This window comes from Balaenoptera musculus, chromosome 2, assembly GCF_009873245.2.
Source record: "Balaenoptera musculus isolate JJ_BM4_2016_0621 chromosome 2, mBalMus1.pri.v3, whole genome shotgun sequence".
Taxonomy (NCBI): Eukaryota; Metazoa; Chordata; class Mammalia; order Artiodactyla; family Balaenopteridae; genus Balaenoptera; species Balaenoptera musculus.
This window is the reverse complement of record NC_045786.1, coordinates 25,230,901-25,372,821: the sequence shown is the minus strand read 5'-3', so window position 1 is coordinate 25,372,821 and position 141,921 is coordinate 25,230,901. Positions and strand designations below refer to the sequence as shown.

At 48.8% G+C, this 141,921-nt stretch overlaps 2 protein-coding genes across 10 annotated transcripts in view; both read left to right on the top strand.

The window, feature by feature from the left end:
- Positions 1 to 17,132, top strand: part of RBM17 (RNA binding motif protein 17) — a 24,298-nt gene extending 7,166 nt beyond the window's left edge. Inside the window, exons 2-12 of the mRNA XM_036843804.1 lie at positions 1 to 138; positions 2,624 to 2,740; positions 5,367 to 5,533; positions 6,358 to 6,455; positions 9,320 to 9,376; positions 10,323 to 10,464; positions 12,508 to 12,659; positions 13,730 to 13,803; positions 14,300 to 14,398; positions 15,508 to 15,580; positions 15,713 to 17,132. Of these exons, the coding sequence (XP_036699699.1) occupies positions 16 to 138; positions 2,624 to 2,740; positions 5,367 to 5,533; positions 6,358 to 6,455; positions 9,320 to 9,376; positions 10,323 to 10,464; positions 12,508 to 12,659; positions 13,730 to 13,803; positions 14,300 to 14,398; positions 15,508 to 15,580; positions 15,713 to 15,816 (1,206 nt within the window). The 5' untranslated portion in view covers positions 1 to 15 and the 3' untranslated portion in view covers positions 15,817 to 17,132. The remainder of the gene's footprint in view (positions 139 to 2,623; positions 2,741 to 5,366; positions 5,534 to 6,357; positions 6,456 to 9,319; positions 9,377 to 10,322; positions 10,465 to 12,507; positions 12,660 to 13,729; positions 13,804 to 14,299; positions 14,399 to 15,507; positions 15,581 to 15,712) is intronic.
- Positions 17,133 to 44,709: 27,577 nt separating this feature from the next.
- PFKFB3 (6-phosphofructo-2-kinase/fructose-2,6-biphosphatase 3) lies at positions 44,710 to 129,370 on the top strand. Of its 9 annotated transcripts, none has more exons than XM_036841494.1 (17): positions 44,710 to 45,273; positions 110,815 to 110,940; positions 111,924 to 112,020; positions 112,609 to 112,675; positions 113,137 to 113,211; positions 113,601 to 113,657; positions 115,833 to 115,957; positions 116,438 to 116,645; positions 117,093 to 117,239; positions 117,363 to 117,467; positions 118,809 to 118,938; positions 119,542 to 119,604; positions 119,719 to 119,783; positions 121,558 to 121,731; positions 123,188 to 123,210; positions 125,295 to 125,347; positions 126,799 to 129,370. In XM_036841494.1, the coding sequence occupies exons 1-16, from the start codon at positions 45,258 to 45,260 to the stop codon at positions 125,335 to 125,337; spliced, it is 1,521 nt and encodes a 506-aa protein (XP_036697389.1). In that variant the 5' UTR covers positions 44,710 to 45,257; the 3' UTR covers positions 125,338 to 125,347; positions 126,799 to 129,370. The 9 variants fall into 9 exon arrangements, with proteins under 9 accessions (XP_036697389.1, XP_036697391.1, XP_036697388.1 ...); XM_036841496.1 differs by lacking the exon at positions 44,710 to 45,273 and adding an exon at positions 103,478 to 103,904; XM_036841493.1 differs by lacking the exons at positions 44,710 to 45,273; positions 113,601 to 113,657 and adding an exon at positions 103,684 to 103,904.
- The last annotated feature ends 12,551 nt before the right edge of the window (positions 129,371 to 141,921 follow it).

The following is a 141,921-nucleotide window of genomic DNA, read 5'->3' as shown; positions in this document are numbered from 1 at the left end:
CATTAAACTGAGAAGATGTCCCTGTACGACGACCTGGGAGTGGAGACCAGTGACTCAAAAACGGAAGGCTGGTCCAAAAACTTCAAACTTCTGCAGTCTCAGCTCCAGGTGAAGAAGGCAGCTCTCACTCAGGCAAAGGTAAGAGAAGCTAAGCCCAGCTGTGAGAGCAGAGGTGTACCGGCAGGTGCCTCCTACGGATTAAGAGTAGCCTGCCCCTCTGCCTCTTTGTTGAATATGTAGGGTTCAACATTTGTAAGGGGAGAGGCTGGTTGGGGGGAGGGAGAGGAATAGGAGTTGAAGGTCATTTCGCTTCTCCTGGGAATAGAACTGTTTCAGGGAATCAGAATGAGGAAAAACATACTCTTGGTTTCCAGCAATGATGCTGGTTGTCAAACTTCAGTATGCAGGTTGTCAATCTTGGTTGTCCAAGATTGAGAATTTGGTTAAAAGGCTATATAACACCTGATACTCTGGTAAATCCTGATTCTGGGTTGGGGCCTGGGGAGTCTGCATTTTTAGGGGGCAGTCCTGCTGTTTGTTATAGGTGGTTTGGAAGCAGCACTTTGAGAACGAAGCTCTGCGGTAACGACTGAGCTGTGATAATGTGTGTTACTGAAGGCTGGAGTTGGTTGTGAACGTATCAGGGTTTGTAGTCTGGGGTAATTGTTTTTGTTTCTGTTGTGTAATGTTGGGCGTTGGCAACATCCTTGAAATCATTCACCAGGTAAAACATTAAAAAAAAAAAAAAAGTAGTTGTCTACTGGATATTTGATATTAAAATGTTCCTGTCAAATACGTTTAGGAATGAGAATGGTCTTATGGTTTGCTTGTTGTTGTTTCAGAATATGATTCCCAGTGGAGGCTGTATCCCCTCCAGATGGGGCAAATATTGGTTCTAAGGGGTGAAAAAAATCCTGCTCTTCTTATGTATAAAGGCCAGATATACACAGAATACATAAACTCGTGTGTAGTGTATCTGTGGTATTAAAATTTCATAGGTGGAGAAGAAAATGTATTAAAAGGTTCCTTGAAGGAGGAGGCAATAATAAAAAAGAAGTTGAGAAGAACTGCTTTAGAGATACATATTTACCAATAAGATGAAATATTTACTGATAAGATGATATCATTTCTGGGATTTACTTTAAAATACTCCAGTCTCTGGCAGGGGAGGCAGGGATACATGAAACAAGATTTGCCATGAGTTGGTAGTTGTTGAAGCCAGGTTAAAGAGACATGAGTTCATTAATCATTCTCCTTAATGTTTGAAAATTCACACAATAAATTTTTTTAAAGTTGGAATTATTTTTCTTTTCCTTCACTACATACAGCCTTAATATTAAAATGTTTACATTTGATTTCTCAGTATTGTAAAAGGTTTTTAGGATTAGGATACCCACAAGTAGACAAAACACTGTCTTAAAATTTAAATTGGTTTTGTCAGTTCTGTTGATTAGAGTTTTTGTCTTTTTCATATATCATTACCAGATTTAAATTTTTTATGCCAGTACTATTTCTTTTTAAAGAGATAGAATTCCGTCTTTTTAAAACAAACTTTCATCTCACATGAAAAGATTAACAGAACAAGTCTCTTTTTTTTAAATTAATTTATTTATTTTTGGCTGTGTTGGGTCTTCCTTGATGTACGTGGGCTTTCTCTAGTTGTGGCGAGCGGGGGCTTCTCTTTGTTGTGGTGCGCGGGCTTCTCATTGCAGTGGCTTCTCTTGTTGCGGAGCACGGGCTCTAGGCGTGTGGGCTTCAGTAGTTGTGGCACACAGGCTCAGTAGTTATGGCTCGTGGGCTCTAGAGCAGTAGTTGTGGCTCACGGGCTTAGTTGCTCCGCAGCATGTGGGATCTTCTCAGACCAGGGCTCAAACCCGTGTCCCCTGCATTGGCAGGCGGATTCTTAACCACTGTGCCACCAGGGAAGCCCAAGTCTTGTTTTTTTGTTTTAATTTTTTTTAAGTAGGTCTAATTTTTAAACTCTTCATTTCATGTAACTTTTGCTTTGGACATAAGATGTATAAATAAGGTTTTACATTCTAATGTTAATGCTATTTCATATATTCTATTCTTGAAGGCCTCAGTCTTCTCTTTTGTAAAGTGACTGACTCCTAGGAACAATTCTCATACTTAATAGCATAAATTCAATTAGACTATAAGTGGACATAGTTAGTGGGCAATCTTGGTTCAATGGAAGATAAAATAGAAAAGCAGAAGTCGAAATATAGTAGAGATATACAGGTTAGATATACTAATCCACAAGTGTATGCCCAAGATATAAAAACATACCCATTCCTTGTGAAAGATCCACACTAGTTGAAGTGTAATGCGGAGAATCTAATGTAGAGCTTTTTTCTTATATTATTTCATATGCAAATTTAAATAAAAGCGACCAAACTTTCTGTAAAGCTTTAACAAAAATGGAGGAAATTTGTGTTGTAAAAAAAAAAGGGCTAAAAAAACTAGTATATGATTATTGTAATAACTGAATTAAAAGGCTGTTAAGATTGTTTTTCTCATATCTGAAAGGTTTGTTGCAGAAACCAAAAAAAGCTTTGTTACAAACAGTATGATTTTTAATTTGAAGCCTCAGTACACTTTTCTTATTTTTTGATGATTTTAGAGCCAGAGGACAAAACAAAGTACGGTCCTTGCCCCAGTAATCGACCTGAAGCGAGGTGGCTCTTCAGATGAGCGGCAGATCGTGGACACCCCGCCGCACGTGGCGGCGGGCCTCAAGGTACACTCCCCACCCCCAGCTGGGTGGGCCTCCCGCTTTCCACAGGCTGCGCTTTACACGTCACTCTGAACACACCTCAGTAGGCCTTGCACTCTAGGCAGTATCATTTTCAATTTAATGTTTACTTTCATTTTATCAAGTTTAAAACATTCATCTGTTTAAAACACAGTAGTTAATTATAGAAAAATCAGAAACTGGAGGTAGGCAAAAAGGAAAATAAATGACTTCGGTCCTACCCTCCAGAATTTAAAAACTTTGTATTTTGGAATAGCTTTCCATCCTTCGCCTTCTCCACCTTCTGTTCTCTGACTTGCTTTTCTCACTTAATATATTGTGAGTGTCCATCTGTGTCAAAAAGTATAGGACCATATGATCATTTTATTGACTTCACAGTATTCCCCTGTGTGGGTTTGCCGTGAAGCTCTTGGTGGGGTTTCTTGACCAGAGGAACTGGTCCTGCTCCTGCCGGCTGATAGTCTGTCAAGAGGGAAAGGCACCCACCCCACAGTGGAAATTTTCTGAGGATTCTTAGTCATTCAACATTTTTTCCCACAAATTCTCTGCCTAATTTTTTCTTGCTACATCTAATGAAAAACTGGTTAATCATCTTCTGTTATTGTGTGTTGGCTCTAGAACCTATAATATCACCCCCAAGTTTAATCAGTAAGCATTTTCCTTCTTGCTGCATAGCCAATTTTTAATTGTAAAGCATTCCCATCAGGTGAATGTATGGTGATTTACACACCTATTTCCTAACTGTAGAACCAGTAGACCTCTAGTGAACACCTCTGCAGAGTGCTTTCTATGCATTTAAAATTATTTTCTTAGGATAGATTTCCTGAGGTGACATTAGGAGATCAGTCACTTTTATGGGCAATTTATTTAGCGCCAACTTGTTTCCGGCAGAGTTGTATCAGTAAATAGTATCACTTGTAACATGTGAGCGTTTGGGTTTTTCCTACCCTCCCCAGCATTGGGTATTAACATTCAAGCTTTTAAAATCAAGCAAGCTGCTTTATTCTTTATAGCATTTAAAGAAGGATGGCTCATTGTTGAACTTAAGCAGGGTTTATACAGTAAAAGTTGTTTGCTGTCACATATTGAAATGAAAAAAACTAACGTTCATGCTGACAGTCTGGTCTCTGAGTTAGAAACTTTGTGATGGCGGTGTTCTGTAAATCGAGGGGCTCGTTGTTAGCTTCTCCCATCTTAATAATAACTGAAAGGAAATGTCGTTGATGTGCTTTTGTGTTTTTAAAATGTCTTTTATGTGAACACAAATGAATAACCGCCCTTTGGGAGCCCTGCATTAAATAGATTTTTGTAAGATTTCCAGTGATAGGGCCTGGGAGGTGATTACAGTTACTTTTCTAATTTCTTTTATTCATCAAATCAAAGTGTTTTTTGAGTTTTAGGTGTAAGGAAACCATGGAGTGTTTGTTTTATGATGAAAAAACATCAAACTGCACAGTGTAATCCAGGAATTGTTGGATTTAGATCCATTGATGATGAGCATAAGCTCTCTTTATCATGCCCGTTTTGTGTTCATATATAAAGTACATTTTACAAACAACCTTCCTGCCTTTGGCGGTGCTGGCATGCTCCTCCTGAAAGAGGTACAGAGTGGGCGCTCGGGGACACTGACCTGTGCTCATTTGGGGCATCTGCGGAGACCAGGGAAGGCATCTTACTTTTATAGACAATAAGGAGGCGTCGTGCTAGGAAAACTAACAGAAGGAAGTACGGAGGTTTAGGAACGTGAGACCACGCAGTAGGTCAGGGCTTAGGAGAACCATGGAGATAAAGACCACGAGCCTAGGGCAAAGCCCCCTTCTCATTGTGTGTTTCTAGTTTACTGTGTGCTGTCTGCCTTTTGTTTTTACGACTTCTTTGTTAAGGCTACTACCTCTTTTTCTCTCATAGAGTAGCCCCAGTTTCTGAATGTACAGAAGAGAAATGCAAAATGTTGTCATCTGAACCTGACTTAGTGGACCTTAAAAAATGAATGAGGATGTGAAGGGAGTTACCTCCACCTGTGCAGACTCAGGCCTGAGATGCAGATGCCTGGGGAGGGTGTGCAGTCCAGAGGATTTCACAAAGCCCAAGAGGATGCTTTTTACCTTTTTTTTTCTTTTTTTTTTTAAATCTTAATATGTCATGTCTCCATGTAATCAGAATCTAAAGTTATTCTATTAAATGACTATAAGAATGTGTTATTCATGAGTTGTTTCGTATTTTAAGTTTTCACAGATATATATATATATATATATATATATATATAAATAGAAGTATTCTGTGTTTGCTATAAATAATCAAATTTATTGCTTAAAATTTTAGGTGGTGGCAGCTTGTTTAAGACTGCCAGGAAAGTGCTGTGGGGTGTTTATGGAATTAATACTGAAGTGAGAGGTGAAATTCTTTGTCATGTCTGCTGCTCCCAGGCTAGGTGTGTGGCCATGTCAAGTCACTGAACCTCCTCAGGCATCTGCTCCCTCATCTGTAAAGCAGAGGCAGACAGGTGGTCTTCAGGGCCCCTCCTAGCCCTCGTATTTTTTTGACCTTAATTCTGTGAATAAAATTCCAGGACAGAGGATGATACTTACTTTGGCATTTTTCCCTTCCTCAGGACCCGGTTCCCAGTGGGTTTTCTGCAGGAGAAGTTTTGATTCCCCTAGCCGATGAATATGATCCCATGTTTCCTAACGATTATGAGAAAGTAGTGAAGCGCCAAAGAGAGGAGCGACAGAGACAGCGGGAGCTGGAAAGACAGAAGGAAATAGAAGAGAGAGAAAAGTAAGGCCTCGCGCGGATGTGGAGGTGCTCTACGTTTGAAATGGTCGTTCAGATGTTGGTGAATGAACTTTAGTGCTGTCTGTAAGGCTGAGTGAGTTTCCTGGTTGGTCTGAGCAGTTGTCAGGAGGAGTCAGGTTGTTGTTAAGAACGTGTGGTCATTACATCCCAGCACGAAAACAAACTCCAGAGTAAATTTCATATATAGTTGCAGAAAACTTAGAGTATATGTTTTGGGTGAGTTCTTGGAGAAGTAACTTACAAAGTGATGTTGAATAATAGGGTTTTTTCCTATGCTGTGACTCTGCTAGAGTCATAACTACTTAAAGTATTTAAAATGTTATTCTTAACTTTTACTGTTTTTGAGCCAGATGGAGTTTTTAAAAACTCATATACATCTTTTATGTTTTTTGAAAGTATGGGCAACAAGGATTTATTTGCATTTCTTCTTTTAAAAATAGTATTAATTGTTAAATAGTTATATAAAATATTAATATACTATTATTTATTGAATCACTTCATGAAGTGAAAACATGTTCTAGAGAATCAAAATTATTTAATTAACTATTGCCTATTGTTGATATGCTTTAAAATTGAAAGAGGTAAATATCAAGGAAACTTTTTTCTTGCTATTTATATTCATATACCTCTTAAATTTGTTCAGTTTATCTTCTGGATTTTTCTCACTTCTCATACTTTTGCTACTTTAGTCTTTAACCAGTTTGCATGCCCCTCACCCCCCCCCAAAAAAAGTCAAGGTGACGTCCTTGAGTTCACATCTCTGAATTGGTCCATCCGTGGTGAATGTTTGTTTCCTCTTATCACAGGAGGCGTAAGGACAGACATGAAGCTAGTGGGTTTTCCAGGCGACCAGATCCAGATTCCGATGAAGATGAAGATTATGAGCGAGAGAGGAGGAAGAGAAGTAAGGCATGAACACAGATACTATGTTTCAAACATGGTGCAGTTCCACCATTTCATACTCAATTTCGTAAATGGTTCATCTGACACTGATTTGGGTAATTTTCTCTCCAGAATCTCAGCAACCCGCATGTGCATGACAGTGTAAATTTACATTGTGTTTTCACATATAGTCTTTCTAACATTTACTTGTTGGACACTTGGAGCATTCCTTAAAATACATGGCCACTCTCGTCTTTACCCTCAGCACAGTCGCACCAACCTGTTCTCTGTATCCAGCTACATTTCTGTTAAGAACAGCACTGAATGGAGAGTCAAGGCACTCATTTCCAGAACCTTTGCCACTAACACGCATGACTGAGCTTCCCTGGATGCTGGTTTCTTTCAGTGTCGTACGGGGAGCAGGGAGACAAGCGTTTGAACTAGGTGCTTCATAAGACCTCTTCCATCTCTAAGAGGTCTCTAAGAGCAGCATTGTAGTTGTGTTAGAGCCAAATTCTCAGTGATCACTAGATCGCTAAGCAGTGTTCATTCTTGAGGGAATGGAATGCTACTTATTTTCCCTTCATCATGTTTGACTGCTGGGATTTCCTGGATTTAGATCACCACTTTGGTTGACAGATTGAGATTTAAATGAGAAATTGAAATCTTCTTCTTGTCTCCTAGATACCAGGCACTGTTCTAAGCACTCTGATGGATTACCTCCTTTACACCACACAACTTTATACCACACAACTCAGATAACTGTGATAATCCCTGTTATAGTGGATTAGTGGGAATAGCGTTGTGTGTGAAACGGGCCCATTGTGCATCTAACCAAGATCTTTCTTTACCTGAAAACCTCATTGCAATGTGGTCACCTTTAACATGAGACCTAAGAAGAATGTTATCATGAAGCTGGAGTGTATTTCCACATACATGAACTCTGTTTTACGACCAGCAGTTTGGCAAGCTTGGTCTTCCCAGTGTACAGCCAAGGTTTTTCAGGGCTTAGTTTAAACTTTAAAATACTAAATGAGTTGGAAAGGAGTGGGTCTGTACTAATTTAGAATTCTTACTCTTTCAATGCAGATATGAATTATACAAATTTATAGAATACTTATTGCACAACAACAGAGAACCAAGCTCATAGATACAGAAAACAGATTGGTGGTTACCAGAGGCAGGGGTTGTGGGGAGCTGGGAGAAATGGGTGAAGAGGGTCAAAAGGTACAAACTTCCAGTTACAAAATGAATCATGAGATTGTAGTGTACAGCATGGTCACTATGTTAATAATACAAATAATTGCATAGTTTTGGGGTTTTTTTAGATAATGTTTATTGTTTTAGGCCATTACATTTTGGGGATAAAATAATTGCATATTTGAAAGTTGGCTAAGAGAGTAGATCCTAAAAGTTCTCAACACAAGAAAAACTTTTTGTAACTGTATGTGGTAACAGATGTTAACTAGACTTTTTGTTGTGATCATCTCACAATATATACAAATACCAAATCATTATGTTGTACACCTGAAACTAATATAACATTACATGTCAATTATACCTCAACTGAAAAAAGGCTTCCTGCGTGCTGAGCACACTCAGGCACTGCATTGTTTTTCTAAGGAGGAATAGAGTTAACATTTGAGTGTGCTCTGTGTGTCAGGCATTATGTTAACATTTCAGACTCATTATCTTCCTAATCAACAAATGCCTGATTTATTAACTTGTTTTAGAATCCAATACATAGGTTGAATATTTCTTGGTTTCATCTTTCCAGCTTACAAATGAGCTGCCCTTTTTTGTGAGGAGGTGTGCCTTCAATACTGAGGACATTTTTTTTTTTTTTTTGGAACATTAACAGGAACGATATAATCTAATATTAGGGAAGTAATGGTGTTAATATCCGTTATGTGTACTGCTGTTAACATATTGATGGTCATATTTTAACGTGATTAGTAGCAAATTTTCAGTAAACCCTGAATTTTGTATACTAAACTCATTGGAGCTGATCTTTTCAGAATCAGTTAATAATCACTTAGGTCTTAGTGGCAAGGTGAAAAATGATAATAGGTATTTCAAAAGACATAGAAGTTTTATTAAGGCTCATATTTCTCCGGTGAAAAATGATAACAGGTATTTCAGAAGACATAGAAGTTTTATTAAGGCTCATATTTCTCCGTAAGTATTTTTTCTAGTCTAGGCCTGTTAATCATTATGCATATACACTGACTTTGGGGGATTTCTTTTGTGAAACATTGTGTGCTGGTGCAGCATGGTTTTGTAATTGGTTTCTTTAATTTACATTGTATCAATTTTTTAGGAGTGTTTCATTGATGATTAAGTTATAATACACATGTTAGCACTTCTCCCTAGTGAAAAATTCCTTATGTTCTCTGCTCATGTTTTCCCTCTGGTTGTCTGGTAGAAAATGGAGTCTACTTTGGTTTGTTCGTGTCCACCATTCTCTGTCCAGGAAACATGAGCAGGAATGGTGACAACACAAAACAGATTGTAACCAGAAGTACTGACACTTCCAACTAGGTGTTCAGTCCCAGTGGTCTGCATCCTGGAAAGAAGGGTGCTGTCTTGTGGGGGATGCTCTGGCCTCACAGGGAGCTGGGTTTCATTCTGTCTCTGCCTGTTCACTCTCCCGCGATCATTTTCTCATCTGGAAAATGGAAGCAGTGATACCTACTTCTGTATTTTTAATCCTGGATTCAGATACTGAAGTCTTCAGATGTTAGTGGGAGGGATGGAGTAGCATCCCTTCCTGCTTCTTTCTTTGGAGGGTGGTGTGATGTGGCAGGTGGCGTGTGTCACATTCCTGAGGATCCGGCATCTGAAACGCTTTCCCTCCTTTAATTGGTGGAATTTCTGTTTCTGCAGGTATGGGCGGAGCTGCCATTGCACCACCCACTTCTCTTGTAGAGAAAGACAAAGAGTGTACGTACCTGTTTCTTCCCCTCTCTGTTCAGATACACATCTTTAACCCAGTTGTGGGAAGTCTTAGCTGGAATCAGCCAGGTGTCCTGAGTGCAGGGAAATGGCTGGAAACCCGTCCTTGCTCTAACCCTCAGCCAAGTGCTCCCTTCCACCCTTTAAGTTTTATACCAGGCTCTGAGGCATGGGTTTTTCTCTTGTGAGATGCTTTTTTTGTTTGTTTTTAAAAATAATTCATTTTGTCTTCTCCAACATTTCGTTATTTGGAGTTAGGTAAAAACAAATAGTAGCTGAGTTTTTGTGCTCGGTGGTCTAGGGGCTGTTCAATTTGTGACCCTCCACAAGGTGGCAGCACCTTCCTGGGTTAGGTCCGTGCACAGGTTGTGTGCATTTACTCAGATTGCCAAAACAGTCTTCTCCCAGTGATCTGTTCTAGAATTTGGGGTTGGAGTTGGACTTTGAGGAGTCATGAAGCTCATCTTCCTACCCTCTGGGTTGGACCATACCTAAACTATCCCAAGAAAATGTAGTCATCCCTAGTGCTTTTTAATACCTGTTGCACCATGAATGTTACCTTTTTATAAAGAAGGTAATTTAAAAATTGTTAAATACCTTTTGTGTGAAAATACCTGACGAACCATAAACCCCAGTTGAAACCAGTCTCTGGGAGTGGGACCCAAGCATCTGGATCAACAAGCTTCCTTGTTGATTCTAATGTGTAGCTAGGGTTACAAATCACTGAACTGGCATATGGTCCCTAACCTCAAAGACCTTTATTGTCTGCCAGGGTAATAAGGTCGTAAGATGAGCGTCTTAAGACAGGTACACAGGATGCTATGGGAGTCAAAAGAGGGGTTGATGAGATCTACTGGAACATACAGAAGGTCCAAGTGCAGTTCAGAATTGTTTTGTCGCATTTTGGTAAACCTATTTTATTTTCATCCAACAGTACCCCGAGACTTTCCTTATGAAGAGGATTCACGACCTCGCTCACAGTCTTCCAAAGCTGCTATCCCTCCCCCAGTGTACGAGGAACAAGACAGACCCAGATCCCCGACTGGCCCCGGCAACTCCTTCCTCGCCAACATGGGGTAATGGTCCGGGTGCTCTCACCTCGGCAGGTGCAGGGAGGGCGGGGCCGAACGGGAGGCACTGTCAGCCCTTCCAGTAGGTGCAGCATGTTCTGGGATGGGGCCTTTTTTGGGTTTATGGGGAGATGCTCAGTGTGCTTGGTCACGCAGCCTCCTTCTTGAGGATCAGGGTTCAAGTCACATGGAGGGTATCCCGGCATGTACTGTTAGGTTTTGTACAAAACATAAAGCTGTCTCATGGAAATTTTGAAAGATTTAGATGCTGAACATTATATTCTCTAGTTAGGAATAGTTTGTGATCATTATATTTGTTTTCATAACATTTGCAAATAGGTCATATGAATTAGAGCTGACTTACGCTATGTCCAAAAGATGAATGACATCTTTTTTTTTTGATAAAATGACCTTTGCTTTAAGGTCATGGTTCTATACCTTTGGTCTAAAGACTCTCAGTCATTCTAACTATAATTAGAAATTTGTTGGCGTATGAAAATCAGTTTTAAGGTTGACTTTCAGGTGGGGCTTGTGGATTTTAAGTCTCACTGGATTTGGCGTGCGTTTTGGTTAAAAGAGTGTTTTATGTGGTTTGCTCTGTTCCTCGTGCTCTGAGGGGTTGTCAGGTGAAGCAGCGTTGCACTAAGGCCTTTGTTCTGTGTCCTCTAGAAGGACTGCCTCTGGTGGCAGTGCTGTGACTGTAGTAGTGACACTGGTCTGCCCTCACCTGTGTGCATGTGCTTTGATTCTTAGCGTCCTCGGAGCTGGGCTAGTCAGAGTTGGAGGAGATGGGTCCTCCACCGTAGGGTTTGCACACCGCAGCAGGATTTGGAGTTTCTCATCTTGTGTCCATCTTCTAGACCTGTGCTGTTCTCTGTGGTAGCTAATAGCCACACGTGGCTGTTAAATTAATTGAAAGTGAATAGAATTTAACATGTATTTCTTTAGTCACACTAGTCTCAAGTGCTCACCAGGCTAACAGCTACCGTACTGGGCAGTGCAGATGGAGAACATTTCCCTCATTGCAGAAAGGCTGCCCTAGAGTGTATGCTGGAGGGGGACAGATGTGAAGCCATTGGGGTGGTTTTGTTTGGTTTTTTCTGCTAATGAAAAACTTGACCTTTTGCTGGTAAGAATTGACTTTTTGCTGAATCCCCTTTAAACAGGAATTAAATCTTTATGCCTAAGGAAGATACAGTGTAGTACAGTTCATCAGTTTTCAGTCTTTTCTTTTTAGCCCTAGAACAGCTTGTTCAAATGAAATATTTAAGGAAATTACATGCATGAAATACTGTAGGTACAGTTCTGGTTGAAGCAGGGTTTTGTGATTTAAGCCCTAAGTAGCAGTGGTCAATGGGGGGCACCCTTGAGACCCATGAGGCTCCTCACGGTGCAGTTTGAAAACTGTCATGGGATTAGAGAAAGAGCAGTGGACTGAGAATCCGGAGTGGTGGGTTACACTTTCAATCCTGCCATTAACTCCTACAGAAATAATTCTCATGTGGTGTCTTGCTTTGCTTTCAATTAGCCTTAAGCTCGTCAGCCCATCTGGGCCTCAGTTTCTTCATTTCCAGCTCTGAAATAGATGGTCCCTAAGTGTCCTTTCATGTATGAAGTCAATCATTGGAAACTCTGCTGTACTATTTAGAAAAATGCAATCATCTTCATTATGTGAAACCATATTTATTTTTTGACAGGCTCACTTTAAACTGGTTATGAGCCCTGTAGCAGAGCAGATACTGGAGCACACAGGAAGTCTAGTGTTTTCTAACAGGCCCTGGGGAAATCTCACTAGGGGAACTAGTGTTTCCCTCATCTCAGGGGTAATCTCAGGATGCCCAGGATTTCAGCATTCACTTTTTATCTTTCTCCTGAACATTCCACGGCTTCCATCTCATGGCCCGTTGGTAATTATATGTGGCCTCATGGAAGCCCTTGTGGAATTTACACTCTCTCTTTCCAGAAGGAGATTACTGTGATGTAAAATCCAATTTATGCTGTAGCTGATGACGTTGAGTGCAAGGACCTTTCTCTTTTTCCTCCCCACAGTGGCACAGTAGCACATAAAATCATGCAGAAGTACGGCTTCCGGGAAGGCCAGGGTCTTGGGAAGCACGAGCAGGGCTTGAGCACAGCGCTGTCAGTGGAGAAGACCAGCAAGCGGGGAGGCAAGATCATCGTGGGCGACGCCACTGAGAAAGGTGGGCCTCCCCTTGAGCGGGTCCCTGGGGGTGAGCAGGGTGGAGGCAGGCCATCCTGATTGTGATGCATTCCAGCTCTGCGTTGTGGAAACTGAATCCTGAGGCCCGTTTTTACAAATAGTTCAGAACAGACAGAGAGATAGGAACGCCCATGGAAGAAAAAGAAGACAAGAGACTTTGGCAGAAATGAATAGGACTCCAGAAAATCATGTCATGCCTGCTTCTACTAGCAAAGAGCCTTGTTACATTGATAAAACCATAGTTATGTTTTTATAGCAAGACAGAGCCATACACAGTATATCGGTGATTCTGTCTGCTACATCTCCATCCTGTAAGGGTTCTCTGCTCTTTTCTTTTTTCTGCCCTTTCATCCCAGTTTTCTTACTGACTGATCGCTCTGTGAGACTAATGTTATTTTGCAGTCTCCTGGTAGGTGATGCCTCCTTGGTGTTTTATTTTCATTTGATTGTTACAGTCTGTTCTGTAGTGAGGGCGTATCGGAATGAGTCAAACATGACTTAGCATTTTAAGGAGAACTGAGTGGTTTTGAGTCAGCTTAGCTGAACACCTTTTCCTAAAGAAGGGAGAGAACTTTTCTGGGAGCCCTGTCGACGCACAGCTTTAGGAAGCAGCAGTGAGCCTCGCAGGCTAGAACCAAAAATCAGCAGTCGCCCGGCTTTGCGGGAGTGTCTGAAATTGGTCAGCTAGGGGCTGGCTAGTCACCAGCCCGTTACACTGGGCTGGGGACCTTCGGCCACCGCCTGAGCCAAGACTCACCTCTGAGGGTCGTGACCACTGTGCTCTGTGAGCCCTTTAGGAAGTGAGCTGAGCAAAAATGCAGGTAGTTGGGGATATTAAGAAGTTCTAGAAATTATGGTAAAAATTATACCAAAGTGAAGTGATGCTTTCTGCCAGGCCAGATAAGGCTGCATTTTTGCTGAGAGGCTCTGTGGATGCTTATAGATGGCTCTAGGACATAGATAGTGGGGATTGCTATTGAAATTAAATTATTCATTGTAACTTGGACTCAGTGCTGTAACATGTCTATGTCTGATGATGTTTTCTTACAGATGCAGCCAAGAAGTCGGATTCAAATCCATTAACTGAAATACTTAAGTGTCCTACTAAAGTGGTCCTACTAAGGGTAAGACGCAGAAGGAGGAAACCTGTTTGCTCTCTTTGAATTGTGTCACTCCACCTTGACCTGTCCCTGCATGCTTGCAGCCCCCCTGATGACAGAACAGTTAAAGCAAACTGAAAATGACACTTTTGGATAGGCTCCATGTAAGACTGATTTTTAGATTCCTTTTTCACTAATGCTTCTTCGCTAAACACAGTATTTAAGACTACAGTGAGTAATTACTTTAAAATATTTGAAATTGTTAGAAGTTCAACTTGGTTTATATATTTTGATGCTTGCACAGTTGCTCTTATAACTCTTTATGAAGCTTAATGTATATTTTTATTTTTTATATATGTTTTAATACCAACTTTGGGGTGTTTCAGGGATGAAAATTTTCTTCGTGTCATTTGGGATTAGGAACGTTTGCCATCATGGAAAGAAGTTATTTATACATCCCTTTTAAATATTTGTAAATTATACTTTACAATGGAATTTATGTATTTATTTTTGTTTATAGAACATGGTTGGTGCAGGAGAGGTAGATGAAGACTTGGAAGTTGAAACCAAGGAAGAGTGTGAAAAATATGGCAAAGTTGGAAAATGTGTGATATTTGAAGTAAGAGGGGTTTCTTTTGATGTTTATAAACCCAAGTTACAATTGATAGACTACAAAACATTTTCTATAGAGACAGAGTGTGCTGTAAGTAACATATTGTCATACTATAGAAGGTGACAGATGTTGGTTAGTTACACTGCTTTTACTCAGTTATTACAATTTCAAACATAAACACAAGAAGGACTTCAAATTTTATTTGGTGAAGAAACATTTCATTTTGTGACTGAGGTTTAGACTTGATGACCGTGTGCTCAGTAGTTTAGTGACTTGGACGTGCCTCTGGTCTCACTCATTTGGCAGGTGTTTTCTTAGTGCCTCCCACATACCCAGTACTGCACTGAGAGCCTTGTGGGTGGGGAAACACATTCTGTGCTCTTGGTGATAACGTTCAGTTGAAGAAACAACAAAACAAACATGTGAAATTAGAGAACATTCAGTTGCTAGATTCTGTAATGTTGACTTATAAGTACAGGAGGTGAGAGAAGGATTAGATCCACACAAAATAGTTAGAGGAGGCTTTGTGAACAGTATCAGATGTGAGCGAAGCTTTGGAATGAGTGGGTAGGATTTGGGTAGGAGAGAACGGCTGTTCAGACTAGGGTCGCGGCTTCTGGGAGACCGAGGAGGGCTGCAAAATGGAGTGGTTGGGCGTGGTGGGGGTTAGCAGGAGCCGCGCTTATACAGTGGCAGTGGGGCTATGTAAGCGGGGCCTAGAAAGCTCCACCAAGGAGCTTAGCCTCATACGAGAGACGGTTAGCATACAGATCTTTTTACCTTAATTTCTGCTCACTTCAGCTTCTCCTCCATATCATGTTGCTGTCTGTTGACTGCGTAATTATTTGTTTATGTGTCAGATGGCATAGGACCTCCAAAGGTCCTGCTTGGCTGTGTGTTCCAGCACTTAACACAAGACCTGTCATAAACGGACCTTCAGCAGATTTTGATGATGAATGAATTATACTTATTTCCTTGGTATTTGACCATTGCTTATCTGTATATGATGATAATTGGAATACTTACTCTGATAAAAATCATTTATGGGAGAAAACTCACATTCAGTGTTATCTCCGATGATATCTTTACCTACTATACTTTCATTTCTTTTCCAGATTCCTGGTGCCCCTGATGATGAAGCAGTACGAATATTTTTAGAATTTGAGAGGGTTGAATCAGCGATTAAAGGTAAGTTGTACAGCTAACTATAAAGAATTAAAAAGTTGAATTTGTGATCTTAATCTGTGTAATTAAAACATGTTCTTGTAATGTCTACTGGAATACCTGCCTTAACTGACTGTCTTTTTGTTTGCCTTTTAGCTGTTGTTGATCTGAATGGGAGGTATTTTGGTGGACGGGTGGTCAAAGCATGTTTCTACAATTTGGATAAATTCAGGGTCTTGGATTTGGCAGAACAAGTGTGATTGTAAGAACTAGAGCCTGAGTCATCTCCAACGATCCTTCAACGAGCCGCAGACTGAGCAGAGAGCAAGGCGACAGGCAGCCTGCATGGCTGTGGGTACAGAGACTCTGGAAGGACTTCTAAGATATATGTTGACTGATCCCTTTTTTATTTTGTGGTTTTTTAATATAGTATAAAAATCCTTTAAAAAAAACAAACAAAAAAACAATCTGTGTGCCTCTCTGGTTGTTCCTCTTTTTTATTACCACTTCTGAGGTGATTACATTTTTTGCTAGGATTTCATGATAATTCTCAAGTGCTTCAGTGATACGGCATTTCTTGCACTAAAAAAATCTAGAAAGTTTTGGGATATGGGGTTGTGTTACCCTTTGCTTTTCTTTTTTTTTTCTTTTTGATTCATTTTAATAAAACCTGCAAGTTACTAAACTGTAGCTTCATAAATTCTATAATAAAGTATCATCTTGGCAGTCTGCCAAAGGTGAAAATTTCTGCTTTCTCTAACAGAGAAATTGTTCTTATTGACTCCAATCGTAGAAAAAACTCTTTATGACCTAAACTAAGGTTGAAGAATTGTGAGCCTACCATGACCTGTTTGGATGAATCATTTTCGGTTAAGCTAAGTCAGACTATAGAGTTTGTGATGGATTTAGGGGTATTTGGGTATAGAAATCATGAATATAGCCTTTGTTTTCAGATATTCAAGCCTAGTCTTTAGCGTAGATCAGAAGTGACCGGTTAATTCAAAACCTCGCAGGTACATTGTAAATGTGTGCCCGATTATGTTTTGGAAATGGTGGTTCCCTGGGGTCACCTTTCTACTGGCAAAATTTGCAGTAGTGTTAGTTCTCATACATAATTTTAAAATGTGTAAAATTCAGCCACATCAGCTACTTAAACTGTACTGGCGATTAATATAATTACGGAATTGTGAAAAATTGTATCATTGAAGTGCAGTGGTGTATGTGGCTCAAACATTTAGCAGGGCCCAAAACAAAACAGATAAAAATGTTTGGCACTACGGTTCATTGGCCAGAGCAGGAAGTGTTTCCAGAATATACTTGTGCCTGTGTTCTGTTCCTTGCTTGCCCAAATGTTGCATGTGACTTACCTGAAGCGGCAGCTGCGGGACGTGCGCCTGTGTTGTCTCTTTAGGTCTTTACGACATGAGAGCGTCTTGTGACCCTGCGGGGGAGGAAAGTACTCAGCATTTCTTTGCATCCATGGACTTGGTTTGGAGACATAAGGAATATTCTGACCCTTTTTAAAAAAGGATTTTCTCATGTTTTTATTTAACATAAATAAAAGAATAACATTTTCTCTTTTGTGGTATTATTTTACTGAGTAAAAGTGAATTAAGACTCTGCTTTTGAAATAAAAGTGCACATACCCTGAAATAAATTTGGGTTAAAGAATATAAGGTAAAAGAATTACATTATTGGACAGAATTTTGTAGGACGTGAGAAATCAACAGCCAGCCTGAAACTAGAACAGGTCTACCTGCGGACTTAGCTCCGGAATACCAGTGATGGCGCCTGGCTTGGGCTTACCAGTACCTAAATGTGCTCACGCTAAGTATTTATTATGATGGCTTAGTTTAATTTGTATAAACCCTAATGTTTTAAACTGTAAGTTCCAACCCCTTTGTTACCTGCATTATTGTTATGCTTTATAATAACATTGTTTATTTGCATTTAGGTGGATTTTCCCAACATTCTCATGATCAACCACAGAAATGCAAGTGACTGCACTACTTTGATTTTTATTAGCATGGGTACAACTTAGTGAATATCTTTCTCCCCAATCTCTCTAATAATTAAATTATCCATGATTGCAGTAATTACTTAGTACATTACTTGCAGTGAATTTCCAACATTAGAATAATTTTAAATCTCCTGCAATGTAGTGCTTGAGAAATTTGAAATTAATTTTCAGTATTAACTAAAATTCAAAGTAACTTCAATGGAAAATTTTCAATGTAAATTGAAAATTAATGAAGCTACAATATAACTAGAAAGGTTCTGTGTAATAGACATTTGTCATTCTGGGCCCGATTGTGATCTGAAAGCCCTTCCTGTGTTTGGGGTTCCCCCGCATTCTACCGCCTCCCTGAGGTAGAGACTCTGAACTTGCTTTCCCAGCCTGTCTGGCAGCAGGGGCAGGGGTTCAGCCCTGGGCTCTTCCCGTCAGCTATCCTCACACTGGCGAGAGTAGGCCCAGCGTTGTCTAGCCTTTGGGACGGTGGTGGCAGAGACCTTATCCCATAGTGGCATGTCTTGAGGTGGCGCCACTTGTGTGGCAGGGTAGTCTTTGGAGCAATTTCTAGGTGTGATGTGGGAGTTTTGTTTCTTCATGTAAAGCCTCCAAACTTGACTGGTGCCTTCCTGTCTGGAGATTCCATTTGCTACCTAGGTTTTGTTTTTGTTTGTAAAATCTTTTTACAAACAAGCCAGAGTGAATTCTCTCATTTGCAACCAAGAACTGATAAAAAAAAGTTGATATCTGGAATTGCAAACGGCAAATCCTAAAAGATGGAGAATGGGGGACCTACTGTCTTAGGTTAGTTGGTGAAAAATTGATGAACCTAGTTATTTGGTGGCAAAACATTTTGCCAAACTGTTACTGTACTTTAGGGTCCAGACAAGACTGACGTTGAGGGGAAGGATAGGGAAATCTGCAGGGCGTTGGCCTGGGCTGGTCATCTCTTAGGCAGCTGTGGTATTGGTGCTAGGTCGCGTGGCGTCAAACCCTGGTTCTGCTCACTCGCTGTGTGACCAGGTGCCTCTGCTGAAAATGGAAGTGATAATCATACCCACTTCTTAGGGTTGTCAGGAGGATTAAACAAGCCATACGTGGGAAGCAGCGGACACACACAAGCTGTGAAGTCCTGCGGGAAAACCATCAAATCAGACTAAAGGGAGCTGGTTCGAAAGCAGAGTGAAGAAGAAATACGGCCTCACCCGGAGAAGCTTTCTCTGCCTGCGGCCTGCAGTCCGAGTCAGTCGAGAGTTCCACAGTTAGAGTCCTGCTGGCTTGGGAAAACCTACCAGAACTAAGACTCAACCAGCGGGTCCAGCAGCAGCCTCAGCAGTTTAGACTGGAGATTGTGGTCTTGCAAAATGAGGTTAAAGGTGTTGCTTTCCCACTTCAAGTGATGGTTTGAATTGCCCCAAGATAGTAGCCACTGAGGTATGGGAGGGACTGGACAGCCCGAGACCCGCTGCTATAAGACAAAGCGCTCAGATCAAAGACTGTCCAGGTAAGGTCTTCGTTCGTTCAGGCCTGGCATGTGCTGGTGTCCTGGTCCTTTCCAGCCTTGCTGTGTTGGGTCCTGTGTCCAGGGCAGATGGCCTGGCTTTCTAGCTATAGCTGCGCAGCATGGAGAGCCACATTTGACCTGATGGAGAAAACAGCTCACCCAGAGACTGGACTGGAGTCCACAGCAAGAGACCGGGGTCTTCCTCAGGATGGGGTGAGTGCTTTTGAAGTGTATGTACGGGATGATCAATGTATACTTTGTGGGGAGCCAGAAAGGTTGGCTGTGGCAGACACTGCATAGCCCAGCACCTATTCCCAAGCTCCTCCTTTCATTCCTAGGCCTCTATTTTAAAGGCTGGAAAAAATGAACCTCTAATGTGGAACTAGGGGCGGCCATGTGTCCGACCAACGAGCTGTAAGTGGCAATTGAGGTAGTTTTAGAAATCCTTTTCACTTTTCCAAGTAAGCCAAGGCAACCACTTGGTGAACTTGAGGCCAACGTGCCAAGCATGGTGGGAAGGGGGGTCCTGGTCACGGGCAGTGAGGGGCTGCCGCAGCCCTGGGTGCAGCTCTTGTGGGGGAAAACCATGTGAGCCCCTGGACCCGTGGTTCCTCTGTTGCTTGTAGGTACATTCACCTCTTGCTGATTGTCTGCTTTCCACAATGTGTGTAATATATTCAAAAGCTGGGGGGAGGTTATTTTGCAGACAATTAAAAAATCACCTAGGAGTATAAAACCTTGCAGACTGTTATTTTCTCATAGTTTGCTTTTCCTCTAAGTCATCCGTATCTAAACTGAAGGAGAATTCAGTTCTTCATTTAGTTTCAACAAGCATTTCTTTGTGAATTGCTGTGTATATATTGGTATTGTTTTTAGCACTGACAGTGAAAAAAATGAACAAGGTAGTAATCCTTGCTTTCAAAGAGTTCATAGTTTATTTCAGAGAGAGAGAGAGAAGCAAAAGCAGTGCAAGGTGAAACAGGCTAGCTTAAGAGATGCCCCTTGACTGAGCTCTTTGTGGTTAATGGCACTTATCTCTAGTCCCAGCATCTAGCACGTGTCTGGTATACAATAAATAGGCAGTAAATTTGCTGACTGTGTGTGAAGTACTGAGGTCATAGATAACTGAGCAGATCTGTTAGGTGTGGCAAAGGCCAAGATGGCAATAAACGAGAGGGGATGTGTGCTGGGGCTTGAAGGAAGAAGAGGCATTGCCCTCTGGAAAGGCAACAGGGGGGCTTCCAGACAGAACTGCAGGGGAAGGATGGAGGAGTGACAGCGTGACCCCGTCTGTCTCACTGCTGCCTTCTGACCTTGGGCTAGTTCTGATTTCACATCCCCAGCTCTATTAGTTACTCCTCTCCCATATTTTAAAAAATAACTTGAATTTTAGATTTATAGATTGCCTTGACAGTAGTACAGAGTTCCCTTATACACTCCCAGCTTCCTCTGTTACTAATATCTTGCCTTAGTGTGATACATTTGTCACAATTAATGAATCAGTATTGACACATTATTATATACCTGTAGAATATATAGTATTAGCATATTATGTACTTTATTCAGATTTCTCTAGTTGTTAGCTGAAGTCCTTTTTCTGTTTTAGGATCCCATTCAGGATACCACATTACATTTAATAGTCTTCTCTTCTTAGGCTCCTCCTGGTTGTGACTGTTTCTCAGAGTTTCCTTGTTTTTTGATGACCTTGACAGTTTTGAGTACTGGTCAAGTATTTTGTAGATCATCCCTCAACTGGGATTTGTCGGGTGTTTTTCTCATGGTTAGACTGGGGTAATGTTTTAGGGAGAGGAAGACCACGGAGGTGAAGTGCGTTCCCATCACTTCGTATCAAGGGTGCACACTATGAACACAACTTATCCCTGTTCATGTTGACTTGGTCACCTGGCTGAGGTCATGTTTGTCAGACCTGTCCACTGTGAAGTGATTCCTTTCTCCTCTTTGGAAGGAAGTCACTGTGCACAGCCCACACTTAAGGAGTAGGAGGTATGTTCCACCTCCTTAGAGTGGAGTAGCTATGTAAATTATTTGGAGCTCTGCGTGGAAGTTTTATCTATTTGTTTACTTACTCAGCCATTTATATCAGTATGAACATATGGATATTTATCTTACACTTTGGGTTATAATCCAATATTACTCTGTTGTTGCTCAAATTGTTCCAGCCTTGGCAATAGGAAGCTTTTGCAGTTGGCACCTGTATCCCTTTAGCTTTCGACATCCCATTGCTGTGAGTTGTTTGTTTTTTTAGCAGTTCCTTACCTTCTGGAACTACAAGATGCTCCAGGCTCACCTTGTCTGTTTCCTGCCATGGTTCCTTTTACTGGAGAGTGGTATTAGGAACCAAGGTCTGGGCATTAGGTGTGCTCATTGCTAATGGGGTGTCACTGCGTCTAGGCCCTCTCAGCTAATAGAGCAAGGAAATATATGTGTGTAGATAATGTAACCATCTGTATCTATAGTAAGGTAAACATGAGTTCATACTGATGTCTGATCTGATTATTCTAGCCTCCTCCACTTGCTCAACTGTAACTTCCCACTGCCGCGGGGAGAAGCCCCCACTTCTGCCATCCACTTACTTGTTCAATTCCAGTATACATACGCAGCACCTTCAGAATCGTTCGTCCATGCCCTGTGGGAAACAGCTTTATCAACTAGAGTACAGTGCTTTATGTACAGTTTATCATGCCCTTAGTCCTACAGACTCCACACATTTCCAAAGTTACTTAGCTCAGCACTTTATTCCCCTACCCCAACCTTCAGTAATATTGTTTTGTTTGTTTGTAATATATTTAGATTTATTTGACCCATTCTGCATTTCATCCTGGGATCCCCCAACCTCCTAAATGAGTTTTTAAGAATTTATATACATTAAGGCTTACTCTTTGGGCTGTAAAGTTTTATGGGTTTTTACAAATGCTTAATTTATAAATTACATTACACTATCATACAGAACGGTTTCACTGCCCTAGAAAACATGCCCTGTGCTGCACTTATTCAGATTTCTCCCCTCCCCCATGCCTGCCAGATACTGCTCTATTTACTGTCTCCATAGTTTTGCCTTTTCCAGAAGGCCATGTAGTGAAGTCACATGGTAAGCGGCCTTCCAGACTGGCTTCCTGCATGCAGCACTGTGCATTTTAGAGTCATCCATGTCTTTTCATGGCTGGACAGCTCATGTTTCATTCCATTACCTGGATGTACCAGTTTGTTTAGCCATTCCCCTACTGAAGGACATCTTCTAGGTTTTGGCGATTATGAATAAAGCTGCTATGAACATTTGTGTGCAGGTTTTTTGTGGACATAAGTTTGTACACTAGTTGGAATATCTAGGAGTGTGATGCTGGATTGCATGGTAGGGCTGTTCACTCTTGCCTCTCCTGTATTTTCCCACTCTCCCTATACTGACAACTTTTCTGAATCATATAAGCATTCTCAAACCTCTCGCTTCTTTGGGGGAAAAAAGTCAAACCCTTGAATTTTAACTCACTCTGCTACTCCCCAGTGCCCCTGCTCTTTCTTCTTTTCACAGCCAGGCTTCTCAAAGAATCACCTGCACTCTACTGCCTCCTCTTTACTTTGCTCACCCCTTCGGTTCAGCCCACACTCAAGGAACGGGGGTTGTAACTGACTGCAAGCTAGACCTGTACTTCTACCAGGCCTCCTCCTCAGTTGCTCTGTTAGAGATCACTGTGCCCCGCATCTCATGGGATCTATTCTGTTCTCCTTCTTGACCTTTTATGACATTCGACACTGTTAACCACTCCCTTCTTGAGGCTTGTGACCACTCTTCCTGTTAGTGTTTCCCTTTATCTCTTACCCTTCTCCCTCTTCCTAGGTGTTTTTTTTTCTACTCTCCTGGCCTTTAGTTTCTGCTGTGGCCGACACGCATCTTTATCTCTGCCAGTTGTCATTACAGAACTTCAGATCTCTATCCAACTGCCTATTAGATGATCCCTTCCCATCCCACACACTTGTCCCAAACTTCACTCGCTTTTCCCCTTTCAGACCTGCCAGGTTCTCTAATTTGGGGGAAGCATCACCCAAGTCAGAAGCCTAGGCATCATCCTAGATTACTCCCTTCCCCTTACATCCAGCCCAATCTGTAGTTGAGACCCATTGATTCTATTTCTTTTCCATCTTTCATGTTAACCCGGTGGAGTTCCTTGATTTCAGACCCTCATCATCTCTTGCCTGTAACAGACCCTGGTCTCCAGCTAGACTCCCTGCTCTAATCTTACCCTCCTCTAATCTGCCGAAGCAATACCCCAGCCATTCAAGTTACCCCCATATATCAGAGTCTTTCGACCGTTCTCCACAGCCACTCTAGACTCTGTAAGTGAGTAAACTGGGGAGTTCTGTCTACCCCGTGCTTACGCTTCCCCACCACACCTTCATCTTATGTTCCAGCAGTAGAAACACTGGCAGGGCTTTTGCTCATGTTCTTCCCTCTGCCTGGAGAACTGGCCCTTCCCCACTAGTCTTCCAACACTTATCTTGCACCTAGTGAATTGCTACTCATGCAAGGTATTGGCACCATGAGGCTTATAATGGAAAACAACAGTCCTCTGCTCTATACCTCTCCTGCGGTAACTGCTTTTAACTGTTTTAGCTGGTTGCTTCTGGTGTCTGCCTCTGTATTTCTAAATATACTCTCATGAGGGTATATTTACAAATATACTGCCCCCCCCCAACTGCCCCTATTCTTCATCCTTCTCTTCCTGAGCAGGCGTTTAAGGAGAATAGTCTGAACTCAGTCGCCACCTCCTTAATTCCCACCACAACTCAGGAGTAAATCCAGAAAAGATGACATTGGCTCAGGGAAGCAGGGGACCCAACACAGGAGAGAAGAAGTATTTCCCAGGATGATGGGAAAAGAAGTCTTGGTCCAGTAGCTGTGACGTGCAGAAGGCCTGGAGAACTCAGTCCACACTGGAGCAAGAAGAGGAGGGCTCTCAGACTGATGTCTCTCAGGGGGAACATGGAATTGATTTATTACATACTCTGACTCAGTTCCAGGAAAAACTTGACTCAGTTAATTACAGGAAAAGTTGTAGAATAATGAAAATTAGTCACTGTATACAATTGGCTCAGCTGGGAACAATATACAGAATGTCTTAAAAATATAAATACTAGGGCTTCCCTGGTGGCACAGTGGTTAAGAATCGGCCTGCCAACGCAGGGGACATGAGTTCGAGCCCTGGACTGGGAAGATCCCAGGTGCTGCGGAGCAACGAAGCCCGCGAGCCGCAACTACTGAAGGCTGCGTGCCTAGAGCTCGTGCTCTGCAACAAGAGAAGCCACCGCAATGAGAAGCCCACGCACCGCAACGAAGAGTAGCCCCCGCTCACCGCAACTAGAGAAAGCCCGCGCGCAGCAACGAAGACCCAACGCAGCCAGAAATAAATAAAATAAGTTAATATTTAAAAAAAAATATATATATAAATACTAATTTCTGATTTGTTTATAGTGTTGTTTTATGACTAACTTGAAAGAATGAACAGAGAGGGTTAGAAGGGGTGTTTGAAGGCTGGACTCTTTCATTTTCCAGGAAGTCAATGGATTATTAAAATTCTCTGTCTCTTCCGTATTGGATCCTCTGTGCTGGATCCTATGTCTTCATTTTCTTGATTTCCTCTATATTTTTGCTGGAGCTTATCCTCTAGTAGTTTCCTAAGAAAAGAGACTTGGGAGATACATTTTTTGAAGCTTTGCATCTGAAAATATCTTAATTCTGTCATCATACTTAATTGCTAATTAGACTAAATAGGGACTTCCTGGTTAAGACCCATTTTCCCTCAGAATTTTGAAGGCGTCGCTATACTGTTCTCTTCCTATATTGCTGTTGAGAGAATCAATATCATCCTTTATGATTTGTTTTCTTCTCTCTGGAAGGGTTTGGAACCACTGTTCTCAAGTGTCATGATTATGTGTCTTGATGTGCCTCTCTTCACGCCTATGCTGGGTGTTTGAGATGGACTCTTTCAATCTGGAAATTCATGTCCTTTGAATTCATATCCTGGAAATTCTTCACATCATATTGCTTTGATAATTCCCTCCCCTTCCTTCATTGTATCTCTTTCTGGAGCTTGTATTAGTCAGTTTGTTTCTGGATTGGTCTTTCTATCTTTTCTCTGTTGTTTGCTGACCTCTGATTGAAGGCAGTAAGATACAGAAGTGGTTGAGTCCTGGACCTTGTGTCAAGATGGATCTAAATTATGGAGCTGTATGTGTTGTTTTATTTTTTTTTAAAGCAGAATATTCTGAAGATTTTTAGATCTTTTGAAGAACAATGAATTTAATAATGATGTTTTATGTAAATGCACATATATTGACAATATGGGAAAATTAGCAATTTCCTTTTAGAAGTATGTTCTTCTTACTCAGTACTCAGTTATTAAGAGATAGATATTATTTGCTAAACAAAGGGCAACACATAGACCCTATTCTGTGAAATGCTGTTTATTAAGTTTCCTTCGTTTATCAGCTAGACATTCACAAAATAGGTTTAATTTTTTAAACGTAATCTAAAACTTTTTGGGGGGAAATATTTTATGTGTAGAGCGCCTTGAGTTCATACAACTATAATAAAAGAGAAAGAGTGTTGTTACATTATTGTCCCTTTAAAAGTTATATGGTCTGCAAATATTTTTAAATATGTTTCAGGATACCAGCAACTTCTGGATTTGGTGACAGCTGGGTCTTTTTCTTTAGCAACCACCTTTTTCCCTCCTCTGCACTCTCACATGATATTAAAAATATCTCTTATTAAATCTCTTCTGTTATCTGCTTCCTGTTGCCCTTTTCTCCCTCTGCGTAAGTGTCCTATCCAAGCAGTGAATACATGAAGTCTTCAAAGTTCTGATAAGCCACATACTGTCCCCATAGGTGGGTTTGGAGCAGAGCCCATGGGTGCGTCTGTGTCCTGCTGAAACCAGAGCTTGTGATGGGAGGAAACGGGTGGACAAGTTGCTAAAGGGAATTCATTACTGATATATCTTGGAAAAACAGAAGGAACAAGTGGAATCAAAGCCTGAGAATTTGGCAAAAAATCTTAAACTAGCAAAGACACACTTTGCAGTTTCTTGCAATTCTGTTCTTAGGGTCATAATCAAGAATTAAGAAACAAAATCGTGCTGGCTCTGTGTCACTTCGGAAGTAAACGCATGGCAAGTCAGTAAACCACCTTAGATACGGGTATGAATATGGGTCGTTTACAAGGGACCAACTGTACTGAGTCATTCTGAACTGAATTTTGCATAATTACTACAAAAATTTGGGTTGGAAAGTAAGTTCAGGGCTGTTATTCCTATTTTCAGAGGAATTTTAATTGTAAAATTAAGTGCTCAAAGGTTTATAGCAAATTAGACCTGCCCCCTTCGCCACCAATCCTGTTCCCCCAAGGAAAACACATTCAACTCTTATAACTGTCTTTTCATGGCATCTACTCCCCTGGCTCTAACTCACTTGCTAATAATGCTATTTCTTGACTTTCTATTTTTAGACTTTTTTAAAAGGATTTTCTGTTATGGGAGAGGAGGATTTAGCTCTCTTAACCCCACTTTTGTGTCCTGTATCTCCTCCCCAGTTCTAATATATTTACATCAAAATTTTGTGTTAAAGCAGTAGTCACTCCTAACTTACTAGTACATAAATATGATCCACTTATGATCCAGGTAGTATATCGTGATTATTTTCTTATATAACTTTTGGGTTTTTGTAGAGTTAATAATAATTGCCCAGTTTAAAAAAAAAAAAAAAAACCTGTTTCGTGTATGTACTTAAGTTTTTTTCCTAATTCTTCCATTGGTTTTTATCTGCCATTCAATATTTTTACCCCTGGTCAGGTATATCAGTTAATCCATCAGTTTCATATTTTTCCTGGAGCCCTCTCCCCCGAGTCCTCTGACCTTTTGCCCCAATCTGAACTGGTCACTTCCTAGGTCTTTGTGCATTGCCATCTTGAGACCTCACTTGGCTGTTTTCAGTGTTGGGTCCCTTATTTTTAGAGTCTCCTATCTTCTACGTTCTTGCTTTCACGGAATACATCCCGCCAGGAACTTCATGAAAATTTTGTTAGTTTTTATGTGTTTTAAATGTCTTTATTCTACCCCCATCCTTGATTTTTATACTTACATACGTGGCTGGGTTTTAAACTGTCTTCCATCAGACTTCTGAGCTATTATGCCATTTCATTTTAGTTCCTATGGTTGATGTTGAGAAGTCTAGGACTCTTCTGATTTTTCCTTAAATGTGATGTCTTTTTCTCTCTGGAAACATCTAGGATGTTTTCTTTACTCCCAGTGTTGAGAAATGTCATGATGTGGTTGGCCCTTTCAACCTAGAGACTTGTGTCTTTAAAGTCTGGGAAATTAATCTTGTATTATGTAGTACTATTGCTTCATCATTTAGTTTTCTGTTCTTTTTTTCTGAAACTCCAGTTAATCAAGTATTGGATCTTAAATTCTTTTTGAAATGTTATTTTGATATACTCTTTCTTCTTCCTTCCCTCCCTCCCGTCCTCCCTTCCTTCCTTTCTCTCTCTCTTTTTATTTTTTAGCATGGCACCCTGCTCTTTCTTTTTTCCCCTAACTTTATCTCTTTGAGGACATAAATGAGGTTTTTTTGTTTTATTATCTCAACAATTCTTTATTAAGCGCTACTATGTACAGACAGTTGTCTAAGCACTTGAAATATACATGGGACAAGATAAACAACAACAACAGAATAATAGGACAAGCCACCCTGACTGTGGAAGATTGCTGGTTTCCTACCCTAATACCCCTCACACCCCTTTCCTTAGAAAGAGACCTCTAAGCTTTAGCTGAACACAAAACTGTCTGAAAAAAAAAGACTACATTCCCCAGCTAGTGTTCTGGGAAGTGAGCTGGGGTTCCCCTCACTTAATTCAGCAAACTTTTTTTAACTCCCTGATTTCAGCCTAAGGCCTAGACTTTACCCCCGGTTGAGTCTGTGTCCTCAAGTCCGGAGCTGCCCTGATTTTCCTTCACATGCCCGACAAAGCCCCCGCTCTCCTGCCCTGCGTGCTTCTCCATCCTCCCCTTGCACCATCGCCCTCCCCGACCCCCGCGCCTGCTCCGGGGCCACACAGAACTTCTCAGAGTGGGGCTTCCACCTTCCCCTAGGTGATTTCTGCTGATCCTTCAGGCTCCAACCCTTAGGTTATAAATGCCTGCTAATACCTGTACCCACAGCTCCACGCTAGGCGTGGCCTCTGCTCCCGTCACCCTCTCTGTCACCCTGTATCACAGCACTCGTCAGACTGTGGAGCGCATGTGGCTGCCAGTCTGTACGCCCCCCGGACTGCAGAAAGAGTCCACACTGCCAACATGCCCGGCATCAGCTGGCACAGAGTAGGCTCTCTGATCTCTGAATGAATGAATGACAACTTCTTTGAGCTCCCAACATTTTTGGTGTGACTTTTGGATAATTATTCTTGACTTTTTTCTTTTTTATCAGTAAGTTAAGGTTTGTGGTGTTTTAAGGGAATTGATAATATGTATCAATGAACTCAAAGGAAACTTTTGATTTTTTTTTTTTTTTAAAGTTTTTGCAGTCTCTGTTCTAACCTCTGCCATCAGTAAAAGAGGGTTACTGTGCCTAAGGGGACACTTGAAGTATGGCAGTGATGCATCAGAGGCATTAATGAACTTGAAGATTGAGAGATGAGTGGAGTCATCCAGTGCTGGAAAAAGGGAAACTTGACACACGCATTCTCGTGGGTCGTTGTTGCTGCAGCAGGGAGCGCTGATGGCTTAGGCTGTCGGCAAGGGCTGTGTGTGCCCATCAGGTCAGCACTTGCCATTACATCATGAGGAGAAGCCAAGAGCAAGGATGGTGCAGCTTGTGCTAAAAGCACCTCTTACGTGGCAGTCATCCAGCTCAGATTCTGATTGTTACTGTTGTTTTCTTTTTGGAGTCCTTGCAGTTATACATCTGGAATTCGGGTGTGGAAGGCCTAGTTACCACAGCTACTTCAGAGGGGTCTAGATATACTTTCCAGGTAGCACTTTGTGACTTGCTTCTGGGATGGCCCAAAGGTTCCTTGCCCAGAGTGGATGGGGCAGGGGGTAGGGAGAGGGGAGAGGGTGAAGAGGGATGACAGAACAAGAGTGAAAGAGAAACTGTGTGTTAGAAAGTAAGCGCTGAGTGCTCTGCCCCCCTTACCTCTAGGGTCGTCCCTCGGTATTTGTGGGGCATTGGTTCCAGGAAACACCCCCCATAGCAAAATCTGAGGACACTCAAGTCCCTTATATAAAATGGCATAGTATTTGCATATAACCTACCCACATGTTCCCGTATACTTTAAATCATCTCCAGATTGCTTTAATACCTAATAATGTAAATGCTGTATAGTTGCCAGCATGGGGCAAATTCAAGTTTTGCTTTTTGGAACTTTCTGGAAAGTTTTTTCAAATATTTTTGATCTGCAGCTGGTTTAATCCGCGGATGTGGAACCCATGGATACAAAGAACCAACTGTATTGCATTTTTTATCAATTGTGCGGAAAGGCGGTCACAGAGAGCACTGCTGAATCTAGTGGGAGGTGCAGGGAGGAAGGGTCTGGGCAGAGTTTAGAGTGGAGCTGGTAATAAAACTTTCATCTCCTATAAATCAGTGGAAATCATCATCCATTTGCCAGCAAAATTTCCCATTCCTGAGTGAACAGTGATGTTAGCGTCAAATGGAAAAAGCAGTGGTTCTGCAGGGTTAGTACAGAGGGTTAGGCTAGGCCTTGCGTAACAAAGACAAAACATATAACAGGAGATGAAGCAGTTTGCTGGGGTTGCCATAGCAAATGACCACAAACTGGGGGGCTGAAAACAACAGAAATTTATTCTCTCACAGTTCTGGAAGCTACAAGTCCAAAATCAAGGTGTCGACAGGACTGAGCTCTCTCTGAAGGCCCCAGGGAGGATCCTTCCTGGCTTCTTCCTATCTTCTGGTAGTTGTGGCCATCCTTGGCATTTCCTGGCCTTTAGACACATCACTCCAGTCTCTATCACGTGGCGTTCTGTCTCGGTATCTTTCTTACAAGGACACCGGTCATGTTGGATTTAGGGTTACCCTACTCCAGTGTGCCCTCATCTTGACTAATTGCATCTGCAAAGACCCTATTTCCAAATAAGTTCACATTCTGAGGTTCTGGAAAGGGCATAAATTTGGAGGACACTATTCAACCCAGTACAATAGCTTAAATAAGAGTGTTTTTGTCTTTCACAGAAAAGTTCCAGGAGAAGCAGTTTGAGGTGGCCAGGTGACAGTAGGAGGAACCCAGGTGCTGCCTATCTAATTGCCCTACCATGTTTAGCACATACCTTCCACTTCATGGTCCGTGAAGGCTGCTTAAGTTCCAGCCATCACATCTGCTTTCCATCTACAAGAAGGAGAAAGAGGGGTGGAAGAAGAGTTTACGGAGGCATGTGCCAACTGTACTTTAATAACACAGTCCAGTATTTCTGCTCACTTTGCATTGGATGGAACTTGGTCAAGTGCACAGCCAGCTGAAAAGGAGGCTGGGGACGTTGCCTTTTTTCAGACAGCTTTGTGTCCTGCTAAACCTTGCAAGTTCTCTTTCTGAGAAAAAGAGGGTGAATGGGTATTAGGTAGGCAACCAGCAATCTTCCACAGTCAGGGTGGCTTGTCTTATTTCCCCAGGACATGTATAGAAAGTCGTTTCTTAAATGAATCTTCGAAAGTTACTGTGCTTGTTTAATGATTTTCTAAATGTCTTGATAATATATTCTCTTAAAAAGTGATCTATGTTGTAGGAACCAGAGACGCCTGAAGAACTCCAAAACTGACTTTTGTTTTTAATGAGATGCAGGCTGTTGCGTTAGCTTGGAAGCTCAAAGGAAGTGATGGTGCTTCACGTCTGCTGCTCTGCAAGCACGACTAGGTAGCTGAGCCCCAGCCTCCCGACCTTGCCCAGGCAGCCCTCGTTCACAGAGAGCGGCGCCTTCCCGCCCGCACCCGGGTGTCGTCGAGTCTCCTCCGCGCTGCTCTTCTTGCAGATGGTTCTCCTCCGTCTCCTTCCTAGAGGTGTTTCTAAGCCCCCAAAGGTATGAAAGGAGTTAGGCTTTCTTGCAGCAGTCTAATAAGTCCGGACGTTATCAGATAACGTAAGAGGGAAGACATGGCATTCACTAAAAATAAAACCTTTGGTCCGAAGGAGGCTGGGCCGAGGACGGAGGCGGAGAATTTCTCACTTGTGCCGCCTCATGTGGCCCTGGTCCAGTGAGTCCCCATCTTCACGCTGACGCAGGACTCTGACTCACTTTGCCTGTCTCTGTCAGTCTCTACGCGGTGTTCCCGCCGAGGGGGGCTTTCTGTCTGCGAAGATTGCGTTCCTCACGCTCGTTTCGTTGTCACTGCCCCGCCCCCGCCCCCGCCCCCGCCCCCGCCCCCGCCCTTAGCATATTTCAGTGGGCTTGTTGAGGACACGTAGGAGGGGCTTAGACACTTCTCAGCTGAGTCCAGAGCTTGGGGGCGGCAGGGGGGCGGGAACCGGGATGCGCAGTTGGGAAGATGCGCCGGGCGGTGGGCACCTGCCATCGTTAGGCTCCTCCCCCGAGTTCATCCTCGCCCCTCTTCGCCTTCTCTTGGGTTCCTGCTCTTGGAGCGGAATGCCCTCCGAACAGCAGGGCTGGTGCAGGACGGCCTCCACCTGAGAGCTTCTAGTCAAAGACTCCATCCTTCTCCTCGAGAAGCCGAGAACTAACAATTTCACTTTAATAAGACTTCATCGCGGACAGTTGCTTATACAACTCATGGAGGTTGGTGTATGATTTCCTCATTTGCCACTTCTCACCAGTTGTGTTAGTTTCGCAACAATGACTGTGCGGGAATAAAGGCAATGCTTTTCCCTCCAGGCGATTAGACAAATGCATATTTTCTGACAAAAATAAACCTTCCTCCTCGCATATCCTCTTAGGCTAACCCATACATCCCTTATTCGGGAGAGCTAGTCCCCTCCTACTAATGACAGCCCTTTGGGGCAGACCCAGAAGTTGTATCCAAAGATTGAAATACCACTGCCAGCTGGGTGCTGCCACCACTGTGCTGGTTGATGGCCCTTATCAAGCTTACTCGTGTTGAAATATTTCATCTTCCCAGGGCTTAGAGGGAAGAAGAGGCCGGAGTAAGATGTTCAACTTCTTTCTGAAACAAGTCAACTTGAAAGTATTGGGTGAGGCGGGGAAGAGTGATATAACTTGCTTTTTCCAGTGTTAAAAGATGCCATCTCTCTGCTTATCTACAAAGAAGAATCATTTAAGCCAAATTACGTAATTTATTTGTTTATTGGGGCAGGTTGAAAAATGTATTCAGGGAAATCATATATTTTCATACCAGTTAGACACTGAAGAAGTATTTATGAAATGCTTACCATTCTGTTAGGCACTAATATAAATAAAAACATATATCTATCAGCTGTCCCCAAATCATGTTGAAAATGTGGGAACAAATATGGTTCTAAAATATGTAAACCGTAATGTTAACAAACAGATGAAGGTATAATTGGCCTGAAAATCACATCCAAGGCATAGAAAAAAGAGATTATTTTTCCTTTTTCCAGCTCTTAGAGCCACATTAAAAAATCCCAAAGCATGACCCCTTTGCCGAAGCCATTGAAGGCTCTTATCCACACCAAAACTTCAGTGTTTACCTGGCTCATCAGTCTTCCTTGAAAGGCAGGTAGACTCTTCCTACCCAGCCAGAGGTGGATGAAAGCCTTGGTTCCACGGCCTCATCTGTGTTTAGTTCTCAGTCCACCAGCCAGAGATGGGCCGCTAGGCATCCTCGGTCAGACGGTAAAGTCGTCACACCGAATTTACCTATGAGACAGCATGTCGACTGTGAACTCCAAGCTAATCTTGGGAATCCGAAACAGTTCATTTTAGTAAGATGTTTAAAAAATCCTTGGTCCAGGACTTCCCTGGTTGCTCAGTGGTTAAGAATCCACCTGCCAATGCTGGGGACACAGGTTCAAGCCCTGGTCCGGGATGATTCCACATGCCACGGAGCAACTAAGCCCGAGCGCCACAACTACCGAGCCTGTGCTCTAGAACCCGTGAGCCACAACTACTGAAGCCCGCATGCCTAGAGCCCGTGCTCCGCAGCAAGAGAAGCCACTGCAATGAGAAGCCCGCTTACTGCAACAAAGAGTAGCCCCCTCTCACCACAACTAGAGAAAGCCTGCGCACAGCAACGAAGACCCAATGCAGAAAAAAATAAATAAAATAAATAAACAAACAAATATATTTTAAAAAAAAATCCTTGGTCCAAGATTGGTGCTTGTCTAAAACATTTGTTTTGAGTAAGTTTCCAGGACTAGGATAGGAAGAACCTTGAATATCCCACGGAGAATGCTTCTCCCAACTGATGTTGAACAGGACTGAAAGGCCTCCAAATGCCCTCCTCTCCATATAGGAGCACTGTGGTCACATGTCATCCTCTAGCCCTCCTTTTCCCACCTGTCCTATTGCAGGAAACACATTATCTGCTTCTCAGAAGCCAAGCTGTAAGTCTGTCTCATGAGATGAAAGTAGAACTGTCTCAGCCCTTTCAGGGAACGCTTTTGCTTTCTTGGTAAAAGGGAAAGATGAGCTGGTGGTTACCCTTTGTCCCAGTTCAAGTTTGAACCATGTGGCCCCAGTGCCTGGAGGTGCAACAGTGGCTGGACCATGGGCAACAAGCCTACTTGCCGTGGTCGGCAGAACAGAACCTGTAGATTCATCACCAGCCCTGGACTTCTCACCTCTGGACTTCTTACACCCGAAAAAGGAGCCCTTTCTTGTTTAAGTCCCAGCAGACCCAGGTTTTTGTAACTTATGGGCAGACACATCCCTGCCTGATACAGAATTAGGTATCTGAAAATGAGTGGCTCCCAGGATTATTTTTTAAATTTAATACGGAGCTTAGGAGGTGCTGTTTATTTCACCACATTTTAACAAATGTTTACTGAAAGTTTTCTGCACGCCACGCATTGTGTAAGACCAACGACACAAAAGGAACAAGATGCATTTAGAGTCCAAGCCGCATAGAAATATGAATCCATATTCAGCAAAGGTAGTTTTGTGACTGGCTGACTCATTCTTGTAACAATTATTGTGCATCTACAGTGAACCAGACTCTTGGAGCTAAAGATACAGAGATGAATATCATGGCCCTAAGCTTTTAGGAGTACAGTCTTCCAAATAGCCATCCTTCATCTACCCAATAAATGTTCGTTGAGAACCTACTATGTACCAGGCAGGCTCAGAGCTCATGTGTTGAGGGGAAACATCAGTTAACAGGATTACAAAGTCATTCTGCTTTGAATAGGACCATAGGTGTCAGAAGTTGAATTCAGGAAGGAATGAAACAAGGGGAGGGGACCCGGACGGAGGCACTTCGGTGGGTCTGACCAGCATAAATGGTCAGGGCTCTCCCTGCGGAGTGATCGGGTGCTCCAGTGCCACTTGGGCCACAAGCCTCTTCCCTCTTCCATGTTTTGCGTCTGGCCGGGCAGTTTCCCCTGGCCCACATCCTTCGCTCCAAAGCCCAATTTCCTCCAGGGTGTTGGCTGTGTAATCAGTGCCTGCACCTCCATCAGTCCACCCGGTGCCCTTGTTACCTCTCCTTTGCCCCCAATCTGCCTTTCCGTCCCTAATTCAGAGACCTGTAGTGCCAGGGCTGGGAAGCCCCCTTCAAGGTCTTTCAGTCACTTTAGAGTAACTGAGGCCCAGAGAAGGGAAGAGGCTCATCCAAGGTCAGCAGATTAGCTGGTGGCAGCAGTTGGCACCAGAACCTAGGTCTCCTGATGCCTGGCCCTTCCCATAAATCTGTCTATGGTTGGTGAAGCCCAAGGGCACAAGCTGCTCTTCTGAGCCAGGCTTGACCCTGCAGGACCACCCAGCCCGCTCCTGGAGTGACAGCTCCTGACTCTGGGAACCGCTCTTCCCCAGCTCGGAAAGCGTGCTTCCTGTCGTAGCCGCCTGCACCTTCAGGACCTCCAAGATGGAGGGGGAGTGGGGACACCAAAAACCCCTGCTGTCGCCATCAGCTGTGTCCCTGCACACAGGGGTGGGGGGGCTGGTTCACCGTGAAATAAGGCGACCATCAGCAGGAAGAAGAGATGAGAGAGGGGCGGGTCCCGGCTGTGTCCAGGCGTCCTTGTGCCCATTGTCCCTGTAGCAGGTTGTCATCCTGTCCTGTGGTTTGGATGTTCTGCCTTTTGTCCCAAGCAACCTCAGCATTCTTCCAGAAAACTGCCCTTTTGCCTATGCTCCTTTGAGTTAGGTATCTGTCCTTCAGACCCAAGAGTCTGATGCCCTTGCCCTGTGGGACTGATTTCGGTGCCTTGCTTTTTCTTTAACCTTATGCAGTCTCATCCTTCTCTCCTTCCCTCTGCAGCCCGGTGCCTGAGGAAGCTCTGCAGAGCGGCTGGCAGAGACCCCAGACACAGCCCTGGATGCTTCTGGCACATGACACCGTTTAGAAATTAATTCCCTGGCTAATTCTTGAAGCCCTTTTGAAGCAAGCAGCAAAGGCCTGGGAACAGCTTCAAAGCTCTTCTCAAATCCCGTTTAGCAACTTCCCAGCAGCAGATCTATAATTTAGCTTTCTTTTTAGTTTTAAACATTTTATTGCAAAAATAAATAACCCCCAACTCCAGTCTGGAAACCATTATTACGTGTTATCTATAGGTAACTTCAGTGCCCTGGGACAGAACCCTTGACTTGCTGGTAATGACAATTGTTTCTTTATTAAGTTTCTTATAACCCTGGAAAAGTTTCTATGTAAGCAGAGGAATGTGAAGCAAATTAAACTCATACTTTTGAAAATTTGGGGTTAAGTTTAGGTGATCTGTATTTGGTATTTTAAGAACTTTTAATTTTAAGAGAAAGTGTCAAATTTGGGTAACCAATGTAGGAAGCTTGTGATTCGAATTGAGTAATTGATGTAGACTTGTGTTAAGTTAAAAGGTGCAGTGCAATTTTATTAAGATCGTAAGCAGTATGGGAACATTTAAGTGAACTCAAGATTCACCATATTCAGCTGGTCAAGAACTTGGGAAGTGGGACTTCCCTGGTGGCACAGTGGTTAAGAATCTGCCTGCCAATTCAGGGGACACGGGTTCGAGCCCTGGTCCGGGAAGATCCCACATGCTGTGGAGCAACTAAGCCCATGCGCCACAACTACTGAAGCCTGTGTGCCCTAGAGCCTGTGCTCCACAACAAAAGAAGCCACCTCAATGAGAAGCCCGCACACTGCAACGAAGAGTAGCCCCTGCTCACCGCAACTGGAGAAAGCCCACGCGCAGCAACGAAGACCCGACACAGACAAAAATAAATAAATAAATAAATAAACAAACTTGGGAAGACTTGTGAGCAAACTGAAGTATTCTAAAGTTAATTTCATAAATGCAGGTTTAAATTGTTAAGGCAGTTTAAATAACTAAATTTCTACATGGGACCAGTCATCCAAGTTTCCCTTAACAGTGAGAGCTAAATTTTACTGTATTTTATAAAATAAAGTTCTAAGTAGAATGATGCAGTTTTAAGTTAAACCTAAAAGCTTAAGGGAAACCTAAAATTTTGAATTTGAATAAAGTGGATATTAAATAAAAATAGACATAATTCAAGCAGTTTTTTATATATGTAAAAGCCACTCTCAATTACAGTAAAAGATGTTTGTCTTACATTAGAACTTTGATATATCTTTTCTTTTAAGCAGTCGTTTGCTCCTTACATTCAGCCGACAACTGGTATTCTTTGTTGCCGAGATGGGGAAACAGAGGCAGAGGAAGGGAGAAGTGGCCTTGGCAGCAGAAGCAGAGCCAGCGCTGGACTTGGTCACGCATCTGCCACCTGCCTCCACGGCCTGACCCATCCACTGTTTCGTTTGCCTCTTGAGTGAGTGTCCTTATTACAGGTGAAGTGAAACCTCATAAAGCAAATTTACCCTTTTTCTCCAGAAGTGATTATGTGACTCATTGAAATCACAATGACTCTTCATTTTCCCCTTCAGAGGCAGCATCACATTCTTGGACCATAATGGGGTGGAAAGCCGCCACTTGGCCCAGGAGATTTAGCCTGATTTCTGGGAAAGAGGCAGCCTGGCTCCTCAGCCATAAATAGGTTATTAAGACAAAATACATTGAGATCAAATGGCCCCCGATTCCCAGCTAAGCTTATCCTCAGGACTGTGACATCCTGCCCGCAGGACAATGAGGGCCAGGAGAGAGCACAGCTCCCTGGAGAGAGGGTGGGGAGTGAGAACAGTGGCCTTGGTCGAGAGGCCTAGATTCGGGCCTTTGCTCTGTCCTTGTCTGGCCCAGCCACCGGGGCAAACCCCTCCCCCCCGCCCCCCCCCCCAACCCACGGGGCCAGCTTTGTCATCCGAGAAACGGGGTGAATGTTGGCCTCTGCATGAATCAAAAACTTGTCAGAGTGCAGTGAAAACAACACACGAAAGCCCTTTGTAACATTAAAAAAAAGCCTGGTTATACTGACACAGGAGTGGCTTCCTAGGAGCAGACTGGTTACGCTCGGTCATTTAGGGCCCTGATGTTTTCAGTGGCTCTGTCCTCAGCGCAAACCCATCCCTGGGCCCAGTGGGCTTCAAAGGCTGGAGTTAGACTCTGTGAACCGCCGGCCAAGGCCAACCACTGACTTTGGAGCCTCACTTCAGCTATTCTTTCTTTCTGAAGAAAGGGGAGACTGTCCCCTACGGAGCTGGTTGGCCGCGGGGCACATGTTCCCAACAGGCTCAGCTGTAACTGCTCCGTGCTTATGAAGTTGCAGGGACAGTTGAACAAGAAACACAATGGCGCTCTCGTCCCTTGGGGGCATTAATCAAGGATTTGAAAAGGATCGGTCCCCTAGAGACTAAATCCTGATTTCTGAAACTCCAGCTGAAAGGAGGAGAGAGGAAAACTGACCACATTCCCGCATGGTCAGGGAGTTTAAGCAGGATGATTGCCTGGAGAGAAAGGAGGCCTCTCTGAGGCTCAGCCCATGGCTGGGCAGGGTCAGACTGGCTGGGGGGGCCCTGGGGCGTCCGCATCCTCACTGCGGGTAGCCCACTCTCCCCGTCCATAACCTGCTGCCAATTCACATGCATGCATTCGGTTTAAGAGATTACTCCCCGTGGTTGGCAGGCTTCTCCCATGGCCCCCGAGATTCCTGGCCGCGGTGTACACACGCCTCCGCAGTGATTCTGGCAAACAGGAGTCTAGGTACCACAGAGGAGGGAATTGCAGATGTAATTAAGAGCCCAAGTCAGCTGACCTTAAGAGAGGGGGATTATCCGGGTGGGCCTGAGTCCTTTAAGGCAGAGAGTTTTCTCCAGCTGGTCCCAGAAGAAGAGGTCAGAGCTCTGAGCGTGAGAAGGACTCGTCCCGCCTTGAAGATGGAGGCGGGAACGCAGGTGGCCCCTGCGGACAGCCAGAGGGAAATGGGGACCTGCGGACGGCCACGGGAACTGAATTCTGCCTACGAGAAAGGGCTCGGAAGCGGGTTTTTCTCCAGAGCCTCCCGGTGAGAACTCAGCCCGGCTGACACCTTGGTTCAGCCTCGTGAGACCCTGAGCAGAGAACCCAGTCTCGCTGCGTGACCTCTGACCTACAGAACAGCAAGCTAGTAGATGGGCAGTGTCGAAGCCCCTCGCTGTGTGGTGATGCTTCCGCCAGCTGGCAGTTGGGCCGTTCCTGTCATTAAGGTAATTAGCAGCTGATTACACGGCCAAATCAGTTTGGGAGTCTTCTCATTTAGTGAGCTCTCCAGCATCTATAATTACTTTTTAATTTTTAAAAACTTTTCATTTTGAATTAATTTCAGACTTACAAAAATGTTGTAAACAGTACCAAGAGTTCTCAAATACCCTTCACTCCAATTTCCCAATTGTTATATAAACACAGCACAATTATCGAAATCTGGAAATTAACACTGGCACAATCCTATTTAAATTACCCCGACTGTCCTACTGGTGTCCCCTTTGTGGTCCAGGACACAGTGCAGGAACCCTTCAGTCCTCCTCAGTCTTTGTCCTTTGTGATTTTAACGTTTTCGAAGAAGTACTGGCTAGTTATTTTGTAGAATGCCCCTTATTTTAGGTGCCTGATGTTTCCTCAGGATTAAATTCAAATTATGCATTTTTGGCAAGAACACTGAAGGTGTCATCCTGTGTCCTTCTCAGTGCCTTGTGTCAGGAGGCACACAGTGTCGATTTGGTCTATCACTGGAGGCGTTCACTTTGATCGCTTGGTTAAGGCAGCTGCCGGGTTTCTCCCCAGTAAAGTTGCCTTCTTCCCCTTTGTCATTAACAACTACCTTGTGGGAGATACTGTGAGACTGTCAGTATCCTGTTTCTCATCGTATTTTTGCTCACTAATTTCAGCAACCACTGATGATTCCTCTGTGAAACAATCACTACTCTGGGATTTGCCAAACAGTGACTGTCCTAGTCTACGATTCCTTCTACATTTATTAGCTAGAATTCTTTTTCTTTTTAGAGTTTTAAATCTTTATCTTTTTATTTGGGATTGAAGCTGAAGAATAGTAAACCAATTAGATAAAAAAGCAAAAAGTCTAAATATCAGTAATTGTGTTCTACAGCTTCTCCACGAAGAATAGTATTAGAGGGAAAACACTTTAACTGAAATAAGAACTTTAATTACAATATGAGGTAGTTATGGAGAAATGCTGTTTTTGATACTTGGAAAAAATTTGAGTTGATGCATTTATATGAATGGCAGGATTTTTTTTTAACATCTTTATTGGAGTAAAATTGTTTTACAGTGGTGTGTTAGTTTCTGCTTTATAACAAAGTGAATCAGCTATATGTATACATATATCCTCATATCTCCTCCCTCTTGCATCTCCCTCCCACCCTCCCTATCCCACCCCTCTAGGTGGTCACAAAGCATCAAGCTGATATCCCTATGCTATGCGGCTTATTAGCTAGAATTCTAATAATTTCTATAAATTTTAGAAATCATTAATTTCCATAAATCCTAGAATTTATGAGGAAGAGCGTTCCCTCTGCTCCTACTTATTTACTCATGTACCTATTTCTTTATGTCAGCGTGGACTCACAGAGTCTTTATTCTATGGGTCAGAACCCATTGCCATCATGATTTATCTTGTTGCTCAAACTGTCCCAGAAGAGCCCTTTCAGGTTGGCCCCCGGGTCTTTCAGACGTGTCCCCGTCACTTGTTGGCACCTCAGCATAAAAGTTACTTATCTCTTGGCACCCTAACGTGTTCCAGGCTCATCTTTCCTGCTCCAACCCGCCAAGATCTCCTGGGCCCTTTAATCAGAGAACGGTATTTAGAAACCAAGATCTGTGAGTTAGACGTGTCCATAGAACTGTTTTTTTAAAAATTTTATTGACGCACAGTTGATTTACAGTGTTGTGTTAATTTCTGCTGTTCAGCTAACTGACTCATATATATATTCTTTATATATATATATATATATTCTTTTTCATATTCTTTTCCATTATGGTTTGTCACAGGATATTGAATATAGTTCTCTGTGCTATACAGTAGGACCTTGTTGTTTATGTATCCTATATATAATGGTTTGCATCTGCTAATCCCAAACTCCCAATCCTTCCCTCCCCTAACCTCCTCCCCATTGTCAACCACAAGTCTGTTCTCTATATCTGTGATTTTGTTTCCGTTTTATAGATATGTTGATTTGTATCATATTTTAGATTCCACATATAAGTGATATCATATGGTATTTGTCTTTCTCTTTCTGACTTACTTCATTTAGTATAATAATCTCTAGGTCCATCCATGTAGCTGCAAATGGCATTATTTCATTCTTCTTTATCCATTCACCTGGTGATGGACCATCCATCCATGGTGATGGACCATTGTTTCCATATCTTGGCTATTTCCATAGAACTACTCTTAATGGTCATAGTTTTCTCTGATACTGTGGATCATTAATCTTTTCATAGTCACACACACGCACACACACACACGCACACACACAGACTCACATTTTGGTAAAACGCAGAGTCACTGGGAGCTCATCCCCCCGCAGCTGGACTTCTCTTGCTGCACTTGACCCCCCTGAACCAGCCCCTACGTTTCCTGGGCCAGCCACACACTCCCACCCTGTGCCTCCCCAGGAGTTCCTATCACTTACCTCCTCTGCTGGGACCCTTCCCATTCACTACCCTGGGGACCCTGAAAGTAGCCTCTCTCCGCTTCCAGCTCTATTAATATTAATATCATTAACAGTAACTACCTTTTGTTGGGTCCTTGTGCTCCAGGCAAACATGAGTTTGAATCCTTACAGCGATGCACAAAGAAGGCAGTATCCCCATTTATAGACCGACAACAGAGGCTCCAAGAGGGTGTATCACACAGCCAGAGTAGGAGGCACACTGTGGCGATTCTCACTCTCCACCCCTGCTCTTTGCGTCCACCCTTCCCCGTGCTGGCTGTAGGTCTGCCTTTTGGCAAACACCGAGGAGCTGGAAGCTTAAACCATGCCGAAGGGCAAAGAGTGAGGGGGCGGCCGGGCCATGGGAGCCAGTGCAGTGGGGACAGCCCCTGGTCTCCCCTCGCTGGCAGTTTGGTGGAGGCGGGGGTGGGCCCTGCCCCCGGCACCTTCCTCTTCCTTCCTCTTTCACACACACACACTTCTTTTTACCATTGTTCCTGACCCCCATCAAAAGTTCCCAGCCCCCTTCTTTGGCCTGGGAACTCTTCACCGGAGACAAAGCCTTACATTCTATAATTAGAGAGACAAGGCTTGAAAATGCAGATGCCCAAATACCTGGGAAGGGAAAGGCTGTGGTAGGGACAGTGAGTTGCCAGGGGTACCGAGTGTTAGATCTCTTCCTATTTGAGTGCTACCGTCCCTCTGAGAGGGCATGAAAGTCTTCTGCCTATGAATTGGAAAAGAAATCTGGGTAGGGGACCCTTTTCTTCCTGCAGTGAGAAAACCAGAGGCTGTGGCCTGGGCACTTCCTGCCAAGAGCCTGGGAACAGGTCACCAAAGCCAGGAGGAAGGCAGCTCATGCCCTGGGTAAACAGAGCCCAAGATTCTGATCTAGCTCCTCCGGGGCCTTCACCTCACTGCTGAGTTTCACTTTTCAAGGACGGTCTGGAAGCAGGAGAACCAGCTACATCCTTATGACCTGGGCACCCTGCTAGATGGGCCAGTTCTTAGGCCCCGCCCCAGACTGAATCAGAAACGGGGGCTGAGGCCCAGCGATCCATGCGGGCAGCCCTCTAACCTCCTCTCCTGCCTGCAAGTTGGGGTGCCTCAGGACCTCAGGTGACCTCAGATTATGCTGCTGGCGGTGACCATCCTAAACTGATGATAAACTGGGGCCTGGAGGAGGCCTTGGAGTTTCCTCATGGTTGTAGCAATTAGGCTAGATTTTAAAAACACCACTTTGAGGTACTAAGAGGTCCTTAGGAGAGGAGCAGTGTTGTATCAATAGTGCATTAGATTAAGAACAGAAATGTCAGCAGACACAATTGAAATTTGGTGAACACTGATGAAATGACTTAGTTTATGACTCATGCTACATTGTTGACAGGGCCTGGGAATTTATTCTCAATTTCAAATTGCTTCCAATCTTTCCTCCACGTCTGAAAACCAGAGGGCCATGACCCACCACCCCAGCCCAATTCCCCCCAGTGCTGGCGGCGGTGAGATAGTGCTTCAGCAAATCCAGCCGTCCACGCCACTCTTATCTCTTGCGTGAACTTGCCTGGGCTGTTTCTTCCCTTCTGCAAGGGACAAGCAGAAACCCTCTGAGTTATGAGATGTTGACATCAATCCTTGCTGGCCTCTGACTGGTGGTGAAAGAACAAATGTTCTCAGGATTGTTAAACAAGCACTACAAAAATCTGAGAGGGCTGCTCTCTGAACACAGGAGGGTAACCAGACTGTAAGGAGTCCTGCGTTCTTTTTCCTGCTGGCGTTAGACTCAAAGCCGAGGTCAGGCTGCATGAACCTGAACCCTTCTGACACCCAGTGTGTGGGTTTTCCACACCAACAGCCAGTTGTCCAGCCCTCTGGACACTAACTGGATGTCCTGCAACTCAACTCCGTCCTGAAACTACCAGGGTTTAGCCCACATCCCACAGGTTACGGCCTCAGTCCCGCAAGACTGCCCCACTACAGATGCCCAGGGTACCCATCTTCTGTCCAATTTGGCTACGAAGTCTGGGGATCCTCCAGCCCCGTCCTTTCAGGTTCGATAATTTGCTAGAATGACTCACAGAACTCAGAAAAGTACTTCACTTGCTATTATCAGTTCGTTATAGAGGATGCAAGTCAGGAGCAGCCACGTGGAGGAGATGCATGGAGGGAAGGTGAGAGGGCAGAGGCATGCGGAGCCTCCGTGCCCACCCTGGGTGCTCCACCCTCCCAGCGCCTCCATGTGCCCACCAACCAGAAGCTCTCCGAGCCCCGTCATGGTGGGGTTTTTACTGAGGTTTCATTTTGTAGGTATGATTGATTAAATCATTGGCCACTGGTGATTGAACTCAATTTCCAGTCCTCTAATCGTGCTTGGTCTTCTGGCCACCAGCCCCTCTCCTGAAGCTATCTAGGGGCCCCCAGCCACCGGTCCTCTCCTTAGCATACAGAAGATCACTCCAGAGATTCCAAAGGTTTTAGGAGCTCTGTGTCAAGAACCGGTGAAAAAGACCAAACATAAATTTCTTATCGTAGCACAATCAGCCATGTAAGTCCATAGGGCAGTAAAGGTGCCAACCAGAAGGGCGCAAAGCCCGTCCTCTCAAAGTGCATGTCCTCTGGCTTCAGAATGACTCACAGCAGTCTGAGTCCGAGATGTGCGGTCTTGACACTTCATCTGGCCTTAGATACAATCTGCCTTCCGTGGCAGCTAAGCCCACTGAGTAAAGTGCACGTCCACCAGGCATTATGGTCGTGGCAGGGAAAAGGGCAGAGGGAGCTGGCCATTGCTCCCAGCACTGAATCTGGGACTCCCCCAGCATCCCTCACTTCCTGCTCCTCTCAGGCAGACTGATGCCTACACTCATCAGGGCTCACCATCTGGATCTCCAGCTGGGTCCATGCAACAGTGTCTTTCCAGGAGGCTCTACCATGTTCCCAAGCCAGCTGACAATACAGTATCTGACCCAATGGCTACTTCCTTCTCCCTTCAAAAGGGGGTGGGGAGAGTTCGGACTATTAATCATAAAAGACAACAGGCTGAACAACTGATTCTGATTAAGAAAAGATTCAAAAAAAAAAAACCCACCAAACCATTGGCTCTGACTTTTCCAGCTCACCTGGATGGTTTTTTTCACTATACAGAAAGTGGGCCAATTGCTATCTGCATGGGTGCTTTAAATATTAGATCAGGAGATTGTGGCAACACCGGTCTTCAAACTGCAATGTGAAACAGCACTTGTCACAGGAATTAACTCTTACCTGACTGGAAGGATGACCTGCCTTTGAGACTTTTGAGTCCGCCAAATAATAAAGCATTTTCTCAGGTGCGGATCTTCCCAAAGGCAAAATAAATAGTAATGTGAGGGGTGAGCCCCCTCCCCCATTTCTCTGGGTTATAGTTCCTTAAGTCCCACTACCATCATTATTTTTTAACATATTTATTGAGTTGTGTGTGGGATTGCTCCCTCCAGCCCTCACTTAATTTCAAGTCAAGTCAACCAGCCTTTGAGCGGACTCCTGGGTCTGAGGACAAAAAGATTAAAATGGAATAAAGTTCCCCAAATACTTCCAGGGATGATGTCCTCCAGCCGCCCAAAGGCGTGGATGAGTGAGTTGCTTTTCTTCCCGATCAGGAGTTTCCTTTCCGCCCAGGGGCGTCAGGAGAGGCAGGCCCAGCTCCGTTGCACGGCGTGGGGGGCTCGCGACCCAGACCCCGGCTCGGGCTGGGGAGGCCGCCGGCGCGCTGCCCGGCCGGGAGCTCAGGGGTTAAGCGGTTTCCGCGAGGCCCGCCCCGGGGCCGCGCTTCCCGCTTCGCCGCGGTTCCTCCCTCCGCCGGTGACGCCCCGGCCTTTGCCCAAATATGTCCCTTTCCCCCTCCCTCGCCCAGCACCCGGCGCCCGTAGGCACCCCCGAGCCGCGGGGCTGGCACTCGGACGTCGCCCGGCCTCGGTGTCCCGGGCCGGCCCTGCCGGGAGCTCCCCTCCAGGATGCCCTTCCGGAAAGGTAGGCGGAGTGCCCCCCCTAGCGCTCCCGGGCCGGGGCGGGAGACCTGCGCCGCCAGGTGCTGGGGGCGGCCGGGAGGGCGCGGGGCCAGGACCCGCACTGCCCCTCTCCTGCCGCATCGCCCCTCCGACCCCACGTCGCCCCCTCCGGGCACTCGGCGGCCGACCCCACGTGCCGGAGCCGGTGCGCAGAGCCGGCGCGCAGAGCCGGCGGCGGAGGCGGCGCGCAGAGCGCGGTCGCGGTAGTTGGACCGCACCCGGATTGCGCCGCAGCAAGTTCTGAGATGCAGGTGGAATCGGGTTCTCCCGGCGGACTGGAGATTTGGGGCGGGGGGGTGGATTGTTCTACGGTGGCGAGAGGTTTGCAGCGTGGGGTCCCGGCGGCGCGCTCGGATTGCGGTCTGAGTCTCCGGGAGGGAGTGGAGGGCGAGGGGTTAGGGGGGGCAGCTCGGCGGTGTGGAAGCAGGTCCGAGTGCGGGTCCTGTCTTCGGCCTTTTCTACCCTCTGACTCTCGGGAAGTCATTTAACCACCCGGAGCCTCAGTTTCTTCATCCGCAAAACGAGCGCGTGACCCGGGACGGCCGTGTGGGGACCGGGACGGGTGAGAGGCGCGCGGCGCAGCATGCAGAGGCGCGGGGAAACGGCCGGCCGGCCGGCCAGGCAAGACCTGCCTCCCTGTGCCTGGCAGCTGGCACCCAGCGCCCCACCTGGCCCACCTGCACCGCGGGCTGGGTGCGCGAGGCCTGTCGGAAAATCCCAGATGCTCGCGGGTCCCCATTTACCGGGCAGGGCGATGGAGGCCCTGCTGTGCCCAGGGCGCTGCAGAGCTGGGCCGGGACTTGCCACCCTCAGGTCGGAGCCTAGGATGGAGGAGACTCGTTTTACTTTCCGAACAGAGCTGATTGGCTCCTCCTGCTTTTTCTGTTTGTGTTGGAAGGGGTTTGGGCTCGGTTACCCATTGTCACTCTGACCCAAGGCTTCCCCACCCCCACCTGGGTACCACTGACCGGGGCGAAAAGAGAGTAAGCCGAGACTCCCTCCCAGGCACCCGGGTACCTGGGACTGGCTGCGCGGCTTCCCGCCGCTGCCTCCACCCCACCTTTCGGGCCGCCTCTTCACGTCTCTCATAATCCCGATGAATCGTCAGGTTAATGCTACGGTTGCCAGTATTACCTTATTGGCCTTTGTCCCTTAAACGGAGGTTGCTAAGGTGCCACTGTGAGGTCCTGGTTGTGAAGATACATGGTTGGCACTCCCTGTGCTGTGGGGATGTTGAGAAGGAAGGTGAAAGCCACGAGCAGGGACCGAGGCTTCAGTCGGATCCTCAGCTGATGACGTGTGGTCCCAAACTCACCGTCTTCATTGGCTCCATTATTCCATATATAACGGCAACGCCGTGTCCCTGGACGTTCCCCCGAGTCCCCAGCTGACCTCATTTAGCTGCAGTGTGAATGGTCATTTATCTGCTGTGTTCTGTGGCCTCTGGAGGCAAACTCCTAGGAGGCAAAGTGCCCGTTTACTTGTCACGGAGCTGGAGGGAGCCTTATGCAGGAGGCTTAAGTACCTGGGCTGTTGAGTGAGTGTTCACCTGTGAAGGTTTCCCTGTGTGATGGCATCATTAGGTCACATGCGACAGACGTCTGTCTGCCCGCTGCCAACCACGTTAAGCTTTGATTTTTTTTTTTCTAATCTGAAGAGAACACTGCTGCCTGGAGAGGTGAATCCTTCCCCTCCATTCTGTGAATGCTGATTCCTAAAGGTCCAGGGTGTGAGAAACAGGTGTTGCTGTGTTTTCTGGAAGCTTTGGTGTGAGCCAGGGCAGGGGCCCTGGAGGGCTTGCTTCCAGCCCAAGGCAGAACCTCCCCACTTGGCTTGGTCGGAACCTCCTGCTGAGAAGTGAACACAGCAAGTGGAAATGATGGCGAGGCCGGGCTTGTTCAATCTGGTGATGAGACGTCATCTGGACCTGCCTGGAGGTGGAAAGGTGGGCCCGTGACCCGGGATATGGCACCCCACCCCTGGAACTGTCCCGGTGCTGGAGACTTCAGCATATGTATATATATGGAATATATATACAGTATATATTCAGACTTCAGTATATATATACTCTTTTATACTTAAAAAAAATTTTGAACCATCTGAATCTACTAACTATTCAAAAAAAGTAATTTAAAAAATGGGAAATGAAAAGACTTTTGCTTCTCTCCCCGCAAAACGAAGAGAAGCCAGATGGAGAAGGACTTCCTTGTAGCTAACGTCTAGAAGGTTAATTGACCGCTGATTCCCTTCCCAGGCTGTGTTTCTGTGTCTTGACAAGTAAGACTCGGGGACCAGCTGGGTCAGGGCCTGGCAGGAAGCACACGCCCGCTCATGTAGGGCAAGTTGAGAAGAATTTCATGAAGGGCCTGTTACAAAGGTTTGGGTTAGGGTAGAGGAAAACCACAGGGGATATTGCAGAAGCCCAGGCAGTCCCACCCCAGGCCTGAGGGGTGAGGGTCGAGCAGTCACTGGAGCCAGTGGCCCAAGGGGGGCTGCCCCTCCCTGGAGGATGCAGGCGGCTTGTGGCCCCGCAGAGGCCCCACGCTGCTCCCTCCCTCTGACCCCAGGACATGGGCGGCCGAGGGACAGGGAGCCTGTCGTGTGTGTGCAGGTCAGCCTGCGGGGACCGGAGCCGGGTGGATTTGCCCTTCGTGACAGCGGATCTGGGGGAACAAACAGATGACCAGCTGATCTCTGGTACTCGTCCTGGGCCTTGCCTGTGAGAGGCTTATCAATGGCACTGAATGTAATTAGGGCAGAGTTCAGTGACTGCACGCCACTCACTCGCTCGCTCATTCATTCATTCGTTCGTTCATTCATTCATTCATTCATTTTCTAGATGGAGCGCCTGCTCTGCGCTGGGCACGCTCGAGGTTCTCTGTGAATGACAGACTTGGCAGTTCCCTCGCCGCAGTCACACCTCCCCGGCGTGGTCCACCTGCTGTGATCATGGCCAGCAGGGACCGTGTAGCCTGAGATGGGTGAATGGTGGGGCGGGGTGGCGGGCAGTAGCTGATGGTGCCCTTCCCCGCCGGCTGAGGGGATGGCATGCGGGCACCGCGTTCACACTCACATCTGCCCTGGCCTCTCTGCTTGGTGGCTCCAGGGTGCTGGGCGCTAGTGGGGCGAACAGAGTCCGACCCTCAGCCGAGCTGCTGGAATTTTGAGATGGGCTTGAGTAAGAAGGAAATGCCCTGACGTGGACCATTAGGGAAACTCGTGAGAACAAAGGGGTGGGAAGAACTTAGGTGGGCCCCAGGAGGAAGGTGGTGAACGGGGTGATTAAAGCTGGAAACTTCTCCGTCTGGAGGATGTTAAAGGCAGGCTAGATGGTGATTTTCTAGGGGGTTGAGGAGTGCTCTGTTCAGAGACTGTGGTCTTGGCTAAATTCTCGAGGTCCCTTTCGGGTGGAGAAGCTGAAAAAAATGTCTTCAGATGGTGGAGTCCTAAGTATTCCTGCACATCCTACCTTCAGTAGGGATGGGGATAGGGGTGAAGGTTCTAATAATAAATAACAGTAAGAAACCAAACACACTTAGGGACCACCTTCCAGGTCCTGTGCTGAGTGCTTTGCACGTGTGCATTTGTCCTCACAACTACCCCAGGGGCTATTATTTCCACTGTGAAGGTGAAGGAAGTGAGGCTCAGAGAGGCTCCGTACACAACGGTCAACTCGTGTGCTGAGCAGCGCTGGACTGAGGCTCTGCCTTTCTGGCTCGGACCCCAGTGACGGGCTAGCCTGGGATGTGGTATGATGTGTGTCAGGCTGAGACCGTACAGTGTGATAAGTCTGCCGTTATGAACATCAGACGTCTTCCACGTTAGAAATGAGCCGAGAGACAGACTTAGATGCCTGACTCTTCTGAATCCTTGAGAGAGGCAGGTGGAAGGGATGGGACTGCACGTGGGGACAGTCGGGGTTCCCCTCTCTCCCGTGGCCCCAAGGGCACAGCTGTCAGGGGCTGGACTCATAACATGGGTCTGGTGTCGTGGAGATGATAGGCCAGCCAGATGTCAGGTCACAGCTGCCCAGGAACTGCCCCGTCCCCTGCTGGGCACGGAGGCAAAGACAAGTCCCACTGTTGCAGGAGATGCAGCACCTTAGGGGTTCCTGCAGGTGAGCTGCTTGCAGCGGGAACTCCATCGCAGTTAGGTCAGCATTTTTGGACCCAAATCCGGGACCTCTCCTTCCTTTCACTCCCAGTAGAAGTGCAAAGAGCAGATCCCGACTAGACTCGGCAGGGCTGGGCTGGTCCCTGGTCCTTTCATCCCTCCCCTGAGCTCCGGTGCTGGGCCGGCACCGCCCTCCACTCTGGGGCCCTGCGGGCGGGCTCTGTCCTCAGGCACACTTTCCTCCCTTGGGGTCTGGCAGCTTGCTGGGCAGGACGGGCTCCATTTCAGAGACTACTGCCCCAGGGAAGCACCCGCCAACCAGGCTGGGCCTGCCCGTTTCCATCAGGGCCTCTGTCTCCAGGTTTCCCTTCTGAATCCTCTGCTTTGTCTTCTCAGGCCTTTGATCCCTGGGCTGCGCCCTTCTAATGCCTTCCCATTATCTTAAAGTGCGTCCTCTGCTGTGGTCCGTGTCCTCAATGTCCAGTAGTGGCCACCAGGGTCCCTGTGCTCCCACATCTGTGCTTCCCTCCTGCATCCTCTCCCCTCTGAGGACCCAGCCGCACCCTCCCAGGTGCTGCCATCCTTCACAGTACATTTGCACACGTGTGGATATACACGTGGGCACGTGCAGGCTTCTGGTGGTTCCTTAAGGCCCTGCTCAAGTTCAAGTCTTCTCTGCCCTGTTTTCCATCTATTCTATGCAGATGGGGCTCTTGCAGGCAGTTACTTGTCCTCACACTTAATTGTCCTCCATTTGGGGGAGGGTCTAGATCTCATACTTCTGTCTGGCCAGGTGATAGCAAGTGCTTCATAAATCCTTTGCCTGGTTAATTTGTCCAAAACTCCATTTTCTTCTGCAGTGAGTAGTTGCAGAGCCGAAGTAAGACCGTGAGATCCCTAAAAGATTAGGGTCATCGTCCCACATGTAATTTAAAATAAAGACAATACCAAGTCATAAATGTAAGCAAGGCGGACACTCTTCTGATTTTTACTATGGTCACGATTTTGGTGCTTTTGGGTGAAATAGCAGGGTCCAAACAACAATAACAACAGCACCTGATGCTGTGTGCCTGAGTGTGGTCTGCACCTTGGTTAGTTCAGACCTGGGGGCCCCGTGCAAGCAGGCGCTCTTCTCCTTGTGGAGCTAAAAGTACCACATGCTCAGGAATTGTACATCCGTGAAGCGTCCAAGCATGCGTCATCCCTTTACCTCCCCTGCAAGGAATGTGAATCTTTAACTTCACAGGACTTTCCCAGGGCAGGGCCTGGGTGGTCACCTCTGTCCCAGCTCCTGGCACCTACGCGGGTGGCCTCCTGTTTCCTCCTTATCTGCATCGGATTCCTGGGAGGTGCCGGAATCAGCACCTGGGGGCCCTACAAGAGGCAGGCAGACTCTGTCTTCCTGTCCTTCCCAATTGCTGCATTTAGATGAAAGCTGGATAAAACGAACACAGGAAGTCACAAAGTCACAGGAGAAACCCGGGAAGAGCAGGGGGAGGGGCACAGGGAGTGAGGAGAGGGGGGAAAAGGAGGGGAGGGGAGGGGAGGGAGGTCAGGAGTGCTCCCACCCCAGGCCCCTGGCCGGCAAGCTGTTCTGCAGGAGTTGAGGTCCGAGGTCTGTAACCTAAGAGCCCGGGTCTTTTATAACCTCTGCCGCCCGGCCCGCAGTGTGACGGCCCCAGGTGATGATCGGCAGAGACCAGGAGGAGGAGGAGCGAGTCGGCGTTTACAGACAGGCTCTTCTCTCAGTGTTTATTCATCATTGTTGGGACAGTCCTGAGAGCGGCTGGGGCAGGGCAGGTACCCACAGGTGGCAGAAGTGACGCGGAAGCTGCAGGAAGCAACTAAGGATGTGGGGCTGTGCCCTCAGCAGGAGTCAGATGTATGCTGTCGGGGAGACACCCCGGCCGGGCGCTGGGAGACCCAGTGGTGGCAGGTCCACCGTGTTGGTGACGGGCTGGGTCTCAGGGCCACCCCTGCATGGCGCTCGGCCTCGGTTGACCCATCTGGAAACAAAGGGGGTGAAGTGAGATTCCCTGCAGCTCCGGTCCAGAGACTGATACTTCCCAGTTGCTGGGACGCTTGTCACACATGCGCCCCGTCTCCCCCTCCGAGCTCCTTGGCTGAGCCGGGCCACGGGAGGCTGGGGGTCCCTGCTGGGCCGGGTTCTCCAGGGACTCTGTCCCGGGCACCCTGGCCTGTCTCTCCAGCAGCTTCAGGCGGGAGGCGAGTGGCAAATGATGGCATCTTGGGCGTGCGGTCTCTGGTCTCTGCATTCCTCCGGCTACGACTTCAGGACGGAAATTGGACCAAAAGGAAGTCGGCGTTGGAGCCCGCTTTCTGTGGAAGCACACGGTACCCTTCTGGAACCTGCCCGTGATGTCAGGCCGACGTCATCCTGGGTCTGCATCCTGCAGGGAGCTCGCGGCCACCATCTCTTTGCGGGTCTCCCCAGAGTCTAAAGGAATCACCAGTAGCAGGGCCTTCCGTGCGGAACTTCAGCAAAGAGTGACCGAGCCTCACGTGTTCACAGGGGGCCTGGGGAAGAGCTGTAGATCATGTATATCAAAAATCGAAGCCCCGGGGACTTCCCTGGCTGTCCAGTGGTTAAGACTTTGCCTTCCAATGCAGTGGGTGCGGGTTCAATCCCTGGTTGGGGAGCTAAGATCCCACATTCCTTGGGGCCAAAAAACCAAAATATAAAACAGAAGCAATATTGTAACAAACTCAATAAAGACTTTGAAAAATGGTCCACATGGACTTCCCTGGTGGTGCAGTGGTTAAGAATCCGCCTGCCAACGCAGGGGACACGGATTCGAGCCCTGGTCCGGGAAGATCCCACATGCCATGGAGCAACTAAGCCCGTGCGCCACAACTACTGAGCCTGCGCTCTAGAGCCCGCGAGCCACAACGACTGAGCCCACGTGCTACAACTACTGAGACTGCGCGCCTAGAGCCTGTGCTCCGCAACAAGAGAAGCCACTGCAATGAGAAGCCAGTGCACCACAACGAGGAGTAGCCCCCGCTCACCGCAGCTAGAGAAAGCCTGCGCCCAGCTACGAAGGCCCAACACAGCCATAAATAAATAAATGAATAAATAAGTAAAGTGGTTCATCTTATAAAAAAAATGGTCCACATCAAAAAGTCTTTAAAAAAAACTGAAGCCCTAGTGTTTCCCACTTGGAAAAGTGGGAAAGTTCAACTGTGAGCAACTTGGAAAATGCAGAGAACCGCAAAGAAGAGCATGAAAGCTGTTCATCATTTCACGACCTGCAGAGAACAGTTCCAGGATTCCTCCTGGTGACAAGGCCGGTGGAGGGACAGCAGTAAGAGGAGCAAACCCCCATCCCACTGGCCTGAACCAGCACGTCCGGCTCCTGCCTGCATCTGTGTCCAGACTGAGCGAGGGGGCCCAGCCTGGAGGTGTCACAGCCCTGGTCAGGGGCCAGGCAGGCGACGTCTGCGGAACGGGAGGGTTTGGGGCTGTGCTGCCCTGGCCGTCCTGCCTGGAAGTGCAGGGATGCTGATGCTTTTGAGAAAACAACCGAGGGCCGATTGCTTTGGTATTTTGACTGTCGGCCTCACCTGCTGCACCCCAGCGATGGGATTCAGGAAGGCCTCCCGCTGAGGCGTCATCCAGAGGCCTGGGGACGAGGGCCAGTCTTCACAGGAAGGGCAAGATTCCATCAGCCAGCGGGGGTCGGACAGGAGCTTAGCAGGGTGCCCCCATGTGGGCTTTGAAGCAGGAAGAGAGAAGGAGAGAGGTCCTGAGCACAGAAAGATGCATTTTGATGCAGACTCTTGGGAAAACCTGGCCCTCGGCACCACGCCCCCTGACTGCTGGGGTGGCTCATGCTGTCGGGGAACAACCCGTACAGGGGCACCGTTTGTCTCATTCCTGGCCGCACATTTGGGTTAACTGGGGAGCTTTTAAAAAAAGTCGGATGCTCCAGAAATTCTGATTTAATGTTCTGGGTTGATGCCTGGGCAGAAAGATTCATGAATCAATCTTATCTGTAGGATACGAGGTACACGGTGACATTTCCAGTCTATTCCATTTCATTAACAAAGATTCTGGTCGGGCTCCAAAGGCCCACTTCAAGGCCACGAATGGGGAGAGACCCACACTCTTGAAAATGCTAGGAAGCCCTCACCGGCACCTCCCAGACTCCCTTGCACCTCGGGTTCTGGGTGTGACTGCGGGTCTCCGTCAGGTCTTGGGGGTGCAAGTGACCTGCCTGACCTTTGGGGGGTAGGTTTCTGAGCCAGGGGGCCGAGGGAGGAAGCAGCGGCTCCATCTAGAGGGAGGGCGGCCCCATCAAGCAGCCACCTGCATGGGCCACGTTTTGCTGGAGAACGTCATAACCATTTTGGGAATATAGGAAAGGGAGAGTTATAGCTGAGGACCTTGAGAAGAAAAGGCAGGAAACACACTAGGAGGCCGGCTGCGCTGCCCCTGCCTGTGCCGACTGCCCCCAGCCCCGTGATGTTATCAATACTTTAGTCGCCCCCATTAGCCCTTCCATCACGTGGCAAATGTCTGTTCAGCGCCTCGTGGAGCAGGGCTGAGTCAAGTGCTGAGGGTGCAGCAGGGAACTGGACAGAGACGCCTGCCCTCGTGGCCTTACGTCCTGACGGCGAGACAGACGGCAACAGATGAGTGAGTACGGTATGTGTCCAGTGGGTACCAGTGCTGGGGAGAAAAATAACACGGGAAAGAAGAGGGAGGGGGCGGGGGCTGCTGTTTTAAATAGGATGATAGGATGGTCACTCAGAGGACATCTGGGCAGAAACCGAAGGGACTGGGGGAGTGGACCACGCGGTATCTTAGGAGAGTGGCGGCAGGGGGACGTGTAGGTGCAAAGGCCCTGTGGCCACAGTCGGCTGAGTGTGGAGGCCAGTGGGGCTGGTGTGTAGTGCGTGTGGGACATGGCTCAGAAAGCGTGGGTCATTTGGGTCCTCGAGGCCGTGGTAAGGCTTTGGCCTCCTCCTTGGAGTGGGTGGGAGGCCCTGGGAGGGTTTTAGTGGGGGCGAGGCTCGAGTGAACTTTAGGTTAGCAAACCCTCTGGATGGTCCGTGGCTGCCCTCCCGAGATCAGGTTGCAGGTGGCACGGGAGTCGGCTGAGGTGGCCCGCGAGCGGTGCCGTGGGCTGGGGTCCGGGTGGTGCAGTGGGAGGTTGGGTTCTGAGTGTGTTCAGGAGGTAGAGACCGCGGGACCTGTGGATGGATTGGACGTGGAGGGAGGGAGAGTGAGTCAGGGTAGCTCCCACGACTGCCCCCTGGCTGATCTGTGGGGATGCTGAGGACATTAACAGCCTCAGGACCAGCCAAGGGGACAGGTCACAGCGGGGTGGGGTTAGGGGGCCTAGTGCCTGTTGAGTAACTACGAGAGGATTTGAGAGGTTTGGGACTCGGCCCTCTGCAAAGATCCGTTATGCTCCAGGCTCGTCTCCAGATAGATGCCTCTTGTAAGAAGCAACTGGCTTCCAAGTCAAATCAGGGTTGACCATTCTTGCCGCACATAAGGGATCCATCAAGTTTCCATGTGGCGCTGGGCACAGATAGTTTCCAAGCTGGGAGGGAAGCGACTGGTAGGTTTCCCACGGGGCCAGCGTTTCCATGTCAGTAGTACCAAAGTAGCAATTAAATTTCTCTCCCTTCCTCAGTTTCCTTAAACTGTGAAGGCCCCCATTGTGGGGAGAAAAGGAAAACCCACTCCAGGAAGGCTTCCTGAACAAACTCAGGCCAGCCACCATCTGACCAAGTTAGCCTCCTAACGGGGTGACCAGCTTACCCTGGATCACCCGCGATTTCCCTGTTTTAGCCTCGACAGTCCCAAGACCCAGCCACCTCCTCATCCCAGGCAAACTGGGACAGTGGGTCAGCCTCCCCACCTCCAGCCAACCCTCATGCCTTGGGCTTGATGACCCCTAGACGGCCTCATGTTAGAGAAAGAGGTTTGAAAACCTCAACCACGTTTGAACAACAAATAGAATCCAAGCTAATTCTGTGGCCCTGGGTTACGGCTTGAAAGTATGGAAAATATGTTTCAAAGCAATTCTGCCAACAGCCGCATCAGGAAATCAGAGCAAGAATTTTATCATCAACTTGCTGTAATAACAGCACAGAAATCTGAATCTGCAAATTGCCTGGTTTCAGTGTGAAGATCCTAAAACTCAAATGTCATCCCCTTTTCATGAAAATGAGTCAGTCAGCATCCACTTTACCATGAATCATGTTTGCTGTTGTTACATCATTTCCCAGATATAAGTGGGGAAAAAGAACCAGAAAGCAGTTCCAGCTGAAATCATGTTTGGTGCAAGTCCCGGATGATATAAAAGCTTTTTGTATAAAGTCATTTGAATGCAGTGAAAGGTCATATGGTCACTACTGCTTTAGAGGAAATTGGTTTCTTAACCTCATAAAACTCTTACAAATTCATTGTGGATGCCTCCCAATAAGTAATACATGGCATGACACTAAACTGGTCATCCCCTCTCCAGGAGAACTAGCTGTGCCCAGCAAGGGGACAGGCCTGTGTGTCTACGTGGCCGTGTTCCTTTCTCTGGCTTCTGTTAGAAATAACCAGATGACTGGTAAAAACCTTTTAAAAATCAGGGAGTGTGTAACGGGCTGAAGAAAAGAAGAGAAATTTAGCCTCTTCACTTCTCAGGAAAACACAGATGGAGATCACCGTGGAAGGCTCCATTTTACCCTTCTTTGCTGGCAGAAACGAAGTCTGACGTTATCAAGTGTCGGGGAGAATGCTGGTCAGAAGGGTCTCTGATATATTGCTGGTGGGCGTGGGAAACAGTTTGGAATTGTCTTGTAAAGTTGAAATCTGCACACTCTGTAACCAGGTGGCATTCCTGGGTGTGTCACAGAGAGACTTCTGGCCCGCTGGTGTTCACTCTAAGACTCTATTAGGAATGCCTTTAAACAACCTGAAAGCACATGGACAAGAGAAGAATGAATTCACTCTTGGTGTAGTCCCATAACAGAATATTCTATGGCCGTCTGAATGAGCTACACTCTGAAGACAGCTACACTCAGTATTGTCCATGACAATTTAAAAAATCTCAAAACATTAGATACAGTCAGATACTTTTTAAAAAATAAAATTAAAACAACAAAACTAAACAATATGCTTTTGAGGAATACCTATATAATAAAACGATGTTTCTTTTATGAGATTCAGGAGAATGGTTACTTCTGTCTCGTACAGACAGATGTCATCAGAGCCGGTAATTCAGATGTTGATTGGCTGATAGATTCCTGGTTGTCTATTATATCATTAAAACGAACCAACATACAGAAGAGGGCCATTCAGGGGTCAATGATGGGAGCATGAGATGAACCAAGGGTTAAGATTAACCCAGTTCTCTATACCCAAATCACCAAAGCATGAAGAGGAATTTTCCTTCCTACTTGTTAAAAAGATCAGCAGCTCCCAAAGCTGTAAGTTTTCATGGTTTATAAAATAGCTGTAAGGCAGTTAGATTGCCAATTGTGCCCACAGGAGGGATTGTTTGCTAAGTGAGTGGACGCGTAGCAAGAAGAAGACAGTCAATCCAGGACTGAATGTCACATGGCATCTAAATAGAACATAAAGTCATATTTTAAATTTTTAAATTCTTGTTTCTACTATTACCAATTATATTTAAGTTTTAACAGAGAAATGAAATGATTTGGAGAGTCCATTTCAAATAGTAGGTACTTTAAAGTATTAGGTCCTTAGAGGGAAGGACCCAGATTAGAGACAGGACCGTAAATGCGGTGGGTGGTCCTGCCCCAGTCCTGGGCGTGATGGTGCCCATCGGCAGAATTCATTTGGAGCCTGTATCGTATTTGAGTTAATTTCCTGCTTTTGATGGTTGTCCTGTGATTATGCGTGTAGGCGAGCATCTTTGCTTTTAGGTAAGTATTAAGGAGGAATGGGGCACATTTTACCCTTGTGGTTCCAAAAAAAATAATATGTATGAATATTTAATAATTAAAAATACTATGCGTGGTATTTTGTATATGTAAAGTATGTATATATTTATTTAAATAGTGATAACACAGACTGATAAAGTAAATACGGCAAAATGTTAACAACTGGTGAATCTGGGTGGAGGATACATGGAAATTCTTTGTGCTACTTGAAATTCTTCTGTAAGTTTAAAATTATGTCAAAATGAGAAGTTAAAACAGAGGTGAGAGGTGTGTGGTCACCTCTCCAGCCTCATGGCCTTCCCCTGCCCCTGGTTCCTCTACGCACTTCCCATCACTCTCCTTGGCTGTCTCTCACCCCACTGTGTCTAAGGGTACAGACAAGGGCACTTTAAAAAAATTAAAAAAAAAATTTTTGGCTGTGCCGCACAGCCCCCCCAGGGATTGAACCCGTGCCCCGGCAGTGGATGCGTGGAGTCTTAACCACTGAACTGCCAAGGAAGTCCCAGCAAGGGCACTTCTTTTTTTTTTTTTTTAATTTTTTAAAAAATTTATTTATTTATTTATTTTTGGCTGGGTTGGATCTTTGTTGCTGCCCGCGGGCTTTCTCTAGTTGTGGCGAGCGGGGGCTACTCTTCGTTGCGGTGCGCGGGCTTCTCATTGCAGTGGCTTCTCTTATTGCAGAGCACGGGCTCTAGGCGTGCGGGCTTCAGTAGTTGTGGCTCGTGGGCTCAGTAGTTGTGGCTCGCAGGCTCTAGAGTGCAGGCTCAGTACTTGTGGCGCACGGGCTTAGTTGCTCTGCGGCATGTGGGATCTTCCCGGACCAGGGCTTGAACCCGTGTCCTCTGCATTGGCAGGCGGATTCTTAACCACTGTGCCACCAGGGAAGCCCCAAGGGCACGTCTTATACAAAGGATTCATCGACTGTATAACCCAGCAGTTTCACTCCTAGGAATATGCCCCAGAGAAATGAAAAAACACATCTATGCAAAAAGATATGCGTGCATTTTCATAGCAGCATTACTCATAATCCCCTAAAAGGAGAAGCCACCCAATGTCAGTGGACTGATAAATATTTTAAAATGTGGTATATTCATACAATGAAATACTATTCAGCAACAAAAAGGAATGAAATATGCCACAACCTAGACAACCTGGAAACACACTCTCAGTGAAAAAGCTATTTCCAAAAGACTGTATGATTTCATGGATACTTACTGTCCAGAAAAGGCAAATCTATAGAGACAGTAAGTAGATTTGAGGTTGCCTAGAAGTTAGAGGGGGAGGGAAATGGGGACTGAGACAGCTGAAGAGTTCTTCGGGGGGGGGAACGGAAAGGTTCTAGATTTGTGATTTTTGCACAAGTCTGTGAATATACTAAGAAACAGTGAATTGCATGGTTTTAAATGGGTGAATTCGATCTCAAGAAAGCTGTTCCAAAAAACAAACAAAAAGAATTCACTGTCTTCACGGCAGCTGGTTTCTCAGCCTTTGAGAAGGAAGGTTTGGCTCCACTTTCTGGATAAGCAGGAAGAGAAAGATTTCATAGACCTTGTCAAGGTGACGGATGACCAGGAGGAATGGCTGAGGCTGGTCCTGGGTTCCAGGCTCCGTCTGGACTTCTGCCTGCCCATCACTTCCTTGTCCTTCTTCCGTGAGGGCTGGCTTTGGGGCAGGGGGGCTTCGGGGCAGGGGTGACGTGGACCTTGACCTGGGAGCTGCCTCAGGAGACCTCTGGGAGTATGGGAGCGTGCTGGGCAGGCAGGAGGGACCTGGGTTCCAGTCCTATGATGTCTCTACCTGTCGAGGGACCTCTGATGGTTGCTTCATCTCTCTGGACCTTCATTCTCTCCTCTGTAAAATGGAGGAGTTAACTGGGTCATCTCTTCCAGCAAGTTCCTTCTGCAATTCTAGTGGTCTTCTTTCATCTCTCATGCTGTTAGGATTAACAGCATTAAACATGCATTTGAGTTTTAGCACCCAAAGGGCTATAGTAATGATTCTTATGTTTGATTTGTAATATATGTATTTAGTTATCTTGATGGGTATCATGAAGGTCTTCAGAAAATTAACTTTAATTAATTGCTCCTCTTCATGCCCTCTACAAAGTGTGTGGCAGACTGAGTTCTGGGAAGACCATGTGTAGAGGCAACTTGAACAAATCACGACAGGCCAGTCTCTCCTGCTCTGAAGTGTCATCTCTCTGTCCTAACCTGGGGCCCGTACACCTTACGTCTTTAGGGATTTCAAAACAGTGGTTCACACCAAGATCTAAGTCAGTCTTTTTTGTTATTGGTTTGCATTTTACGTTTTTTTAAGCTGATGTGTAGCATACATGCACTAAGTGTACAGATCTCAATCAGCATCTACACATGTACACATCCATGTGACCAGCACTGGGGTCAAAGCTAGAGAACATTTCCAGTCCCCAAAGGCTCCTTGGTGCCCTTGCCATTCAAAACTCTTCCCAGCAGGAACCCCTATTCTGACTTCTCCCATTAGAAATCTTGTTTGTTCTTGAACTTTACCTAGATGATATTATGCATTACGTATCTTTTTTGTTTCTTCTGAATATTTTTTATATCGAATTATAGTTCATTTACAATATTATATAAGTTTCAGGTGTATAATGTAGAGATTCACAATGTTTAAAGGTTATACTCCATTTATAGTTCTTAGAAAATATTGGCTACATTCCCTGTGCTGTACAATAATACATCCTTGTAGCTTATCTTATACATAGTGGTTTGTGTCTCTCAATCCCTTACCCCTATATCTTGCTCCTCCCCCTTCCCCCTCCCCACTGGTAACCACTAGTTTGCTCTCTATATCTGTGAGTTTGTTTCTGTTTTGTTATATTCACTAGTTTGTTTTATTGTTTAGATTCCACATATAAGTGATATCATATAGTATTTGTCTTTCTCCATCTGATTTATTTCACTGAGCTTAATGCCCTCCAAGTCCATCCATGTTGCTGCAAATGGCAAAATTTCATTCTTTTTTTAACATTACGTATCTTTTGAAGGTGGCTTCTTTCCATCAACATTCTGACCATGAGATTTTCCTATGTGGTTGTTTGTAGAAGGCTTAGTTCATCCCTGTTGCTATGGAGTGTTCCGTTGTGTCCTTTCTGTTGTTGACCTTTGGGTTGTTTTTGGTTTGGGGTTATCATGCCCTGAGCTCCGATGAACATTTTATTTGTACCTGCCTTTTGGTGGTGAAAACACTCATTTCTGTGGACTTGCCAGCTGATGGTGGAGATGGAGGTTTAGCTCCTCTAGCACCTGGCTGTAGATGAAGTTGTCTTTTGTGGAGTAGAGATTGTGTTTTCTACTTGATGTTGGAGAAGGATGCTGTCTTCCTTGGGAAAAGTTTACCTTCCGGAGATTTTTTTCCCCTCATATCTTCCTTACTCTGCCTTCGCTCCCGGAAACACAAAGTTTTGCAATTCTTTACATTTCTTGCAATTTCATTGCATGCTTTTCCTTGTGCACACCCCTCACTTTCCCAGCTCTCATTTTTCTCATCAGCTCCCTCCTTGGATGCATCTGTACCCTACCCTTCAAGGCCCAACTCAAAACACAGGCTGCCTTAAAGTCTTTTTAAAATTTGTCTAGTGTTTATTTTTAAAATGTTTATAGGTGTTGAATTCACTATTACAGTAGGAGAAATTCTTTACTTTGCAAAAAAGATCCAGCATTTTCTTCTTTTATTTTTAAATTTAATTAATTAATTTTTTAAAATTTAGCCTTACAGTCTTCAAGCCGGAGGTAGTCATGGTTCCTGTGCTGTAATGTGTGTTCATTCCATTTCCCCAGCTAGACTGTAAGCTCCCAGGTAGTGTCCTGTTGTCCAGCCTCGGGCCTGGTAGATGACTGACAACCATATACTGAATTAACTAATGAATTAATAGGAACATTAATACTTCAGTGCACAGACGAGGCCTCAAAGAATGTCATTCTCTGACTTGAGGGTCTTTCTTGCTTCTTGATTAAATCAGAATCTTATCCCAATCCCTGACAACGATCACACAGAAGGTGCGCTTCGGGGAGCCTGACCTGCCCGCGAAGGAACAGAAGCCCAGAAAGCTGACACCTTTTCCAGAGTCTCTGGGGTTTGCAGCTGCCTGGCTCGGGAGCACCCAGCCTCTAGGCCTTCATGTGTTGTTGACCCTGCAGAATAGCTCTGATGACTTCTTCTGGGGCATTTCCTCGAGTTTTATTCTGCATTGCACCTCTCCTTCATTGCTCCCCCTTCTAACCAAACACCTCTTTTTCAGAGAGAGACGAGTTAGACGCTGTTCTCTCCAATATGCTTAGGTAGGATCCTAAGTTATTGAAGCCGGGACACCCGCCATCACAACCACACAGGGTGTCTGGGGGGACATTAAGAACGAATCAGAACCCCTGAGAGGACCCCCCTGGAACACGAGGTAATAGAGTTCAGGCGGTCCTGGGTCTCCTCCTGAAGGTTTGAGAACCACTGCAGTGTGTGTGAGATGAATGGATGGGACAGGCCTGGCTGGCTGTAACAAAGGAGACACGAAATGCTTAAGTGACAGCAGAAATGCGTCCCAGCACAAGTGGCCAAAGGGAGGCCCAGGTTTCAAGAGACCTTTTCTGCGACCCCTGTGCTTCCTAATTATCAATGTCCACGTTGTTCTTTGATCTGCGGCAGAAATGGCAGCATCTGCCCTCCTCGAAGTCTGTTATAAAGTGGCCGCCCACTGAGCGTGTGAGCCTCCCTAAAGGGGGCAACTGCCCTGCTCAGGAGGCGGGGGGCCTGGGAGCAGATGGGAAATCTTTTCCTGCACCGAATGTTGGATAAAACACCCGGGACTCATTTGCCCCAGACGTGTCCCTTTAATTGCATATGTATTTTATTTGTGTGTCTACACAAACATAACACTTTTAACTTACACTTGATGACTCAGGAATAGTTTTCGGCTGCATGAGCATTAATTGCGTGTGTCAGGAAAGTAATAACAGTGTGTGACGGCAACGAGGGACACTCCTTGCCTGGAGGGTTTTCCATTTCTCTCTTTTTACTTTAAAAAATGTTAAGCATTTAGCAGAGTTGCAGGCATGGCACAGGGAACAACCCGTGTCACCTGGATTCCCTGGCTGTTGCATTTTACTGTGTTATTGTCTCAACCTGTTTTGCTGTTGTTGAACCATTTGAGACTTTGTTGCAGACATAATGACACGTCATCCCTAAATAATTCAGCGTGTTCCTCCCCAGATCAAGAATGTTCTCTCTCCCTCTTTTTTTTTTTTATAAATTTCTTTTTCTTTCTTTATTTTTGGCTGCGTTGGGTCTTCCTTGCGATGCGCGGGCTTCTCACTGCGGTGGCTTCTCTTGTTGCGGAGCTCGGTCTCTAGGCGCGCGGGCTTCAGTAGTTGTGGCTCGCGGGCTCTAGAGCACAGGCTCAGTAGTTGTGGCGCACGGGCTTAGTTGCTCCGCGGCACATGGGATCTTCCCGGGCCAGGGATCGAACCTGTGTCCCCTGCATTGGCAGGTGGATTCTTTTTTTTCTTTTTAACATCTTTATTGGAGTATAATTGCTTTACAGTGGTGTGTTAGTTTCTGCTGTATAACAAAGTGAATCAGCTATATGCACACACATATCCCCATATCCCCTCCCTCTTGCGTCTCCCTCCCACCCTCCCTATCCCACCATTCTAGGTGGTCTCAAAACACTGAGCTGATCTCCCTGTGCTATGCAGCTACTTCCCACTAGCTATCTGTTTTACATTTGGTAGTAAATATATGTCAGTGCTACTCTCTCACTTCATCCCAGTTTACCCTTCCCCCTCCCCGTGTCCTCAAGTCCATTTTCTATGTCTGCGTCTTTATTCCTGTCCTGCCCCTAGGTTCATCAGAACCTTTTTTTTTTTTTTTTTTTTAGATTCCATATATATGTGTTAGCATACGGTATTTGTTTTTCTCTTTCTGACTTACTTCACTCTGTATGACAGACTCTGGGTCCATCCACCTCACTACAAATAACTCAGTTTCGTTTCTTTTTTATGGCTGAGTAATATTCCATTGTATATATGTGCCACATCTTCTTTATCCATTCATCTGTCGATGGACACTTAGGTTGCTTCCATGTCCTGGCTATGGCAGGTGGATTCTTAACCACTGTGCCACCAGGGAAGTCCAAGAATGTTCTCTTAATTTGTCCATATGGATTCGGGGATTTTTAAAATTATGATTGCATGTGTTAGAATCCATTCCCGACATGATGCATTTTGACGCTCAAATCGGCCCAGATTTGGCTGAGACCCTTTCAACATGGCTGCCATGTCTTTTTGACACATTCCCTTTGCTTTCTGAGCTCTTCCTTACTTTCTGGCACAATCAGGTGCTGCAGGCTCGCCTCTACAGCCTGTCTCAGCCTTGGGATCAGCCATGTCTCCAAGGAGCCCTGGTTACTTTCACTGGAGGGTGGGAGTTAGAAGCCAGACCTGGGCTCTGGTTTGCTTCCTGCACCTGGGCTACCACTGTTTCTAGGGCCTTTTCAATGGGCAGAGCTAGGAAACAGATGCTTTAAAATATCATAAATTCATACTGCTCTCTCACATTCCGGTCCAATACCAGACAGCTCTTCCTCTCCTTCCCCTCCAATTCCATATTTACTTTTTATATTTTCCCCAGGAATCTTTTTTTTTCTTACATCTTGAATCTCCTTTACTCCTGGTGTTATAATTTGGTAAACAAAATTCCTCATGATGAATGCCTGATTCCCCAAGAGCAAGGGCAGCGAATGGATCATAAATTCAGTGCACAGGTGGGGGCTGACACCGAGTCTTCTGGGGCCTTAAAAAAATATCTGCACAGGCAGGGGGTTCTGGAGGAAACACAACCAGGAATTCTTCATGTTATTTCTGTACCTGCCAATCATTTCACAATGCGTGTATGTTACTTTAAAAATAAGACACAGGAATTTATAAGGGAAAAGTTCGGGGAACTGGGTGTAGAACCCCCTCGCCTGCTATCCGAGCCCCCCGCCTCCTCGCACTCCTCTGGTCAGCAGGGCCGCTCCTCACCCACAGTGATGGGAGCAGATAAGCAACAGGCAGCTCGGACCATCAGGCATTTCAAAAGGAGAAAGGAAAAGAAAAATGCTGAGGAAAACCAACACTAGAAGAGAGAAGCCACAAGCTTAACAGATACAAGTATTAACAGACAAGACACAGAGTTCTTAGAGAACACAGAGGCCGACTGCGGGATTGATGATTAACATCTTCAGAATGATTAAAGCGGAGTCACATTGTGAAGAGGCAGCGGCTAAAGCCTTGCTTCTCGAGGTGTGGTCCCCCTCGCTGTGACCTGGGAGCTTGTTAGAAATCCAGAATCTCAGGCCTCACCCCAGAATGACAACGGGACCTGTAGTTTCCCAAGACCCACAGGTGATCTATATGCCTATTGATGTCTGTGTGGCGCTGAGCTGGAGGGCCTGGTGTTTGAAATTTTGATGATTGGATGGAAAAAGTGATTGGTGGACTGAAAAGCAGAAGTAGATTCAGCTGAACTGAAAATTAGTCAAAAGCCCCAGGTGAGGTGGTCTCTTTTAGTACTGCATCTGAGCTTTCACTGGCAAAACCAGACATTAGGGGAAAACAAGGAAAAATATTTTTTCTTGGAATCCTATATTTAGTATATAACGTACCAGTGAAATGAGAGCAAAATAAAGATGCATTTAGGATGGCAAAGATTCAGACAAGTTACTAGGCTCATGCCCTCTGGCAGAGGGTCTGGGGAGTGGGGGGGACTGAAGGATGATGAAGGTAGCTGAAAGAATTTAATGTTATCAGATACGAGAAACAGTGGTAACGAAATAGAAAACCTAGATTAGGTTTCAGTAACTCTCGATGAGTAATTTTAAAATATGTATAACTAAAATCCTAGATAATCTCGAAATGGAAGGTTGCAGAGGGAAAAGAGAGGAGGGCAAAAAAAAGCCCTATGTGGATCGGATGCCAACATTCCATCCTACATATTGCAGGGGAGGAAAGAAATTTTCCCTCCACCCTTCTGGGTCGTTGGCTGAGGACTCCCCCTGCAACAAAAAAAAAGATTAATAGGAAAAAAATTTTAAAATGATGGACGTACGTGTACCCACAAAGATATGAGATTCAAAAGGCTGCCAGGCAGTTGAGGCTTATATACGCTCCTGAGCTAAGGCCAGGGATGGGGGTCTGGGGGCTTCTCAGGGGAAGAAGGCAGTTCGCTGGAAGGCGGGGGGTGGAAAGGTGTGGTCCACAGTCCCCCGCCCTGCAGACAGGTGTCTCAGGTGAAGAAGTGCACCTTCCCAGAAACAGGCCCCCCCCCCTTCTAATGTAAATTTCCCTTGTAAAAGGGTAACTTCTCCTGTGTCTGCGGTTTCTCAAAAATAACCAGCTCAAAATAACCCTTAAGCCAAGAGGCATATTTTGGGGTGGCAGATTCTGCCGCCCTTGATACACCTCCTGGAGCCAGGCTGTGGGGACGGCGGTGGGCAGGTACCGTGGGATAAGGCGGGGCAGGCACAGGGTAGGGCTCTGCGGCGTCTCCCGGTCGGGAGGCCAGGCAGGAGCCTGCAGGTGGAGCCCTGCTCTAGCCGCCGCGCCCTCCTGGGGCTGATGCCCTACGCGCAGGTGAGCTGAGCCCGGCCGCCCCTGGAGAGGTCACTCCCGGACAAGAGGCAGCGGCGGGGCGGGGCCTGGCGGGCGGGGCGGGACCGGGTGCGCGGTCGGGCGCGCGGATTGGCTGCCGGCGCGGCGCACGGGCCGGTCAGCGCGCGCCCCGCCCCGCCCCACGCCGCGTTCACGTGGCGCCACCCCAGCCTGCCCCGCGGCGCGGGTCCTGCACGTGGGCGCGGCGTGCACCCCGCGCTGCCGTGCACCCCGCGCTGCCGTGCACCCCGTGCTGCTTCCCCTCCCCGCGGCTTGGTTTCATTTTCCGGCCAAGGGTTTCTTCCGAGAAGGCCTGGGACTGGCTGAGCTTTGTTAAAGCGTCAGAGGAACTAGGTCGGCAGGTGGCTTGCCGAACCCGGACGGGGCCAGGCGGGGGTGGGGGGGTGCGCGCCGCAGAAGAGGAAAGGGGTCCGGGGAGGCATTAAAAAGAGCCCCGGACGCGGGAGATTGCGTAAGCGCGTGCAATGTTTTTATTTTCGGGAAGTAAATGTGCAAGTGCCCCGCGCTGCGTTTTCCTGCCCGGCAGAAAGACGTACCAAACCCGCTGATCGTGGACGCGATGTTCCGTGTGACATCGTGTAAACAGCCCACACAGCCACCCTGAAAGGACGCCTCCCGAGGGTCGGGGGCCTCAGTGAACTCCAGAAACCGCAGCCACCCCTGCATGCAAGCTCTCCCAGCCCTCTCCCCTACCCCCGGGTTGAGGCCCGGGCCTGACCCCGAGCTGGGCAATTCCCCTCAGCCCGCATCCCAGCCCTCCCCCTCCCCCAGAGCCTAGAATGAATTGGGACCGTGGCTACATACGGCTCTTCTCTCTGAAGTTAACTTTCGCAGAGTGACTCAGCTAGTGGAGGGTCAGGAAACCAAGTCATATGAGGAGTGGCTGAAGAACTGTGGTGTTTAGACCAGACAGGCCTCGAGGGCACACGAGCCCAGCTGCAAATATGTGAAGGACTCTCGGATTGCTTTGGTCCCGTGCTGCCTGAGCGGACAGAACAGAGATGCTTACAGGAGGTGGATTTCAGGTCAATTACAGAGACGGGTCAGGGAAGAAAGTTGATGGCGTTTTCTCCAGGAACCTGGTACAGATAGGTGTTTACATGTATCAGTAGGAAAATGGTGGAGCTTAGATTCAAACTCTGATCTGCCAGATTCCAAAGCCCTTGCCTTTTCAGTTTTCATGATGTATCTGTTTTAATGGGATGGGTTACTTTGGGGGTAATGACAGTGCCAAAGGGTTTCTGCACTGATGGAGTGCATTGGACTGGAGGATAGTGGTGTCACTGAATCTCTAGCTCTGATGAAGAGGGAGGTTGTCCTGGGCCAGACAGGATGCCATGGCTACCTGAGAAGGAGGAGGCCCCCTATCTCACCAGCAAGTCAGATTTTCCAGCCACACACATCTCTGATCCATTGTCGCTGCAAGTGCTCTCACACTTGTTAAAGCAGTCTTGACTTTGAGTTTAACAAATGTGATCACAGTATCCAACGGTCATCAGTCTTTGTCACGGCCTCCCAACCCTCTTTTTGCATCTGACCCTCTGCCCCTTGCCCACTCTGTCTGCCTAGACCTGGCTAAAAGTGGGACCAACGCAGTAAGAGCTGAGGACTGGGGGAACAAATAACTGACCTGAGTACATGTCAGCCCTCCAGGCAGCATGAGACACAGCGCCCTGAAAAGTCAGGAGGGGAGTGCCCAGGCAACAAATAACTCTGACCTGAGTACATGTCAGCCCTCAAGGCAGCACGAGACACAGCGCCCTGAAAAGTCAGGAGGGGAGCCCCCGGGCTGGTTGGAGTCTCTCTGTGGCCCTCAGTGCCTCATAGTTCAGACTTTAAGCCTCTAGGGAAGATGCATAGAGGAGGTGGCCCTCCCTGAGGTCTTGGGTTCATTTTATGAACTAATAGCTTTATGCTTTCTGAAAAGACAAGAGTACTTTAGGAGTCAGTTTTTGTCTCCACTACATGTGTTAAATTGTTCAGTGTATCCCATTTTAGCATCCCTGGGAGGAAGGTAGGGGTATGAAATGCGTGTAAAGAATCTGGATTTTCTTGGATCTCTAGCGGACCTGGTTACAATTTCTTATTTAAAAAAACCCAGTGAGAAAATACCAAGCTGAGCCCTCTTCCCGCAGAGGAACTTGCCTGAGGCTACTTCTGCTCTGGACACAGTTTATAGAGCTCTAGAGGCTATTTCTGAAGGTCCACTCTCCTTCCTTTTAGTAAATCTCCTGATTATTCATCCTTAACCTCCTGGGTCCTCCTCTCTCCTCTGCCTCCAGGGTATCAAGGCATTGGTCGTCTCCCAGGCAGCCCAGCCCAGCCCTCATCAACAGGGTAGAGAGGGGGAAATGTTTCTGTCTGCCTGCCTCCTTCTGGTCCGTTTCTCCCCCAGGTTGCATTTTAACTGATAAACACCCTAGGGTTAGGGTAGGGGCCAAGGTTAAGGCACAGTGTTCTTCTTTCCCTAGCTTTCCCCTCCCCACCCTAACGTTCGCATCCTAAAGGGCAGCTCAGGTGGGGTGGCTGTGGAGGTGGAGGTGATGAGTGCTTTGGAAGCTAGCCATGACACACCCCACTTCTGTTCCTGCTTACTGAGCCAGATCTCCCTGTCCGGTGGTCTTTGTATTCACTTATAGTTCATTCAATAAGGTATTTGGTCAATAAGACCAAACCCCCCAGGCTTTGTGCTGGAGGCTGGGAGTGCAAGCGAGAGAGGTGGGATATTGCTTCAAGTTCTGGAGTCACGCTTCCTGGGCTCACACACCAGCTGCGTGACCTTGGGGAACTTCCTTCATGTCTCTGTGCCTCCGTTTCCTCCCCTGTCAGCCGAGTGGGGTGGTCCTGAGGATGAAGCAGGAAGCACTCCAGTCTGGGCCTGCATGTGCTCGGTGCTCCACAGCCGGTGCCGTCAGTCCAGCGATGACAGCTCTGCGGTTGCTGCTGCCACCTGCTTCTGAGTGAGCTTCAGTGGGTTGGACGACGGGGGGCAGGGGTGAGCGGTCAGCACTGCAGCTGCCGCCGCCTGGAGGGCTCACTGCCCTTCCAGGCCCGATGGACCCTGACACCCAGGACTGCCCTGTGGGAAGGCAGGTGGTCCGCGGTGCCGACTGTCTAGGAAACTTGCTAGTGATCCATCTGCCCGGGACCGCACCTCCCAAAGTGGTCCTCAGCGGAACGCCCCCCTGCCCGCCTCCCCAGATTCTCCAGCAGGGACCCCCCTCGTGCTTTCCCGGGTGCAGCTGATGGGGTGGTCCCTCTGCCTGGGGGCAAAAAGTTTCTCCAGTTTTCCCCACTCGCACACCTGTGGGGTTGTAATGGGGTCTCTGGTGGCTACAAGCAGAGCTGGATCTTAACTTTAGTGGAAATAGGAGTGAAGGGGGCTCAAAACCGGGCCACAGCAGTTGCTGGGAGCCGGGAGGAGATGGCCATCCTCAGTAGATACAGAGCAGACCTGTGTTCCCGCTGGATTTTTTATTTTGATCTTGGGCCTTTGTTCCTCAGGCCTCCAGGGGCAGGGTGCGTGTGTGTGTGTGTGTGTGTGTGTGTGCGCGCGCGCGCGCGCACTTGCCCAGCTGACTGGTGGGTGTGGGGGAGGAACTGGGAGAAAGGGGTAGTTTTCTGAGGGCCAGGGAGAGGCTCACAAGTGTGAAGAATCTTTAAAAATCCTTCTAAAAAATGCAGCATCCTTAAATGCATATGTAATTGGGCAAAATCCCAGCCTCTGGGCTTGCTACAAAATTTGCAACAAGGATCAGAGACCCTAGGGAGGACTGGCCCCGGCCTGACTCCCAATTTTATGTTTTTATGAAGTTTTAGTTTTGTAGATGTGCATTTCCTTAAACCTTCACCAGCCTCTTTGAGGTTCTGGGTCTGTACACTAGAAGATTGATGTTCTTACTGGTAGTATGTATGGCTTGCTCTCTGGAAGGACTTGACTTTTCCTATTCCCTGTTTGTACGAACCTTAAATTAGTAACATTTTGGGAATCCTTTTTTTTTGCAGCGAATTTCCTGGATGTCTGTTTGTGGTTATTTTGAAGTGGCAGGGTTGGGGGGATGTGCCTTGGGGGCCTGCCCGCTGGTTCTCTGATGAGGAGACCGTGGTTTTGCTTTCAAGCAGAAGAACCAGGTTTAACATCTCCTGGAGCTCCAGAAATAGATCCGTATTCCAAGGTAGTAGGCGGCGTGCCTAGAAGCAATTAAAAAACCTCTGTCGTTTGAGCCTCATCTTATCTTGAGAGACTGCTTGGAGTGTTTGGTGATCCAGAAATCAGAAAGAGTGTGGATTGCTTTCACATCAAAAGAGAAATCTATCTTCCAAGCTCACTCCCACTCTCTTCCACTCCTCATGTATGCTCGCTTTCCTGCCCCTGTAACAAATGAAATACAGAAAGACGTCCGTTTAAACGGGAGTGGAAACTTTCAGCCACACATATTCCTGAGGCCATGGGTGGTGCAAATGGGACGGTTAAGAATGAGAGTGGTGGGGGTGATACCGGGGCATGAGCGCTTGCTGAGAAGCCAGAGGAGATGACCGCTGCCAGGACCCCAACTGAACCTCCGCGCTGAGTATCCCTCCTTAATCCTGCAGCCGGGAAAGGCAGAGTATGCCTGTGTCCTTCCTCAGCCCCCAAAGGATGACTTCAAGTGCAGGAAGAAAATACTGCAACTTCTCTTTCTACTTATTATTAACTCATCCTTTTTAATTTCTAATTTTCAAACAAGTTTTATAACTTACATAATATAGCAGCGCAGTGGCACCTGTATATAATTTACAACTAAAGACGTATCTTATTGGGGGGTAGTGATTGGTGATCAGAGAAGTTGGGAGGCCACTGCTCAGAGAAATGATGACACAGCAGGGAGAGAACAGTGCTTTGCAAACTTGAATGCATGTGACTCATTGGAGATGTAGTTGAAATGCAAATCTGTGTTCAGTAAGTCTGGGCTGGAGCTCCACATTCTGCAGTTGGAGGGTTGACTCAGAAGGAGTGAAATGGTGTTTCTCCCCTCCCCCGCCCCCTTTTTTTTTTTGGCCACAGTATCCATTCATTCTGTGTCTTAGTCATAGAGTGAAACCTGAAAGCCAGCAGGGGGTCAGGAACAGATATTCTGGAGCCTCCTCCCCAGAATGTCCCCGCCGTACCCCTGGCACTGCATGGAAGTCCCTGTGTGGTGAATATCATAGAGGTCCTGGCATCTATTCCCATCAGGGATGTGTCATTGTCCTGGGTCATATGACATTGCTTTGCTTGGTGCAGATGGCCCTAACCCTCTGCAGTGCAGAGGGAGAGGAGGGGGAGGGGAGAGGAGGAGGAGGGGGAGGGGGAGGGGGAGGAGGTGGGCGAACAGGTACACCCGTTAAAAGCCGGCCCCGCCCCTCCTGCCTTCTGTGCATTTCCCCTACTTCCCTTCCCTTGCCGGCCTTGTCTGGGCACTCTGAGACACAGGTGACACGGTTGGTACCTACCGCTTCTAACGTTAACTAACATTGGCAAAGCACATTTCAACACTGCTGCTTAAAAACCACAGCTCCCCGGGCCTAGAATTCTTTTTACCACTTTGTAGATGAGGAAACTGAGGCCCTGAGTGGTCAGCCGACTCATCTAAGAGTGCAGGGCTGGGCAGCAGTGGAGCAGGGCAGGCTCTTCCCACTGCATGCTTGCTTGTTCTTTATGTTTGAATAAAAACTTGTCTCTATTCTGGGAGCCAGTGAGAGCTAAGAGGCTTGAGTTTTTGAGGACTTTAATCCTCATTCATTCATTCATCATAAGTATCTAGGATGTGTCCTGTCTTAAGTGTTCAGAATTCAGGGATGGACAAGGCAGTCCTTGGCCTTAAGGAGGGAGACAGAGGAGCAAAGATGCATCTACCAGCCTGTTGGGTGCCGTGACGGGGTCAGGGCTCTGTGCTACTGGGGGTTCCCGTTGCCGTGGAAGGAGCAGCAGAGAAGGTGAACTGGCGGAGCGTTTAGGCTGAGACCTCAGGGTCTCAGCGAGATAAGGCGGGGGGTGGGGGGGGGGGGGGGGGGGGGGGGGACGGCAGCAGGGGACTCAGTGCGCAGATACTGGAATTTCTCCTCACTTCGACTGAAACGGAAATGATGGTGATTAATACATTTGAAACTTAATAACGATAATCCTAATGATTTATGCTGGTTGTTATGTCTTCTTGCTAAATCAGCCTATTTAACCATTATGGAAGGTCTCTCTTGAACGCTGCTAATATTGTTTGTTCTGAAATTTACTTTGCTGTTAATACAGCAACTCCCTTTTCTGTTGACTAGTGTTTGCATGCTGTAGTTCCCCCATCCTTTTACTTTTTTTTTTTTTTTTTTTAAATTTTTTTTTTTTTTTTTTCATCCTTTTACTTTTAATGATGCATGTCTTCGTACTTAAGCTGGATTTCTTTTCGTGGGGCTTGCTTTTTCTTTTTATCCAGTGTGATGTGTCTTTTAAGTAGTGTTTGACCATTTGCACTTAACGTAGCTGTGAATTGTCCTCAAGCACAAGAACAGAAATGTCCCCTCCGGGAACCAAGGTGGGAGGATTTTCTTCCAGTCTGTTCTGGACCAGAGTCTGGATTGGGTTCGGCCTGCTGGCTCTAAAGAATATTTCCCCAGCATTGGGCCCCAGAGTCAGTGACCTCGGGTCTGGAGCCCATGGAGCTTGGTCTTCAGGTTTGGGAAAGGAGCTGACTGAACAGACAGCACAGGCCCCACTGTCCCCATCCTCACACCCATGTCTCGCCATTTAGAAGCCCCACCTTCCCCCTTCAAACCCCTCCGGCTAGAAAAAGCCCACTTATGAGGCTCGTAAGCCCACTTCCTCCATGAAGCCTTCCTGGGCTGCTGACTGATGTACAAAGGGGTTTGCCTGTGGAAGGCACGCGCATTCAACACCAGCCTTGTGGTGGTCCGGGGTGTGGTAAGCTTCCCCGACACAGCATGAGAAGAGTCTCTTTGAAAAGAGAATTTCTAACGCTTTCCCTGAAGCCTCAAATGTAACAACCAGGACGGGTTTGGCACGTCCTGAAGCAGAAGGGGTTGGCCCTGGGCGTGGGAAGGGTGGACATCCACCCCTGTGTCTGCAGCATCCGAATGGAAGGTTGCTCTCCAGGTAAACATCTGAATGCCCTGTTGATGCATCTGGTCACCACTCAGCGTCCTTGTGGTTCAAACACTAAATTCTCAGACCCGTAATGGGACCCAGCAGTCAGTGGGTTGGGAGACACAAGAGGCTTGGTTTCCGACGAGGACCAGGAACACATGGCAGGTGATGGGTCACCAGGACCTGGGCACCGAGGACCAGAGTGATTTACCAGCCCCCCAAGGCCAGACAGCACCTGGGAAGGAGCAGCAGGACAAGGTCCTCCACCTCCAGGAGTGCTGGAGCACGTCTGCCCTGTTTCTCCCCAGGGAAGGCCCCTCTGTGATGAGCCTGACTTCACGACCTGCTCAGAGTCACTAAGGCCCGTTATTCAGGCCTCCCCGGACCCCCTCACACATGATCCTCTTCCAACTGGGGATGTCCTCCTCTCTCACCCCTGTCCTCCCCCTTCGCGCACTTGACACTTCAGATTTCCCCTCACGACACTTCCTCCACGAAGCCTTCCCAGACTGCTCGTGGCAGAATTGAGCGTTCTTCTCGCTCCTTCCACCAGCCCCTCATGCACTTCTATAAGAGTCACTGCTTGTGTTCGTGTCTGTGTCCGCAGCAGCCCATGGAAGGTGGAGGTGAGATTCCGTAGTCTCCACGTTCCCAGGGCCGAGTGCATCTAAACTGGAGGGAGAGCTTGTCAAGAAGGCTGCGCGTGCTGTCGGCGTCTTGTGTGTGTCTAGTCCATCAGCGTATACTTTCAGCACCCACGTTCTGAGGGGGGCTATGCTCCCCGCTGTGTTGGATGCAGAGAGAACATTCAGGCTCTGAACACACACGCACAACACAGATCCAGGCATGTGAAAAGGTGCAGACAGGACGCCAGTGTTTGATGTAGTACAGGAAATAAAAGCTCACGGGAACAGCAAGGGAGAGATGCTAAGAGACACGGAGGACATGTAGGGATTGGACAGAAAGGAGGAAAGGGATTTACGGAGGGTTGCTCTGTAGAAAAGCAGAGACAGGTGGGGGTGGGGGTGGGTTGGTGTGAAGGGGTGGGGGAGGGCATGTCTGGGGGAAGAAGCAGATCTATGGCCCAAGTGGAGGAGGCACAGGGGAGAGAGGCCGCCGAGAGCCCCCTGCAGAGGACCTGCAGTGAAGACTGAAGAGGTTGGAAGTGGTCTTAGGGGAAGTAGGGAGCCAGTGATAGTTCCTGAGCAGGGGCAAGAACAGAGCTGAAGTACCGTTTGAGGAGATGAGTGTGTGAGCGGTGTGTACGTTGGACTGGAATAGGGAGGCTGGAGGAGGAGATGGGAAGTGATGACCTGTGGTCTCGGGAGGTTCGAGGGCTTACATCTGACCGGAGACGGTAGGATCGGGCAGAACACAGATCACTTGTATGAGTGACCTTGCGTGAAATAGGGTCTGGTGACTAATTAGGCGTGGGGATTGGAGGGACCTGAAGGAGCAGGTTATGGTCAGAGGAGGGATCAGGGATCACCAGTTGGGCTTGTCTTCTATCCTCCCTGAGCCTCAGTTTCCTTGTCTGTACACTCAGGGAGCTGGGGCCTGGTGACTCATCCTGGTCTCCTGGCACACGGCTGCTGTTTACAGCGTTTCACTGAACAGGCCTGTTTACCGGAAGCCCAGCCCTCCCTGATCTCTTCCCGTCTGGCCGTATCACCTACTTTTCCCATTCATCTGGCGTGGGGCTTCTTAGAAGAGTCCCAGCACCCCCAGCACCTGGCCTGGTCTTGGCCCGGCTGTCCAGGCAGGGTGTCCCCGGGTGCAGCTCAGGTTCCATCGAGTGAGGGCGGCCACAGACCGGGCTGACCTCCTGGGCCCGCTGCCTGGAGCTGCCCGAGGCCCCGGCCAAGGAGGCTGAGATGGAGCCCAGCTATCAGGCACGTGGTCATCCCTGCCCCGGTCCGTGGGGACTGGCCAGCGAGGCCGGAAGTCAGCGCTTTTGGTCTGGCGGGAGGAAGGGCGGGTGTGAGGCCACCTGGCGCTCCGTGGGGCCCGGGGGCTCCGAGTTCCCAGTCTGCAGGCTTCGCGGGCGACGCCTGGACCTGGGGTCCTGGCGAGCCTCATGCATGGGCCTGTTTGGTTTTTTTTCAGTGGAGATGAATCGGACCCAGCGTCTCTCCTCAGACACCAGCATCACCTCTTCTTGGGTTCCCACGCATGAGGGTAATCTCTTTCATAGGGAGAAGCAGGAAGCTGCTATTGAAGTGGTGATAAATGACTGACAGATTGTGAAACGTTGTCTCAGTCTTGCTCTGCGCCCTCTGTCCTTTTTCTCTGCAGTTTCTGGCTCTTTCAGGGGCAGATTGCCAGGTATCGCGGTCAAAATCCCAATGCATCGAGCACTTAGTTCGTGCAGGCATTGTCCTGGATGTTTGCGTGCGCACATTCAAGCTTACGGAGTGAGGTCCTACCATCCTCAGCCCCGTTTCACAGAGGGTGAGGTCCTGGCATCCTCAGCCCCGTTTCACAGAGGGTGTCGCTGGGCATGGGGAGGGATGGAGCCCAGAGTGATGGCCACTCCCTGTGTCACTGGAGCTGGAACGTGACCAGGAAGTCTGGCTCCGGAGCCCTTACCCAGGAAACGGCATTGCTCCATGAAAGTCACTGTGGAGGAAGGAGAAAGAAAAACCAAACAAACCAGAAAGGGCTTTAATGTGGAAACACAGATATACATCTCATTGTGTTCAATGAGGAGGCATCCAAATGGTCAGGAAGCAATGAAAAGCGACTCCATCTCCCTAGTCATCTAGGAAATCAAATTAAAGCCACCATCAGACCCTTGAACAATGTAGGGGTTAGGGGTGCTGACACCCCCCAACCCCCCCCCCCCCCACACACACACAGTTGAGAATGCACGTACTGCTATCTGCCTCAAAAACAGAGGAACTGATAAATGACTCACCCAAGGGCAGGAAGCTGACACAGTTTGGAATGAATCAGGACTCAAACCCTTGTTCTTTTGATTCCATGTATTATGATCTCTAAGTGCCACAGACGTTTCCCCACCCTTAGTTAATTTAAGGGTCTGTAAAATGAAAACACAGATACTCTATTTATTGAAAAAACTCCACATAAAAGTGGACCCACACAGTTCAAACGCATATTGTTCAAGGGTCAACCGTCTGTCCCTGTTTCAGCCAGGATGGCTAAAAAGAAAGAGACCAAGTATTGAGGAGACTTTGGAGTGACAGGAACGCTCGTCTGGAGGTGAAAATTGATATCATCATTTTGGAAAATGCTTTGGCAATATTTACTGAACCGTGGTCCAGCAGCTCCAGTCCTCGGTGTAGACCTGCAAGAATCGTTTATGTGCCCAGACGTGCAAGAACGTTCCCAGCGGCATTATTGCAAGAACCTCTCAGTGGAAACCATTCAGCGTTCCAGCAACATGGAGAAAGAAATTGTGGTACATTGTGCAATGGAACAGTGATAACGAAGGAACCACGGCTCTAAGAGGCGACACGAAAGAATCTCACGGGCACAGCGTCGAGTGCATAAAGCCAGACCCAGGAGAACGCTAATGTGCTGCTCCGCTGACATAGCGCTTGAACCAAACAGACTAATCCGTTGTCCTAAGTGGGTGGTGACTGTCAGGGGCACGGGGCTCCTGGGGTTTAGGGAAGTGACCTAGTTCTTGCGCGGGTGATGGTTACGCAGGTGGGTTCACCTGGAGCTTTATCGAGGGGTGCATTTTTGTACGTATGTTACAAAAATGAGAATGAGATGTTGATTTTAAAAATGGCTTGGGGGATTGGAAACCTGGGTTCTAGCTGCCACTAACTTGTGAGTGCCTCGGGCCAGCCACCTCCCTCTGGATCCACTTTTCTGCGAAGTTGATGGCCTGGACTAGGTCGTGGTTTGCAGATCTCTCAGGGCCGCAGAACCATCTCTTCAAACAAAACCTCACCTGAAGTCTAAGTACATGAAACAGATCGAGTGGGTTGGGAAGAAATCAGGGATGAAATCAGGATAGGAGATGCGGGTGCTGTCTGGCCAGGGCTGGGGGAAGCAGATGGGAGCCCCCTGACCGTGTGCTCTTGGGGGCTTGCAGAGCTGGGCTTCCTGGGCTGGGAGCAGCTCTGAGGCCTCCTATGACCCCGGTGTCCAGCGCTCAGAGCGCCTGCAAAGAGCCACCCCAGCGCTTGTGGTTCTGCAGTGGCTTCTTACAGGACACACTTCCGAGCTCTACAGTCAGCCCGAACCGGGAGGGTTTGGCTGACCGCTTTGCTCTTCCTCCCAGTGGACAGAAATTCAGCAGCTACCTGGTGACTGGCATGCAGCCATTCACATCTTTGTATGAATTCCTCGTATCAGATTCTTTTTCCCCTACACATAAAAGACTTCAGTAAAACCCCGTTAATGGGAAGTTTTGGATGCAGGCATGGGCGGGGCGGGGGGCGATGGTTTGGGGAGCGTGGAAAACTCTGGGAGGTGGAGTGCATCGCAGAGAGCTCTGGGCACCTGCAGGGGTGCACGTGAGGGTGGATGTGAGAAGTGGGGGCTGGTGTGAAGACCCCGAACACGGGAGGGGCCCACGTACCGAGAAGCTCCCATCGGACTTGGATGCCGCCTGGGTCATAATGGGAAACGTGAGGCATCGAACACCAGTGATGCCCAGACTCAGAGAGTGAGCCCGTTTGTTTATTCAGGCCCCACTGACTAGGCCACTGTGGGCACACGCTGCCCAGCACAGCACCACCCACTCGTCGGATGTTTACGGCACACCTACTGGGGGCCAGGCTTCGTCCGTACTGAGGCTTCATTAGTGGCAGAAACAAACAAACAAAAATCTCTGCCCTCATGGAGGAGATGAGACAATAAACAGGATAACATAACACAGCACGTTAATGGTGATAAGTGCGGGGGGGTGGGGGGGTGGAATAAAACAGGAAAGAGAGGTGTGAAGTGTCGGGGGATGTGTGTGTGTGCTAAATCATAGTGACGGGGGCGGGGGGGGGGGCATCACCAAGTGACTTCGGCAGGGGGTGCGGGAGGGGAGGAGGGGGCCGGAACTGTCACGTGAACAGAGAGCTCCTCCCCGACACAGGGGCCTTTGGCGATTCCTCTGGAATGCAGTCAGGTGCTATTTCTCCTGGGGGCAGGGAGTGGGTGTCTTTGCCTTGAGTTTGTTTGCTGGATCAAGGGATTTATTGCTTTTGGAGCAATTCCAGGCCTCGCAGGGCACGTGGGGAAGTGTTTGAGGGCCCCTGCGTGTGTTCGGCCCCTACTTGCCTCCTCTGCCCCAGAGGGCACCCTGCCCTTCTGCCTCTGCAAATTGGGCTGGTGGGATTTGATGTAGGACTTTGGTCACTGCTGGCACCACTTTTGAAACAAACTGCCTTGGGAAATGGTCTCTAGTCCCAGTTTCCTCCTCCCTACCCTGGTGACCACTGTGAAAAGCTTCTCCACCACTCCGTGTCCTAGGACAAGTTATTTAATCTCTCTGAGATTGCATCCTTATCTCCAGAATAGCAATAGTTCCTACCTGGTTGGGTAGTTCTAAAGATGAGAGATAATCTCTTTTAAGTACTTAACACAATGCCTGGTACATTCAGTAAAAGGGAGCTGTGATGAATTTATTGGCTAAGAATAAAAATAGCTAATACTTCCTGGGCTCTATTTTCTACCCTATTTTCCCAGTGAAGAAACTGGGGCACAGAGAGGTTAAGTTCTTGGTCCAAGGTCACACAGCTGGTAAGTGGTGAATCTGAACCCAGGCAGTCTGGTTCCCACCAGGGAGGAGCAACAGATGAAGGTGAAGCAGGCAAAAGCTTGAACTTGTAGGACCCTGTGCTGCTTTTGAGCTCTTTCTCCAAGTCCCTTACTCTTTGCTGGAAGCTTTCTGATCATTTATCAGCTAACAGTTTGTTCCCTTTGGTGCTGAAAGGCCACATCTACAAGGAGAAAGATTGGGGCATGGGGAGGAGGCCCCCAGCTGGAGGAATTTTCCTCTTCCTCCTTTCTCTGCTCTGGGGTGTCACCATCCGTTCGGGCCCTCAAAGGACGGTGTGGAGGCCCAGGAAGGCAACAGGCAGAAGGTGGGGGAAGAGAAGGAACCCATCCCCGTGAGTTCCAACTGTCGGAGGCTGGGTTTTCGAATGGTGAGGAAGCGGGCGCCCCAGGAGCCCCGAGGTGGAGAGGAATCCTCTTGTCTGAGCAGGTAGGTACGGGAGGGACGAAGAACAGAGATGTGCATGTGAGCCAGACTCAGCCAAGGCAGACAGCGGTGCTGGCGCTGGAACTCAGTGCTCCTTCCAGTTTGGTGAGTTGTGAGATGACCTCTGAGCCCCCTGCGTGACAATGAGGCATGTGACTAGCTCCAGACGGGGAGTGCCCTTTAACAGGCGCAGAGTGAGATCAATCTAAGTGACAGGTACGACTGCAGGGGAATGATCGGACTCTCAGCACTCAGCCATTCAAAGTTACCAGCTTTTAGAAATGTCTGGGATTAGCGTTATTTTGAATGAACGAATGAATGAATGAGTGAGTGAATGATGTATATGTAAGTCAGTGTGGACTCCAGGACAACAGGCAGTCCTAAGGCATTCAGACCGAGGGAAAAACAGTACTATTTTTTTTCCCCTAAGGATCACAGTAATACAGGCTCACTGTAGAAAGGGCAGAAAAGTACAACGAAAGAAAGGCATCACCCGTGGTTCGCTAGCATAGAGGTAGCTGTTGTTATCATTTCTGGGAATTTTCTTCTTTCTTCCAAAAAGTTGATCATGGGATGTATGCAGTTTGTACTCTGACTGCCTTACTTTTAAGAATTCAAACTAAGATGGTCTACTCGGTTTATTCGTTCTCTGGAAAATGGCAAATTGTTGAATGTGTCCCTAAAACTAAGGCACATCCTAATCATACGATATAGAGGCTGACCCTTGAACAGGCATTTGTATACCCATGCACATTCACCACAGGCAAAAGGGGGACGCAGCCAAGTGCCCATCCACGGATGAATGCATTAATCCACACAATGGGATAATATTCAGCCTTTGTGGAAGGAAGGACTTTGTGACACGTGCTGCAACACGTGTGAACCCTGAGGACATCATGCTAAGAGAAATGGGACAGTCACGAGAGGGCAAATATATGACTCCACCTCTCTGAGGAATTCAGAGACAGGAAGTAGAATGCAGGTTACCAGGGCCGATGGGGAGGGGGAGGGGGACTTATCCTTTAGTAGGTGAGAGTTTCAGTTTGGGAAGATGGAAATTTCTGGAGGTGGACGGTGGTGATGGTTGTACCGCACGTGGATGTGCTCAGTGCCACTGGACTGAGCACTTAGAAATGGTGAAATTGGTAAGGTGTAAGTTACATATATTTCACCAGAAAGAAACAAAACAGGGCAAAAGATAAGAGTTGGAGCCGTGGAGCCTGGCTTCCAGCCGTGGGGGTCTCTGCTCCGGTGACTCTTCCTGCCCCTCCTCCCCGCGGCTGCCTCTCTAACCCCTGACCCGTCCTCTGGGAAGCGTGATTCTGTGCATCACACACAAGAAGAGGGGAGGAGGAGGGGCAGGTAGCGGAGGGGAGCCCGGCACACACTTGGGGTGGCTTGGAATCCTGACACCACCTCTGGGAGAAGCAGGGCCTCCCAGATCACAGGCCCGATGCCTCCCACGGGCTGGCTCTCCACCCGCTCCTGTTCCTCCAGGCTGCGGACATGGAGCCTGGCTTGGGGGCCAGTGGAGGAGGCGGCGAGATGGCCCCAGGCTCTCCCTGGCTCAGCTGGACGATGCCCAAGTGTGGGTGAAGTTTGTCATCCAGTCCAGGGTCTGGGGCCAGGGTCAGGAGGGCAGAGGGCCGAGTCTCTGCCAGGCAGTGCAACCCCATTGCCAGTGCCCCAGGGACCCCACTTGCTCCACGGCAGGGTCAGCCGGAGTGTCCGTCTGTCCCCATGGACCCACCCTGTTGACCTCAGAAAGTGGACATGGCTGAGCCCTGCAGGGTCTGAAGCAGCAGAGCCCTGCGTGCACACGTGTACATGCACACACACACGCGTGCACCCAGGCCCATCCCTAGGTGACTTCGTCTTTACCCGCCACCCCAGCTGCTCTCATGGGGGGTGGGGAGGGGACTCCCAGTGAGTCTCGTCATCTCTGTCGGGTGAACGGACCTCGTGGGTAAATGACCTTTCGGGGGACTTTGCTAGCCTAGCAAAGCAGGTAGGAGGGAATTTTCTCTGGAAACTACCTAGTAGTTTAGTATCCTAAGAATTTATCCAGCTTCTTTGAGAAGGTCAACCCAGTTCTTCATTCTCAAAAGCAAAACAAAACAAACAAGAACAAGTTTCAAGGCTGGTCAGTGGCTGGTCATAAGGCACAGAAAAGAAAAGGCTGCAGGTGTAGCAGGAACACCGGCTCCGAGAGGTTCACTTATTCTAGATTTTTTTGCTCACGGATCTCTCCTAAACACCAACAAACTCCATGGCGATTGTGTCTACTAGTTGCTTCCCATGCAGATATGTCTTGTTTCCTGAACAAGGTATAAAGTATTTGTAGTCAGATGCCACGAACTTCTCCCAATCCCGTGGCCCCAGCCTGAAGCTCAGTATAGGGCTGCTGGTTAGGTGTGGTGCAAATTAGGATCTTTATTTGGCTAGACACAGCGATCACTTGAGAGGCTTTTAAAAAAATTGCAAAGCCTAAATCCTACCCAGCAGTTCTGACCGAATGGGTCTAGCATGGGGTTTACACATCGGATGTTTGGAAAATGTTCTCTGGATGGTTCTCGTGTGTCCCTGATGCTGAAAACCAGTGATCTGTATCATGGTTCAGGTTAAGTAATCAGTTTTGCGTGTTCACTCCTTTTTTTCCCCCTAGATTATCCAGCCTATCAGCCTGGGATCTCAAGTTATTGAAACCCAGGACATAACAAACCTGATTGAAATAGCCAGGAGGCTAAGGCCTGGCTTTACATGAGGCTCAGTGGAAGAAACACGTGGGTGACCAGGTCGTGCCCCAGAGGGTTTCCTGCTGAAGTTCCTTCACGTCTCTTATCGGCCCATGAGGCCTTCCAGTTCTCTCCATACATCCTCATTTGATCTCTCATTGCTTTGGGAGGATTATGGAAACGACTGCTGTTTTAACCCACAGTCCATTTACAAGGCACCCCGGGCCAGGCTGCTTCTGCAGGGAGCTCATCCCATCCACGTTACCTGGAGGCTGTAGCGTCTGCCAGGACCCATAAGTTTCTTCTCCTTTTGGTGCCTTTCCTCCAACTTCCAGCATGGGGCTTGTCAAGAAGAAAAAAAAAAAAGAGTTCCCTTGTCAAAAAAAAAAAAAAAAGAGAAGGTAATCAGAAGACACCCCCATTTATAGTTGCTAATATGCTAGTCGTTTACTGTATCCCTTGCTTTTGTTAAAGTGTTATTTAACCCAGTTTGCACTGGAGGTGAGACTGAGAAATGAGAGCCTTTGTCTTCCTCCAGGAAAACTGTTTGGATCAGCAAGTAGGTGAGAAGGGGCGGTGAGGGCTGCCAACCTCAGACTCCCTCCCCGGGGAGTTAAACCTCAGGGGCCTCTTCCTTTGGGTGACACGGGGGCTCCCGGTGGCCCCTCCTGCCTGAGGGTCCCCAGCAGACCTCCAGCCCAGACCCGCCGTCCTTCCCGTTTTCTTGCCCCCTTTAACCAGTTTCACACACACATATATATTTCTTTTAAAAGGGTTTCATTTCGGGAGGCCGATGGGGCGCAGTGGTTAACGGCAGGGACTATTAACTTTGCGGCAGGCACATCTGGATTTGAATCCCTGTCGTGTGAACTGGTGCAGGATTTCTACCTCTCAACCTGGATTTCCTTCTCTGGAAACTAGTGACACCATTACTTACCTGATTGCATTGTTGAGAAAATATATGTAAAACTTGAGCACAGAGCTTGGCCCAGATTTACTGATTGATAAATGGTAGCTCTTTTAATAATGATTACTATTATGGTTATCAAATAGTTGTTATAGTATTGTATTCTAGTCATTATAAAATATCTTAAAATACATTCATAAAATGAAAATGAAAATCACCTATAATTCAACCACCGAGATCTATCATTTCTGATCTATAGACACATCTAATATATTCTAGAAAGTTGAGATTCCACCAGCATTACTTTTTAAAAAAAATTTATTGAAGTATTGATATAGTTGATTTACAATGTTGTGTTAATTTCTGCTGTACAGCAAAGTGACTCATTTATACATATATATATTCTTTTTCATATTCTTTTCCGTTATGGTTTATCACAGGGTATTGAATATAGTTCCCTGTGCTATACAGTAGGACCTTGTGGTTTAGCCATTCTGTATGTAACAGTTTGCATCTGCTAACCCCAAACTCCCATTCCGTTCCTCCCACACCCCCTTCCCCTTTGGCAACCACAAGTCTGTTCTCTATATCCCACCAGCATTATTTTATGTGTAATTTCCTTGTCGCCGTATTCTGCTATCAGCAGTACACCTCATATATGGCACGTGACAGTGTCCAAAAGACGCACTCACCGCGGCAGTGACACCATCTGGGTCCAGTGACTTCTGTGTCTCTGGCTTTTATCCTTTTCCCCCTTATTCCCTGCTGATGAGTTTCTGACCACTCACTGTGGAGCTGGGTCATCAGATTGGGTCCCCTGCATTGGCTATTCGTCCATGGGGGTGTTTTCCTGTGCACCCAAAGGACACCCTTGGAGCCGGTGCTCTGCCTCCCTCTTGTTCCGAGTGAGTGGGGTTCTCCCTGCACACCTCTGCCTGGCAGCCTTGTGCCTCCGCCTCCTTCTGGGTGTGGGTGTCTTTCCAGCTCTAGAAGCAGCGATCTGGGGGGGAGGGGCCCAGGCCAGGATGCTGAGTGGCTCGGGCCAGTCTCCTAAAGACCAAAGCAAAGAGAGAATCCCCCTCAGCAGGCAGACGTGAAGGGGCTCAGGGATCCCCCCGGAAGAGACCAGCCCCTGGAAGCAGATGTAGGCCACAAGAGGCCAGTCCTGAGCCCATCCGCCGCGTGCAGGGCCTCGGGATCTGTGCCTGATGTGCTGTCTCTTCAGCTTAAGGGCTTGGATGCCGGTTAAGTCCAGGACCACGGGAGGGGCTATGCTTTAAGCCACCCAGCAATCATTGATGATCTAATGGGGATGGGGTGTAGATTCTTTTCTGGAAGCAAGCTTGATAAGGATGAAGAGAACAGGCCACAAAAACTGGCCAACTGAGGGGGCGAGGAGGGCGGTGGAGGAAGGCCAGGGCCTCAAATGTGGTCGCTCTGGTCCCGCCCATCTTCCCGCTGGTGTGGCTGGACCAGTTCTCAGTCTGGGAGCTGAGGCAAGTCGCTCCGTGGGGCTCAGGCCTCACCTAGTTATACTAGATCAATAGTTCCTTCCTCCTTTATTACAAAAACTCCGGCACCCTTTCCACAGTGATGTAAGGTCTTGCTGATTCTCCCGCAAGAGCAGGAACCCTGTCCAAGTTTTCTGGGGTGGCTCCAGTGAAGCTGTTGGGGTCTTCCCTTGCTTTCAGGGATGCAAAGAGGCCAAAATCACAAGTTTTTTTTTTTTTTCTGGTGGTGTTTTTGGTGGTATATAACAAGAGAAATGACTTTAAGTGAAACTCTTTTGTTCTCGATTATATTATTAACATAATAATTGTGTGTGAAGTCTGTATTAGAATTTTGATGGTGCTCATGATACGTCTACCAGTTAGGAATGCTTTTGGCTAGAACTCACAGAATTCCTGACCATCAGTAGCTTAAACCTAAAGGATGTTCTTTATTGTTTTCCATCGAGAATGGGTCAGATGGTCACATCCAGACCTGCCAGGGGGAGTGGCTTGCGGATGGGACCGGAGGCAGCTTACCCTGAAATTGGGGACTTCCGCCTCCCCCATCTGCCCGAGCGAGGCGCAGGCAGCCGGGGAGAAACGGAGGGGCTGCAGGGCGGACAGTGGTCCGCGTCTCCACATCCACTGAAACAGATCTTCAGCTTTCGGTATTTTACAGCTAACACATGCTATTTGGTTTACTTTAGTTATGGAGGGGAAACATGAATTTTCGTTAGGTGAGTTCAAGAATGGCACCGTAGGGACTTCCCTGGTGGTCTAGTGGTTAGGATTCGGCACTTTCACTGCTGAGAGCGTGGGTTCCATCCCTGGTCCCGGAACTAAGATCCCGCAAGCCACGCAGCGTGGCCAAAAAAAAAAAAAAAAAAAAAGGCACGATTGTACCTGTTCGGGTTGGAGATGGAACATATAAACCTCATTGGTCTCGTCTGAGTGCAAAGCTTAATAGCTTTCCCCACTCTTTTTGTAATAAAAGACTATGTCTCCTGAGAGTGGTTTGTTGAAAAACTGTGTTATCCGAAAAGGATGCTATGGCAGAGACTGCGAGCATTCCCCCAACATCCACGCGCCCCCTTTCTGAGCAGCAGAATCCCGGGCATTTGGTCCAGATAAAAGACTGAGTTTCCCTCCTGACTTTGTGGCCAGTGTGGAAACCACGTTCTGGCCAGTGAGGTGATGGGGAGGAGTTCCAAGACTTCTGCAGAGTGTTTTTTTTTTTTTTTTAATATTTACTTACTTATTTGGTTGCACCAGGTCTTAGTTGTGGCAGGCGGACTCCTTAGTTGTTTTCTTAGTTGCAGCATGCATGTGGGATCTAGTTCCCTGACCGGGGACCAAACCCGGACCCCCTGCATTGGGAGCGCAGAGTCTTAACCACTGCGCCACCAGGGAAGTCCCCTGCAGAGTGTTTTAAAAGTAAAAAGCCAAGCATCCTTTATGCCAGTATATTTTGCTCTACATAACTTTATAATATTTAAATAGTGTAATATGTACGACATAGCTTATGTTACACTGTTTAATATAGTGTAATATATATGACATGGCTTATGTTACACCATTTAAAATATAGTAAATGAGGAGAGAAATGTTAGGCAACTATTCTAGGCTGCTTCTCTACAAATTACCTGTTTCCTGTGTGGCAGGACTTTTCTTTTCTTTTTTTTTTTTGGCCAAGCCATGCGGCTGGTAGGATCTTAGTTCCCTGACCAGGGATCGAACCCAGGCCCTTGGCAGTGAAAGCTCGGAGTCCTAACCACTGGACCGCCAGGGAATTCCCATGTGGCAGGTCTTTTGTTGCCAACAAGTGAAAAGTTAAATTAAATGTAATTGCCATTATACATTATCTTTCAACATTAGATTTTGAAATATGAGAGATGCCGTGATTTGATGAGATGCATGCAAATTCCAACCCTGAGGAAGAGCCTTTTGAAGTGAATGTGCAGAATTACTACCATTTTAGGTGCTTCATGAACTTAACATTTTTTTACTACCATTTTAGGTGCTTCATGAACTTAAAATTTTTTACTACCATTTTAGGTGCTTCATGAACTTAAAATTTTTTTGAGTTTTATTTTTTGTTTTGAAATAATTTCAGACTCACAGGAAAGTTGCAAAAATAGCACAAAGCCTTCCAAGATAGCCTTCATCCAGATTTTGCAAATGTTAACATTTACCCTATTTGATTTCTGCTTCTCTCTTTTTCTCTCTCCCTCACTCCTCTGCCTGTCTGTCTCTCTCTCTATCCATCCATCCATCCATCCACCTTACCCACCCTAGGTGCACCGTGTAAGTGGAATCATACAGTATTTGTTCTTTTGTGACTGGCTTATTTCACTCAACATAATGTCCTCACGGTTCATGCATGTTGTAGCAGACGTCAGAATTTCCTTCCTTTTTACAGGCTGAATAATATTCCACTGTATGGATAGACCATATTCTGTGTATCCATTCATCTGTGGATGGACATTTGGGTTGTTTCCACCTCTTGGCTACCGTGAATAATGCTGTTTTGAACATGGGTGTGCAAGTAACTCCTCGGGATCCAGGCCATTTATTTCTTAGAATATCCCCCTATCTGGGTTTGTTTGTTGCTTCTTTATGATTAGATCCAGCCTCTACATTTTTGGCAGGAACACCCGGGAGTAGTGCCGTGTCCTCGGGGTAGGTCTTTGTGTGGTAGGTCTTTGTCTTATTCCTGCCCATGTTCACTTTGATCCCTTGTGTAGGATGGCGTCTGCCAGCTTCCTCTACTGTGAGGTTACTATTCCTCCTTTGTAATTAATAAGTGTCTTGTGGGGAGATGCTCTGAGATGCTGCAAATATCCCATTTCTTGTCAAACTTTCAGCCACTCGATGACTCTTATCTGAAATAATTATTACCAAGTAGTGCCTTACAAATTTCATCGTTGTTTTTACACTTATTTGTTGGCATTCTGTGTAAAGAGACGCTCTTTCATCTCCTGCACCCATTCATTCATTCATTTGATTTGCAGGTGAATGGATTTGGGGATTCTCATTTTACTCAGGGTTATAACCTATTACTATTATTCATTTTGTTGCCCAACTTGTACCAGATTTGACCCGTGGAATGCCTTAAAGTAGACCCTTGTGTCTTTTTTGACATCTCCTTATCATTTTCTCATGAAGTCACATGTCAACATCAATGATTGTTGTGGTTCCCATCTATACACAGTCATCAATACAGGGTATACATCAAATACCAAATAACTGAGACTAAATTCGTCTGAAGCTGTACCATGGCCAAACCCCTCAGCGCGGCTGCTGATAATTCATCTGAGCGCTAAGCCGGCCAAGCATCAAGAGCACAATCGTCTTGCACCCTAACTTCTGTGAACTCCATACACGCTCGGATGCTCTCAAGCTGTTTTATTTTGGGCATGTGTGTTGGTTGGGTCCTCGAGGAAGCAGACAGGAGTCAGAAGTGCAAGAGATTTATTGGGGGTAGTGCTTGTGAAAAATAAAGGGAGAGGGTTGCAGGCCTGATACCTGTGAACGGCGAATTGGGGGGTGTGCGGGAAGAGATGGAGGGCATCTCTGAGAAGTCTCTGCCAGCCCCGGTGGGGAGCTTCAGTGCAGAGCTTGCCCATTGTGGGCAGAAACGGCCAGGCCCAGGTGCCCCGCCGGGCCTCAGTCCTTACCTGGGAGCTGCCGGGAGGCCCTGGTGCCCTGCTGGGCTCAGTCCTTACCTGGGGGCTGCCGGGAGGGGCATGGCCTGGGCTCCGAGGCCACCATGGATCCCAAAGTGCTGTGGCTGGAGGCTCATTTAACTGCACCCCTCACAGCTGATGAGCAAGTTGTTTCTTAAGGGAGACCGGAGGGGCATACCTCTAAGGCGGCCGTAGGAAAAATATTTAAAGATTGTGTTTGTTGATTCAAAAACTAGAAATTTGAAACAGAACTAATTCCTACACGGGGGGTGGACATCTTCTTGGGATCCCACGTGTTTGTGACTCCCCGAGGTTTCAATCATCACTAGATGGGAAACGCTGGTCTAGGTGTCTAACTCCGTTCTTGTCTGGGGTTTCGAGCTGGCGTCTCTGATTGGTTCAGAGGGGCCGTAATGGTCTCCAGTTGCCCCAACGGGCGACTGGAAAGAATGAGTCGTCAGCCGGATCACCGGAGGGCTATAGCATTCCAAGGGGCTTGTCAGAAGAATGTTCCACCCAATCTGTGGCTCCTGGCCCCGTGGCTACCCAGGCTGATCAGTTGTGTGATTAAATGCTGGGTCAGCAGCTTTGTACCCAGATTCACTTAGTATCGTGGTTCTAGACTTAAAGACTTTACAACGGAAAAGGACCACTGACATCATGAGATCGTTCCACACTTCAGGTGTACAGAAGTGCCCTGCCCCAAATCACCAAGTTGATGAGCTGGGCCGGGGGCTCACAATGCGGCAGGCACTGTGTCATCGTTCTGTCCCATCATGGTCCCCCGTAGCCTCCAGCCCGCAGTCGGGCTTCTGCTCCCGGGAGCAACACAATGCAAGTCAGCTCCCCTGTATTGGTACCTGGTTATCATTTTATCTCATCATCTTGTTCTTTATCTCACATCTAGTTCTTTAGCTGTTCCTCACAGAGTGGTTTCCAGATGCCTGGGGCCTTCTGATTGCCTTCCTCTGGATGTGTCTGAGTTTGTTACCGTTCCCTTAAAAGGCGTCTCCCAGAACCGGACACATGCGCAGTGTGGTCTTAGCGCAGCGATTACAGACCACCCGCCCCTCTAACTTGAACGCTAGGCGTTAGCACTGCCCAGCTGCTGTAGGCTTTCCAACATCTACTCAGTGCTGTTTTCTAAAACCTGCATTTAAACGTTTTTTTGGCTTGATTTGGCTCTATTTTTAGAATGTTTTCCACCGGGAGAAGGAAGAAGTACAAGGGGGAACAGAGAGGGGAAAGGATGTCAGCTCTGATTTGGCAATTGCAGAGCTGCATGCGCCGTGGGGCGTAAGCCGACTTGCGACACAGCCTGCTCCCCACTTTCTCAACCTCGGCTCCCGGTGCATCGCCCTGGGCGCTCACCACACGGCAGAAGGTGGCTGCTTGTCAGTTCTGTCCTCACCAGGGTCCTGGGTCGGGAGCCTCGGTTGTTTTGACTTCGGCTCTTCTCCGTGTGTGTGTGTGTGTGTGTGTGTGTGTGTGTTGAGGAAACCAAGGGCTGCAGACCAGGTCGTGTGTGTGTGTGTGTGTGTGTGTGTTGAGGAAACCAAGGGCTGGAGACCAGGTCGTGTGTGTGTGTGTGTGTGTGTGTGTGTGTGTGTGTGTGTGTTGAGGAAACCAAGGGCTGGAGACCAAGTCATGTGTGTGTGTGTGTGTGTGTGTGTGTGTGTGTTGAGGAAACCAAGGGCTGGAGACCAGGTCATGTGTGTGTGTGTACGTGTGTGTGTGTGTGTGTGTGTGTATGTGTGTTGAGGAAACCAAGGCCTGGAGACCAAGTCGTGTGTGTGTGTGTGTGTGTGTGTGTGTGTGTTGAGGAAACCAAGGGCTGGAGACCAGGTCATGTGTGTGTGTGTATGTGTGTGTGTGTGTGTTGAGGAAACCAAGGGCTGGAGACCAGGTCATGTGTGTGCGTGTACGTGTGTGTGTGTGTGTGTGTGTGTTGAGGAAACCAATGGCTGGAGACCAGGTCATGTGTGTGTGTGTACGTGTGTGTGTGTGTGTGTGTGTGTATGTGTGTTGAGGAAACCAAGGCCTGGAGACCAAGTCATGTGTGTGTGTGTGTGTGTGTGTGTGTGTTGAGGAAACCAAGGGCTGCAGACCAGGTCGTGGAGCCTCAAGAGGAGAAGAAGTCTACTAACACGCCTCAGCCACCACCTCGGGCTGGGCCTGGATGATTCAGAAAATGCTAACCTTCATGTGTGTGTTGAGTACTGGAGTGTCTGCCTGAGCACTTTCCGTGGCATCTGATTTGACCCCCTTCCCCACCTCGCCAGGTGCACAGGCAGCGATTATCCGGATTTTCCAGATGAGCCAGCTGCTCACCAGGGCGAGTGGCTCTCTGTCCCTCTCCGAGCCCTGGGGTTCCCTGAGTGGTTACAGAGGCTACTTCCAGCCCGTGAGGCGAGCCATATAGCATCACTGCAAATACGTTTTTCCTTCATCCAACATACTGAAGACGTCCTGTGTGCCTGACATGATGGCAGGCTCTGGTGATACACGGATGAATAGCTGTCTGTGTTTTAAGTGCTTATAGTCTAGTAATTACCATCCAGTTTCTATTTGCATTTCATTGAGAGCAATTAGAATCCTTGGAGAAGTGGAGGAGATGCTTCCAGACCATCTAGAGGGTTCATGGGCAGAGGAGGGAACTTGGGTCCAGAGAGGGCAATCCCGTGACCTGGTACAGACAGGGTCAGGGCGGGGTCCAGGCCCCCATCCCTAGCCCACGCCCCTCCCCACCCTGCAGTCTCTTCCTTGCCCCCACTCCCGCTGAATAAGCTTTGGAGACCAGACAGGGCTGGTTTGCGTAGTTGAGGATCCAAACCTGGGTTATCCATAGGTTCCCTAGTATCGCTTTTTGCCAGTCAGTTCAAGAGCCTGGCTGTGGTATTAACAGCAGGTCTTATGGTGTCAGTCATCATTCACTCCTCCCTAGAACCTGATTCCTTTCACATCGTGGGGCCAGTCCACTCTTGCTCTGCTGTGTGCCGTGGAAGGCTGTGTTCACGCTGCTTTAAAGCCCAGGAGTGGGCTTCTGAGCCTGAAGAGTGCATGTCTCATGGGGACACGACGGTTGCTCACACAGCTTGGAGGGTGGGCATCTGCCCTGGAGGAGGGGGCAGGTGGCAGAGAGAGAATTGAGGGAAGTTGCAGGAAGGGACATTTGTCTGTCTGGCCAGCAGCCCATCTAATACTAGAATGACCAGCCCGAAGCCACAGGTTCAAGCTGAGGCTTTGCGGGAGGGCGGTCAGATTTCTAGATTGGGGTTTGTAGATGGGGTGTGGAAACAGCCTAGGGAACATGCAGGGTGTGGAGGGTGGGAATGTGAGCTGTTCCAGCAGCAGAAGAAGGTGCCAGGTGCGGGCGGGGGAGCGGCTGGGAGCTTGACCCTCTCCCCTGGCTCCACCTTCGCCTCAGCCATGGCTAACCTGCAAGTCTGAGAATCATCATTTAGCCAGGAGATTGCTTAGCTAAAAACGGGGGTTCTGCTGCTAAGGATGATGGGAAGAGTGGCTACTGGGGTGAGTGATGGTTCATTTTATGTGTCAACCTGACTGGGCCAAGGGGTGCCCAGGTAGCTGGTAAAACATGATTTCTGGGTGTGTGTGCGCGCGGATGTTTCTGGAGAGACTGCCTCTGATTCAGCGGACTGAGTAAAGCATATGGTCCTCCCCAAAGCGGTGTACACCATCCTGTCTGGTGAGGGCCTGGGTGGGACAGAAGCGTGGAGGAAGGGCGAACTCGCTCTCTCAGCATGAGTTGGGGTGTCCATCCTCTTCTGTCCTTGGACAGCGGACCTCGGAGCTCCTGGTTCTCAGGCCTTCAGGCTCTGAGTGAATCCCCCCTGCTTTCCTGGGTCTCCAGCCTGCACACGGCAGCTGGTGGGACCTCTCAGCCTCCAAAACCGTATAATGAGTGTCCTTTTGTACATACATACATATTTCTCAGGAGAACCGTGACTATTACAGGAAGTAATGCAACCTCCCAGCTATGTGATGGATTTCACTGAGCAGGGTGGAGTGGCGAAGGTGGAGGAATCAGGGAACCTGTTTTCTAGCTTAGATGCCACCACCTGGCTGAGAGTTCAGGGTGAGATGCAGGGTCTGGAGAAAGCTGAAGGCTCGCTTTGCACAGAGCTCTTGGCTACAAAATCGTGAGCCCACTGTGTGCCAGGGGCTCTGCTGTGCACTCTTCATACGAAAACCCCATTGTATATAGGTGGGCATTGTCCCCGATGCATCGTTGAGCAAAGCCACTCTGGTACAGCAGGTCACACCCGCCTGATGTGGAATGAACACGATGTGAAATGATTTTGTTCGGTCTCCTCCCCTCTCCTCCTTCCCTACCCCTTGTGTGGTTGATGACAAGGGGCCTGGGTAAGGAGCAAAGTGGGGGAAGGCTGCCAGTCGGCAGGTGCAGACTGGGCTGTGGATGCAGAGGTCTGGGCTGACCGTGTCTTTTCTGTTTTTCTCCGGTCTCTCGAGTTTGCTTTCTCCTGGTCTTTCGAGTATCCTCTTCTCCTCTGTCTTGTTTACCACCCTGTCCTAACTTGAACAGGTTTAATATCTTCATTTTTCGGATCACTCTCTGTCTTCCCTCATCCGCTGTCTTTTTTTTTAAATTGAGGCAAAATTCACATAACATAAAATGAACCATTTTATTTATGTATTTATTTTTATTTTTTTTTTATAAGTGGGTTTTTTTTTTTTTAAACTTTGGGTTTATTTATTTATTTTTGGCTGTGTTGGGTCTTCGTTTCTGTGCGAGGGCTTTCTCTGGTTGCAGCAAGTGGGGGCCACTCTTCATCGCGGTGCGCGGGCCTCTCACTATCGCGGCCTCTCTTGTTGCGGAGCACAGGCTCCAGACGCGCAGGCTCAGTAATTGTGGCTCACGGGCCTAGGTGCTCCGCGGCATGTGGGATCTTCCCAGACCAGGGCTCAAACCCGTGTCCCCTGCATTGGCAGGCAGACTCTCAACCACTGCGCCACCAGGGAAGCCCCTAAAATGAACCATTTTAAAGCACACAATTCAGTGGCATTTAGTACAGTCACAGTGCTGTGCAACCCTTGCCTCTATCCAATTCCAAAACGCGTTCATCACTTGGAAAGGAAGCCCCATCCCCAGTAAGCAGTCACGCCTGTTCTCATCGGCCCCTGGCAAGCACTAATCTGCTTTCTGTCTGTATGGATTTACCTATTCCGGATATTTCCCATTGATGGAATCACACAGTACATAACCTTTTGTGTCTGGTTTCTTTCACTTTGCATAATTGTATTAGTTTGCTCCGGCTGCCATGACAAATAGCACAGACTGGGTGGCTTACACAACAGACACTTATTTTCTCATGGTTCTGGAGGCTGGAAGTCCAAGATGAGATTGGGTTTCTCCTGAGGCCTCTCTCCTTGGCTTGCAGATGCCCGGCTTTTTGCTGTGTCCTCACAGGGCCTTTCCTCTGTGGGCATACACACCTGGTATGTCTTGCTGTGTCCAAATTCCTCTTCTTTTTTTTTTTTTGGCCATGCCACACGGCTTATGGGATTTTAGTTCCCTGACCAGGGATTGAACCCGGGCCCTCGGCAGTGAGAGCACGGAGTCCTAACCACTGGACCCCAGGGAATTTCCAAATTCCTCTTCTTATAGAGACACTAGTCAGGTTGGATGAGGGTCCATGCTAATGGCCTCATTTAACTTAATTACTTTTTTAAAGACTGTATGTCCAAATGCAGTCACATTCTGAGGTACTAGGGGTTAGGGCTTCAGCATATGAGTTCTAGGGGAACACAACTCAGTCCATACCTGTAATGTCTTCAAGGTTTATCCATGTTGCAGTGTGTTTCAATACCTCCTTCCTTTTCTTTTTAAATTTTTAAAAAATGTATTTATTTATTTATTTTTGGCTGCATTGGGTCTTCGTTGCTGCGCGTGGGCTTTCTCTAGTTGCGGCGATCGGGGGCTACTCTTCGTTGCGGTGTGCGGGCTTCTCCTTGTGGTGGCTTCTCTTGTTGCGGAGCACAGGCTCTAGGCGCACGGGTTTCAGTAGTTGTGGCTCGCAGGCTCTAGAGCACAGGCTCAGTAGTTGTGGTGCACGGGCTCAGTTGCTCTGCGGCATGTGTGATCTTCCTCCACCAGGGCTCGAACCTGTGTCCCCTGCATTGGTAGGCGGATTCTTAACCACTGCGCCACCATGGAAGTCCCCCTCCTTCCTTTTCATGACCGAATAATATTCCACTGTATGCATGGACCACATTTTGTCTTTCCGTTCATCTCTTGATGGACACTTGGGCCTTTGGTTCTTGCGAAAAATGCTGCTACATCCACTGCCTTTTTGCATAAAGGAGTTACTGGCACTGGGGGATGGGTGGCAGAGGAGGGCCAGGTAGGATGTGTACACTGTCCCCAGGGAGCAGTGCTAAGTGTCTGGGTGCAGATTCAAAGTCCAGCCTTCTGTAGCAGGGCAGCGCTGGCCCTCCTAAAGCTGGTAACAGGTATTTGACAAGCAGCTGTGCTGTTGTGAGCTTGCCTTGGGGCAGTGAAGAGCTGCTGGGTTGTTTGAGTCTTTAGTGGATGTAATCACTGTTCAGGCGTTTGCACACTCTCCCTGGCATCTCTCTGGCCTCTTTATCCACCATGACTAATGGCTGAGTGATAGCTTTCTTACTGATGAAGAAACAGCAAGAGCTATCAAAAAGAATAACTCCAGAGTTGTCCAACTTATCCTCAGTTTATCTAGTGATGTACTCTGAAAATCTTTCACCTACTGAAAGTCACACAGCCCTCTTCTCATGGCAGAGGTGGATTTTTGCCTGTTTCTTTTCCATCTGTGATTTGGGAGAGAGTGTCGTGCAGGTCCTAGAAGACCCTCAGACAGGGGACATCTGGGGTGGCTTAGTAGCTGCCATGGTTTTCCCTGCTCCACAGTGAGTTTACCCAGAGCTGCTACATCAGTTTATCTGGGTCTTTCTTCACTTCTGGATTGTTTCTTCGATCTCTGTTCTGTGTTTGTGTCTATAAAATATTGTCATTGGGAAACTCTTCTGATAAGAAACAAAGCCACAAGTGTTCTAGGGCATATATCCATGCTCACAATGAAAACAAACCAGGTTGGTGTCAGAGAGGAACGGGTGGCCAGCCTTGTCTGTGTGGGGTCCCTGTGCCCCGGTGTCTGGTCCTCAGATTTTCTTCTTTAGAAGCTGGATTTTAGCAGTGCAGCCAGAGATGGTCAAGCCTAGGGAGACCAAGTCACAAACCAAACTGGTGAGAGAATGGTATTTAAACTAGATTGCACACTTGGTACGTCTCTAGGAGGATCATGGCTGCTGGTCAGAATAGAACATTCGGGTCTGCTCGCCGGTGGGCTGTCTGTGAGGGCAGGTAAGCGGGAGTTAGGGGGATTCTGTGCCTGGCGGGGCAGTGAAAGGAGCATGTGGGTTCCTGCCAGGGCTGCTGGCAGGAGCTATGTATCAGAAGCTGATACATAGTTTCTCAGCAAAGTACCCATTAATTTATCCTCACTGCAGACGGCAACTTTTTTCAGGTCTGAGGACCCTTTACCACAACGTATAGTGTGGTTACGGATCCCAACATCCAGTTATGGGTTTCAGCACCCCGATCTTTTTCTACCCCACCCCCGCCTCTTGTTTTAAAGCCTTGGAGAGGAATTTTCCAGAATAAAGGTTTCTGGCCTGGTCTCCTCTTCTAGTTTCATAGGATAAATGCTCTCTGGGGGAGGAGTGGAAGAGAAACTGTCTCCACGCAGGGGCCTGTCTCTTGAGCTCCCCTTGACCCCATCTTCCTTACACACCCAGAGTGGAGATCCTGGAGCTAACGGTTATTCCAGGATCCCAAGACCATTACCTGCTTATTATAACCTGTTCTTAGCACCGTAACCAGAGGCCAGTCTTTTTTTTTTTGCCACTGTGGTATGCAGGATCTTAGTTCCCTGACCAGGGATCGAAGCCGTGCCCCCTGCATTGGGAGCGCGGAGTCTTAACCACTGGACCACCAGGGAAGTCCCCAGAGGCCAGTCTTTAACCAAACATGCATTCTGTCAACCAGTGTTGACGGATACGTGCCACCAGCCCGGCTCTGTTCCAGGCCCCTCGGGATGGAAACAGCTGTGAAAGCGAGGAAGGTCCCTCCCGTCCTCTTGGTCATCCTTCTCAGTGCCCTTTGGGGACTTCCTCTTTCTCAGAACAGGAGCCAGTCGTCCTGATGGTCCACAAGGTGCCCCCTGACTGCCCCGCCCCTCCTCACTCTCCTGTCCTCTCTGTGCCACCCACCTGGCTCTTCCCTGAATCCAGATCCTACCCCAGCGCCTCTGTCCGTGTGTCTCCACTTGGACGCCTCTTACTCCAGATACCTGCAAGGGCGACCGAAGATGCAGGATACAAAATGGAATGTGGACCATCTCGCCAACTTGTCACAGCACGTGTTGAAGGGACAGTATCTGGGCTATGTGAGGTTACCTAGGATCTAGTGCTGCTGTTAGCTTCTCCTGTTTCTTCTCACAACTGGAAAATCTTAAGCCAAGGCTGTCGCTCCTATGGGCCAGTGCTGCCCTGCAGCTACGGTGATGTCGTGCTGTTGACAGCCTGGCCGTAAAGATGTATTATCAACAACAGAAATTTGAAGCTTATCGAAGAATTTGAATAGTGTCTGAGAAATAGGATCTTTCTTTTCTTCTTTCCCTTTGCTAATCAATTAGGACATCTGAAAACCTTTGAGAAGTACACAGAAAGCCCAAGGCCTCCTCTACCTCTTTTTAAAAATTTTTTAAAGCTGACAGTTTTATTTCATAAAATAGTAATTTCTTTTTAAATTAGCTCAGCTGTGGTGTCGACCATGAGCCTTTTCTGCATCAGTAGGCGAGGCTGTCCCAGTATGAGGGCTGGGACTCTTTGGGAGGCTATCTCTCTGTCTTCATATGCTAAGTAGCACTTTACATTGTAGGTTCATTTGAAAGTTTTTAGTTATTAATCTTCATAATCGTTTCTTAAGACGATTCTTATTTCCTCATTATATCCAAATACTAAGTAATTTAGACATTGTCATAGAAACCACTTGGATCCAAAGTTTTATTGTTGACTTTGTTATTGAGAAGAAGGCTGAATGTTCTAGTTGGAAAGTAATTTAATTGGGTGACACTTGAAAGAATACCAGCCTAGCCGGAGAACTTGTTTTTTATTCTTTTGCTTATTAGCTATGTGATCACAGGGAAGTAATGTAATATTTCTGAGCCTCAGTTTCATTAACTCTAAGGGAAAAAGGTAGGGGCGCGCGCACACACGCGTGTGCGTGTCTGTGTGTGTTTGTGTGTTAGGGACACTGTGAAATTCAAAAATGAATTCATAATTCTGACAAGGACCACATCTCACTTGACTCTGGAGACCCCGGGACAGTTGCTTTCAGTGAATACTTGTTTCATGTGGGAAGAAATGAGAGATACTGACTTTTAGTTCCATGTTTGCTCTTGGGCTTAGCAGAGAAAGGCTGAAGGACAATGAAATGGATATGAAATTCCCAGCGGATCTGCCCCCATTACATGCAAACTTTCCTTATTCTCTCAACCTGGACTTTACCCTGAGCCTGCATTCGGCATAATCTTACCCAACACCTCTCTCTTAGTTCCCTGCTTGTATTCTAATTCGTGTACATTTCCCCCTCTGGTCTTCAATTACAAGCTCTTGGGCGTGGGAGATCTTTCTTTGTCATACCTGGAGCGAGATGGAGCATGGAACAACTTGATGACAGCTGTGTGATCACCTGCTCTTCCTGGCTGGACCCGAGCTTGTTGAGGTTCCGGTGCAGCCTGTTCTGTGTCTGACACGCAGCCACTGCCTGTGAGCATCTATTACATGTGCCAGAAGATGCACAGTGAGCTGCTTATCTCTGTGGCTCCTCTTCCCTCCGGGAAAGACAGGCTCAGCATAGCCGTCTGGAGTCCTCAGCTGAACTCTGCATGTGTCTTCTCTTTATTTTGTGTTGTGCATGCAAATTGGTGACAACAAAGACTACAAACCCACCAATATTCTCCCGACGATCTACGCAAAGCCCAGAAATAGAATCATCCCCCCACCCCAAGTAAAACACAGCTTGAGCTTGATTCCGTTTTTCCACAGGTGCAGGATTTGTGCAAATTCTGTTTATATATTTGTGTCATTTGCAAGAAGCAAAGGTGTTAGGAACACATGCAAATCACTACAGAGTTCTTGGCTACCTTTCCGTCAGTTCCCTTCTCCCTCAATGCCTGGATCTATACCATCTATGCTTTTCTTCTTCTTTTTTCCTCCAGAATTTGAGCAAACTGAGCTATCATCGATTTAAAATTTGGGGAGTTTTTAAAAAACTTTTTATTTTGAAATGCAAGAAGTTACAAAATAGTACATAGAGTCCCATGAACCCTTCACCCAGCTTCCTTTAATGGTGACCTCTTATATGACTGTAGTAAAATATCAAAACCAGGAAATTGACGTTGGTACAGGACTGTTAACTAGACTACAGAATATCTGATTTTTTAAAAGCACACATATTCTGAAGTCATAAAGTAATACTTTTAAACACAAATAACATATGTCTTGATATAGGGTGAGGAGGTTGACAGGGAGTGTAAAATACTCTCAAAACAGGAGCCTGGTGGGATGCTAAGTGTGAAACACCCAGGGGCAGTTTTAATAGCGTGGTCCCAAGGTCAGGGGCGTACACTCAGAAGAGGAAAGGCCTGCAGGAAGTGGAGGACCGCGGACTGGGCAGAAGGAAAGGAAACTTGCTGGTTCAGTAGGACTTCAGTTGTGACGCTTCACCCAGAGCCAGGTCATGGCCACATTTAACTGTCCTGATACTCTCGTAATGAGATCGGTAAGTCCTCTCATTTGGAGAAAAGTGTACGTGACATTTGTAGAAGAGGAATGATGTTTTTAAAATGGACTTTATTGTTTAGGACAGTTTTAGGTTCACAGCAAAATTGAGAGGAAAGTATAGAGATTTCCCATGTACCCCCTGCCCCTACTCACGCACAGCCTCCCCTGTTATTGATAACAGGGGAGGCTGTGCGTGAGTAGATCAATGTCGCTCACCAGATGGTACATTTTTACTTAGGGTGAACCTACACGGACACATCATTATCACTCAAAGTCCATAGTTTACTGTGAGTTCACTCTTGGTGTTGTATATTTAATGGGTTTGGACAAATGTATAAGGACATGTATCCATCATTGTAAGATCATACAGAGCAGTTTCACTGCCCTAAAAATCCTCTGTGCTGCTCCTATTCATCCCTCTTTCCCCCCAACCCCTGGCAACCATTCATCTTTTTTACTATAGTTGTACCTTTTCCAGCATGTCATAGAGTTGGAATCATACAGTCTGTAGCCTTTTCAGATTGGCTTCTTCCACTTAGGAATATGTACTTACCGTTCTTCCATGTCTTTATCGTGGCTGACAGCTCATTTCTTTTGGGCACTGAATAATATCCCATTGTCTGGAGGCACCACAGTTTATTTATCGTTTCACCTACTGATGGACATCGTGGCTGCTTCCACGTTTTGGTGATTATGAATAAAGCTGCTATAAACCTCTGTGTGCAAGTTTTGAACTGGGTTTTTAACCTGCCATGTGGCATCGTGTGGATGTCCGTGCCTGTGTTCCCATTCGCATGAGTTACATTTTATTTAGAAAAAAACCCAAAATGTCGCCCTCTCCCCTGTCTTTGGCTTTGGATGGGCGGTGAGGTAAGGGCTTATTTCAGTCTTTTATTTGGCGTCTCTCTGCACTCTCTCAGACCCAGGATTGTTCGCAGGAGCAAATGATGACACTTTGTGTCTAATTAGCAACTTCTGATTGCTCACGCCTGCCATGGCTTGTTCGGCCTCCTCTCACTGGACAGAAGGAGGTAGGTTCCAGCATGGTTTCAATGTTTAAATCTGGCTCACTGGCTTCTGATCGTGGAAACGGGGTTGTTTTGGCTGAAGTTACAGCAGCATCGGGGAGCAGGGGTGAGGGTTAGATGCCTTTGGCCGGCAGAGGGAACTGAGAAGAGAGAGGTCATGGAGAAAACCCACCCCCACCACCCTTTCTGAGTCTGGAGCTAGCTAAGGAATTCGCTATAAATAAGCACCGCACCAGGCACTACTGTGCAAGAAGGGCTTTCTTTGCTCTCTCCTGCCAGACCACTCAGCTGTTCTGGGTGAGGTGGTCTGAGTCACAGTGTGCTCTGCCCCTCATCAGGACTCCACTCAGCACCCCCAGGTCAGGCTGTAGTCATCACAAGTCCCTTGGGGGCCATCTGCCCACTGTGTCAAGTAGAGGGTCCTAACTGGCTGGGTTCCTTGACCTTTGGCCTAGTTCTAACCCCTCTAATCGCTAAACTTCCCTTTACTCATTTAAAAGGATGACTGGATTATCTGGAAAATTCCTTCTAGCCTTAATAATGCCTAGGACCACGGGTCATAGAATCCCCCCCACCCGCCCCAGTACTTGGAGCTGTCCTATCTGTAAAACCATCATCGTATTCGAGGAATTTTTACATTCTCTGCTGCCTTTTCTGAAGGACGGCGTTCTGATCGTCGGCTTGGGGGGAGTTGGTCAAAGCCCTGGACAGTTGGATACAGATGTGGTCGTTAGCAGAACTAGGGAAAGAGGTGGATGTCTAAAACAGTAAACACTGAACCAGTACGTTCTTGGAGTTCAGATGCAGTTGGGTTGTTTGTAAACGGCATTGCAGTGAATCAGCGTTAGCTTGCAGAAGGATGCTACGCTAATGTATGGCACTTGAGGATTGCAAGGATTCCCAGTTTGTTTGCACTTAGATATCAGAAGTGGGAGGGGGATTACGTGAAACTTCCATTTGCTGGCCCCCATTAGGTGTAGGAGGTGATGAGGGAGAACTTAGTCTCTGCTCTGCAGCCAGAACGCCTAAGGCTCTAGGCATTACCGACACCCGGGCCGGGAAGGCACCAGGTCTGGGTGTGGAGTGTGAATACTTAGCTAGAAGCTCCGAGGAACGTCAACCGCCTGGTGCCCTCAGAGCTGGACCCTGGTCAGACACATCCTCCAGATGATGAGATTAAAGATGTGCCTTCACTGGTGTGGACCGCTCTCCCGCTGAGCTGAGACCCACAGTTGTTTTCAAGCTTGGACCGCCATCCCCTGCCTTGCCCTTCAGCGTGTGCAAAAAAATCGGTGGGCAAGTACAGGCACGCGGGTACACCAGGTACACTGGGTCCTCCGGGAGAGACAAGTGTGCAAGCTTGTAGGGCTGCAGCCGTCCCCACCCCGGCCCCAGCGACTTTCCGGCGCGGGCGCCAGCGCTCCCTCGCTGCTATTTTCCTCTTTGGATCAGACCACTCTTATTTCAGGAGTGGAGTGGGACTCTCCCTGGGGCGCTATAGGGTGTCATCTCTGGCATTTGCTCCCGGTACAGAAAAACAAGTCCAAATGCAGTGCACTCGGGTTTCTGAACAGCTGCCCAAGCGCCGAAACCAGACTGTCAGCAAAGCTGTGGGAGGGAGGAGAGCAGGGACTCAGGAGAGGGAGGTGGGGGTGGGAGTGGGGGGGTACCCAGGGTGGGGGCGGGGCGGGGGGAGGAGGAGGTCAAGGGCACCCTTTCGGTAGGCGACTCTCGTCCCTGGGCTGGGATGCGGGGAAAGTGGGGGATGCCCGGGCTAGTAGGGTGCCTAGAGTGGGCGTCGGGGCGCGGGGCGGGTGGGGGAAGGGGTCGAGGGTACCGCCGGGTGGGCAACACTGGGCGCTCCGCGACCCTGGGCGGGCTGGGAGGGGGATGCTTGGACTGGGGGTGTGCCTGGGGTGGAGGTCGGGCTGGGGGGTGGTTTGGGGCACCCGCCCGATGGGCGACGCTGGGCGCTCCCCGCCTCTGGGCGGGCTGGGGTGAGGGGAAGGGGGAGGCCGGGGGGGCGGGGCAGGCGGGAGCCGCTTGACGGCCGCCAGGGAGCGGGCGCCGTCCCAGCCGAGCCATGCGGTACGTGAGCGACGTGTGGCAGCCTCTGCGCAGACTGTTCCGTGGCGGTGTGGGTTTCAGCGAGCGCCGCCTCCTTCCAATCACGGCGCAGCCCAGCGTGAGGGATACACCTCTGCAGGGCAGGGCTGCGCTGCGCACCGAGGCATCGCATTCCAAAGTCACATACATGCCATGCCCTGTGCGGGCGGCAGCCCCCGCTCAAAGCAGCCCAGATCTCCACAGGGCGGCCACCGACCTGACTACACGACTGCCACATGTCGCCTGCTGATGCAAAGCTGTGGGCACCGGGGATGCAGAAGGGACACATACACCAAAAACTGGCGAGGAAGAGATGCAGTAGGGCTGCGCCGGTTAAATGGCACGAATTTTAGGGGTTTGCACAATCATGGTGGCGCCTCCCAATAGTTATTCCGGGGCTTGCAGTCAAGTCATGAATTGCACGTCGGAATAGGATCTATTTTATTTACTCTTCTACTCGGAGAGATAAAGGTATATCGAAAATATTGTAAACGGTGACCGTGAAAACCAAGATGCCACGTTCCATTTTGGTCCAGCCTCCGGGTCTCTCCCACCCCCTCCTCGTGCCCGGCATTCCGGGACCCGGGGTTCCAGGTCTTGGGGGCTGGGTGTTGGGGGAGCAATGTTCAGCACAAGTTGGGGTTTCTAAGGAATTCAGGAAATTGGGCGGGGTGAGGACGAAGGACCAGGGAAGCCCTCTCCCCGTGGGTGGCGGGGCCCGTGGTGGGTGACTCACAGGTATTATTAGGGAGCAGCTCCGGCAAGGAGTGACCCACAGGCGCTCTCAGCATCCTCCCTCTGGCTTCCCTCTAGGGTGGCAGAGACACCCCCCCCCCGGGTCCCCTCTAACCTCTCTGCAACCTTTAACCCTAAACCCGCGTCTTCACCTTGACTGTGCCTGACCCGGAGCTCGTGCTAAAAATGCAGAGTATGGGTGTCCCATTCCCAGAGAGACCGAGTCAGCAGGATGCATTAAGCATGCCAGGAGATTCGGCAGAGGGGCTCCGTGGACCACACTGGATGGTGCTGTTTCTTTCCTCCCAGCGCAGTTGAGGTGATTATTCTGGGAAACTGTGCAGGTCACTTTTAGGGGATGATAGGAGGAGGCTCACGGAGTAGCACTTTCAGCCAGGGCTGGTTTAGGGCGTTATCCGAGGGACCTCAGTAGCCGGGCGCGCCGATGTCGCCGGCCTGCAGGGGGCGCCAGCAGGCTGTCTCCTGGCTGGGCCACCCTCCTTCCACGTGAAAGGGGGATGGAACACGAGGAATGCGTCCCCGCCCCGGGGCTGACGTGTGCGTCTCTGCCGGCCCGGATTCTTAAAAGCCCGGGAGGAGCGCTGGGCATCCCAGCAGAGCCAGAGAGGAGGCGAGTTGGTGGGGACCGCGGCGCACTCGAGCCGGCACACGGGGACCGCGGCTGTCACGGCGCTCCGAGCATCCCGGGGCTTCCCGAGCGGAAGAGTCCAGCCCTGCGGCAGCTGCGGGTGCAGCCCCAGCCCTCCCGCCCCTCTCTGGGAGCCTCACGCCTCGGGCGAGCGTCCGTGATTTAGCACAAAGCACGTTTCCAAAAAGCCGCGCTCTCGCGCACGCACCCCCTCCCCCCTTTGTTTCGGGGGTCTCCAGATCGCTCTCCTCCCCAAGTCCGAATTCTTCAGAAGGGGCGGAGGGCCGCCGAGTCTCGGCTGAGAAGATGCCCTTGGAGCTGACTCAGAGCCGGGTGCAGAAGATCTGGATCCCGGTCGACCACCGCCCCTCGTTGCCCAGATGTGAGTGCAGAAGTGCGCGGGGCCGGGCTGCCGGGGAGGGCGCGCCGTGTGGACAGCGAGGCCATTGTGTGGCGGGCGCCGGCCGGGCGCTTTTGTGCCGGCTCCCCTCCTCCGGCGCGCTCCGGCGGGCCGGGCGCCGCCCTCCACGCCGTCCCCGAGGCCCGGCCCAGGCGCCCCCAGCTCCTCCCCGCCGGCCTCGGCGCGAGGCGGGGACGGCGCGGGCGCTGCGCCTACCCTGGCCGGCGTCAGGGGCGCTGTGGCCCGGCCCGGGGTCTCCGCGGAGCTCCCCTCCGCTCGCGCCGGGAGCGCAGAGGGACCCGGAAACGGCGAGCGCACGGGACGGGAGGCGCGGAGCGCGGCAGAAAGTCTCCGCTTTGGGGAGGCGTGGGAAGGGACGTCGGCGTGTTCCCCGGCGCGGGCCCCGCTCCCGGGCGCCCACCGTGCCTCCTCGGGTCTCAGCCCCCTTTCTCTGTCCGTCGCTACCTCCCCTCCTCTCTCTCCCCCTCCTTCCCTCCCTCCTTTTTACCTCTTTCCATCTCGCCTTTCCCTCCTATATATTTATCTCTCAATCTCTATATTTCCACCCCCGCTCACTCCATCTTTCTATGTTTCTCTCTCTTTATATATCTCCTGTTTTTCTTTCCTCCTTTCTATGAATTTCTAATCTCCTCTCTCTAGTTCTGTTCTTTACCTCTGTCTTCTCTGTCTTTACTGCTGTCTTCCTCCCTCCTCTCTTCCTTTGCCCGCTCCCACCTCTAGCTCCTGTGCTGGGTCCTACAAGAGAGCTGTCTGGAACCAAGCCTTTGTGCAGGTGTTGGGTGGGGATTCTGCGGATGGGTGACTGCACAGTTGGCAACGTTTCCCACGTGCGCGCGCGCGCACAGACACTCACTGAGCTCGGAGTTTGCTGGCAGTTCACCTCCTCGCACTGTCCGTCGTGGCCCATAAATGCTTTGGGAAGGTTTACCTTGGGCTCCGTCCCCAGCCAGGGAGAGAGCCACCTCTTAAAAGGGTGGTTTGAAGGCGACACCACTCCTCCAGGGAACCCGCCCAGGAGCCTATCAGGTGGCCAGGCCGAGACAGTGGTGTTTTGCTCCAGGTCAGGTCAGGTTGCCTGAGAGGTAAACGTGGGCTCCCAGGTGCAAACCCTCCAGGTGGCTTTTAGGTATCCACAGAGCCTGAGCACTAGGTGGCCTGCTGACCTTCTCTGCTGCCACGTTTTTCAGGGGATGGTCACCAAGGCCACGGTGACAGCTCCTCTCCCCAGGCTTTGCCCGGGTGTGAATCACACACCCCCCCCGCCCCCCACCAACCCCGGACCTGCCCCAGGAGGTTGGGAGAGCTGGCCCCGGGGTGCTCCTAGGTCGTCCTGTTGATGGGGACCTGGCCAGGTGCTCCCCACACTGGGGGCAGGGGGGCTCCTCCACCAGCTTGACCCCTCAGGTCCAGCGGGCTACAGGAGCCTGAAGGACAGCTAGGCTTCTTTACGAGGTAGCCGAGGGCTGGGGGCCTTGCAGATGTCTTGTTCCGCCGGCCTTTCAGGTATGCTCTTACATAGCTCGCTGAACAGGCTGACCACGGTCCGGTTGTATTTCTGTGAAACCTATTGGTAGTGAGGAATGCCTCGCCTGAAATCCTGAGGGAGATGGCGAGATGCAGAAACAGCCCCAGCCTATTTGACTTTTGAATAAAAGATATTTATGGAGTGCTCGGTAAACTGTAATGGGTCATACAAATATGGGTTGGTTCTCTAAACGCCTGTATGTATGCGCATACAAATGCACACACACATTTAGTCGTCCCCTGGGGTTCACGGTGGGGTGAGGACTGGGAGGTCCAGCCGGTGCCGGGGTGCTGAGATTGGCTGGCATCCGCTCAGCCGCGTGATTGTGAGAGACACAAGTATGCAGCCATGCTTTTCCTCCAGGCTGCAGGGACCCATCCATTAGAATCTATCAGTCTGCACGTCTCACACGCAGATGAGAGATTTGCCTGAAAATCCCTGTCGGAACAATTCACGGCTTGAGGTGGGGGGGGCTTGCTAAAGCTGATGGATTAAGTCTCCTGTCCCCGCCCACTCCTGGAATCCTTGCATGTGGCTGTGGGGTTATGTTTTTTCCTTATGAAAATATCTGTACCCTGGATATTTACTGCTTGCATGCCATTATTTTAAGTAGCAGTGTCTGTCTCTGTTTATATAGTCACATTTGTCTCTCGTCCAATAGCGAAGAGAGGGTATCCCTTCTTGGCGTCTTTCCAGATTCCCTGCCCCTCCCCCCTTCTTTCATGGCATTTGGAACATTGGGTGGATTTTCTCCCTTCTGAACCTGTTCCCGTCGTTCTGAGTGCTGTCCTAGTTGGGGGTCTACAGCAGCCTCCTCTGAGATGTGAAAACTACAAGAGGGCAGGGGAAACACTACTGCTGATATATAGAGAACACTCAAACAAGCATGGTACAGAGCCCCAGATTAATTCGTTTGGTGGTATTTCCACCTCTGAAACACATCGGTTAGGGGCCCCGTTGCTACACCTTCATGGCGGTAAATGCTTCTTACAAAACCTGCAGCTTCCTTCAAGTGCAGACCGTAACTCAGGGAGACTTACTGACTTGGTGAATCAGCTAAATGGACAAGGAAGTAAATTCTCGACTGGCAAGAGCTGGCGATCCTTTCTGTTTGTCATCACAGAAAGCTGAGAGTTCTGTGTACAGGTCTGGACCTACTTATCGTTTCCCCACTCAGAATCCAGTTTCCTCATCTCTGTAAAGTAGGTTGTGTACTGTCTGCTGAGAGAAGGTTTCATCTCAGCAAGGGCTTAGCTCCACTGATGGTTTTCCAACTTAAAGAGGGAAGGAAGGGAAGGAAACCTTCCAGAGAAATCCTGACCTTATCCTTGGGTGGCCACTATAATTTATAGAGGTGATTCTTGGCCCTGACTTCACATTAAAATCATCTGGGGGAGACTTTGGAAAAAAAATCCATGCTGGTACCCCACACCAGGTTAGAATTGCTGCAGGTGGGGCCCGGGCATCCTGGTTTTAAAAAACTTCTTAGGTTCAGCCACTGGTTGAGAACCGCTGATTGAGGAAGGAGGGATTGAAGGATTTCGGGTGAGAAAGACCGAGGTGAGCCCCAGGTCTGTCCCTCACCGCCTGTGAAGGGGGACCTCCTTCACTTGTGGGTCCTAGTTCCCTCGTGTCTGGGATGATGAAGCCTTAATGGCTGATGGAGGCCAACGTAGCAAGTATCTTACACATATTATCTTGTGATTAATCCTCCCGAGAACCTTTATGAAGCATCCCTGCATTTCACAGAAAGGGAAAACCGAGACCCTGAGAGATCAAGTAACTTGTCCACGGCCCGAGGAAGCGCCAGGGCCCGGCTTTGAACTCTGCTTGGCTCTAGACCCTCTCAGCCACCATGCTTTTGTGTTGTCAACTGATTCACTAAAATGCCCATCCCTCGCTCTCTGCCAGAGAGCGTGTCGGGTTGGGAGGGCCGTTCGCTGCACAAAGGTTAGGCGCGAGTTAAAATGTGCGTGCAAAGCAATGAATGAGTTTGGCATCCACCACATAGTCCAGAAGAGCTTTGAAAAGAGATTTTGCTGAGCTGGGGTCTCCCTACCCCGCAGAGCCTCAGCCCACCTGCCTGGGGCAAGCTCACTTAGATGTTTTGTTTTGTTTTTTTAAAGATTTTTTTTTTTTTGATGTGGACCATTTTTAAAATCTTTATTGAATTTGTTGCAATATTGCTTCTGATTTATGTTTTGGTTTTTTGGCCGTGAGGCATGTGGGATCTTAGCTTCCTGACCAGGGATCAAACCCACACACCCTGCATCAGAAGGCGAAGTCTCAACAACTGGGCCGCCAAGGAAGTCCCTAGATGTGTATTCTTAACACGGACCAAGCAGACTCTCTGGGCTGGTGTGATCTCAGGAGAGGGTTTGTGTCCAGCGGAGCACTGTCCAGGGCCAATCACATGGACCCATTCCCCAGAGAGCCCTTCTTGGGCAGTGGCATCACCGCAGGGTCACAGCAGGGCTTCCTGTGCAGCATGTGGTTTGCCCTTGCCTGGCAGCGGCCGGGGAGCAGGTTGCCATGGTTACTGTAGACACGCGGCCGTGGAACTTCCATGGGGCCATCCTGAGCACTGGCCCTGTCTACAGCTGCAGCTTGGCCGTCGGTCTTCCATTAGTTTCCCTGAAACTCGGCACTGAAACATGACTTACCAACTCGTAGGGAAAGAGCACAAGTGATGTGGCATCTTTTTGAGGTTAACATTTTGGAGCGCCTCTAAGTAGAAGAAAGCTTGCAGGAGGTATGGGAGCAGCGGCAAAGTGTCTTCCATTGGTTTCTTTTATTTTCTGAGCCTGTGTTGTGGTGTCAGTACCGTGGGCCAGGACAGCTGTCCTGCCTGCTTGAGGCAGTGGGTTACATCGATCAGAGAGGTTAGCAGCTCAGTCAGGGAGCAGGGCTGGAATTGGAACCTGCGAATGCAGCCTCTGTCCAGGGGCTTCAGACGATTGCTTCTTTACCCCTCTAACCTCTGTGTATCCCCTTACACACAAGTACTTTTTGGAAAATCTTGTGAAAACCCCTGTGCTGTTGGGGAGGAAGATGAAAAGGCAGAGCTCCAGGGAGGAAGGTGTGAGAGGTGGGAGGGTTAAAAAGGTCTGCAGAGAAAAAGAAACTGAGAGTCAGAGGGGAACTGAAGCAGAGGCAGGTGATTATAGGACCATGAAAGCACTTGAGCTGTGTTGTGAGTTTAAAAAAAGAAGGGGCAGGAATGAAGAAGAGTAAAACCGGAAGGTTTAGCCACAAGGTTTTGTGGTTTCCCTTCTCTCTTGGGGACCCTTGCGCGGAGGGGCAGCTGCAGGCACCTTTGGCCATCCCTCTGGCAGCTCTCTGAATCTCATGCAAGAAGCCAAAGGAAGAGAGGAATCATTTCTGCTTCGCCAGACAAAGGAGGGATGGTTTGTTTGGGTTTGAGATCCAGCTTGAATTTTTGGCTTCAGATATGTACTCTGCCATGTCTTTATGGTGTTTTTTTTTTTCCTCCCAAAGTGTCTACTGCCAGAGGAGATTTGCGCATACGATTAGTGGATATAGAAGTAATCCCCAATTTGATAAATCGGTCAGCCTCTGTCTCTGTTTCCTTGGCATGAGTCCACCAAAAGTATTCCATGTATGTGCACAGCTGAGAGTGTGTGTGTGTGTGTGTGTGTGTGTGCGCGTGCACGTCTGTCTCTGTGTGTGTCTGGATGCTCTTGAGAGCAGTGGCACGTGGGGACATCAGATAAGACCAGGGGAAAACCGGTGGCTTGGGGGAAGGGTGAGCAAAATAAGTATTGTTTCCAGGCACAAGCGAGGACACTTTCACTTTCTCATGTGTCACCTGCAGTTGCCAGAGTGACACATGGCTGACGGGTACTTCTTTGCCCCACTCGTGTGCTCACGCAGGGCAGGGAAATGGCCTCTGTTTTCTAGGAACCTGTTTGTTCCCGGCCGATGGCTGCTGGGGAATCCCAGCCAAGGGTTTCTGTGGCTCCCTAGTGTCTCCTGGCCTCCTCCTCCTCGCTCTGCATGGAGAAGGTCACCGATGGTCTAGAAACATGAAAGGAGACACAGCCCCTGTGTGCGGTGCTTGCTGCCTCTGTGGCCCCAGGCTGCAGGTCCAGGGGTAGACCCTGGAACAGCATCGCCAGTGTTTGGACACGTGACCTCAGTTTGGCCCCCAGGCCCAGCATCACGGGGCTGTGTTGGGGTGTCCAGCTCAAGAGGAGGCGTCTCCTCAAGCCTGTGCTGTCAGTGGCCTGGCGGCCCTCCCTGCCTCCCCTCTGCTGGTCAGGGGGCGGGCAGACGGCTGGTCTCTGGCTCCCATGGGCAGCCCCAGGCTCGATAGCACTCGCGTCACCACGATGCCGGAGACTCTCAGGGGCAAGACACCAGCCAAGGAAACACTGCCCCTGAAATGTCCAGAACAGGGTTCTTTGGACTGCTTTCTTCAAACCCAGTGAAAACCTCTCTCCCTGCTGTTTTGTTGAGATTCTGAGGAACATGGGACAGTGGTTCAGCAGCGAAGTCAGGAGGGGATTCACAGGCAAGACCCTCTGGGTTTCCGGGGGCCCTGCCGGGGCCCATGTGACCTGGTGTCAGCCTGAACTTGGAAGGGGAGGAGGAGGAAAGGGCAGGAGAGTCTCAGGGACAGATAAATTTGTGGGAGTCAGCCTTCCGGGTCCCTGACCTACTTCCATTTGATAAACTCTTACTTGTGAAAATTGCCTTTTAAAAATTACTTATTTTAGCAAGGCCATGCAGACTTCGTGCATGGCGGTGGGGAAATAGGCAATAGGCTTCTGTCTGTAATTTGGCCACCGCTGGGGCCCCGCCCCCCAGGGCTCCTACTTGCCGCCTCGATTTACATGTTATATTGCCTCTGAAACAACCTCTCCTACTGATAACCTCATCTTCATTGGTGAACCTTACACCCCCAGGGGTGCTTTCTGCTCTGGGGTTAGTAATTGGTTCCTGGCTGGGTTTTGGGCCCTCAGGTGTCAGGCTGGGAATTTGGGATCCCTGCCGTGTGGACCTCAGAGCAAGAGAGAGCTGTGTGACCAAGGGTTCTGGCCACCAGGGGCCCAGTCCCGCTGGATTGTAAAATGTAGGGGCTTCGAGGTGGGAATGAAAGCCGTGTGTCCATGGAATTCTTTCTTTTCTTTTCTTTTTTGCCACACCGTGAGGCTTGCAGGATCTTAGCTCCCTGACCAGGGATCGAACCCATGCCGCCTGCATTGGGAGCACGGAGTCTTAACTGCTGGACTGCCAGGGAAGTCCCCCGTGGAATTCTTTAAAGCCTGTTGTGGGCCCTGCTGGCTGCTTTATTCATGGCCCTTTCTGTGTTGCTCTCCCCAGCCTGTGGGCCGAAGCTCACCAACTCCCCAACGGTGATTGTCATGGTGGGCCTCCCCGCCCGGGGGAAGACGTACATCTCCAAGAAGCTGACCCGCTACCTCAACTGGATTGGCGTCCCCACGAAAGGTGAGCCTGCGCCTCCAGGCCAGGGCTGTCAGGCTGAGGGCACCCTCCCGCTTGCCATGACCACCCCCCAAAATAAAGAATGGCCTTTCCCTCTCCAGCTGCTGGGACTCTCTTTGCAGGGCCATCTGGGGGGTGCTGTCCCTGTAGTCGAGGGACACACTTTCCTTTCCGGCTGTGCCACCCACCACCCTGTATGCACACCCTGCTGTGTATGGGGGGGGGAGGGTCTCTTTTCACTGGCTGCTCTCTGGCTCCCACTGCCCTGCATCCTGCCCAGCTCAGCCCTCACCTCCGCCAAGAAGCCTTCTCTGACCACCGCAGTCTGTGCGGATCTTTTCCTTTAAGTTCCCCAAGCCCTTAGTTGTGACACTCCTCCACTGACCATCATAAAGTGCTCTGTACTATTGATTATATTTTTGCGAATCTTCGCCTGGTCTTCCCACCTACACGGGGGGTGTTGAGCACGGGGACTAATTTTTCACATTTGCTGCCCACCCCACCCTGTGCCCAGCGCAGTGCTTCCTACACTAAGCGCTGGCTCAGCACCCACTGCCCACCCTGGGTGCGGGCTGCTGATCTGCAGAATGGCTGCTGTGGCCCCGGCCATGCGTGTGAGCCCTCACTCCCCCCACCCCCAGTGCGTTGGCGGACATCATGACCCCGATTTTCACTAGGCCTGCGGCTGCCACCTGCTCTCAGGCTCAGGCTCCAGCCCCTGCCTGGAGAGGCCGGCCTGCAGGCTGGGCCGTGGGAGGCGACCCCGGAGAAGCAGGGTGCTGGGTCTGGGGGAGCTGGGCAGCCTTCCAGGCCAAGCGATGCTGGCACAGGACGCGGAGCCCACTGTCTGGTTTCCGGGTCTTATCGGGATCTTATTCAAGTCGTGTGCTGGCTTGCTTTTCTTTTCTGGAAAGAGCGATCCTCACCATGAGAGGCCCTTCTAGTGGTCAGCATGGTCAGCTAAGGGGCCTTTCTTTTCCATCCAGTGTTCAACGTGGGCGAGTACCGCCGGGAGGCCGTGAAGCAGTACAGCTCCTACAACTTCTTCCGCCCTGACAACGAGGAAGCCATGAAAGTCCGCAAGTGAGGCCCGGGCTGCGGTGGGCAGAGGGGGACGGGCGCTCCGTAGCGCCAGGTTGGGTGAGAGAGAGGCAGCTGGTCCCCCTCCTTGTGTATCAGCGTGGGCCCCTCGGCCTCTGAGCCTCACTGATCCCGCTGACCGACAACAACATCTCATTAGGAGTGAACTAAATCATTTTCCTGGAAAATCATCTGTTTACGTTGGAAAAGGATTTTCTTTTCAGCTCAAAGTGACCAGGGAACCAGAGTGTGACAGCTGCACTTTAGAATCACTTGGGAGCTGGGCACAGCCCTGCCCAGATGGGTACAGTGGGCATTTGTGGGCAGGACCTGGGCATCTGTGTTTTGAAAGCTCCCAGGGGAATTTCAGTGTGCAGCCGGCACGAGGCTGAGTCCCAAGTGCTGCAGCCATGTGTGCGGGGCTCCCATCGGGGGCCTCGGGCATGACGGTCCCGCCTGCCTGGGCAGTTTAGCAGTAGAATCACAGGTCACCCTGCTCGTTGGGGTGAATTGGGGTGAATTGGGGGTGCCTGCGCGTCCCCCTGCGATGGCCCGGCTCTGACGCGCCCATGCTCTTTCTGTGTGTTGCAGGCAGTGTGCGCTGGCTGCCTTGAGAGATGTCAAAAGTTACCTGACGAAGGAAGGGGGCCAAATTGCGGTAAGCCTGGAGTATAAGCCCTGTCTCCGATCCCAGCGGGATGGTGCCCTGCGGGGGAGGGGAATGTAGACAGAGCTGTGTGGGGACACCTCCAGTGGGGACGGGTGTCTGGCCTGAGCTGTGAAGGAAGCGGGGGGCAAGGGCAGCACAGGGACTCGGGAGGAAGGTGATCGTCGGGCGGACTCGGGGGCACAGGCAGCTGGACCTGGGGCGGCTGCAGCCGAGGGAGCCAGTGTCCCTTCCTTGGGCTCCCTCCCCTGCGTATGGCTGTTGTTCCTTTGCTTTAAGTTCTATTCCCACCCCTCCCCTTCCATCCTTGAGTGCAGGAGGCAGTGGGGGACCTGGGAGGGTGAGGTCTCTCCTGGAGCCCCAGGAAGTGCCAGGCCTCACCTCTGGTGGTTTGGTAAACACTGTTCAACTCAAACTGGGCTCTCTTCACTGCCCTTCTTTCTCCCTGCCAGGTTTTCGATGCCACCAATACTACTCGAGAGAGGAGACACATGATCCTTCATTTTGCCAAAGAAAATGATTTCAAGGTGAGCCTGATTTCTTGTCTCGCCTCGGAGCGCTCAGGAGCAAGGGAAGCCCCGGAGGGATCGGCTGGTTCCCGTGTCTGGAGCTCCTGTGCTCCGTGCTCGGGCCTTCCCCTCACGCTGCCTGGGTTTTGCTGCCTACAGATTGGGCCTGGCTGGCGGGGGCTCTTAGGGTCACAGCGACTAGGGAGGGGGAGGGAGAGCATCCCTCTGTTGGGGGCGGGGGCGGAGGACTCAGGACTGAGTGGCTGGTTCCTTTTTCTGTATTTGGGGATTTATGAGTGGGGTCCTTTCTGCTCCATCATGGTAGTGACATCACAGTGATACCAAAGTTGGCCCTTTGTGTTACGACATTTGTTGTTTCTTAGCGTTTCTGTCTTGCTTCGTCCCAGGTGTTTTTCATTGAGTCTGTGTGTGATGATCCTACAGTTGTGGCCTCCAACATCATGGTAAGACCCTTTGTAGTGTGCTAATCTGAGAAAAGTGAGGGACTGGGTCAGCCCAGAGGAGCTACCCTGAGAATGAGCTGGCTCTCCCAGCTGGTTGTTGATTTTGTCTGAGGAGGGATCAGGGCGGGGGTCAGAAGTACAGAGCGGTATTTAACTTAAAAGCACATTCTATGACTTGGACTGGCTTTATCAAGGTCCTTTCAGACGGTTGGCAGAAAGCTGTCTTTGTGGGACATAAGAGAGGAATTGGGGGACCTCGAACAGTTTCTGTTGGTGGCAGGAGCTTGGCAGTTGGGGGGTGATGGGGCTGCTTAGGGCAAAGAGCAGCTCACCCCTCCAGACGGGAAAGGAGGTAGCAGGCTGGTCTCTTTTGCTGTAAAGGCCCCTGGTAGGTAAGAATGGTTGTGTATTGACAAAAGCACGTGGGACTCAGCAGACAGAAGGCAGAATTTCCAAATTTGGGAAGAATGTGGGTGGTTAAACTATCTTCCTGCTCCTCTCCCTGTACCAAGGGGAAGTTGCCCGGGTAAATTGAGGGTAATTGGCGGTTTAATTTGATTAATTCTTAAATTTTATTTGATAGCAATAGATCATAAATAGAAACGGTTACTATGAAGACTTCACCGCAGTTCCCTTTCTTATACTGTAGATAATTTCTTCTCCAGCTTAAATACATCAGAGTAAGACGTTACCTGTAAAGAAAAGCTGGTCCGACACTTCTACAGGGAACGCTAGAGTTTGGCCACATACAAGTGTGCATCCTTTAAAGGGATGCTGGGAGTTAGTTAGCTTTTGGTGTTGGGGCTTTTCTCCAAGGCAGTGGGAATATTTAAACGCATTTCTCAGAAATGAGTTCATATTTCAGGAAGAGCTATTGAAATGGTAGAAAATCAGTCCAGATTGGTTTCAGTGGCCCCAAAGGAAGAGGCTCAGGGTATGAGGAAACAGAAGTTGCCATGCTCTAAACAAAGGGTTTTGCTGTATTTCTTTGGTTTGGTTCTACCATTTCCACTTGGTAGGGAAGCAGAGTGCAGCTGCAGAATCGTTTTTCCCCAGTGAGCCGTCTACACTCGCTTTGGCCAGAAACTCTGTCTCATCCTCTGTGAATCCGTGGATCTGTTTGCCCCGACCCTCCGTGTTCAGGGATCTCTTTCTCTGATGAAGCCTCAAAGCAACTTTGCGGTTTTTAGGCCTTTCTGTTGTGCTTTTTATGCAAAGGCTGTGCTGGAGAAAGGGGTTTGTGAACTGAGATTTTTTTTTTAAAATTGTGCTAAAATATACATAATATAAAAGGTACCATTTTGACCATTTTTAAGTGTTCAGCTCCGTGACACTCAGCACATTCACATTGTCGGGAAACCATCCCCACCATCCACCTCGAGAACTTTTTCATCTTCCCTGACTGTAACCGTGCACCCATGAAACTCCCCGCTGAACTCGGATTTTGCAGCGTGCCTGCCTCTCTTTTATGGTTGTGGTCCTTGTTGAGGACGAAAAGAGCACATGCATTAACAAATCCTGGGTTTCCCTGAAACCTGCCAGGTTGCTCAGGCCTAATGTTCAGTTATAGGGGATGGTAGGCCCGAGGGGCATTTCTCCTCCGTCTCTGTCCCATGAGAGCAAGCCTTGGGCAGGACTGGACACGCAGTCCAGGTGGAGAAGCATCCACTGGGGACCGGTGACAAGTGCGTGCTGCCTCCACCTCTGGGCAGTGGAGGAAGAATCCTGCCTGGCACGTGGGACCAGGGCATCGCCAGCACCTCCCGGTGCACTTTTGTTTACGGACAACCTCCGCTTGGTGGGGTGAACGCTGTAGGTGCTTATGGGGAGCTCAGCTGAATTGAAGGCTGGGTTGTCTGCTGGTGACCTGACTACTGGATTGATCCCGAATCCGGGCCCTTTCAGAGGGGTTCATTAGAATCCGCGTGGATTTCCTGTGTTCGCCCTTCCAGGCTGAGAGGCTCTGTCTACCCTGGGTGCTCTCCCCGTGGAAGCATGGGGTTATGACTCAGCGCCCAGCCGTATCTCTTTTTTTTCTCTTAAAACGCTGGCTAGGGTCATCATCATTCTGAGCCCGTCTGTGCTTTTCCCCGTTTGCGAGCCCCAAATCCTGCTTCATTCTAAGCAGAAAGCCTTCCAGCGTGATTCATCAGCTGCCTCTTTGTGGTGTTACAGGAAGTGAAAATCTCCAGCCCGGATTACAAAGACTGCAACTCAGCAGAAGCTATGGACGATTTCATGAAGAGAATTAATTGCTATGAAGCCAGCTACCAGCCCCTCGACCCCGATAAATGTGACAGGTAATTCCTAAGAGGTGACCATCCGAGCCACCTACTTTAGGGCTTTGAATATTATTCTTGATGTTCCCACGAAGCATTTGCTCCTGGATACTTTTATAAACTCTCTTTTTAAGTATCTTAAAAAAAACTCTTGATGACATATTTGGTGCTTTAGACACTGTGTACAAGTGTGGAAAGTGAATATTTGAGCCCCATCTTGCTCCTGTCCTTTGGTATTTCCCTTGCTTTCTTTTCCATCCTCTTGCTTTTCTTTCCCCGTGCTCTGGGAGGCCGGCCAGCCTCTCCAGCAGTCACTCCTCTGCGGGAATTACAGACTCAGACCCCCTGACTCTCAGAGAAGAGAGGTTCCATCCGTGTCCCCAGGAGCTGACACTGCGGATCAGTTGGGGCTGAGTCTCGGCAGTGGGGCTGGGGCGGGGGCGGGGCTGTGCTGTGCTGTGCTGTCCAGTGTTCTGATCCGCTGGTCGCCCTCCTGTGCAGGGACCTGTCGCTGATCAAGGTGATCGACGTGGGCCGGCGGTTCCTGGTGAACAGGGTCCAGGACCACATCCAGAGCCGCATCGTGTACTACCTGATGAACATCCACGTGCAGCCCCGCACCATCTACCTGTGCCGGCACGGGGAGAGCGAGCACAACCTCCAGGGCAAGATCGGAGGGGACTCGGGCCTGTCCAGCAGGGGCAGGAAGGTAGGAGGAGTGCGGGGATAGGGCAGGAAACCGAGGGGTGGGGCTGTGCGTCCCTTTGTGCGTCTCTGTGTGTGTGTGTCCCTGTGTCCGTGTGTCCTTGTGTGTACATGTGTACATGTGCATGTATGTCTGTGTGTGTTCCTCTGGGTATGTATATGCACGTGTGTCTGTGTGTGTACATATATGTGTCTGGGGAGGGTGGAGGGTCTCCTGAGCCTGTGGGGAGGGGTGTGTGTGTGTGTGTGTGTGTGTGTGTGCCCGAGGGGAGGGGGTACGTGTGCAGTGGCTGCTCCCAGGCCGCCCTCACCAGCAGTGAGGACAGTGTGGCCGACCCCGATGTGCACGGGGACCGGCCCTGCACTGTTTCTCTGGGAGGGAGGGGCAGAGCTGGTGGTCCAGCGTGAGCCCCTCATCCCGGCCGCCGTCCCACCCCCCCCACCCCCCCAGTTCGCCAATGCCCTGAGCAAGTTTGTGGAGGAGCAGAACCTCAAGGACCTCAAGGTGTGGACCAGCCAGCTGAAGAGCACCATCCAGACGGCGGAGGCCCTGCAGCTCCCCTACGAGCAGTGGAAGGCGCTCAACGAGATTGACGCCGTGAGTCCGGGGCCGGGAGCCGCGGGGAATCCTGAGAGCTTCCCACCTGCAGGGGCTGCGCTGGCCAGGTCGGGGCGGCTGTGGCAGGTATTCCCTCGGGTGACCTTTGGGTGTTCCCGCCAGGGCGTCTGTGAGGAGATGACCTACGAGGAGATCAAAGACACCTACCCCGAGGAGTACGCACTGCGCGAGCAGGACAAGTACTACTACCGCTACCCCACCGGGGAGGTGCGTGCCGCCCGCTCCCTCTGCGTCTCGGGCTCGGGCCTGTGTGCGCTGGGCAAGTGATGGGCAGGTGGCCGGGGGGCTGTGGGCAAGGAGCTGAGCTGGTCCTTCTGAGGCTGCTGTGTCTGGCGAGGCTGGGGAAGGGGGCTGCTAGGGACCCGGAGGGACCCATTACCGGTGACTCCGGGGAGGAAGGGCCCCTGCGTCCACCCCGCTACCCTGTCCCGATGCTCGTCCTGGCCCGTCTGCCTTTGAATCGAGTCTTCCCGAGTTGGACCTTGTAAACAGCTCCAAGAGAAGCACAGTTGTGTTTCCCACAAGCAGCAGGGACAGATGTGTTTCTCTAATGACGTACATGACAATTCAGGAAAGAAAAACAGTCCTGGATGGTGATTCACTGGACACGAGGCCCCCCTTGACTGTGGGCGACATGTCAGACAAGTCAGCAGGTCACTTGTACTGACTCCATCGATGCTGGTGGAGGGACCCTTATGCCGTGTAGCCCCCTCGGGCTGAGCGAGCAGCTGCCTGCAGCACTGAATGGAGAGTCCAGCTGTAGGCGGTGCTCTGGGGTCTCTGCAGGCTCGGCCTGGTGACACCCAGCAGGGGTGCTTCCCGTCTGTGGTCCTTTCTTCCGCTCAGCGTGTCAGTTCCCTGGAGCCCAGGATGCTGTCCCTGGTCCCTCCCAGGCCCTTGTTCCCTGGGACCTGCTTAGTGAGAGAGGGGACCGGGGGTGGAGGGAACCTCGGTGGTCTTAAAGGTACAGGCCTACCTCTTCTTTTTCAATTTTCTTTTATTGAGATAAAAGTCACATCATATAAAAGTCACCATTTTAACCAAAGTGTACAGGTCAGTGGTTTTTCTTATATTGCACAATATTGTGCAGCTATCACCACTAATTCTAGAACGTTCCATCGCTCCGTAAACAAACCACAGCCTTTTAGTGGTCAGTCCCAGTTCCTCCTCCCCCGCCCCCGACAACTGTGAGTCTACGTTCTGTCTCTGGAGTTCCCTGTTCTGGACGTTTCACGTCAGTGGAATCATACACTCTGTGGTCTTTCACTCTGTGTAACGTGTTCAGGGCTGTTCTGCGCTGTAGTGTGTGTCAGGGCCCCGTTCCCTCACTTTCCCGGTGGAGGGTGAGGGTCAGGAAGGAGCAGTGAGAGGGAGAGGGCAGTTGGGGTGGGTCCCCCAGTGCCCGGGAGGGATGCAGCACACAGACGGTGGCGGGGAGGAGGTTGATGGAGGATCCATCGTGTGGTCTCTGGTTTATAAGTGGGAGAGGTGTGGCCCCGGATGCCGGGCTTCTGCTCCAATTCGGTGCCCCGTTCCTCTGCCTTGCAGTCCTACCAAGACCTGGTCCAGCGCCTGGAGCCGGTGATCATGGAGCTGGAGCGGCAGGAGAATGTGCTGGTCATCTGCCACCAGGCCGTCCTGCGCTGCCTCCTGGCCTACTTCCTGGACAAGAGCGCAGGTGCCTGGTCCTCCGATGCACCCTCTCCCGGGAGGTCAGGGGGGTGGGGAGCCAGTCACAGCCCCCCCACAGGAGAGAGGGAAAGGAAACTGGCCTTAGAGCTGGGGTAGCCTGCTGCCAGGGGTGAGGAAAGGCTGCGTTCCCTCCCCACCCCCGCCTAGCGCGTCCTTGCAGCCCCTGGAAGACACTCGAGCGGTTTGATGCTGGGTGGGCTTAATGGCTTCGAGAACCAGCCTCCCGGAAGCCCTGTGTCCCCACGTCTCAGGGGCTGTGGGTCGGGTGGGGAAGAGGCAGCCCACCTCTAAGGAGTTAACAGCCCAGAAAACTCTGATGTTACTCTTAACACTTAAATGTGGATCCTGACACCTAAATTGTTTGGGAAATTGACTCTTTAACTCCAGCTCATTGTGTGAGGGTTTGGGTTTGCTTCTAGGGCCGCCTGCCTCGAGCAGCAGGCCGGCCGGCCGGGTTGCAGGGCAGGGGGACACCCTGCCCAGCGAGGCCTCTGCAGGTGGTCCCCACATGGCAGAAGCTGTCACTGGGGCCTGGGAATGTCCCCCCTCAAGTCTCCAGTCTCACCGTGGGCCCTTCTCTCCTTCTCAGAGGAGATGCCCTACCTGAAATGCCCCCTTCATGCCGTCTTGAAGCTGACGCCTGTCGCTTACGGTGAGCGTGGTGACGCGGCCCCTCCGAGACCGGTCTCCCCGGTGGGGTGGCGGTGAGGCTGTGAGCGCGGGGCCCCTCTAACCGGCAGCCGACCTCTTCCCTGCCCTCGCCCAGGCTGCCGAGTAGAATCCATCTACCTGAACGTGGAGTCCGTGAGCACGCATCGGGAGAGGTCAGAGGTGAGTGCGAGCTCGCTGCGCCCCCCCCCCCCCCCGCACACCCCTGCCCTGTCCTCCTTCTGGGAAGGATACTGCCAAGCGGCGGCACCAGTGGGGGCCAGCACTTGGGACGCCACCCCCCCCAACCCCGGCGGCTTGCTTGTAAAGGCTGCCTGTGTCTGTCGGTGGATTCTGTCTCGTTTGGAACAGTGGCCCTCGTGATGGCCCTCCCTTTCCTCGGCATCCGCGTGCTCCTCCCTGCCCGTCTGGTGGCTTCTCGGCATCGTCTTCCTTTCCTTTCTTGCCATGCTTCTTCCCCCACCATTTGACCCGAGCAGTGAGTGTTGAGGAGGAAGACATTCTTGCTCTTTTAAACGTAACCGTAGCCCGGTTACTGTCACCTTGTCCTCCGGGGCAGCTAAACGGTTGCAGGTTCCAGAGTCACGGGACCCACAGATCAGCTCAGTCACGTGCATGCACTCAGGTCCCGAATTCCCACGAAGATGATAAGAGTGAAGAAGGGGTGGGACTGGGAAACACAGCTGTGATTTGGGAGTTAGCCATGGGAGCAATGGTGGGTGGAATGATTTTCCAGGAGACCCCAGTGCCTGGCCGCACCTGACCCCCCCCTCTAGGGTGGGGTCTGAAATTCGGTGGTCAGCCTGGCTGGGCCTCCCAAGGGCAGCGCAGGGTTCTGCCCAGGCGTACGTTGTGAAAGAAAGTTTGAATTTACTCTATACCGACTGTCAAACTCCAGCGCTCTGCCAGCATCGGTCCGACCCTTTCTTTTACACCGAGTGTGATGTTCTTGTCCCTGTTCCCAAGGAGCTTGGCCAGAAGATTTTGGCATTAAAATCCCAGCTCCCATGGCAGTTGCCTGGCTGGTTGAGCGAGGCGAAGGCGGACGGCTCCCCTTGGCTGTGACGGCGCCTCCTGAGCCGGGGTGGCGGGATGCGCGTTTGCCCTCCTTCCGGGTGTAGCAGCCTCCCCGCCGGGCTGCCAGCAGCCGGGTTCTTGGGGTTGGGCCCGAACTGGGCTCTGGTGGCCCCTGAACGCTTCACTGTTCAGAGCAGGGCAGGGGCTTGATGGAGACAGACCCCAGCTCAGGCTCCGGGGCCACGAGCTACAGAGTGACAGGCCCTGGGGGACTCCAGAGGTCCCCACTCCACCGGAGTTGTCACTTGGTCGGAAGGCTAGTGTGTGGCCCTTGCTGGCGGTTTCCTGCGTCTTTGGTCTCCTGGCTGGCGGAGGCTTGCGTTTCCTGTCCTAAGCTGGGTGTTCTCACTGGGAGCAGGAGCTGTGAAGATCCTGGCTTGAGGTCAGTGGGAGGGGGTCCAGCACCACACCTGCTCCCCCCCGCCCCTCCTGCCGCCCCCAGCGGTCGCCCGAGCCTCACGCCCAGGACCCCTGCCTCTGTGTTTTTGGAGGCTGGCAGCAAGGTCCTTCTGATCTCTTCCCTGCTGTAACTGCATCACTGTCTGTGCAGAACCGTCCTGCTCTTCCTCCCTCGCCTGCTTTGCGAACATCGTGTCTGTCTGAGTGGGTGTCTTGGAATGATCGGGCAGGGGGTTCGGAAGGAGAGATCATCCCTTGTTCTTGCCGAGCGCTAGACACGGGACGAGCCAGCAGCCCCTCGGTCCAGGGCCGTTCACCGTGGTCGGGCTTGTGGTCTCGGTGAAATCCAGAAGCAGAGAAACGTGTTTGGTTTGGTTTTGGATTTTTTTTTTTTTTTGGCTTATTTACTTCCCCTTCCTCGTAACTGTCGCCTTCTCTCTTTTGTCTTTGTCTCGCTTAGGATGCAAAGAAGGGACCTAACCCGCTCATGAGACGCAATAGTGTCACCCCACTAGCCAGCCCCGAGCCCACCAAAAAGCCTCGCATCAACAGCTTTGAGGAGCATGTGGCCTCTACCTCCGCTGCCCTGCCCACCTGCCTGCCCCCGGAGGTGCCCACGCAGCTGCCCGGACAAGTGCGTTGACCCCCTTCTCCTTCCTGAGTCGAGTCTCGTGCAGGGTGGGGAGAGCGTGCCCGGCGGGGCGGCGGCGGCCTCAGACCCAGGCCCGCTTGGGGGTGTGCGGGGAGAGGACACGGACGCCGCTCTGAGTGTGGGACCCCCGGATCCGTCCTTGAGACCTTGGCTGTGCGTGCACACGCCCGTTCTGGGGGAGGTGGTCTTCCCCGGGCAGAACCAGGCAGAGCAAAGAAATGGCCGAGTGTCTGCGATCCATTCACATTGGTGGATAGTTTCTTCTAAAAGTTGAAGGCAACCCCCAGTTCAGGAGTCTCCATCCAGCTCTGGGCTGTTGGCTTCTGTGTGTCCCGGGGACGTCTTTTCTGTCCCCACGCTGAGCATTCTTCCTGACTTGCTCCCTTGCCATCGTTCCCCGTTAGAGAAAAGCTGTTGTCAGATGGGGCCCTGGGAGCGTGTACGGAGCCAGCATGGCCGGGCTGGAACCCGGGCCGGAGGACCTGGAATTAGCCACTTTTTCCTATAACGCAGTAAAAAACCCCGAAGCAGAAAACCAATTAGATTTCAGTCTTAGGTTATTTCACTCGCTGTGATGGTGAAAGGCTAAAAGATACTGGCTACTGGGCATTAAGATTTTTTTTCAGAAAACCACTCTTTTCCTCAACAACACCCGAGAATCCTGGCCAGGATGTGAGACGTAGAAATCCCTGGGCACAAATTCGGGTCCCACCCAGTGGTCTCTCCCACCTCCAACCTGCCACACCTGGCCTCTGACACAGAAATCACAGGCTCAGGTTTGAATTGGATTTGTTAATGAGCTGGGTGCTGAAGGCCCACAAACTCTTCCTGCGTTTCCCCCCAAACTCATTTAAACCGTGTGTTGTCTGAAAATGTGTTGTGGTGGCGGGGGGGTGTTGTGCAGCCCCAGCAGGCCGTCGTACCTCTTCAGGCCTCAGTTTTCGCATCTGTGGCATGGGGGAGCAGCAGCTACTGCCAAGGGCTGATCAATGGGGTGATCGTGCTGAGAGTCTGACATGGTGGTGTCTGCTCCTGGCGCCGGCTCTGGGGTTTTATTGTCAGGTTCCGTCACCTCCCCAGCCTTCAGTCTCCCTGTTTTTTAAAATGAGGGAGGTAGACTGGCTGGGAGATGTCTAATTAGTGCTCCTTTCAGGTCTAACGTCAGAGGTGCTTTTTATGAAAACTGAGAACTGAAGTGGTGTGTCAGTGATATCCTGCGTTGGTGTAAACGGTGGGGTCATAGTTGGAAGGTTAGAGGCCGCAGTCACAGACGCCGTGGGGACCGGCCGGGCGGGGGTTGGGCGGTGTGCAGGGCCACTGGCTGGCCAGGCCAGGAGGGTCCAGGGCTCTGACCCCGTGGAGGCTGCCTGGTCCCCGATGACCTTGGCCCTCACCCTGTCCCTCAACTGACTCTCTCTCCCACCTTTTCTCTCTGCAGCCTTTGCTAGGGAAAGCCTGTTTGTAAGTATTTTTCTCTGAATACTTTTGCTTTTTGCATCTCTTTCTCCTTGCTTGCCAGTTTGGCCTCCTACCTGTTAAAGTGTTGAGGGTAATGCCAGTTTCTGTGAAATCTGAAGGAGGAAGATGGGACGGGAGGAAGAATAAGGGATTCATGGATTTTCAGAAAAGGATACAGGAAGTCGGAGAGGTTTTGGTGCATCTTCCTGCTGCCGCAGCCCCCGCGGGGCCGGGGCGACTTGGTATTTGCAGTGCTTGGTGGCTGGATGTCTGTCTACTTTTTCCCTCTTAGAGTCAGATTTTGGCGGGAGCTGGGTTTGTGCCTACTGATGTTGTCTTTTAAGTTCTGGGCCTCTCCTGGGAGAGCCCTGTCATTTTGAAAGGAAAGTTTACCCAGAGCCTAACCTGCAAAACGAAGAGTGGAGGACCCAAGCCTCTCCCTCCTGTCCTGGCAAGGACCCCCACCTTCAGGGGCTCTGGGACCCCCCAGGCTCTGGAGAGGTCTGTTTGGGAGCCATCATTCTGCATCGGGTTGTCCTGTATCACAACCTGCTCGACATTTACGGTCACGTTCAGGATGGGGTGCAGCTTTTTCTCTGCAGAGAGTTCAGTGTTAGCAGCTGCTGGATAATTCAGCGCTTCCTCTGCTCCGGCGGCCCCCAGCCCCAGAAGGAACTGAGGCCTTTATGTTGAAGAGTTTTAATAAGAGACACCCTGAAATATCATCCCCAATGCCACGAGTCACACCCACCCCGCGTCCCTTTCACTGGTTAGGCTACCTGGACTAATTCATGCAGAAACGTGGCTTATTCTTGGAAAATAGGCGCTGTTGGGCATCATGTTTGGACTAGGTGGTACCACCTGTTGAGAAATACATTTCATCACTTTACGGCTTGTACACATCCCGAGTCTTTGGTCCTTAAAATAACCCCAGGAGGTCGCAAGGCAGTGCCTGTCCCTGTAGCCCAGATGAGGGTGAGTCTCTCACCCACAGTCACCCAGCTGGTTCGTAGCAGAACCAGCCCTTGAGTGGGTCTCCCAGTCCCAAAGGCTGGCTGTTTTCTCTCTGCCGGTTTCCAGAACAGCCAGGGTCCTGTTCACCTGCCTATCCGGGGCACCTGACGTTTGCAGCCTGTGGGGCACGGCCCCGAGCTGTTCAGTTTCCTTTCTCGTTCTTGCAGCCTCTCCCCTGCAGCTGCTTCCCGTGGCTGAGACGTGTTTATTTAATGGTGGGCCTGCCCGTTAAGTTCAGTCTTTAAGGGTAACAGTCCCACGTCCGTTACCCCCTTGACGCCAGGCGTTGCACCCAGGATGCCCTGGGATCAAGAGTTCTCCTTGTGTGAAAACTAGCCTTTGGGTTTGGAACCTTACGGTTTTGCATCTGTGTGTATCCTGTTCCTTCTGACCCATGGCCTGATCAGGAGAGAAATCTTCTTGCTGGGAGGGGGCCATTCAGGCACTCCCCCAACCCTCTGAGGTTGAACTTGTCCATCTCTAAGGCTAATAATGCCTGTAGCCAGAATCCCTTCAGTTCAGCAAAAATGTGTTCTCTGGACCCATCACACCTGCATCCACTCAGGTGTCCCAGCCTCCAGGTGTTTTGATGATGAGAATATGGATGTAGCACTTAGCAAGGTACCTGACATGTGGTCAGTGCCTGGCGCACAGTAGCTGTTCCCGTGGGAGATGTGATGCCCTGTGCTTTGGTGGTTACATCCAGGGCTCTGTGGTCTGTGTTCCCTCCTGCACAGGCCAGGGGGATTTCTCCTCGTGGGCAGCAGGAGCGCCTAGAGACTGGGGAGTGGGGTGCCCCTGGGGTCTTAGGGTTGTGGCCCGAGGATGGCGGTGATGCTGGTGCTCTGGTAAAACAGGCACGACAGCCAGGTGGGACTCAGCGCCCGCCCTGCAGTCCACTCTCCAGGGGCTGCACTAGGGCTCGGGGCCAACGGACCATCTGGCCCTCACGATGCATCCTTGACTTTTAAATTTCAAATGCACGCTAAGAAGAGAATCCTACTAAAGATGTTTTGTTTTGTTTTTCTTTCCCAACATGTTTCTTCCTTCCCCCCCCCCACTATGCTTGAAAGACGAACTGTCTGTCATATTTTCTCAAAGTTTTCTCCTTACTAACCTTGGAAAGGTAAATGGCTCCGTGCATGCCCTCCTGTCCCCTCCACGTCTCTCTGGGTCATGGCATCTCAGGCCTTGGGGCGTCTCAGTCTGCGTGCAGACTGGCCATTGTGAAGTCTGTGACTCATACACCCTGTGCCCCATACACCCTGTGCCCCAGAACTTGTGTGTTTTTTAAGAGCAGCCCCATTGTCTTGAGATCCCCCATGTGTCCAGAGCCAGGGGCACCATGAGTGAATGATGTGGCCTGTGCCTGTGGTCCCCAGTGTCATCATTGCATTGCCATCATTCGTGGGTGCTCCAACCTTGGGCATGAGATGTCCCAGGGTGGGTGGGAGCCAGCACCTCCATCTCTGACCCCACGGGTTGACTGGGTCCTCTCTGGCTGTGAGGCTGGGGGCCTCCCCAGGAGACACCCCGCTCACAGGGGGCTGTCTGATGCACTCGTTGTCGGAGGGTCGGTCACCTGGGCTCCTGAGTCCGGCCGAGAGCAGGCTCAGATCAGGCACTGGCTTCCGTGCTGCCAGCCCTGCGATGGTCCTCTGTAGAGATTCTCCACCTCAGCCCCCCGGTTCACGCGGGAGGGGAGTGGGCCTTGGTGATGCTTACGTTTCTGTCTGCCTGGGTTCCACTCTTCCTGCTGCCCCTTTGAGACAGTCTTGGTGGAGACACTCAGGATGCAAGAGGACACTTTTAAAGATTCTGCTTCCCTTTCCTGCAGGGTAGGTTAGGGAGGGTAGGTCAAGAGACTGCTGCTGCGTGGTGGCAGCCATCATCTGTTCCCAGCTGATTGAAAAATATTTTTTAAGGGGGTTTTGGTACTGCCCAGCATCTTTGGGTTGGGGCTTCTGGGTAGGATTGCTTTTATTAGAACAGGGTGAGAGCTTTACTGACACATGCCTTCTCTGCCCGGCTCCCTTGCTTGAGTTCCGGCGTCCGAGCTGTGTTCCTGGAATCCAGGTCCCTAGGGCTGTGGTATACCCTGCTGGGAGGAGAGTCCTGATGCTTCTCCAGATTTAACCACCCCCCCCCTTCCTCTGCCTGACAGCGAAGCCAGCAACAGTTTCCCCGGGTTGGGGCAAGGGTAGCCTTGGGCTCTAAAGGGCCGTGAGCCGGGTGTGGGGGGGGCCCTAGGTGCTGGCACCCAGTGCTCCCCAGAACAGCTCTGACCCACAGGAGCTGCCTGCCCTCCCCTCCCTGCCTCCCTGCCTCCCTGCCTCCCTGCCTCCCTGCCTCCTACAGGCAGATGTCCGGGCCCCTCCCGGCCCTTCTCCCGTGGGACCCCCGGGGCTTAGCCTCCACCACGTTCCTGGGCCGCTGTTTGGTGATGATGCTCTTCAGGGCCGTGTTCTTTGCTGGGGAGAGGGGGGCACGTCTCAATTGCATGGCTTTCGTCTTTGCTTTAGAACCCTAGTCAACAGGAACGGTAACCGGCTTCCCCGTCTTTTCTCCCGAAAGCAGCACATGAAAGGCTCCCCGAGCGGCGCGGAGGCCTCCAGGACGCACTGACGCAGCCCCGCCGGCGCCCCGCCCTTTCGCTCCCGCAGCTTTGCTCCTGCCCTTCTGTCTGCCCAAGGCCAGCGATCCCGAGGACATCTCCCGGAGGGCGGCGTGGAGGAGGGGCTGCTGCTCCAGGAGGACCGGGCCACCGCCTGCCTGTGCTCCCCTGGCCTTCGGGCCCCGCGCCCCGCGGACCCCTTGAGGCCCGGGAAGGACGATGTGCAGTGGAGGCGGGACGGCGGCGCCTCCCCGTGGGCTTGTTCATCTCGTTTCTGGACCTTCCCTGCTGGGGAGATGACACTGCCCCGAGTCCTAACCTTAAAGGGGGCCTGGATCTCAGCTGCTGCAGGTTAAGGGACACTGAAGACTTTCAGAAGGCTCTTGGTGCCTCTCGGCCTGGACGTTGCCTCCTGCAGGGAGCCCCCGGCCCGTGCGAGGTTGGGGTCGGCCGGGAGAGCCCGGAGCTGGACCTGCTCGTCAGCCAGGCAGCGACCCTCCGCGTGTCGCTCACCCTCCCAGGTATGTGTCCTGCCTCTGAAGATGGTGTGGGACCGTCTAGCTGCGGAGGCAGGAGGAAATACGTTGCTGAAAGAGCACCGGGGCCTCGCCTCCCAGGGAAGGCTCCCGCCTGGATTCGAGGCACCTGGGACACGGCTCTCCCGGGGCTGCTGGCTCGTGCACTTTTTTTATGGCAGAGAGTGTGACCTGAAAGTCACACCTTCAGGAACTTAGATGTTTGCATTTTGCGCCCTTGGGGTTGGAGCTCTGAAAGGATGTGGGAGTTGGGCAGCCTGTGGGGAGGGGAGGGACCCCTCACCCCGTAAAACGGCCGCGGAACGAGGGTCTGGCCTCCTCCTCTGGGACCTTCATCACCTCCTGTGTTTCCCTGGTGGGGACAGTGACCCAAGCCAGGCCTCGCTCACGGCCACTTCCTCCAAGAGCCTGGCTATCCGCTGTCTCCTGGCAGGATTCAGCTCGGTTCCCTATGCTTGTGTCGAGCGTCTGCTGTGTGCCCGGCGTGGAGCTGGGTGCCTTGGGCGATTCTGGAGTCCTCGTTTGCCTTCATGGCACCTGTGGCATTTTGGGGGCGTGGTTCAAGGCAGGGCTTGGGGACACGTGGTTCTGAACACCTGTAGTTTCTGCCTGCGGGTTTTCCTCTGAGGCCTCCGGGGACTGGGGTGGGGTGGGGGGTGTCGAGGCCCAGGAGGATGGATTTGGACTCAGCAGTAGAGTTTGTCCAAATGACCCTTTTCAGGATCTCTGAAAGCCAGTGCCAAAGGTCACCTTCCCTTCCTGCCTTCTGCTTTGGGGTCCCACATCCTTACCCCTCTTAGCTTGTGCAGTAGTCACTGGGGGTAGGGGCAGGGGCGTCTAGAGAGCTGGAGCTGGGAGTGGGGAGAGGAGTTGTTTTGGGGTTTCTGTTTGAGAGGAGCTTCTAGAAAAATGCACGTTCCTCTGGTTAGGAGAAATGGGAACACGATTCAGACACCCTACAACCAGGTTTGTGGGTTTCACACAAAACCATTCAAATCCTCCCTTCCCTTAACTGGCCATCTTCCCAAGACGACGTCTTTCTGTGCATTGCCATGCAAGACTGGTTACTTTCTCGCTTTCCCGCTGTCTTGTCAGACGTGTGTGTGAGTGTGTGTGTGTGTGTGTGTGTGTGTGTGTAGGTTTGTGTTTTTAGACAGAGGGGCCTGCAGCTCTGCTCTTGAGAATGGCTCTCTTATGTCCACCTTTTGGCTCCTTCTCTGGTTGTTGGAGCTGACCCTGAATTTTGACTCTCATGGCTCATCTGAGTGGAGGCTTCATGAAGGTGTGTCCCCCCTTGCCTCTGACTGCCCGAAATCAGTGCATCCACAAAGGATGCACTTGGCCTAACCCGGGACCTTGGTTTTCAGGAGCCTCAGTGGGGAGAGAGAACATCAATACGGGCGGGGAGGGGAGATGGGGAGAGAGAGCGGAGGCTGGGAGACTGGAGACCAGGGACCTGACATCTGAGAAGGGAAGCGGTGGACAAGGGTGTGTCTGAGCTACGGTCTCAGGGCTTCTGCAACGCCGACCATTGACTCTCACTCCCTCACCCCCCTAAAAACATCTGGGACCAATATTTTTAACTTTGCGTGTTTGTTTTGGGGGTGGGCTCACCCCTCTCCTTCTTCTGTCCTGAGACCGTGGGCGAAGCTCTTCGTTTGGGGGCGGGGGGAAGAAAGACTGTTTGAACCACGCCAATGACGTTTTCGTTTCTAATACTTGAAATTTATTTTTTTATTATTTTGATAGCAGATGTGCTATTTATTTATTTAATATGTATAAGGGATCCTGAAGATGGAAAGCTGTATAGATTGGGTCTTGTTAGTTGGTTGGCTTGGGGGCCTTTTACGTGTGATTTCTGACTTCTCTGTGTTCTGTATACATTTGTCTGAATTAATTACCTGGGATGAAGCTGTGCCAGCTTTCAAACAGGGGATGCCTGTCGGAAATTTGTATATTTTGCAGTTGCCAGAACAATAAAATACCTGGTTGAAATACACGGATGAAGTGCGTCTCTGGTCCTTTTTGGGGGGCGGGGAGGAAGAGTCTTTAATCACACTTGGGCTCAGTACACCAAGTTTCTACCACTCAGCCCCATCACCTTCCTTCAAACAGGACTTGCAGGGAATTCCCTAGCGGTCCATTGGTTAGGGCTCTGCGCTTCTACTGCAAGGGCCCTGGGTTCGAGCCCTGGTTGGGGAACTAAGATCCCCCAGGCCGCGCGGCATGGCCAAGGAAAAAAAACAAAACGGGACATGCAGATTCTGATTGCCTAATGTCTGCATTTGCAAAACAATGTTGTGTCACCTTTGAAAAAAAATGAATAGCCTTTATTTTTAGAGCAGTGTTAGGTTTACAGAGAAGAGCTGGTAGTACAGAGAGTTCTTGGATACCCCCAGGTCCAGGCATATGTCTCCCCTGTTATTAGCATCTTGCATTTGTGGTGCATTTGTTACAACCGATGAGCCAATATTGATGCGTTATTATTACCTAGAATCTATGGTTTCCACTAGGGCTCACTCTGTTGTGTGGTCCTGTGCGTTTTGACAAACACATACTGATGAGTATCTACCATCACGGTATTCAGAATGCCATCCATCCCTTCTCCCAGCCCCTTCAGTCAGCAGCTGTTCTTTTTTATTGATTTATTTATTGATTTATTTGGCTGTGTCTGGTCTTAGTTGCAGCGCGTGGGCTTCTCTCTAGTTGTGGCGTGCCAGCTCCAGAGCGCGAGGGCTCAGTAGTTGCGGCATGTGGGCTCTCTAGGTGTGGTACGCAGGCTCTACAGCGCGCAGGCTTAGTCGCCCTCCAGCATGTGGGATCTTAGTTCCCCGACCAGGGATCGAACCCACATCCCCTGGATTGGAAGGCGGATTCTTAACCACTGGACCACCAGGGAAGTCCCAGTCAGCAGCTGTTCTTATACAAGCCCTGCAGATGGTGTTGGGGCCCTGGGTAGAATCACAGGAAGGCATTTCGTCTTAGGTTCTTGGTCCCTTTCACTTCCCTGCCCTTCCTCCCACCCCCTTGTAACCCCTTTCAGGGTTCCAATGGGAAGAGACTCAATCCAACTTCCAGGACCACTTTGCCACAACTCGAGCCTGTTATTTTGCTTCAGCATCTTCATCTCTGCGATGAGGGGACTTCCTCAGGCGGGTGCGGGGCTGGATGAGGACATGCGTGTGGTTATAAGGCAGCACTGAGCACCCCCATAGGGTATGGCCTTTGTGACCCGCAGGGCTCTCACTGCGTCTGATTTTTTTTTTTTTTGTCCACAGCCCCACTGCTACGCTGCAGAAATAGCCCTCACTCCCAAATTAGTCTTTCTGCATCCCATACGCTTTCCAGCCCTACCTTGTGAAGAGAGCAGGACTCAGCAGTTTGGCACCTCCACTGTGAAATGACTTCGGAGGTTGTCACCTGTCACCGGCGTGATGGGGCAGAGCGCTCATTATGCATTGGGTGCAGGGCTTAGAGAGGCAGCTTTCACAGACACCGGTCCTTGTTCCCAAATCAGGGCCAGTCTCCCAGGTTACCTTCTAAGGAAATTGGAAGGCTGCCCTAACAGGATATGTACATAGTTTAAAGTCCCAGGCCTGTTGGGAGATGGGAATCCATGACAGTTCTGTGGCCTTTTGGGCAAGCTGAGAGTCATCTGTGCGACGGTGACCGTTATTGAAAAAATACTGAAGAATGAGTCACCAGGTGGACGCATGGTGGGTGAAGGGATGCAGAGAGCTGCAGGAAGGTGAATGCTGGAAGGACACTCATTATGGAGGGTCTAGAGCCAGACTGTGGCTCTTTGTACCAGGAAAACCAAGTGAGGAATTCCCCAGCGGCAGATAAAGTCATTCTGTCAAACAGGAACAGCTGCAATGCTGGAAGACTTAATGGTCTTAAGGAGATCCTTACGCGCCCTGAGGGGTGAGGCTTTTCCTGTCTGCTGTTTTGCAGATGGAGAATCCGACACTCGCCAAAGGTAAAGAACTTCCCCAAGGCTGCTTAGCAGGTGAATTTCAAGGATTCAAATCCAAGTGCCTGGGACGCTAAGGTTTGTGGCTTTACCGTTGTAAAATTTCCCCTCCTCATATTTCTGGTCTCTCCAAGTTAATGGGAGTTAGCAGTGGAACAGGTGAGAGGTCAGGTCAGTTTCAAGCTGCTTGCCCGCTGGGCTGGGAGGCATGGGCCGTCTTCCCGCCTTGCTCCCTGTGGTGCCCAGCTGGTGGTCAGACGGTCAGGCTCTTCAGGGAAGTCAGCAGTGGCCCTTCAGGAGAAGGTGGGCGCCCTGGTCCAGATTCTGGACTCCCCAGGTAATATCCAGAATCCGCCTTGCTAATCTTTCCTCCCAAGAAATTGACTAGCACTTTTAAGAGGCAACAGATCACAAGGTTGCATAGCGAGAGGATGCCTAGTGGGGTGGGGAGTGAGCATGCGTGCTTAGGGAGGATTTGCTGCAGCAAAGTGATCTGAGTGAACAGAGCTGGTGGCGTCCCTCTCGAGGGCGGGCCGTGCCTGCATTCTTCATGCCAGGTGCTCCCACCTCTCGAGGGCGGGCCGTGCCTGCATTCTTCATGCCAGGTGCTCCCACCTGCCGGCCCGGGCGGTGGCAGGAGCCTCCAGCCAGATTGATTCTCATCTCACTTTGCCCTCAGCTCACTTTCCACTTTTCCCACCAGCACGGTTGAGAGTCTCTTAACTTGGAATTACTTAATAAACTGTAACGGGAGAACTGGCCAACTATTTGGGATGAAAAAGCTAATCAGATCATGTGTTGCACCATCCACCTAAGTGTTTTTTAAAACTCAAGCTATTAACAAAGGAGAAGAAAATGTTGGTGAATATCTAATTTTTGGTTGGACAAAGACCAGGCTTAGAAGCAATAAGATTAACTACAAAGGAAATACTGAGATTCCACACCCTGTGAACATTTTAAGTTCAATGTCATCGAAAACCTTGAACATGAGTAAAAGGAGAACAACAGGCTAACAGATATTTGCAACAATTTTGACAAATCCCCAAATTTTTCTAAAATGTAAATTGGAAACACATTCAGAGCAGTAAGAAAAACATGGAGACTCTTCTAGATCCTTGGACAAAGGCTTTTATTTAATCCTTACCATTTAAAGATGTGGCAACTGACGTTTGCTGGAGTTAAGTTCTTTTTTTTTTTTTAAATACATTTATTTATTTATTTATGTTTGGCTGCATTGGGTCTTCGTTGCTGCGTGCAGGCTTTCTCTAGTTGCGGCGAGCAGGGGCTACTCTTCATTGCGGTGCGTGGGCTTCTCATTGCGGTGGCTTCTCTAGTTGCGAAGCACGGGCTCTAGGCGCGCAGGCTTCAGTAGTTGCGGCATGCAGGCTCAGTAGTTGTGATTCACAGGCTCTAGAGCACTGGCTCAGTAGTTGTGCTGCCCGGGCATAGTTGCTCTGCGGCATGTGGGATCTTCCTGGGCCAGGGCTCGAACCCGTGTCCTCTGCATTGGCAGGTGGATTTTTAACCACTGCGCCACCAGAGAAGTCCCTGGAGTTAAGTTCTAATGGCTGTTTTATCAGCTTCAGTTGGAGCTCACATTTTTTTTGACACAGTGTGAGTAGTTTGGGTCAAGTCTTCAGCCAGTGCATTGATGGCTTAGGCACAGGTTTCAACCTACAGGTTCTGACATACCACTAAGATCATGCTCAGAGAGAACTCCCATGAAGACAACAGAAGCATGGGGGAGTAAGAGGTACAACCTCTTATGTATAAAATAAATAATCTACAAGGATGTATTATACAACACAGGGAATATAGACAATATTTTATAATAACTATAAATGGAGTATAACCTTTAAAAATTGTGAATCACTATGATATACACCTGTAACATATAATATTGTACATCAACTATGTCACACAAAAAAAGTAAAAAAAAAAAAAAAAAGACAGCAGAAGCACAAAACAGAGTACTTCAGCCACTTAGGACTAAAGAGGGCCCTCCGCACACTCCCTGAGAGATGTCTTTGCATGTATTTAATGGTGTGGACGTCCATGGCAGAAGCCTCATTTTTGTCACGCATTAGCCACACAAGATTCAACGTCTAGGGTGAAATGAAGCCCAGGCCCAGGCTGGCTTGGTGGGCTGTTAGAACCTGATGGTGGTGGGGTTGAGGGTGGGCAGTGTGCGGACGCGTCCCCCATGTATAAAATATTTCATAACGTTGCATTGTCAGTAAGTGCTCTACACTGGGGGTGCCAGCCGTCCATTTTCAGTTCCTTGAGGCCTAAACCTCAGCTGCAGGCATCAGGGCAACTCTGCCTCTGACGTCGGGTTAACTCACAAAAGATGTCTCACCTGGATATCCTGGCACCTACATTTGGTGAGCAAAGGGGTAGAGGGGGCACTCGAGGCCTGGGTGGGCTCAGTTTATTTTCAGAAATCTGTGCCGTGTGGCAGAATCAAGGGGAGAGGGGAGACTACCAGCCCAGTGCAGTGAATCAATAAGATGACCTCAGGCTTTGGAGAAAGATAGTCCTGGGTTCACTTCTGTCCTCCCACGTTCTTGATGTGTGGGCCTGGACAAATTATATTTTTAACTTGTTCCCCATCTGTAAAATGGGGGAACTCATACCATATTTTCAGTAGAACACACCATCAATTTATTAACTTTTCCTACAAAAGAGAACTAACCACATGCACAACCAATGCAAGACAAAATTCAATTTCGGATGTGTTAAATGTAGACCAAAAGTCTCCTTAGAAGTGCAGCAATACTGTAATGACTTTTCAGGCTTTCTGTGAGGACTAAATCTTATTCATGAAGAGCCCTGGACAGTTCTGGCATAGAGTAAGCACTGGAATGGCTGTTATTAATCTAGTCACAGGTGCCGGGTCCTTTAAATGCAAAGTCGATGCTGTGAACCCCACTTTACAGGTGAGGATCTGAGGCTGGGAGAACTTACAGAGACTGCCTGATTCCGCCCAGCCCAGTTAACTGGTGGTCAGCTCCAGGTGTCAGGGCTGAGCCAGGCGCTGCCAGATGAATCACATGTTAATTAGCAAACGTGCTTTTGTGTCCCTGGGGCTATGGAGAGGACTGTCTGTGTCCAAAAATACGTTAAGAAAGTAGGATTTCTTTAAGGGGTCGTGATTCAGGATGCCCAGTCTCTAAGATTCTGTGTTTTCCCCTTCCCACCTGTTTTAAACTGGGCCTCAAGACCATCTTTTGGAGTACCCCATTCCTGGGGTACATGAAGGCTTTCCCAGGAGTTCACCTGCATAGGTTAGGGTGACGTTTTAGGCAAACAGGTTTCCAGATCCTCAACGTCCACATTTGCCCTTTCCAGAGTAGCCTGAGAAGTTTGCTTAGATTCACAAATAGTCTTTCTCTACTTTGCAAACAAGGCAGAGAAAGGCAAAGCCCTCCCCACCCCAAAAGCACTCACTCCAGTGCATTGCACCCAGGGTGGAAACACCTCCAGGGCACCCAAGAAAGGGAAGCCTCCTTTAATGATTAACTCAGGCACTACACACCCCCAGGGATTTCTTTCCTACCCTATCTTTCTGTTAAACGTGCAACTCAGCTACTATTGGAATGTTTTTTTTTTTTTTTTTAATTTTATTGATTGATTGATTGATTGATTGATTGATTGCTGTGTTGGGTCTTCGTTTCTGTGCGAGGGCTTTCTCCAGTTGCGGCAAGTGGGGGCCACTCTTCATCGCGGTGCGCGGGCCTCTCACTATCGCGGCCTCTCTTGTTGCGGAGCACAGGCTCCAGACGCGCAGGCTCAGCAATTGTGGCTCACGGGCCTAGTCGCTCTGCGGCATGTGGGATCTTTCCAGACCAGGGCTCAAACCCGTGTCCCCTGCATTGGCAGGCAGATTCTCAACCACTGCACCACCAGGGAAGCCCTATTGGAATGTTTTAAATTTAGAACAGTTAACGCAATATGTTGGTGCAACAGTTCTCCAAATTTTTGATCTGAAGGCTCCTTTCCACCCTTAAAAATGATTAAAGACTCCAAAGAGCCCTTGTTCGTGTGAGTTATATCTATTTATATTTAGTGTATTTGAAATGAAAACTGAAAAAAAATTTTAAACTATGTTTTAATAATTTATTTTAAAATAATAAACACATCACATGTTATAACTAACCTATATTGAATGCAAAATAACTATAATTTTCAAAATAGAAAATTTTTAGGGAGAAGAATGGCATTTATATTTTTTAGAAATCTCTTTAATGGCAGATCCTCATATCTGATTCTGTGTTCAATCTATTGTGATATGTTGCTTGAGTTGAAGTATGTGAAGAAAATCTAGCCTCACACAGAAATGTAGTTGAAAATGGGAGGGGTATGCTAATAGCCTTTTCAGATAATTGTGAGTATTCTCCTTTGATCCTACACCCACACTGGGTAAATTATAGTTTCTTAAATGTTAGCTGCAGTGCCAGATCTGAAACCATGTCAGTGAACTTTTTGTACTTTGTTACATTAAAATCCATTTGGTTATCTTGCTCTTTGGATTGATTTTTTTAACCCACACGTGATTATGTAACATCCAACACTGGTCATTTGGAAAATATTGATTCACTGAGTTATGAAGATCTTCCAGTATTGACACATTTCATAACACAGTATTTAAAAAAAAATCACGTTGATTAATCTCCCTCTGATCTCATCTTCTTAAAGTATTGGAAAGCAATTAACCTTATAGTGATGGATTCAAGTTTTCTACAGTTCTAATTTTTACTTGAAAACTTAAAATGGCCAACAAATACTGTCAGTTGTTTTCCTTAAAGTGATAAGCTCACTTCATTCATTTTTGAGAAAATGTCTGTAAGTATTGTTTTATAATTTAAAGGTTTTTAAGGGACATCTGATAATTCCTATGCATAAATCCTTTCAGTGACCACCCATTCATTTCCCACAAAAAAGGACAGGACGTTAGTGTGGCAGACAAAGCCCCCAAGCCAGGGACCCTTCTGCTTACCTTCCAACACCTCCCCTAATGACCTCCAGGCCTGGCTACCCCAGCTCCCACTGTCTGAACCTCTGTGATTTTCAGAGTGAGCCTTGTTTTCTATTCTTGACCCTCTCCACATTCTTCTCTCTCTACCTGGATCACAAATCTTTACCCCCAAGTTTAGCCAAGTCTCACGAATCCCTTAAGACTCAATTTTAGGTGTCAGTCTTCTGGACTGTCTTCCTTCATCCTTGTGATGGTTAATTTTATATGTTAACTTGATTGGGCCACAGGGTTCCCAGATCAAATGTTATTCTGGGTGTTTCTGTGAGGGTGTTTTTAGATGAGATTCACATTTAAATCAGTAGACTGAGTAAAGCAGATTGCTCTCCCTCATGTGGGCGGGCCTCATCCAATCAGTTGAAAGCCTGAATAGAACAAAAGGCTGACCTCCCCTGAGCAAGGGGAATTTTCCTGCCTGACAGCGTTTGAGATGGGATATGGGTCTTCCCCTGCCTTTGGACTCGGCCTGAAATGTCAGTTCTTCCTGGGTCTCCAGCCTGCCGGCTTTTGGATGGGAACTACATTGCTGGTTCTCTTGGGTCTCCAGCTTGCTGACCCAACCTGCAGGTCTTGGGACTTGTCAGCCTCCTTAATTGTGTGAGCCAGTCCCTTATTATCTATCTCTCTATCTACCCACCTATCTCTCTATCTATATCTATCTCTCTATCATTATACCATTATATAGCTGTATGAAAACATGAAGTTTAAGTATGGGGTTCTCTGAGAGTATATAATATTAAGGATTGTATTAATTGATCAAGGTTCTCCAGAGGACCAGAACCAGTGGGTATACATACACACACACACACACACACACATATATATATATATATACATACATACATACATGATAAATACTCAATAACCAATCTCAGAGCAAATATGCTGATGGTGAATGAGTGAAAGAAGGGCTACCATTTGGAAACTCTCATCCTTCTGTTTCAGGTTACTTCAGACCTTTCTGTCTTTTATTAACCAAATTATTTTTCACTTGATTAATCACAAATCACATTCTTGGCTGCCATTCTGATCATACGATATTTATCAGATGCTGCAGTGGTGACCAATGGACAAAATGACACTCACCCAACTCTGCATTTCCCTCTGAATCTCAACTATTTTTAAAAAAAATTTTTATTGAAGTATAGTTGATTTACAATGTTTTGTTAGTTTCTGGTATACAGCAAAATGATTCATATATATATATATTCTTTTCCATTGTGGTTTATTACGAGATATTGAATATAGTTCCCTGTATATTCCTTTGCTATACAGTAGGAGCTTGTTTATCTACTTTATGTATAGTAGTCTGTATCTGCTAATCCCAAACTCCTAATTTATCCCTCCTCCCCCACCCCCTTTCCCCTCTGGTAACCATAAATTTGTTTTCTATGTCTGCGAGTCTATTTCTATTTTGTAAATAAGTTCGTTTGTATCATATTTTAGATTCTGCATATAAGTGATATCATATGATATTTGTCTTTCTCTGTCTGACTTACTTCACTTAGTATGATAATCTCTAGGTCCATCCATGTTGCTGCAAATGGCATTATTTCATTCTTTTTTATGGCTGAGTAATATTCCATACATATATATATGTGTGTGTGTGTACCACATCTTCTTTATCTACTCATCTGTTGATGGATATTTAGGTTGCTTCCATGTCTTGGCTATTGTAAATAGTGCTGCAATGAACATTGTGGTGCATGTATCTTTTTGAATTAAAGTTTTCTCCAGGTATATGCCCAGGAGTGAGATTGCTGGATCATATGGTAACTCTATTTTAAGTTTTTAAAGGAACCTCCATACTGTTCTCCATAGTGGCTGCACCAATTTACATTTGCACCAACAGTGTAGCAGGGTTCCCTTTTCTCCACACCCTCTCTAGCATTTGTCATTTGTAGACTTTTTAATGATGGTCATTCTGACCAGTGTGAAGTGATACTACATTGTAGTTTTGATTTGCATTTCTCTGATAATTAGTGATGTTGTGCATCTTTTCATGTGCCTATTGGCCATCCTTTGAATCTCGACTCTTGATCATGTCGAATGGGGATGGGGTGGGCCATCTCCTTAATCTCGTCTCCAAGAAGCTGGGTTCAGTTTACCTCCTTTCTCCAGTTTAACCTCTTCTTTGCCCAGACGACCATGACTTGTTCAGGACAGTGGCCTTTAAACTGGTTGAGGTTTCCCCTGGGTGTTTAAAGGAAGACCTTCTAAGGTGTAAGGGGAACAGCAATAGTTTCGAGCAATTCCAGACCTTAAATTCCTTAAATTGTATTCTTTTGAAAAATAATGTGTCTGAGAATGTGCTTCTTGCCCATTTCAAATCTCCTCTAGCTGCATTGTCCCAGTGTATAAAAACATTCTAGGGCACAAAACAAAATATGACTCCCTCAAATATTAATCAAGGTACCCTGAGCCCTGGAACTTCCTGCCTTTCCCTGCCTTATAGATATTTCTTTAAAGGGAGAATCATTTTGTTACATTATTCTGAATGGTATATGATAAAAGGAAATGGAAGAAATAATAATTTTGTTTCAATGTCTTGGCCTCTTCCATTTCTCCACTAGTGTCTGAGGATACAACCCTTCTGAAAGAGGGTCACTTGAGAAAAAGCAAAGAATATCAGTAAGAAATACTGAATGCTTAAAATTAAAAAAAAATTTAAACGTAAGTGATTATTTTCAGTTATTCTCAATATTATTCTCTAGCTGGAGAGAAAAATACCTTTAAACAGAGCAGCCATGTAGGTTGTCATAAATAGTCTTTAAAATGTAACTGGAATATTTTCTAGGGCTAATACAATTTGTAGAAAACATTGCAAAAAATCCCCACAGATAAAACTTCTATGTCATCTCTTACACTGCTGGTTTCAGGGCTGTGATGTCTCCATATGTACAACTTACGCAAAAAATGGCTGAGTGAAAATTCACCTTGGGGGTGGGGAGAGGGAGAGAGAGAGAGGGAGAGAGAAAGAGAGGAAGGATGATAAAGCAAATGGGATAAAATGTTAACAATAGGTAGTCCAGGTAAAAGGTGTATAGTTTTTTTTTTTTGGGTTCCATTCTTATTCTTGCAACTTTTCTGTATTTTGAAATTTATTTCCAAAGAAAAAGTTAAAAACTTTTACATGTTTCCGTGTGTTTTGTTAAAAAAATAATAAACATATCTTTGCTGATGTCATTGCAAAACCGATTACATTAGCGGCAAAAAAGTGTTCCTTGAGTTGACGTCAGAGGCAGTTACTCTCCAAAATGTTAAGTTAAACAAGGTCCAACATCAATATCAAAACTTTAAATTTTACATTGTCTTTACTACTTTTGATCTTCTGAACAATTTTACTGAGCAAAATAAAATAGAAGATTACATGTTTATTTTATCTTCAGGAGTGTCAAGGTCTAATTATCCAAACAATTTTTATTATAAAACTGAACTTCGAAAGTGTCTGTAGAATTTGGCTTTCTTCCCCCCTCTCTTTAAATCAGCAGTCTAACAAGGAATAGAAAAGGTAAAACTCTGTTCAGTGCTTCTGACAAAGCAGAGTGAAAACAGAAGCATGGAAACATGTAAATTATGTGAAAAAATTTCTTCTTAAAGAATTTCATGAATTCTTTAAATGTCTGGGGCATTTAATGAGATGGTTAAAACCTATTCTATCAAATAGTATTGTGAAATATTTATTCTGATTGTCACCAGTCCTCCTTTTATTTTATTTTTAAATGTGTAGTGATGTCTACCACCTATCAATTAAAATTAAAATTAAAAGTATGTGCCAGCGCACCTATGGTCAACTAATCTATGACAAAGGAGGCAAAGATATACAATGGAGAAAAGACAGTCTCTTCAATAAGTGGTGCTGGGAAAACTGGACAGCTACATGTAAAAGAATGAAATTAGAATACTCCCTAACACCATACACAAAAATAAACTCAAAATGGATTAGAGACCTAAATATAAGACTGGACACTATAAAACTCTTAGAGGAAAACATAGGAAGAACACTCTTTGACATAAATCACAGCAAGATCTTTTTTGATCCACCTCCTAGAGTAATGGAAATAAAAACAAAAATAAACAAATGGGACCTAATGAAACTTCAAAGCTTTTGCACAGCAAAGGAAACCATAAACAAGACGAAAAGACAACCCTCAGAATGGGAGAAAATATTTGCAAATGAATCAACGGACAAAGGATTAATCTCCAAAATATATAAACAGCTCATTCAGCTCAATATCAAAGAAACAAACACCCCAATCCAAAAATGGGCAGAAGACCTAAATAGACATTTCTCCAAAGAAGACATACAGATGGCCACGAAGCACATGAAAAGATGCTCAACATCACTAATTATTAGAGAAATGCAAATCAAAACTACAATGAGGTATCACCTCACTCCTGTTAGAATGGGCATCATCAGAAAATCTACAAACAACAAATGCTGGAGAGGGTGTGGAGAAAAGGGAACCCTCTTGCACTGTTGGTGGGAATGTAAATTGATACAGCCACTATGGAGAACAGTATGGAGGTTCCTTAAAAAACTAAAAATAGAATTACCATATGACCCAGCAATCCCACTACTGGGCATATACCCAGAGAAAACCGTAATTCAAAAAGACACATGCACCCGAATGTTCATTGCAGCACTATTTACAATAGCCAGGTCATGGAAGCAACCTAAATGCCCATCAACAGACGAATGGATAAAGAAGTTGTGGTACATATATACAATGGAATATTACTCAGCCATAAAAAGGAACGAAATTGAGTCATTTGTTGAGACATGGATGGATCTAGAGACTGTCATACAGAGTGAAGTAAGTCAGAAAGAGAAAAACAAATATCGTATATTAATGCATGTATGCGGAACCTAGAAAAATGGTACAGATGAGCCAGTTTGCAGGGCGGAAGTTGAGACACAAATGTAGAGAATGGTCATATGGACACCAAGGGGGGAAAACTGCGGTGAGGTGGGGATGGTGGTGTGCTGAATTGGGCAATTGGGATTGACATGTATACACTGATGTGTATAAAACTGATGCCTAATAAGAACCTGCAGTATAAAAAAACAAACAAAACAACTAATACTAAACTTTCATTGGGTTATTTGTATGGAAATATGTTAATATAAATGTTTCAGACATTACATGAAATTTCTAAAATCTTATATTTGTATTTGTATGGAAATATGTATGGAAATATGTTAATATAAATGTTTCAGACATTACATGAAATTTCTAAAAATCTTATATGTTCTGGTATAATGTTATAAGTAATAATCCTAGTTATTACTTTAAAATGTATATCTCAGAAATAACTAATTTTCTTGTCAACTGCATTATTATGAACTTTCATCAAATCTTTAACCGTGGTCATTTTTAAGTCTTTTGTCATTTACAGACAGTTCTGGGTGTACTCTGATGATTTTGCAAATATGTTCCTATAAAAGGGTTTCATCTTCAAGAAATTCATGGAAAAGACTCTGACAAGTACAGGTTTCTGGTAACTGACTGTACTGCTGAACTGAATGAATAAGCATTTT

Excerpts from the sequence above, each read along its gene's own strand:
- PFKFB3 (XM_036841496.1), top strand. The coding sequence starts at position 103,829 with ATGCCCTTGGAGCTGACTCAGAGCCGGGTGCAGAAGATCTGGATCCCG. Across the intron at positions 113,212-113,600 it reads CCAAAGAAAATGATTTCAAG|GTGTTTTTCATTGAGTCTGT; the intron begins GTGAGCCTGATT and ends GCTTCGTCCCAG. Across the intron at positions 118,939-119,541 it reads CTTCCTGGACAAGAGCGCAG|AGGAGATGCCCTACCTGAAA; the intron begins GTGCCTGGTCCT and ends TCTCCTTCTCAG.